The sequence below is a fragment of the Urocitellus parryii genome, chromosome 12 (assembly GCF_045843805.1).
Source record: "Urocitellus parryii isolate mUroPar1 chromosome 12, mUroPar1.hap1, whole genome shotgun sequence".
Taxonomy (NCBI): Eukaryota; Metazoa; Chordata; class Mammalia; order Rodentia; family Sciuridae; genus Urocitellus; species Urocitellus parryii.
The window spans coordinates 87,493,253-87,637,431 of NC_135542.1; the positions used below are offsets into that span (position 1 = coordinate 87,493,253).

The 144,179-nt window shown below is 41.8% G+C and overlaps 2 protein-coding genes and 1 pseudogene across 2 annotated transcripts in view; 1 reads left to right on the top strand and 2 right to left on the bottom strand.

Moving 5' to 3' along the window:
* Nucleotides 1–10,081: 10,081 nt before the first annotated feature.
* On the top strand, nt 10,082–91,456 carry Arhgap25 (Rho GTPase activating protein 25). Its single transcript, XM_026387243.2, has 11 exons — nt 10,082–10,148; nt 46,655–46,854; nt 53,012–53,099; nt 56,318–56,434; nt 70,544–70,751; nt 78,574–78,706; nt 81,397–81,470; nt 83,105–83,226; nt 84,045–84,241; nt 87,014–87,543; nt 90,720–91,456. Exons 1-11 carry the CDS (start codon nt 10,088–10,090, stop codon nt 90,925–90,927), a joined length of 1,938 nt encoding a protein of 645 aa, XP_026243028.2. The 5' UTR covers nt 10,082–10,087; the 3' UTR covers nt 90,928–91,456.
* Nucleotides 58,260–59,847, bottom strand: LOC113181637 (elongation factor 1-alpha 1-like; annotated as a pseudogene).
* A 50,855-nt stretch (nt 91,457–142,311) lies between the features above and the next one.
* The window catches only part of Bmp10 (bone morphogenetic protein 10), a 5,631-nt gene continuing 3,763 nt past the window's right edge, over nt 142,312–144,179 (bottom strand). The window contains exon 2 of the mRNA XM_026387249.2: nt 142,312–143,252. Within this exon, the coding sequence (XP_026243034.2) occupies nt 142,312–143,252 (941 nt within the window). The remainder of the gene's footprint in view (nt 143,253–144,179) is intronic.

The window sequence follows — 144,179 nt, forward strand, 5'->3', positions numbered from 1 at the left end:
TGGTCTGGATCCATCTGGAAACACAAGATCTTGTGCTCCAGCAGAGGCACACCAGCTTCTGTATACTCTCTCTTCTTATGACACAATGGTGAAAAATCTGGGCTTAAGAGAGCCAACAGCAGCCCCAGTATACTGTGGCTGCTGGTGAGGGAGGAAGAATGGTCATGCACAGAGAGGAACACTCTGGTGGACTTACCCACGTGGGGCTCCTTGAGCCGCTGGCCTAGGGCTACAGTCCTACTCAGAAAGCAGCTGCAAAACAAAAAGCCATTACCTGGAGGGACTTTGAAAATGATAGGAATGAGCTTCATGTATTGGAATCCTTGCCACTATTGGTAATAGATGAGACTGAGAAAGAGGGGACAGATAAAAACCTAGGATAATTATAGGAGGGATGGTAACCATCCAGAACAGGGTCAAGGAGGAAGAAGGGCTTCCGGCCCTGGGGCTCCCTCAAGGGATTAGTGGCAAGTCCAGTGGATTCAGAGGACTTGGGAGAAAGGGCACTGAATCTTAGCATCTTGACTGCTGATATCCATCTTTGGGGTGCTAGTATGAGGTGAGTGCTTGCACACTGCCAACAAGCAGGGCCTCCCTGAGGGATTCCTATGCTACATGGAGACTCTTGGACCCTTGAGAGTGGAGAGCATGGGATAGAAAATGTTGTCCCTCCACTCCTGTGCTCATCTGTCTTGCTTGGCCAGTTCATCCTGTAAATTGCTCTAACCTTCTCTCCTGGGGGTTAGGGCTCATAGCTGCACCCTCTGCTACAAGGCCTTGGAGACCAGGGAGACGGGGGAGACCAGTCAGTCTAGGAGAGAGACACAGTAGACCTATGAACATACCTTGGATGGTCTGACAAGCACAATGCTTGGTCCTGCAAGATCACATATAGTGCAAAGATAAGGCTCCCAGATCTCCACAGAGCTTACTGCTCCAAAGAGGAGAGTTAGGCCCACTTTGGCAGGAGGAGGAGAAACCCTTATTCATTGAGTATGAACATACTCAACACTGGAAATGAGTGGGGTGGGGGTAAATATCTAATTAAGATATGACAGGGAAAGACCTTAATCAATGAGCCACTGGGGCCAGAAAGCAGAACTGCACAGCTGGGCAGCACCATCAGCTGAGGCCTCAGGAACTATCTGGGCAGCCTAGAAGATGGCTTCCTGTCTTCCAGTGGGTGGACTATAGCCCTCTCTGAACTCAACTTCACACTGTGTTAAGGACCAGACACTGCTCCCCAACTTCCTAAACATCTATCCTCTAAGCTTACACCACATCAGAGCCTATAATGTTTATTTTGTTTGCTTGATTTTTGAGGAGGAGAGGAGGTCTCACTATGTTGCCCACGATTGTTGTTAAACTTAAGGACTCATGTGACCCTCCTGCCTCAGCCCCCTGAGTAGCTGGGTGTGGGAGGCCAAACTAGCACATGACCATGTCTGCCTCCCCTTCTGATTGGTGAGGCATCGTGGGTCACTCTGTGGTTTGGTTGCCTAGGGAACCCAGACTATAGCCCCAATCTTTAGGGTTCGAGGGACTCTGTCTTCAAGCAGGGGAGTACCTTCCCACATCCCCAGGGATCCAATTACCTCACCTGTCCTTGTAAACCTGCCCCCCCTTAACTTTCATTGGATGGAAATTTCTAGGAATTTAGAGTCCTTGCTCTCCTGTCTGGGGAGCTTGAGTGAGGGCAGAGGAGCGGTCCCCGAGCTTGATTTAAAGGTAAATTGTGTGTCTATGTTTTATTCTGATGCCTTGGAAATTTTCCTCGAGTGACTTTTAGTTAACTGTCCATGCGGGTCACAGATGGCAGCTGGGACTACAGGAACCATGCCCAGCTTGAACCAATGTTTGCTTCTCTTGAGCAAAACCTTTCTTTTACTAGCCTCTTTCTACATAAAGGAGAAGAAGGGTGTGCAGCTGACCCAGCTGGGGAAGCCCACAGTGCCTGACCTCTGCAGGATGCTCAGAATGTGGGATTTCAGGCTCCTGTTCTCCCTGTAGATTGTTACCGATTGCATTTCCCAATGTTCTTCCAGAACCGTGTGTGTGTGTGTGTGTGTGTGTGTGTGTGTGTGTGTGTGTGTGTGTTTTACTGGGGAATTGAACTCAGGGGGCACTTTACCACTGAGCTACTCCCTAGCCCCTGTTATTTTATTTTGATACAGGGTCTTGCTGAAGTTGCTGAGAGTCTAAGTTGCCCGGGTCGGCCTCAAACTTGTGATCTTCCTGCCTCCATCTCCTAAATTGCTGGGATTATAGGCATATGCCACCATTCTAAACCACTTTGTGTGACCAAAATGATTGAAGGTCAAGGAAATAGTCTTTTATATTATCTAAACTATCCTCCATCCCATGGATCTCAGTCATCAACACAAAACTCATATCCAACTGTTTATTGGACCAGGCTCATCTGAATGGTTACTGGGCATCTTTAACTTAATATGTGCTGATCTCTACCCTTTCACCAGCCTGCTCCTCCACTGTCTTTCCCATCTCAGCAGATGGGATCTCCATTTTTCTATTTTCTCAGACAATAACCTGTAATTTACCTTGATGTCTCCCTTTCTCTCACATCCTTCAACCAATCTTTTGGTTAAATTGATAAAACTGATTCAGGATACACTTGGAATCTAAGTACTTCTCACCACTTCCCTGGGCTACCACCAGAACATTTCCTAGTTCATATGGTATTGCTTTTGTAAAATTAAGAAGAACATCATTCCCACATCTTCATGGTTGGACAGAGCTTTCGTGCAGAGAATGTTCCTTTGGGTAGATGCGGCTCCACATTTAGGCTCTGGGCTAGTGCCTGATATGGTGGCTGGGTTCCAGCCCCATCGACCCATGAGTGTGGTGTTTTTAACAGTGTAACAATTGCACAACCATGAGGGGTGTGTTGGAGGATCCACACTGGTTCAGACCACCGTTCTCACTCACCTGGACCTTGACTTCAGCCTTTGATGTCTCTGCTTCTGTCTTAGCCTTCCAGCATTCTATTCTCAATGCAGAAGCCATAGTGATCTTTAAAAACATGAATTAAATCACTCCTCCACAAAAACCTCATTGCAAGTAAAAGCCAATGTCCTAAAAGCCCTGCACAGTGAGTCCCATGTTACCTCCTGACCCTGTCTCAAATAATCTTCCCTTTCTTCCTTGTTTATGAGCTAAGCTCGCTCCCACCTCTGATGGAGCCTTGGGCTCTTGTACTTGACCTCCTTTCTGTTAAAAGTTTCTTCCATGTATGTTTAGCTGACTCATTCTCACTTCTTCAGTTCTTTACTCAAATGTCACTTCTTCTATGGAGACTTTGCTGTCCAACTATCTAAAACGACGCTCTCCCTCCTTTTCTCCTCTAAACTAATGCTTCTTGCCTCTTCCCAGAGTACTTCTTGTTTTTCTCAAAGCATTTTCTCCCATCTAACATATTACACTTACTTCTTTCACTTATTGTCTATCTCTTCTCACTAGAATAAGCTCCATGGAAGCAGGCATTTGAGCCTGGCTTGCTGTTGGGTGCATTCTCAGCAACGGGCAGCACCTGTTATGCGGGTGCACAATTTCTTAGGTATGTGTTGCATGGATAAGTGGCAGGAAGCAGAGTGGGCCTATCTCATTGAATCGCATGAAATTGTTTTGCAGGTCAAAAGTTATCAAATATTGTTAGCTTCTTGTGACTAGATCTAATATAATGTCACCCATAATAATGGCCAAAAGGAGGTGTTATGGTGTTATGTGAAGGATATTTCTTCCCAATTTGCTCTGGGTGCTTCCACTTAAAGACATCAGTTCTCTTTATAATCCATGCATAATAAATTCCCCATTGAAATAGACATTTGTGTCCATAACCCCATGATCTACAGATTAACTTTCTTCCAGGTAAAATTAAATGCTCAGCAGAAACAATGACAGTCTTGGTTTTCAGACCTCCAGATATATATATATTTTCTTTTTTTTTGGCTATAGGATAGTTCAAACAGTAAAAGTTAATAGACCATCAAACTATAACCAGACATTGGGTCCAATGCTGGGGATCCTGCCAGAGGCGAGGCCAGATAAGAGACAGAACACCTCCCACTCAGCTCCCACTCAGTGCTCAGAGGTGGAGGAACAAGGCTCTGGTCTGAGCCCAGGAGCCCAAACCTGGTTTACTGAGCTCACACAGAGCGTCCAGAGGACAGGAATCTCTTCCTCCGCCAAGTGATGTTTTTCAATGGACCTAAGGAAAAGGGAATAAAACCTAGAATGTGTACCATCTATCATTCAAGATAGCAAGATGCAGCCATTAGCACTTAGTATTAGCTGCTGGTTGAGTGTCCCTACGACATGGGGGCCCATGTTCAGACACCTGCAGGAGTCAGATGGGAAATATAAACTAGGGCCGACTCACATTCACCAAGAAATATGTTCAATCCCAAAGTGCTTAATGTCAGGCTAATTTCTTCTCGCTGCTTTTGAAAGAGATGTGGGTAGAAAAAAGGGAGGGATAAGGGGAATTGCATGGATGGTGGAAGGAGAACCTCATCATTATACAAAATACATGTATAAAAATGTAAATTTGGTGTCAACATATCTTGTATACAGAGATATGATAAATTGTGGTATAAAGGTGTATTAAGAATTGTAATGCAAATAATAATAATAATAATAAAGCTCATGTAAAATAAATAAAAATTTTTAAAAAATAAAAAATGTAAAAAAATGAAAAAATTAATCTTTTATTCTTATGTCTGTTATAAGGAACAATAATACAAGCGTGGCTACAATGATAACTGGCATGGCCTCACCAGAGAGTAAGGTTTTGGCCCAACTCAGTGCACTTGACACGTTTGAAAGAGTCAGTCTGAGCTCTCTGCTCATCAGAACAACCATTGCAGTATCTCAATGGGCATGTTCAGGGAATCCTTGTTTTTACTTAATAATGGCATTATCAAAAGCATAAGAGTAATGATACTGGCAGCTCTATCACAGCATATCATTGCAATTGTTCTATTTTATTATTTTTGATTTCTTACCATGACTAATTTATTAATTAAACTGTATCATAGGCATGTATGTCTAGGAAAAAAATAACATTGTATATAGGGCTTGGGACTATCTGAAGTTTCAGGTGTCCACTTGGAGGTCTTGAACATATTTTTTGAGGATAAAGGAAGACTGTGGTATATTATATGGTAACAACAATTTTCATTTTCTTTATATTTCTTTAAAAATTCTACAAAGATCATGGAATTCTTTTCTAGTATAAATAACAATGAAAGGAATGTTCAAAATGTTCTGTCACCTCAGAGTAGAGTCCAGTCCTTCTGCAGTTGTCTCAGGCTCTGGCCATCTCCCACAGTAGCCATTCATCATTCCTGACACTTCCCTAAATGGGCTCCATGTTTTAACAGCTATCTGTCATTTTGTTGTCTACAGAGTTCTCTTCCTGATTCCCCACCTTGCTTCTTCCTTTTTTTTTTTTTTTTTTAGAGAGAGAGTGAGAGAGATAGAGAGAGAAAATTTTTTAATATTTATTTTTCAGTTTTGGGCGGACACAACATCTTTGTTTGTATGTGGTGCTGAGGATCGAACCCGGGCTGCAAGCATGCCAGGCGAGCGCGCTATCGCTTGAGCCACATCCCCAGCCCCCCTCACTTTGCTTCTTGATGATTCTCTCAAGGATCACATTTCCTGGGAAGCCACCCCTGACCATCCAAGCAGAGCTGCCCATTTCCTGCTCCTACCCTATGCATGCACCACTTTTGAACCTTGCACAGTACACCATTACATCTACACTTCTCTCTCATGAGTCATTTGAGGATGAGGCCAGATTCCCAACCATCCTTGTTTACTCAGCATCCAGCGGAGTCCTGGATAGATGTTTATGGAGGGAGCAAATGAATGAATGAATGAGTCTGTCTGACTGAGTTCTAGGCTTACTGGGCTGCAGGAGATCTGAACTCAGGCACCCCATGAGTCCCTGAGTGCAATGGTCTCCAAACCCAGCCCACCCCCTTCTCCCTGCCCTCAACATTGATTATCACTCTTCTTGTGTGTGTCCTGTCTCTGTGACTGGAATCTCTGCCCCTCCAGTGACCAGAGTCAGGATCATGGTATCTCTCTCTCTCTCTCTTTCTCTCTCTCTTTTCATAATAATTCCTCAGGGATTAGCAATTCTGTCATGTAAATGCTGCTTGTGTATTTTCCCTTTTTTCTGTGCCCACTGCTGCTGACCCCTCTCACACACACAGTCAGGTATCTCCCATACTGTCCTAACCCTTACCCTGCTAAAAGTCTTCATTAATCTCCAGTTCCCTGCAGGTAAAGTCAAACTCTTTACCAAAGCGCACTGGGCCTTGTGTGATGCCATCCCGACCAGCCCCAGCCTATGTTTCCAACTCCATCTCTCCTCCCTCTTATTCCATTCGTCCTTCTTAGGAGCAATCCAAAAAGTTCTTTCTTGCCTCTGTGCCTCCTGTATGCTGTTTGCTGTGTCTGGAATTCTTGTCTCCCTACCTCATTTAGCAAACCCCCCCCCCCCCCGCCCCAGGATTGAACCAGAGGCACTTATCCCCACCCTTTAAAACAATTTTTTTTTTTTTTAAATTTTGAGACAGGGTCTCTCTAAGTTGCTCAGGGTCTTGCTAAATTGCTTAGGCTGGCTTCCTTCCTCAGCCTCCCAAACTGCTGGGATTACAGGCATGTGCCACCATACCCAACAAACCTTACTTTGAAATCCACTTCTTCCCAGAAGCCTCTCCTCCTTCTCCTAGTCCCAATATGCTCCTTTCCATATTGCCTCCGTAGCTCCCTACACTTCTTCCAATACAACAGCACTTCTCATGCTATATTTAATAGTTAACTTAATTGTTCTTCTCCTTCAACAAACTGTTAGCTGCACATGGGAGTGTGAGGGAAAGAGGGATGAAGGAGGGAGGCAGAAACCAGTTCTGCTTATTTGTGAACTTTTCTCCAATATCCAGCAAATATTTAATGCTTAATAAATGGTTAGCATTAATATGCAAATAAATGGACGAATTTTGCTTTTGTTATTGTGGATGTTAATTTCAACTTTAGGACCAGATATCTCTTCCTTCCAGGAAAGTCAGAACAGGGGAGCAGTAAGAGGACAGATAGCAGCCTTCTACCCCCACCCAGGGAGCTGACACCCCAAGGCGGCTCTGTTGGGGAAAGGCTGCGTACCGGGCCTTTCCAAGGCCACTTTTCCTGCTTGCCTTTCCGAGTATGCGCGATGCACAACTAACTTCCCCCATGGGTCATGAGTTTTTCCAAGACTCACAGGACGCCACTCTAAAGAGTAAAGGAAGTTCCCTGTGTGTTTGTAAATGCCACCTTCAGAATATTTTCAGAGTTCTTAAGTTAAAGATCCCAGGACGGCAACTTTGGTTGATGTCAAGTTCCCCATGAGATGCTATTGGGCTAGGGCTCAGCTCGCTACCTCCTTTCCCCCACTCAGTTAGGTCAGGAGAAAGAACACTGGTGTTTGAGTCAGGCAGGCAGTAGAGCAAGATTGGAGGCTTCAAAGTCCTTGACTGGCAGAGTTAAGGTCAGAAGAATCTAGCACTGCTGGGGAGCTGAGGGCAGCTGGGTATACTGAGTTGGTGAGATGGATCGAAGCCTTGATCTGCAAGCATTCCTGCCCTTCCTTTCTCCCCCTCTGCCTGCCCCTTAGCACTTGTGCACACTTCCTGCCTTGGTGACTTTGAACTTGGCCATGTGACCCGTGTTGGCTAATGGAATGCAAGTAGACAGGATGGAAGCAGAGGCTTGAAATACACTTGAGTGGTTCTTCAGTCTCATGTTTCTTTCATTTCCAATGGAAGAATATGCCCCAGGTCACCACGGCTCCTTCAGCCTGGTCTCTAGATATGTTTTCAACAAGTTTAGCTTGAGATCGCTATTAGAGAGCAAAGCAGAGATTTAGAGTTCAGAGGGTGATCTGGGCTGGAAAATTACAAGCAGTGATTGTAGATACATGGTGTCTAAAGTCTTACGATAGACCAGCTCACTTAGGTGTGAGTAGGGATGGAAAAGAAGTCCACTGAATGAATCTTGGTTTCTACCAGTATTTAGAAATCAGGGAATCAGCAAGGACTCAGGAGAGCAGCCAGAGGGCAGGCAGATAATCAGGCCAGTCATAGCTTCCAGAAGCCACATGGAAAGAGAGCTCAGATCTGAAGAAAGTGGTCAACACTACTGACAGGTCAGCAAGATGAGGATGGAGAACTGACCTCAGAGATTAGTGACAGAAAAGTCACCAGTGTCTTTGATGAGAAGATATACTGCAGAGTATTGGGACAACTACATCAACAGGGAGAATTAGAAGAAAGTAAAAGGAAAGACATTTGCAAATGTTGACAACTCTTACCAAAGCTTTGCTCAGAAATGAAGGAGAGAAATGGGGCTACAGTCAAAGAAGTGGCATTAAGAGATTCTTGAAAAGATGGGATAAAATGAATAAGTTGAATACTGATGGGAAAGATCCAGGAAAGAGAGGAACATGAGGGTGCAGTAGGGCTGGGGAAGCCATCGGAGAGGGTTTATCCACTGCAGCAGGTTGAGCACACAGGCTCACATGTGGGTAGGTAGGTGGATTGGTGGGGGGAACTTGTAGGCGTTCATGTCCAGTTGCACCAGTTTTCTTAATGAGACAGGAAGCCAGATCATCAACAGAGTAAGCATGTGGGAGGTGAAGAAGAAAGTATGAGAGTCACCCAGGGGACTGAAGAATGAATATGGGCCAAGAATGCATAACTCATCTGCTGGGCAGCAGTGATCATTCTGAGTGCTTTGTACCTGCTCTCTAACAGCCCTAGGAAGCAGGTTTTATTATTTGCTTCATTTGCAAATGAGAAAATTGAACCACAGAGTGGTCAAGAACTGGTTCCAAAGTCACACAGCTAGGAACTTGATAAAGCTAAGACTTGAACATAGGCAGTCTGGTTCCAGGGCCCAAATGCCTAACCACTATTGGTTAGGCTGACCCAGTTAAATACATGAAAGCCTGTCACAGAACTAAATAGAATAAGGATAGAAACAATGTTTGTGGTATAACCACTGTGTGTCAAGGTCTGTATTAGACGTCTTTGCAAAATTTTTATACAGCTATAGCTACCTCATTTTTTTTTCTAATGACAGTGAGGTTCAGAAAGATTCAATTGCTTGTTAGAAGTTGTAGAGCTAGAAAGTAGAAAAACTGAGTTTTGAATCCATGTTGGTCTGATTCTGAAACACACCCCCTGGATTCAATGCCAAATAATTGAGGAATATTTGAGGGGGTCTACCTGCTGAAATTGACTTACTGACTCAATATACCAAACCCTTCCTACATCTGGCTGGTAGAAATCTTTACCCTGTGCAGGCAGAGAGCTGATTATATGATCCTTACACAAGAAGGATTTTAAAGAAGGTAACTTTGGCAGAATGCTGGCTGTCTACAGGCTACCTGGGGATGCTTGATCCTTTAGGTGAGGAGAACACAGTAGAAGAATATGGTGAAGGATCTTGGGATTTTGCTTTTCCTTTCAGTAAAACTGTAGCCTTATGTCACAGATGCTTTCGTTCCAGCTTGACAAGCATTTCCCCAAAGGATTTTCTCAAGAAAGTGTGCTCCTCCTGCATCCTCCACACTGAGCAGCACCCACTTCCTCAAATGCAAGGAAGCAGACAGTTAAAAAAAAAAAAAGCTGAGAGGAGCGGTTGTTTATTACAACTTTGCCTCAGTGAGGCCTGAGATTCTTTCGAACAGGATCTCTGCTCCCCACAGCTCAGAGCCAAGTGTCACCTGGGATATTTCCGCTAAAACTGAAAGAAGGAAAGCAGGTATCAGTCCCTGGAAGACTGTGGGTGGGGGACGAGGGGAGTTTGGGTGCCATCCCCAACTGACAGATGGATGGACCTTGCATCTGAGAGAAAGGAGGAGACACGTTGCAGATCAACTTCAAACCTAACCCCGGCTTGCGAAACGAACATTAAGGGGGGAAAAGACAAGGCAGAGGACGAGATCGAAAAGTCCAGAAGGGCACCAACTGGGACAGACTGGCTGCTTCACCAGTTACTCACCCAAACCGAAAGCAAAATGTCCCTCAAGCTGCCAAGGAACTGGGATTTCAACCTGAAAATGGAGGCTGCAAAAATAGGTATGGCCCACGTGTCTTTTCATTGCCGCTGTGGTTCTTGTACTTGAACCCCCCCCCCTATTTGCATGTTGGTTTGCCGGGAGCCAAGTCGACTTAAACATGGATCTTGCAGCAAATTTGAGATTGGGGCAGGAAATTTGCATTCAAATTAATACGCTGACACCAAGTTCCACCAAAATGTGGGGCGGGAGGGAGAGTCCTTTTTCTTCTGGAAATCGTGGAGAAATGGAGCTCCTTGGTGTATGAGATTGGGGTTCTTTGGTTGGTGGTAGGCTCCAGATCACACACAAACTGAATTTTTCTCTGTATATCACGGAAGAGCCATTTCCCTCTGGTTTGAAAACTCATCCACATTTTGAATGGCTTTTAGCAGGAGTCGGAAGGCTACAGTCTTCTGAAAGCCTCCATCAGTGAGTAAGCTCAACAGTATCCTGTTTTGTAAGCCCCCCCCGGGGGGGGGGCACTGTGGGGCTACCTGTAGCAAAAAGTAGACAGAGAGGACAAGACAGAGACATTTGAAGGTCTCTAAAGGAACAGAATGGAAGGGAACTCAGAAAAGTGTTTTTAATTAGTTATCTTAAGGGATAATTCTAAGATAATCCGACCTTTAGTTCACACCTTTCCCTCTAGCGATGATGATACATTAATCTTCATCTTTTATTTGTTATCATGATAGTCTTTATGTAAATGTATTATATGATTAAACTGATCACAGTAATTCAGGGTAGCATTTAGTGATGCCTTTATATCTATACACATATTCCAAATAGTGAGATAACGTCCTTAATATTGGACATAGAGAAATGTTAAGGTGTTTGTAACAGCTTGTAAGTCTTGCTTGGAGCAAGTTTAAGGTTAGTAGCATGCAGTTGGCATGCTACTAAAATAAGTGTTCTATTGAAAAGTCACTAGTGGGGAGTGACTGAAAAAGGGTTCGAAAGAAAACTGAGTACTCAGAGAAACCACTTGTCTTGGAAATTAGGGAGGACTGGTGCTCCCTAATCAAGTGGGCATCATCTTCTGCTGAAGTCATTTCAGAGAATAGGAATAGGTACTGTTTGTATCTCTTACATAAGCAAGAGCTCTTTTTCCTGTTGAAGTAAATATACTTGGCCAATGCTCACTCTATGTCATAAAAATTCATTTTCAAGGTAGAACTCCAATAGCTCTGTTCCTTTGGAAATGTCCTGCTTCTCCTTACATAAGGTCATTCTGCTCTCTCACTATCTGTGTTTGAGCAGGTATTGGGGTTTTACTCTCCCTCCGTTTAAAAATGGAAAACTTGAGAAAATTCCTAGGTAAGTGATCCCCCCCCCCAGGAATATAGAAAATTACCACATTAGATTCTCAAGCCTAGGATTAGTCTGTGTGGATTTCATGATTTCTACCAGCATTTCTTAAAGTGGGGTTCCATGGATACCCTTCTTCTCAGTCATCTCAAGTGTTGGCTAACAATTATAAACTCCTGGGCCCCCATCCTGATGCATGAAGTCAGAATCTCTGCAGAGAGGCTCAGGAGTTGGCATTTTAACAAGAACTCATCAGATGATGAACTGCTGCAGGTGCGGTGGTTCAAGTATACTAGCCTTGGAGAGTTATCATTCAGTTAGTCCAGGTACTAGGTACTCTGCTATCTGGTCACACAAGAAATATTTGTTGACTGAATAAAGTTGGACTACCAGATGATATTACTTAGTATTTTGTTTTAATGAAAAAAGTAATGATAATGAAATTTAGAGGAGCCTTTAACATTATCCATGGCGTCAACAAGTTTGTTGCCCCGAGGGACTGGACTACTGTGCAACTGCATTTCACCAATGTGGTGGTATTAACTAGAATCCAGATCATGAGCTGAATTCTCAGAAAGAAGAGAGTCTCTGACTCAATTACAGACCCTGGGCTCCTCTTCAGCATCCTGTGTCCAGGTGCAACAGTAGGAACTAGCTTAATAGTTAAAGAAGCCACCTCCATTAGGAGGACCTGTGGAATTGGGAGTCATGTCAGGGAAGCCAATGATCTTTCATTTTTCCAGTCTGGGTCATAAGGAGTAGATCAGGGTTTCTCAGCCTGGTCACTGTTGACATTTTTGGCTGGGTAATTCATTGTGGTAGGGGCTGTCCTATGCACTATAAGATATTTAGCAGTGTCCCTGGCCTCTGCCCACTAGGTGGTAGCACCTCTCTTTCATCAACCATTGTGTCAACTGGAAAATGTCTCTAGACATTGTTAAATATATCCTGAGGCATGGAGTGGGGGTGATAGTGTCCCTAGAGGATCACAAAAAGGGGTGATCATAAGGTCACTTGAAATTGGAACCCACAAATCACCTCATGATACACTCTCTAGCTTGATTTTTAGGAAGTTTTTTTATTAAAATACGACTTCAGGAGGATAGACAGTAGCTCAGAAAGACCACCAGGATGGACACATGCTGGGGAAGTAACAAGACACTGACCCACCGTGTTGCCCAAGAAAGGGCCCTGTCTTCTCTTGAGTTTCCAGTTCCCCTTAACCCTGAGTGCTGATCCAGGGCCGGAGTGAAAGCAAAAGTGTCTGAGAGTGGGGGAGACTCTGTGCTGCACTCCATCTCAGAGAGCTGAAGACCCTTGGATGGCAGGATGGCCCTAGAGACCACCATGATGAATGTTGGTGCAGTTATGAGAGCACATGACACTGGTCATCTTGCAGCTGACCTATGGATCCTGATGGGAAACAGGGGTTGAAAGGAAGAGGGAGATGCAGAACCAACCATCTTGACTTGAGGGCCTAGGAGCACATGTTTCTTCCTTTGATCCTTTACTATTTTCAATTTTAGTCCAGAAATTAGAACCAAATTAGAACCTTCCACTGTGTTCACTCGGTTACTCAGATACACATTTGTGTCTTTCCAGCGGAATTGTCATCCCTGGAAAGTAGGATCTGGCACATTTAGTGTCTTGCAATGTAGATGCCACATTGAAAGGATATCAACCATCCAAGGAAAGTCCCCTCTGCTTTGTGGTTTGGGAGTTTTTAGTTGAAAGATTACTGGGTGAATCTCAAGGCCACCCCTACTGAACTATTGCAAACACATCTTATTTTTTTTTTCTCAGATTCCCTAAGCCAAAATAGGAGAAAATGGAGCCAAGTAGGTAGATGATCCTAAGATACACAATGAAAGTGACTATGGAGGTGGTTGTGTTTAACTTTTTCCTCCTGAAATTTATTATTGAAAAAAAGAAAAGCTATTCAAAAACAGAAATTTATTCATTGTAGTCTCTAAGTAATGGAGTGAATAAAACCAATAATGGGTCCCCCCCGAAACACTTGATTTTCCATTTTCTATAAGCCTAATCATTATTTATTTGACATAGTTTCTATTTTTGCCCTTCAAAACATCAGAGTGAGGGGCTGGGGATGTGGCTCAAGCGGTAGCACACTCGCCTGGCATGCGTGCGGCCCGGGTTCGATCCTCAGCACCACATACAAACAAAGATGTTGTGTCTGCCGAAAACTAAATATATATATAAAATTCTCTCTCTCTCTAAAAAAAACATCAGAGTGAAGGTAATAAAAATATTTGGAACTAAAAAATATCATAATTCACTCAATTTATAAAACCGTAAGACTTTATGTAATAGAGATTATTATTCTTGATAAAAGAAGTCAGATTTGAAAGTATAGTTTTAGATAGATTCATATATAAATACATAGAGATAGATTTGAATATATAAAGAAGTCTTGGGAAATATTTAAAAATAGGCAAATAACATGAATAGGCATTTCACAGAATAGAAAATAACACTTGGCCAATAAAAATGAAAAGATACTTAATATCAATAACCAGGGAATGCACATTAAAAGCAAAATTACATACTTGTTCTCACCCACCAAATTGACTGCTCATACAAATGTTGTCCCCCGGGTGGAGCAGCAGGATCTCTCAAGGCTGAGGATACAACCATATTTAAAAACAGTTTGGCACGGCTCAGTAAAACCCACGATGCACAAATCCTACAAAGTAGCATTTTTCTCCTGAGGCTATTCCCTAGAGAAGCTCTGTGCATGGGAACCACAATAAATGTGAAGATATTTTATAGCAATATTGCATGTAATAATGGAGACAGGAAAACACTCCAATGCTCATCAATAATAGGAGGGGCTGGGGACATAGCTTAGTGGTAGAGCACTTACCTTGCATGTGTAAGCCCTGGGTTCAAATCCCCAGTACTGCAACACACACGTGCGCGCACACACACATACACATACACACATGCACACAAAATGGGAAAGTGACTGTAGCATCTTTTTAAGATGGAATACTGCACAAAAGCAAAGTGCAATTAATTGTAGCTATGCACTTGTATGAAATTGAATAGCAAAATCTTAATACTAGGCAAAAAAGGAAGTCATGGAAGAATAGAATGGAATTCTGTTTACCTCCTTATCTTCAGTAACACATGAGAGTTTATATTACCTTATGCCAAATAAACAAAGAAACTCACATGTAAGTAAACACTCAAAAAATCTATAACGATTTATACCCTTTGTTAATAGTAGTGAGCTATAGGTAAAAATTTTATGGGTGAGATATACTCATCCACATATTTTTTTACTTTACAAGTTCTTTCCAGGTTTTCTATAACAAACAAGTATGAGCTGCATTATTAAAAATACCCAAAGCTGAAGCATGTTGCCCATGGCTCATCCAGGCTCATACTGGCCTGCGTTGTTACAGAGGGCACATACCCTGTGGAAATCCAGCAGCCAGTTCCAAAGCTCTGGTCTAGCTGAAGAGGTTCCACTAAGAGAGGGCCATACATGTTTTTTTTTTTTTTTTTTTTTCTAGACTTTCTGGACTCCTAGTTTTATGAGACAAGGCCTTTTTCAATGAGTTACATGGTTCCACAGAGACCAGGTCAGTCTGCTTGAGCATATTTTGTGCCTTACCTGAACACTGAAATGCTGGTTACTCAGCTGAGAATCCTAAAATTATGCAGTCTGGGATGAGCTGATCTTGTACACTTGGGTAGTTCAGTTTTGGTGAAAGAATTCTTTATGATTCATTATCAAACTCAACATGAGCTAATCCAGACCAGCCTGGATTCTGGACCTGGTGGAATGTGTTTGATATGGCTGATGTCACTGCGTTTCCTGGTTCACTCCCAGGCCCTGATGGTTAAAGATCCCCTCACATGAAGGCTCCTTAATAAGAGCACGCCTTCCTTAAACAAAGAACATGGACACAAAAGTGCTTTTTTTCCAGTGCCCACACCTGCTTTTTGCAGAGGTTACACCATTCTTCTTCTTTTTAAAAATTTATTTATTTACTTTAGTTGTAGTTGGACACAATGCCTTTATTTTATTTACTTTTATGTGGTGCTGAGGATCAAACCCAGTGCCTCGCACATGCTAGGCAAGCGCTCTACCGCTGAGCCACAACCCCAGCTGATGAGCTGATCTTGCACACTTGGGAGCTCAGTTTTTTATTGTTTGTTTGAGTAAAAATGTCTATCCCTGTGTTATTGACTTACCTTTAGTTATAAATTAAATTCTTTTCACGAGAGACATGCTTCTTGCTATCCAGGCTGAGAACCTTCTGGTTACCTGGGAAAAAGTGGTGGGTTTCATCTCTGGGCCTCCTGTAGCAGAATGAGGAGCAGCCTGAGTGGTGGAGGATAGACAAAACTTGTTTTATATTCACTTTTGCACAAAGTCCTGCCTGCAGACACAAGCATGGTTGGCTTATGACTCTCTCTGTTAGATTGGGAGCCAAGAGTACTTGGATGGTTAGAATCAAGAGCTCAGGGGCTCTTGATACGTGTGTCTCTGACCCTGGTGTGGGTATGCATATCCATAAGCTACAGGAGCAGTGGTACTGTGTTCCTCTGTCTCATAAATCTAAGTGTATAAAGCACTTTCACGCATGCCATGGGGAAGCTCAATGGAGACTCCCCACAACTGGAGGGTAGTCCTTGAGTAAGGAGTGCTCACTTTGTGGGTGTCAGAAAAATCCTGGCACTGATGGAGAGAATGAGGTTGGTGATGATGGTCCTTTCAACCTCAAGGCAACTTGAAAGAAAATAATCTCACAGGAGACAGCATCATGGTTGAATATTTAGGGAAGCTGAGATAGAAGATGTGGGAGGGATGGTGTAAAGAGCAATAGAGACCAAATGGTGCCCTGCGAGAGTGGGGAGCCATGGGGACAGCCACAGAGAAGAATGGGAGATTTGGAGGGATGCCATCACACTGGATGACATGGGAAATTTTCAGAATCCCCATAAAGAACTAAGATATGAAAGTTACAAAGAGAGAAAAAGAATTTACTTGCCTCAGCCTTTACTCATTACCCTTTTTTCTTGGAAAAAACTTCCTTAAAAAACTAAAAACTGCTTTCCAGAAAAACAATGGTAGCCATAATTTAGGCCGCAGTGTCAAGATTGTCCTGCTCACCACACCTGCAGAGCTCACAAGTTAAGTGGAGGCACAGATGAGGAAATTATCCCGGATAGTAAGGAAAGTCCTGTGATGAGAACCCCTCTGGGAGCCACTGGGTGGCGCCAGTGAGCGGGAAAATCTGGTCCCACCACAGCTCTCCCCAGTGCCACCAGTCCTTTAAGATACAGACCAGCATATTCTTCAGTGAGTCCCAGACTGATTTTTCTGTGCATAGTCTTTATCACCCAGTTGCCACACACGCTTTGGTCACACTGAGCACATCCTGTCTATCGGAAGTCCCTAAGTTTGCTAACCACTGGAAAGAGTATAATAATACTCTTCCAAACCACTGACACAGTGATGTCTGCAGCTTAGGAGACAATGGACTGCCTCTGGGGTGAGATCCGTGAATGCTTTTGAACTTGCATCATACAAGTTGAGCCTACCAACTAACTGACGTTTATTTTTTTAATCAAAATCATTTGTTCTTCGTAAAATATGTAACACCACCATTCTATGCCTCATGGGAGAGAATAACCTCAAATTGCCTGAAAAAAAAAATGGTGGCATCATTGTCTAAGGGCTGAATCATCCTTTCGCTATTCTTGATAGGAGTGGCAGAAGCCAGGAGGGCTTGTGGTGTAGAACAGGGAGGAACGGTTTACCAGCTTGGGCCCGGATCACCAATTGAAAGCGAATGTGGGACAAATCGCGTAACTTCTACAATTAAGGTTAATAACACGTCTGGTGAGAGGAAGAAAAGATTTCATGCACATAAGGCATATGAGGTGCTCAGCAAGCATCTGCTTCTTTTCTTTATAGACAATCTCATTTCCAGCCTCGGATCATACCTGCAGCTGTGCGTGGACACATGTGCTTGGACACACTTAGTGGCCTCACAGGAGAGAGCTCCCTGGGTTGTGTTTTAATGTCACACCTTCAGTTTTTATCTTTACTGAAAGTCATGATTTCATGAAAGTTGCTCCTAATTGTGTTGGAAAAAAATGAAAACCAGGACTGGATCATGCCAGGAACTCCTATGCATAACTCTATGGGAGAAAGTTATTTGAGAATTCAGAGCCCAGAAAAAAAAAAACTTCACCTCCTCTGAGGGATCTGCTGGGCTTCCTCTTGTCTGACAAGGCAGTGCAACTCACTGGCTCTCCATCTTTATCATGACTGCTGGGAAGCTGAGCTAAATTTGAAGCTTAGGCACAGTGACTTCCACCCATTTGATTTATATACTTACTGTCTTTGTCTTTTTCTCATTGAAAATTATTTTCTCTGTGAATATGAAAACCCCATTGTCTCTTTTAAGAATAGGGTATTTGTATGCAATATATCAACAAACAACTCCTCAGACATCCTGCAGGGAGATTTCATATTTAGTAGAAACTGAGTGTTATGATTTTTCTAAGAAGGGTTTGAACAACATCAAAATGCTGAGGGTCATTGACTTTAGTTCAAAAAAGAAAACCCAATTCTATGATCACTCCTATTCTTTCTTTGGAGTTACATAAAATTGTGGTGTTTTCAGTACATCCAGGGCAGTCACTTCATTCATTCATTCATTCATTTATAAAACATTGATTTGCTCACCTCTATGTAATGGGCAATTTTTAAGGAGCATTCTCCTGCTGTGTCACTCAGGTTGAGCGTCCTCCCTCACGCACACCTTTCTAGAGAAAGTCTTTCTCAACTTTGCTACTATCACACACTCTGCATAAGCTGTGAGATCTCTATCACCAGGACTGTGACCAACTCAGGTGATAGCTGCTTCACTCTCACCCCCCCCCCCATGCCACTCATCTGTCCCCAGTGGGCACACAGCCTGGATGAGGCTGGGATACTGTACTGCTGGCATCTGGCCCATGGCCAGATGTGTGCTTCCTTGTTGGTTTGGAGTTTCAGAGTGAAAGAGGAAGCTCTACAGCATAGAGTTCCTGAGTCTGATGTAGAATGCTTTTCATATTTTAAAGTAGTTTCATAATGTTTCCTAAAAGGAATTTGCTGCCCAAGACTAACATAACTATAATGGAAGATGCCAGCAACAGTACAGCGGTTGGGAAGCTGGCTTTGGAGTCAGGTTGTCCAAGTTTGAATCCCAGGATCATAATCGCTAGCTATGTGACCTTGGCCTTCAGCTTCTTCCACTGTTAAATGGGCGCAATCATAGTGCTAACCCATACAGTTAGGGTGCAGATTGAAGGAGACAATTTATGTCAAACTCTTGGCGTAACAGCTCGTATATAGCAAGTACCCATAAACATCAGCTGTCATTATGGCCACCATCACGGGCATAACTACAATTAGGTCTGACATCAATCAACCCCTTAGGATCAAGTCATTGGTGAAAGCCAAAGCCAACTGGGATAGGATTTTTTGTTTGTTTTGGTTCTTTCTTTCTTCTTTCCTCTTGATCAAGTTGAGTTTTTCATTCTTTTCTTTAGACATATGATGTTTATAACATTGGCCTACTTTCCTGCCCAATTTCCATCCCTGACCCACAAACATAGCTGGTCTGTAGTTGACAGGTTGTATTTTGTTTCTTACTCTTTATTCCTTCAAATTCCACACATTCAGTTTTTCCTTAATTCATGTGAATCTGATCAATTGTGTTGGCTTTCTTCTCTTTTTGTTTTGTGGGCTTATTGTTGCCAGTTCTTTCCCAAATCAGCAAGATGTCTGAGTTGTGATTTTTCTAAAAGTAGAGTGATAGCCCCAGGTGAGTTTCCTGAAGCACCACTGTCCCTGTGCTGCTGTGACAGGTGTTATGTCCTCATTTCCTTTCATCAGGTGGGAAAACAGTTGTGCACTGCCTGGAAGACCCTGCTCCATGAGTTAGGAGCCACCTCCTCCAGAGCTGTTACGGTCTCCTAGTGTCACATATACTTGTGGCCACTGAAGAGAGGTTGAAAATTACTAGTTTGGGTCTCCTTAAGGCTCTGTGGTTAGCTATTTGTGATCACTTACATGTGGATTAGAGGAACAGCACAATGTTTTTTTTTTTTTTCTACTTGCTCTAAGAATCCTGCACCTGGCTTGCTCTTCATGTTCAGATTGTTATTTTTAAATATAATTGTGAGGGTAGAGGACATTCGAAAGGAGGCTCCCATCTTTCTTGTCCTCAATTCTTCTGTGGAGCCCCAAGGGTTCTTGTGAGTGCATCCTTCCCCTCTCAGGATTGCTCTAGGTTTTATTCCATGCACCTTGTCACTTAGAACCTAGAAGTCCCCTCTGCTGATGCAAGAGGCATCTTATCCTGCACACAACCCAGAGTTAGGCTGATGACAGATAAACAGTTGTCTCCTCTGGTCCCTTCTCAGCACGGGTCCTCTGTTCTTTCCCGAATCCCAGCTGTCTTATCCTCCCTTTCGGCACTGGTCTTCTCCTTCTGAGCATTGCAAGGTTTCCCTCCCCACCAGGGTGACCAGCTGTCTTCCTTTGCCTGTTAACATAGAGAGTTCAAGGACATGGGACTCTCAGTATAAAAACCAGTCATCTCAGAATCAGCTCTCTAGACCTGAGAATACAAGGTATTTTGAGAAAACAACTGCCATGATTTTGATAGGCCCTCTGTATGTTTCTTGAACTGAATTTCCCATGAGGTCACCCCATTTTGGGTAAAAATGAAGTCAGGGAAAAAAAAACATCTTTAAAACAGGAGCAGTTGTTCTTTCTAGTACCCGTAGAATGTTATATTCTGTGAAATCCACTTGAAACCGTCATGCTAGCTTCCTCCATCTGTTTTTAACAAATCTTTTATTCTTGCTCACACCGGGAGCTACACCCATCAGTATCTTTCAGGGTTCTTCTTTCCAGAATCACACAAAAATTCCTGCCCCTATAAATCTTCCATCTGGCTCCCTGGTTTGTCATTCTACTTCCTGGGGTTCTTTTTCTACTCTATTCTTCCTTCCCGGTCACTGTGGCCTCCACCCTCCCAAGTAGGATTGGTCCCTCCTCCTGTGAAACCAAACCTCGGTGCTCATTGTTTTCCATTCTGGCTGACACATATTTGTTGGATACTTATTGTGTGCCAGACCTTGACACTCTGATAGTCTCACTAGACAGACTGAGGGGAAAACAGGGCTGTCCCACTAAAGAGAACCAGACACCACAAGCATAATCATCATTGTGACGTTTAAAGAGCTGACACAGAATTTGATGTGTAACTACTGTAGGTTTTTTTATTGCCCCTCCTGAGCCACATCCCCTAAAGAATCTATGAGGGATAAGTTTTTACATGCTAATTGAAATCCATGTGTTTCTTCCAAAAAAGAAATAGTTTCCAGTCCCAGATTGCTATTCTGACTTAGCGCCAGGAGAGGGCGCCTGCAGATAACACACTGTAGTCGCATTTCTATCCATAAACTTTTATCTATTTGCCTGTTTCTCTCCAGAAAGTCCTGAATTGAACCAGTTCTCTGGTCAGCTCAAAATTATCCCCATACCTCATTCTTTTGTGACCTAAAACGTCTGTCATTATAATGAAAGCAACTGATAAGGTAGTCTTCACCTGTTTGTTTTCATGGGTAAAATGTAAAATTCAAGATGTTAAGTATTTCTTGGAAGAAAAACATTTTTTTTTATGTAACTAAGAAGCCAGACCTGAATGTGTGTTTGTGTTGCAGGAGGAGGGGGTGGAGTTGAGAGTATCTCAAGAACAGAGCCATGAAGACAGATAAACCTGGGTTTTATTCCCAGCTCAGCCTTGTGTCACCTCTGACTTTGGACAAGTCACTTTGATGTCTGCATCTCAGTTTTCTGCAAAAGTGGGGGAGTATATCTGCTTACCTAGTAGTTGTGATGCAAGGCTTTATCCAAGCAGCCCAGTCGTTCATAGTCATAAGTAAACCATGCCACCCTCTATAAACCTTGCTTTCAGGCTTCCCACTCGGTGACGACCACATCCTGGGCACCCAGCTCACCCACTCTAGCAGTTCTCTGATATCACGAGCCACCATTCCACTGGTCCTCCTACTTTGTCACTATTGATCACACCATCACATTCTCCTTACCATAGATTCCCAACCCTAGCATTAAATCTACTGTTGAACAAGCATCTTTAACGCCTCTGGCCCTGTTTCCTCATCATGACCACCTGGAAAAATCCTAACCTTGTTTAAACCTAACAGTCCACTTTCTCAGTGCCTCTTCCTGGGCAACTGGCTATCTCTAGAAAAAAAAAAATTAGATCACTATGCTGCCAGGACCTTGCTTTAAATTTCTGACCAGCCATTTAACACGAGCACTTAAAAGAGCCAGATGAAAATAGAATACCTATGGTCTTAGTCTGTTTGTGTTGCTATAACAAAATACCAGAGACTGGGTAATTTATAAAAACAGAAATTTATTTCTCACAGTTCTGGAGGCTGGAAAGTCTGAGATCCAGGTGTTGGCAGGTTTGTGGTCTGGTGAAAGCCTACTTCTTATAGATGGTATTGTTATGATAGATAGGACTCCAGGGCAAAAGGAGATGAACACTGTGACCTCTTTCATGGAAGAGCGGAAGAGAACCCACTCCCCCAAGCTCTTTTATAAGGGTCCTAATTCTTCTGCCTCACTTGCCTCCTGGACACCATACCACTTAACACTGTGGCGTTGGGGATTCAGTTTCAACATGGAGGTGGAAGAGATGCCATCTCTCCAAACAGACTCTCCTTTTCCCAGAGCTCTTAACACCCACTCCTTTATTCTCCTCAAGGACTACTCTTCCCTCTATGGTCACTCTCACTTTTCTACATCATAGAGAAAAATACGTGTGACTATATGAAAATGATTCCATTTCCCTACCATCAGGGGCTTCCCTCTACCCACACCTTTGCCTCTAATCACCCTTAGACATGGACAACACAGGCTCCACCTGGAGACTCCTATTTTAGAACGTCCTGCTCTAGCCTTGCTCTAGCAGTTTGCCTCCCTCCCTGCAGGGGAAAGGAGGCAAGCCAAGGGACATGCCCACCCAGACCTGGTGCCCAGCCTAAACCACCTGGGACTGTGCAACTCTCCCCACAGACGGCCAGGAGCTACAAGTGTGTTCCTGGGATGGTTGTCCCATGGATGGTGGATTGCAGGGAGTGGCAGAGCAGTTTGACTTTGGGGCTGAAGTGTCCATGTGAATGTGTGTGGGGTCCTTGCTATGAGAAACGGAGCTGGGGGTGGGAAGAGAAGGAGCCTGGGTTTTAAGGCAGGGACCTCCTTTTGTATTCTTGCCTGTAGGCTCCCAAATGTCAGTGCTGGACCTGGTCCCCTCTCCCTCTGCTGTCAGCCTCATTAAGCATTGCTATATGCCACCCCCCAGGGGGTGCTAATCAAAGCCACTAATCATCCATACCTCCAAGGGGGAGTCCTCTGTCCTCTTCTTACTTAATTATCCTGCAACATTTGATACAGTCAGCTGTTTTCTCCTTAGAGTAGTTTATTTCAAGGCTTCCTTGATGCAATCCCCACTATCTCCCACCTCTTTATCTGACCTTGCTGGTTACTTTCTGAGTTAGTTTTAATGGAATGTCCCTCTGAACCCAGACCTCTTAACACTGAGGTGTCCCAGGCAGCGCTGTCTACATCACTTGTGGGGTTAGTGCAAAATGAACATGTGCACTAAGGCATTAAGGATTCCAAGATGGTGGCAGCTGCGCCTTAAACCAAGTACAGGGACTTCCTAAGTGCAGGACCCTTTGAAACTGGGCAGGCTACATGTCTATAAAGCTCGTCCTAATCCATAGGCTCACTCCTCTCATCTTCTCTTTTTTTTTTTTTATCCAACCTCCTTCCTTAGATGATCTCAACCTTCCTATGGCTTTGAACTCCACCCATACTTCACCCATACTTTTGTCACCAGCCCTCACCTCTCTTCTGGGTTCTGGGCAGCTCCTCATTCCCACTTGGATGCTTCATGCGATGCCAACACAGGATTCTGCATTCTCTCTTCCAGCCCAGCTTACCTAATTGGTATTAGCTCCTGCTATTCATCCGCTTGCTTAAGCTAAAAACCTAGAGTCAACTTCTGCTCACCTTTTTCCTTCCCACCCCACATCTTATCCACTGGAAAAAAACACTTTGGGATTCATCACCAGTCCATGTTTCCAATTTGATCCATTCCATTGTCTCTGGTGTTATAAATCCGGTGACTTCTCACAGTCTTTTGCTCACTAACCTTCCTGCTTTCCCCTATTCTTGTTCTGTACTATATATTCTCCATACCATGGCCAGACTCAATGGCTTTTAAAAGTAGAAATCAAATGATGTCTTCAAACCATCAGAGATCTTAAAGTGAAATTTAAACTCAGGATCCCCCACCTGTGGGCCAGGCCCCTGACCTGTCTCCAGACCCATGTGCTATTCCTCTGCCGCTCTGACCCTACACTGGGCACACCAACCTTCCATTTCTGGAAATGGTGCTTGTGGCTATCTCAAGACTTGTCTGCTGTGCTCCCTGAAGCTCCCTTTTCCAAATCTTACCATGGCCTTTCCTCCACTTTAGTTCACTCTCCCTCCAGAGAGGTCTTTCCTGACCACAGGATCTAGTAGAACTGCAATCCTTCTTCATTCTCTTTATTCCATCGTCTTACTTTGTTTTCTCCATAATGGTGTTTGAGCCTAAAATGACCTCACTTGTTTTCAAGACTTTGCAGGCAACAGTAGTCTCCTTGAAGTCAGGACTTTTTCTCTCTTGTTCACTTTTAGATTAGGCAATGAACAAGAGCAGTGCCTGTCATACAGCAGGCAAAAAGATTTTAGTGGAATTGCTTAGGTCTGGTCTCTGCCCTGCCGACTCTCCTCCACCCCAGTGAAATTAAAATAAGACGAAAGCATGCTTTTTAAAAAACATTATCTACATATTTTCTGTCCTGATTATGGACTGAGCAGTGGTTTAGTAGAGAGATGATGATGATGATGACTTTCTCATGGAAGGGAAGTAGGACTTTCGGTTTCTGAAGCTAAGTTGGAAGAGCTCATGGGTGACTGACCTATTCCCCAGGGAGGCTGGGTCTCAGTCATGGGATTTATACTGCTGAATAGGGTCACAAAGGGGTGGTTTTTGCTTCTACAATCAGAAGTCTTCCTGATGACTAAGGTTAATGTCTAGTCAAAGATTTCCACTGTTTCTGACTCAGGGAACTGGGGGTGGGGGTGGGGGTGGGGGTGGCGGTTCTTGCTCACCCACCTCCCCTCCACCTCTTCTCTCTGATTGGACATTCCTTCTTTTTACCTTCCAGGCAGCAAACAACTTAGGCAACTTGAAAGCTTTTTCATATTGAGGGCTACTGGGAAAATGAGCACTTTAATTTTTTTTCTTCCTTAGAGAAAAATGCAATTCATATTTTACTAGTGAGCATCAGAAAAATAACTAGTCAGGAAATACAGACCTGGAGGTCCATATCAGTTTTGTAGTATGGTCAGTTAGCTGAGATGGGGGGGTGAGGGTAAGTGTGGTGACCCCACTGATTGGGAGGGGGCAGGAATTTATTGTCCTTTCAGTCCCCTCACTTGGTCCTTATATCATACAGGGAAGGCAAAAATTACCCTTCCCCCTGCCATCTATAAGGAGGCGACCTCAGGACTGCCAGGAATAAGCAAGATTTATAATGAGCAAGAAAATCAGTTATGCAAATCGTGGAATATAAGTTGTGGATCCATTTGTTTTATAGCAATTGTCTCTGGTGTTATAAATTCTGTGCAAACTTCTTCTTCAATACAGAAATGAAAAAAAGAAATACTATGAATTTCATTTCAAGGAGAGACCTGCTATTCCTTTTTCTAAGTTACCTGGAACCCACAGCCATTGATTGACTACTCTTCTGAGAGTAGGTGGCATGATTACTCCTTGACAAGCCAATGTAATGGGTTTCTTTGTGGCTGTTTTCCAAACTCCACCTTTCTGAGGGTTCCCAGCCCAGTTTGTGTGGATGGCCACAAGCTTGAACTTGATTGACAACCCTGTCCCTACCGAATGGCTGACTGGAACAGGGTAAACAACGGATTTGACCTGAGTTTACCTCTTTTTTTTTTTTTTTTTTTTTTTTTTTTTGGTCTGAGGTTCCCGGAGAATAGACATTTGGAACTGAATCCTGTAAATCAGAGGGTGTTAAGAAAAAGGCCCGTGAGCTCTTCTGGGGACTCAAAAATCCGAGAAATATGCCTCGATTTCTACTCTTATTGAGCCATGATTTTTCCTCAAATTTTTATTCTGTGAAAGAATATGCTATCCTTGAAAAATTGTGCCTACGTATACACTATTTATACATTGAGGTTTCTTTCCAATGTTTTGACATGTTGGGGCCAGATAATTCTGTTATTGGGATCATCCTGTGCATTATAGAATATTAGTGGTGTCTCTGACTTTACCCACCTAATGCCAACAGCAGCCTTCTCAGTTGTGACAACTAAAAAAATATCCAGGGCTGGGGATGTGGCTCAAGCAGTAGCGCACTCACCTGGCATGCGTGTGGCCTGGGTTCGATCCTCAGCACCACATACCAACAAAGATGTTGTATCTGCCAAAAATAAATAAATAAATATTAAAATTCTCTCTTTCTCTCTCTCTCCTTTCTCACTCTCTCTTTAAAAAAAAAAAAATATCCAGACATTGCCAAGTGTCCATGGCCAGGTGGGGAAGGGTGTATAAACCACCCTCAGTTGAGAACCATTATCTATCTATGTGTCTATCTAGATTAAACCAATTTGATTGAGTACATTACCTGTTTTTTAAGACAATGAGAAAATAAAGGCTTGGAGAGAGTGTGTAAAGTGCCCAATATGAACACAGCAAGGTGTGACAGCACCAAGACTAGATGACAGATCTTTTTGACACCAAAAAACTTTCTACTTCTCTCCCCAAGAGAACTCCTCTGCAGTCTTTGACTATACCAAATTTCCCAACATGTCATTGTTCCTTATACTAAACTTCAGGGGTACTTGAATTAAGAGGTCATGTTTATGGAAGGAAACACCACTGGCTACATTCCTTTGTGTCTGCATAATCTCTAAAAATTAGAAATGACCCTGATACCTTTCAACTGATGAATATCAACATGGTTGGGATTCCAGAATACATAATGGGGGTGAGGATCATAGCCACACTCTCTCTTCAACAGGAAGTTGAAGCAGTGGGCTTGTTGCTAGGTGTAGCATTGCCATGGCTGTCCCTACCACCTGTCAACGGGACAAGCTAAAGGAGGGGACACTGTTGGTCAATTCTGGTCACTTATTCCCAGATCAGTGGGGTAGATTTCCACACATTTCAGTTTGGTAAGGACACTCACTTCATCCAAGCCACTGGGAAATGGCCAATGTTACTTTTTTTTTTTTCATTTAGAACTTGTATTAGCTATGGAAACATTGGAAGGTCACAAGGAGGCTCGAGTGTCAATTCTGTGCAAAAAAAAAAAAGTAAGAAGTTGAAAAAAATGTTTATTTTTCAATGGACGTTCAGGAAAATTTATTCATTTTGGTCTATAGTTACGTGAGTTTTGACAAATCCAGAATCATATATCAGCTACCGCAATCAAGATATAGAACAATTCCAGTGCTGTAAAAAATTTCTATTATCTATTTCTAGCTAATCCTTCTTCCTCAACCGTCACCTGAGACAACCAATCTTCTGTTCTTTCCCTATAGTTTTGCTCTTTCCAGAACTGACAGATAAACGGAATTGTATAGTATGCACTCTTTGGAGTCTGGTTTTTCAAATTTAGTATAATGCATTTGAGATTCATCCATGTTATTGCTTGTACAAACAGCGTTGTCTTTTTCATTTCTGAATAATATTCTATTGTATGGATATATCCATTTATCAGTTGAAATATATTGGGGTTATTTCTAATTACTAGAGATTATTAATAAACTGCTACAAATATCTGCTTACCGTTTTTATGTGAAAACAGTGGTTCATTCTCTTGGGTAAATATTGAGGAATGGTACCACTGGATTAGATGTGAGTGTATGTTTAACTTTATAAGAAATTCCCAATTGTCTCCTAAAGTAACAGTACCATTTTATATTTGACAGTACTGGCCATGTATGAAAGTCCTCACCAGTCCTAGATATTGTTAATTTGCCTTTAAATTTTACTTTAGTCTTCTAATATGTTTGTAGTATTATATCATTTACATTTCCCTACTGACTAATGATGGTTAACATCTTATTATTTGGTAAAGTGTCCATTCAAATATTTTGCCCATTTAAAAGATTGGCTTGTTTTATTATCATTGTTGAGTTTTGATATTTCTTTTTTTAAATTTTTATGTTTTTTATTTGTCCTAATTAATTATACATGACAGCAGGATGCATTTTGATTCATGGTACACAAATGGAGCACAGCTTTTCATTTCTCTGGTTGTATACAATATAGAGTCACACCACTGTACTCACACATGTACCTCAGGTAATGATTTCTGTCTGATTCCACCATCTTTCCTGCCCCATACCCTCTCTCTTTCCCATCCTGATATTTCTTTATATATTTTGAATATAGTGTTTTGTCTGACATGTGATTTGCAAATATTTCTTTCCCAATCTGTTACTCACTTTTCATTCTCTTTCACAGGGCACTTATAATTTGGATGAAATCTAATATTGAATTTTCCTTTTATAGATTGCGTTTTTAGGGTCAAGAATTGTTTTTAATAATCTCGCCCTATTTGAAATTGATATTCTGTGAATATCAGCATTATGGACTCTGGGTCTTCCATTCAACTCCTCCCTACAGTGCCTTGCAGACATTTTATTTCGTTTTTTCCCATCTGCACTGCCTGTGAACACACCCACACACTGGCATTACAACATAGATTTCCTGTTTCACTCTGTACCTTGGGCCCTCCTTTTCAGGCCTCCCAAAGATCATAAGATTCACATTTTCCAAAATATCTTTTATCACTAAGAGAAAAGTTCTGGAAGAATAGAATGGTCTGTGTATTTTTTTTTTTTAATATGGCCGACTACTCGGGAATATCATTCTGCATCTTCTTTCACAATATTGTGCAATTTAATTTGAACCACATCCTGGAAATTCATCCTCCCAAACTGTATCCCTGGTGTAACAAAACTCACATTGTATATCAATGAAGTTTAATGTTCAAGTCAATTATTTGTAGTCATTTATTGGTATTTTGGAATATCTGTTAAAAGGAACAGATGTTTTCAGAGTCTTTTATTTCATCTCAGTGCAACTCCCTCCTACGTCTTTTCAGTCTGACTTTTAATCAGCCCATTCCACAGTTGATGCAATTTTAAAAAAATGCAGAGAAAGAAAAAGGAAACAGAATAGCTTGGTTAAAAAGTTAAAAGAGGAAAAAATATAATTTTTCTACACACGAAACAAATCCTTTTTCTTCCATTTGTTGAATTTTACATTAAAATGTCTACCATTTCTTTCCTAAATGTACCTCATGCCAGTTTATATTTTATGTTTAATGAATATCTACTTCATGCATGCATTAAATTGAGTGAATTATTCCCTTAAAACGTAACCCATAAATGCGTTGTTGGGAAGATGGCAGAATAGGAAGAAGCAGAATCTCTCTCCACTTACACAATAATTACCCTTGTACAATCCATCTGATGTAACTATCTTGGAAGTCTGCTGTCTCATTGGAAGACTTGGATAGTAAATGCTTCTCTCTTTTGATCAATTTCAGCTCTCAGCACACTGTTAGCTGCCTGTCTTCCACCCCAGCCCTATGACATGCAGCTATGCATGCATTTCTGCAAACTGAGCACAAGTTATGCATGCTGCTTGTGCTCAGCTTGCAGGAGCCAGCGCAGGTGGAATGAACCTGGTCTCCAAATAACAGGGATCTGTGCTCTGATCACTAATGGTTGCTTCTGATCAAACAGGTGCAAAGAACTGGCCACCACTTTTCCTGCATCTCACCCCATTGTTGTGAGCTCTTCCTTCTCTGACTAAAATGAGCTTCAGAAGATTTAAAAGACCCTGTGCTTTTTCCCCGCCTCATTTCCTTCAATTTCCTCTTCATCCCCTTTGGAAGTCAGACATTGAAGAGTAGGACACTCAAAAGCAACTACATATACTAACGAAATTAGAAAGTCATTGAGCATGCCCAAACACAGCAGAAAAGAACTGAGATCTTAAACTTATGCTTCAGGCTGATCGTTAACACAGAGATAATACCCTCTACGGGTCATAACAAAGAACCAAAACAAAATGCCATCAAAATCTTGAGAAAGGGGATAGATAACCTAGAGTCACTGGATTGGATTCAAATGATTCAATTTTCAACAAAAATAACAACCACCACAACAACAAATCACAAGGCATTCAAAGAAACAGAGAAATATGGCCTATTCAGAGGGGGAAAAATAAAAATAGAAACTGTTTTTGAGAAAGACTTGATGGCAAGTCTACTATGAAAGACTTTAAAACAAAGGGCTTAAAGATACTCCAAGAACGAAAAGAAGATGTGGAGAAAGTAAAGAAAATGATTTATGAACAAATCGGAAATATCAATGAAGAGATTACAAACCCTAAAAGGAAACTGAAAGAAATTCTGGAACTGAAAATTATTATGCTGAAATGAAAAGTTCACTAGAGAGAGTTTCAAAAACAGATTCAAACAGGAAGAAAAAAAGAATCAGCACACCGGAGGACAGGGTCATGGAAACTGTTGCATCAGAGGAACAAAAACAAGAGTAAAGAGAAGTGATCAAAAGATGGTGGAATGAGATGGACATCCTTACCCTAAGTACCTGTCTGAAGACACGAATAGTGTGAATAGACTTTCTATACAACCAGAGATATGAAAAAAATGTGCTCTATATGTTTAATATGAATTGTAATGCATTCTGCTGTTATATATAACAAATTAGAATTAAAAAAAAAGAAAAGACAAGTGATCAGAGTTAAGAAAACTCTGAGACCAGCAAGCTGACCAATGGACTCATTTTGGAGGTCACAGAAGGAGAAGAGAGAAGCAGAGAGGGACTATTTGAAGAAATAATAACTGAATAATCCCCCAAGTTGGTAAAAAAAAATCAATATAAACATCCAAGAAGCTTAATGAACCCTAAGTTGGATGAACTTCAAGGGACCTACACAGAGGCAAACAAATCAATCAAGCTGTCAATAAATAAATAAAGAGAATTTCGAAAGCAAACAGAGAGAAGTGACTCATCACACCCAAAGTATTTTCAATAAGATTTGAACAGATTTTGCATTAGAAATTTTGGAAGATAGAAGCTTCCAAAGAGCTAAAAGGTGTGTGTGGGGGAACCCTCTCAACCAAGAATCTTATATCCAGCAAAATTATTTGGATAGAGATAATTAAGTGATAGAAAAATTAAGATGTTCCCATTAAAATGCAAAACGGAGGGAATGTGTTACCATTACACCCGCCCTGCAAAAATGACAACAAGAGTCTCACAGGTTGAAATGAAAGGACACTGAAGAGTAATTCAAGTTACTGAACAGTAACACAAAGCTATCTGAAGTAGTAAGGACTTCAGGAAAGGTAAATACATATATAAAAGCCAGTATTATTGTAACAATGGCGTATATTTTCAACTTTTGTTTGCTGAATAATTTAAAAGACAAGTGAGTTAAAAAAGCAATTAGTTTAAAAGCAAATATTACTGTACTTTTGGTTTATAACTATACATTTTGTTTTCTACATAATTTACTAGACTTAAATTTTTTTAATTTCTTTAAAAATTAGCTATTTTCTTGGATACACATATATAAAGACATAATTTTGTGAAATTAACAACTGGTAAGTATGGGAACATAGCTGTTAAAGAAGCAGAGTGTTTGCATTCTATTATAGTTAAGTTGGCATAAGTTCCAAATTATAGTATTATAATTTTAGGATGTTCAATGTAATTCCAATCATAACCAAAAGAAAAGAGCTAAATAATATACACAAAAGGAGACAAGAAAAAGTTAAAAACCTTTTACTACAAAAATATCAACTAGGGCTGGGGTGGTGGCTCAGTGGTAGAGCACTTGCCTTGAATGTGCAAGGCACTGAGTTTGATCCTCAGCACCACATAAAAAATAAATAAACAAAATAAAGTTTTAAAAAATCAACTAAACACTGTAACAAAGATCATAATGCAGGAAATAGAGGACCAAAATGCTATAAGACATGTAGAAAAAAATATCAAAATTACAGAAGTAAAATGTAATTGAGATTAGGCTCTCCATTCGATAGATTGAGAATCTGCAGAATGGATAAGAAAGAATGGTCCAGCCATATGCTGTCGACAAGAGACTCACTTTTGATTCAAAGGCAGGAATAGATTGAAAGTTAAAATATTAAAAGGAAAAGTTTTCCGTGCAAATAGGTAGTCCATTAGTATATTCAGCTATACTAATATCAAACAAAATGGAGTTGAAATATAAAATGCTACAAGAAACAAAGAAGGACATTATATTTTAATACAAGATTCCATGTGGGAATCAAGCTAACAAAAGAGGTGAAAAACTTCTACATGAAAAACTACAGAACAAAAGAAATTGAGGTTCTAGAAGATGGAAGATCTCTTATGTTCTTGGATAGGCAGAATTAATATTATCAAAATGGCCATACTACCAAAAATGCTATGCAGATTTAATGCAATTTCTATTAAAATTCCAAAGACGGTCTTCATTGAAATAGAAAAAGTAATCATGGAATTCATTTAGCTATATAGGAGGCCCAGTATAGCCAAAGCAATCCTTAGAAAATTGAAGCAGGAAGCATCACAATACCAGACCTTAAATTATACTACAGAGCTATAGTAACAAAAACGGCATGATATTGGTACCAAAACAGACATGAAGACCAATGGAACAGAATAGAAGAAATAGAGACAAACCCAAATAAATACAGTTTTCTTATACTAGACAAAGGCGCCATAAACATACATTGGAGAAAAGAGCCTCTTCAACAAATGGTGCTGGGAAAACTGGAAATCCATATGTAGCAGAATGAAATTACATCCCCATCTCTCACCCTACACAAAACTCAACTCAAAGTGGAGCAAGAACCTAGACTTTAGACCAGAAACCCTACATCTACTAGAAGAAAATGTAGGCCCAACACTCCATTATGTAGGCTTAGGAACAACAGCTTCCTCAACAAGACTCCCGAAGCACAAGAATTAAAATCAAGAATCAATAAATGGGATGGTATCAAATTAAAATTGTTCTTCACAGAAAAGGAAACAATGAAGAACATGAAGAGAGAGCCTACAAAATGGGAGAAAATCTTTGCCATCTGCACCTCAGATAGAGCCTTAATCTTCAAGATATAATGACATAAAACCAAATAACCATAATGACAAAAAAACATAAGATAAATAACATAATGACAAAAAAACCAAATAACCCAATTAATAAATGTCAAAGGAACTGAGCAGGCACCTCACAGAAGAAGAAATATGATCAGTCAACCAGTATATGAAAGAATGTTCAACATCTCTAACAATTAGAGAAATGCATCTCACTCCTGCAGAATGGCAATTATCAAGAATGCAAGTAACAATAAATGCTGGTGAAAATGTGGGGAAAAATGTACACTCATACATTGCTGGTGGAACTGCAAATTGGTGCAACCTCTCTGGAAAGCAGTATGGAGAATCCTTAGAAAACTTAGAATGGAACCATTATTTGACCCAGTTATCCTCCTCCTTGGCATATACCCAAAGGACTTAAAATCAGCATGCTACTGTGATGCAGCCACATCAATGTTTTTAGCATCTCAATTCTCAATAGCTAAGCTATGAAACCAATTTAGGTGCCCTTCAACAGATGAATGGATAAAGAAAAACATGATAAATTTACATAATGGAATATTACTCAGCCATAAAAAGAATGATTTTATGACATTTGGTGGAAATGGGATGGATCTGGAGACTATTATGCTAAGCAAAATAAGCCAGTCCCCAAAACCCAAAGATTGAATGTTCTCTCTGATATAAGGATACTAACACATAACAAGGTGGCTGGGAATAGAAATTTAGTAGATTAGACAAAGAGGAATGAAAGGAAGGGAGGAGGGAAAGGAATAGGAAAGATAGTGGAATGATTCTGACATAACTTTCCTATGTACATATGTGAACACACTATGGTGAATCTCTGCATCAGGTACAACCACAAGACTGGGATCCTAATTAGAATAAGATGTACACCATATTTGCATAAATAAATCAAATTATACTGTATAATCACGTATAACTAAAAAAGAACAAAAATTTTAAAAAATTAAGCATACAAGGTTCTGTACAGTAAGATCAACAAAATTAACTAAATGAGGTATGAGAAAACAAAGACTCAAATGATGAAAATCAGAATTGAGAGTGGGGACATATTACCTACCCTACAGATACTAAAAGGATTGAGATTATTATGAATAACCATGCACTTACAAGTTTAATAACCTAGATTAAATGCAAACATTCCTAGAAACACAACCCTTTGAATGCTAACCCATGAAGTAATAGATCTGAATATACCTATAAATAATAGTAAGGTGACTGGATCAGTTATCAAAAGTTCCCTGACAAAGAAAACACTTCATGGCTTCATCAGTGAATTCTACCAAACATTTGAAGAATTACAATCCTTTGCTCTCTTCCAAAAAATTTTAGAGGAGAGAAAACTACCTAACTCATTCTACAAGGCCAGCTTTACCCTGATAGCCAAAGCCAATAAAAAAACTCTACAAGAAATCAACAGACCAATATCCCTTATAACACTTATAGGAAAATCCCCAGCAAAACACAGTGAACTGAATTAAACGTCACATCAAAACATGATACATCGTGACAAAATGGGATTTATTCCTGGAATTCCAGAACAATTCAACAGTAAAAAAACAAAATCAATCAATCTGATTCGCCACATTAGCAGAATGAAGGGAAAATAATTCATGATCCTTTCAATTGATTAGAAAAAGCACAAAATTCAACATCCCTTCATGATGAAAGTGTTCAACAAGTTAGAAATGGGAGGAAAATATCTAAGCATAATGAAATCTGTATACAGGGGCTGGGCATGTGTAGCACATGCCTGTACTCTAATGGTTCAGGAGGCTGAGACAGGAAGGTCACTAGTTCCAGGCCAGCCTCAGCAACGTAGCAAGGCCCTAAGCAGTTTAGTAAGACCCTATCTCAAAAAAAAAAAAAAAAAAAAAGAAAGAAAGAAAGAAAAGAAAAAGAAAAAAAAAAGGCTGGGGATGTGACTCCGTGGTTAAGTGCCCTTGGGTTCAATGTCTAGCACAAAGAAAAAAAATAATCACAGTGAACATCCTATCCAATGGAGAAAGACTGACAGCTTTTGCTTTTCTGCTCAGATCAGCAACAAGAGGTGAATGCCCACTTTTGCTGCTTAAAATCAACATACTACTAAAAGTCCTAGTCAGAGAAGTTGGCAAGAATAAAGAAATAAAAGACATCCAAATTGGAAAGGAAGAAGTACATAGAAAACCCAAATATTTCACCAAAGAACTGTTAGAACTCATAAATCCAGCAACCAGCAGGACACAGAGTCAACACTCAAGAATCACTTGCATTTTTATATACTAACCGTGGTAAGCAATCCAAAAATGAAATTAAAAAAAAAAAACAATTCCATTTATAAAAATATTTAGGAATTAACCAAGGAAGTCACCAAAACTACAAAACATTTATGAAGGAAACTAAACAAAAAAAAAAAAATAGATGAGAATAAGTAGATGTAAGATGTGTTAAATCAACTTTCCATTACGGTCACCAAAATACCTGACAAGAACAACTTAGGAGGACGGAAAGTTTATTTTGTCTCACAGTTTCAGAGGTTTAGTCTATAGTTGGCCAACTCCATTGCATCAAAAGACATTATCAACACAAAGGCAACCCACAGGGAACAAACACCTTCAAAATATACAGAACTACTAAAACTATACCTCCCCAATTCAAAAATGAACCAAGGACTTGAATAGGACATTTCTTCAAAAACGATATACAAATGGCCAATCGTTAAAGAAATGCAAGTCAAAACCACAATGAGATAGCATTAGGATGATCAATATTTAAAAAAAAAAGCAGAAAACAACAAGTGTTGACAGGATGTGGAGATATTGTAACCCCTGTGTCCCGTTAGAGGGACTGTAACACAGTGAAACCTCTGGGGGAGATAGTATAGAGATTCCTCAAAAAATCAAAAATAAAATTGCCATATCCTCCAGCAATTCCACTTTTTGTTATACTTTTGAAAGAATTGAAAGCCGCTGGGTGCGTGGGTCGGGGTGGCACATCGCTGCAATCCCACTGACTGATGAGGCACAGGCAGGAGGATTACAAATTTGAGGCCAGCCTGGGCAAATTAGTGAGACCCTCCCTTACAATCAAACTTAAAAGGAAAAACGGGCTGGGGATGTAGCTCAGAGGTAAAATTCTCCTGGGATCCATCTCCAGTACCACACACACCTAAAAGAATTGAAAGCAGACTTTCAAAAAGATGTACGTATACTACATTCATAGAAATATTAAATATTAAAATGTCAAAGTGATCTCTCAACAAAGGAGTGGATTAATAGAATATGGTATATATACAATAAAAGTTTATTCGATCTTAAAAAAAAGAAGAAAATTCAGTGGATGAACCTCGAGGACATTATGCTAAGTGAAATAAAGCAGTCACGAAAAAATAAATATCGTATGGTTCCACTTACATAAGTTACCTAGGGAAGATAAACTCATGACAGACAGAAAGTTGAGTGGTGGTTAACGGGGGGTGGAGGAAGGGGAAATGGGAAGTTACTATCTAATAGATACGGAATTTCAGTTTTGCAAGATAAAAGAGTCCTGGTGATAGCTGGTGGTGATGGGTTGTATGACAACATGAAGGTGCTTTTCACTTAAAAATGGTTACACTGGTAAATTTTATTATATTTTTACCACAATAAAAAAAATTAGAAAAAATAACCCAAATCAAACATTCCAAGTTTTTTTTTTTTTTTTTTTTTTTTTTCTCACCTTCAAAAGGGTCTCATTAGCTGGGCCAGGTTCAGTGTACTCAGAATGGAGAGTAAATCTAGGTGTCATGGCCTCAGTTTGCTGAATGGTGCTTCCTTTTGTTTGTTACTTTGTGGTTCCTGAGCTTGTACAACCACTTGTTCTTTCCAGCAATGACTGTCAGCTCAAACAAACAAACAAATACACAAAAAGGAGCTTTTCTAGTTCTCCTGTGAAGGATTGGCCACCCACAGAGACCTAACAGGGCAAAAATCCAGTGGATGAGCTGCAGGAGATCCTGGGTCCCACAGAAGCACCACGGTTGCCTGCAGATACACATGAAATAAGTCCAAACATTTTTGTGAGTACCTTGGATGATAAAAGGGAAACCCTCTACAGCATTTTTTTTCAGACAGCTGATAAAGTTTGACAGCTTTAAAGAGGAAATGGAACTGACAGATGTCGGCAGAATCAAAGGGAAAATTCTGTGTTCCTCAGAGCCCCACTTCAGGACCATGAAGCGTAGCCTGAAATGGGTAAAAATGCTGGTGAATGGCATAATTCTATGAAGAAGTAAAATATTAATTTTTCACAAGTTAGTAGCTCTAAGCAAGACCTTTAATTTTTTTTTTCTATTCTATTTTTTTTCCATTATTCTATGTCTTCTGTAAGACTGACTTTTTAACAGAAATGCAAAATGTCACAACAGTGGAAATTTTCACACACACCACAATACCAACTATATAACACTGAAGAAACATCAGAAATTTCCTGCTGTGTCATTTTCTGTTTCTTTAAAAAGTCTCATCAGTACTTCATCTTTTTTTTCTTACGCAGCTAAACCACCAAGCAAATACATCACCCGATTCCTAAGAATTTGGAATCCTTTCAATTTTCAGTAGTTGAATTTTCATAGAGTACCCTTTCAATTCTCTCCTACTGTTCCTCCGAAAACCTAAAAATTTGTCTCTAATTCTTGTTAATTAAATTTTAATAGAGACTCCAGTTAGATTTGTCAAAAGCAAGTTCATGATTTTTTGAGAATATGTAGGTGTAACTCTCCATGGGATAAACCATTTATTAGTTTTCTTACTATTGAAATGTTTCTTAGTACTGAAATACTCTCACATTCCTGGAATATTCTGCACACAGAATAGGTGAATGACAACAATAAGCAAAAATCTCCAATTTTGTGGAGCATTTGTTTTATTTAACTTTATAAAATGCCTTGAGATTTAGACCTTCTTTTTTTCTTACACAGAGACTACTATTTTGCTCTCACTGTTTCCATTTTGAGTTTTTCGTGCGTGCGGCACCTCTGCTTCACGCCCACCTACACCACACACACACACACACACACACACACACACACACACGTGCGCTATCATTTCAGCTTTCATTTCACTAATTTCAGATTTCCCTTTATTGGTTACTGAGATAGTCTTTTGGTCACTTCAGTGTCAACTTGGAAATGGGAGCCTCTCTACCACCATCAGGTACTTGAGTAAAGCTGACTCTACGGGTAACACTCTCCACACTGGAAGCCCTCTCTGTTCCTTTCATCCATTAACTGATAAAATGACAGAGCAAGGGAAATGGAGGGGTGGGTCTGACAGGGAGGGAATGTTAAGTGTGTGGTATAACATCTGGGTAGTATCACTGGCTGTGGGCTAAAGGATTAATTAACAGGTTTGGAAATGCAGGCCTGGGAGAGGTTGAAGTTGAAGTTCAGAGCAATCACTGATGTGTGAAAAAAAAAATAACCCTACTAGAATCTTGAAAAAAGATCTTTTTTATCCTGCAAACACTTGAAGCAGCAACACAGAGAATAACAGACTCCCGTGTATACTCATCGCTGAAATTAAACATTAGATTTCTTTATGTCTGCATCTCTCCCTTTCTTTGCTTTACTTTGTTGAGATATCTTAAAACAAATCCCAGATACAATGTCATTTCCCCCCCTTATGCCTAAGTAAGCATCTTTTAAAATATGAATATTTGATTCCTAACTACATTGCCCTGATCATGCTTACTAAAACTAATCAATAATTTTTTGGCATCATCTATCTGCTATCCATAAACATAGTGCCTCAATGTGTGATGGGATCTTTTTATCAGATTGTATCCCAGGCCCATCAAACACTCTCAGTAGAGTTAAAGCTAAAATCAGGATTCCCAAAGACCAGGGAAGGTTCAGGAACTGAGTGGAGCCCCATCTTAGGAAGGACAAAGTCTCTCAGGCTCCTGAGGTCCCAGGATTGATTGTCACTAGTCCCAGAACATTGTTTCCCTAGAAGGATCCTTGCTGTGAAATGCAAGGCTCTCATTTGTGTTTCTGAAACACAAATAACTTCAAGCATCCTAATACACTATTTATTTATGAATGTTAATGACCAATGACGTGGAACGCCTTACCTAAAATGAGTGACGAGCTTTGACAATGGAGAGATCAATGCTTCTCTCAATGGCCTTAATTTGACACATTACTCAACAGAGCTTTTGGGGCTAATTACCCCACAGTCCTACATGATATGAATTGTTCTTCCTTCTATTCACCCCTGGGAAGGCAGATAGTTTCCCTATAAGCAGTTAACCAGTCACATTACACAACTCAGGCTAAATTTACCAGCAGATTGCCAAATCTCCACTTTGCTTTGTGCTGAGGAAGAGGCAGCGCCAGGGCAGAGTTGAGTAGGAAGTGTTCACAATTCTGAGAGCTTCTTGTTATTACACTGGCTTCCTGTTATGCAGAGATGGGCGGAGAGAGCAGAGAGCTGCTGGGAAGGTGTTGCAACTGATGGAGATACACACACAGACCCAGAAGAGGTAACTGAACCCTAAATTCCTGGCTGCTGAGGCCTGCGTTCAGGGAACAACTTTTAGATGTGTCCATCCATTAAGTTACATAAATTGGTCTCAAGGGTAAGTGTCCCGGGAAGGCCCGTGCGGTTTAATTTCAGAATACACAGAGAGAGCCTCTGTGTTGTCGTCAGTTTTACAGCTTGTCTATCTTCTGGAAGGGATAACATTTTTATTACCCAAAGTTAACAATGAAATTTAGAATTAAAATAAACCTAGAGAATGACAGGATAAGTTTGTCTAAAAGTCCAAATGACAGGTCTTAAATTGGAAAGATTTTAAAAGTCCCTCCACCTCCCTGAACGGTGTTTTTAAATGGAGGACAGCTTGCTTTGTTGACAGAAAAAGAATTAAGAAAATGAGCCTTGCCGGGCTCAGTGGCGCACCCCTGTAGTCCCAGCGGCTGGGGAGGCAGAAGCAGGAGGATCACGAGTTCAAAGCCAGCCTCAGCAACTCAGTGAGACCCTAGCTCTGAATAAAATACAAAATAGGGCTGGGGATGTGGCTCAGTGGTCGAGTGCCCCTGAGTTCAAACCCCTGTAACCAAAATAAAGAGAGAAAGAAAGAAAAAAGAAAATGAGCCTTGAAGTTCTATAGTCAAATGTCCTCATTTTCTTCTGGTGGAAACTGAGTTCCTTCATCCCAAATTCTGATCAAAGGCAGATCACAGGCTGTGTGTGTGTGTGTGGGGGGGGGGGGTTGTGCACATGTATACCATGCAGAGTGTGGGCGAGGATGGATGGACCTAGCTTTATCATTTCAAGAGCCAGTGGTGACAGCACTGCTGCCCCAGAGCCTCCCCAGGGCTTCCCATCTCCACCTGAGCACTGGGTCTGAGTGCTGGACCCACATTACTTAACTGTGTCTCCCTCCTCCCCACACCTTGGTCACACTTGGCTTTGATCTGAATCTTTGCGTCTCGTCTCTTCAATCAGCTTGGGCACAGACCACTGGTAAGACAGAGCTTATGACCTAATGTGTCCATTTTCCTGTTGGGTTTCGGCACAGCTCTGGTGGTGGGCTTGAGATTTCAGTACCATTTCTCTGTGACTGTTTTTTCAAGGCTTACTGAGTCCTGCAGAGGATATGTTGGGCGGAAATAGTAGCACAGAGTTGTTTATGCATGATGTGGAGGTAAAATTCATGATGACAAACCCACTCAGCCTCAAGTGTTCTGTTACAGCAGCAGAAACAGACTAAGACAAGGTGCTTCACATGGTAGGTTAGGAATTGTGGCTGTTTTCTTGCGCAGAGGAAGGATAGGGCTGTCTCTTCTGACTCCATCTCTTATTCTCTAACTACCTTGATTTGTAATGTGGAAATTTTGCCTCATTTTTGCCTCTCTTTACCACTAGAATATATGCTCCTTTCTGGGCCGTGTGGCCTAAATAGGGATATTGGGCTTTAAAATCAGATTTCTAGCTGTGAAACTGAAGCAAATCATTTCACCTCTGCCAGCTTCAGTTCCTTGCCTTTAAAGCAGAGGTGACAATGTGGTACTTATTATGAAGAGTTAGTGTGAGCATTAAATGAAACTAATCATACAAAATACTTGCTTTTTGAGCTGGGGTTGTGGCTCAGTGGTAGAGTGCTTGCCTAGCATGCACAAGGCACTGGGTTCAAGCCTCAGCACCACATAAATGTAAAATAAGGATACTGTGTCCATCTAAAACTTAAGAATAAATATTAAAAAAAATACTTGCCCCGTGGCTAGTACATTTTAGGTACTCAATAAATCAATAAATAACTATTGTTTTTTATTGTTACTAGATTAGGGATTATATTTTCTATAAGCCACTCTGAATGGGCACAAGTGAATGTATCCAGAAGTCCTAAGATTAGGTAAATTTGCCAATATTTGTTAAAAATATCAAATACCTTGAGGGAAGCTCTCAATTCATTCTAAAATATGTATTTCACCCACTCAGCAAATAGTTACAAAAGTCCTTTAGTTATCCAGATGCTTCTTTAGGATATGGGGAGATCTACAAATCCCCAGGGAAATAACCTTATCTCTTGCATCCAGCTTTGTCTGTCTCCATAGCCTGAAGTGGTAAATGCTTCCCTCCGCTAGTTTACTCTATGTTCAGCTTCTTTTTTGGTTTCTGAATATCTATCATGTTGCTTTTCTGATCTGAGATTTTCAAGTCACTCATGTCTCCTGGTTTTCACTTGCACTTCTTCCAAACACTTTTTAAAATCCTGAGGCTTCACCTGTCAAAACCAGAACTCTGGGGGAAACTGGAATATCTCGGTCTACCTTTGAACTCCACCCAGCCTCACCTGTCTGTTCAAAACAAGACTTCCTTCCTTGCTTCCAATTATGGCTCTCCCAGCTCTGGGACCTCTTTAGAGCAGAATTATATCTAGCTGAACTTAGATCCCCAGAACCAGACACTTTTTCCAGTGCAGACCCAGTGCTCGGCCATTGTAGTTACTGTGAGTTGAATGGTTAATGGGGAAGACTAGCTAACCTGAGCCACTCAGAGATCTTTGCCTCCTGCTCCTTGCTACACCAAGGGCCAAGGTCTGTCCATCTGCCTTACTGCTGCCTGTCATAGTCTTTCCATTTCCATTAGCATCATCCTAACTTGGGTCCTCCCAGGTCATACTAGGGGTACTGCAATGACCAGCTAGTCTTCCTTTATCCATCTCTCTCCATATTTTTACCCCTCATGTCTTCCTTTCTTTTTCTCATTTAATATAAGATCAAGTGCATACTATAATAATGTTAAAATAATAATAATAGCTTCTCTTCGGGAGGTGGATGCTGGGGGTCATCAGAGGCTTTTAGGAGAAGGAAACATGAGATTTGTGTTTTACAAGGACCATGTCTGTGCTGACTGGAGGACGGTTTCTAGTGTGGTTAGTTGGCTGGGAAGATGTCCCCTTTTAGTAAAATACAGAGACCAGTGAAGGATGGCAGGTTGGTGTGTGCTTGTTGGTGCAGACAGGGAAGTCATAGAAGGTCAGAAGGAGGTCAGTGATAAGCCTGGTCAACAATGTGGTAAGCTTGAGAATCTCACTAGGTACATACAGGCATACAGACAGCTGGGTAGATGGGGTCTGCAGCTCAGGAGACATGTCTGCGATGAGACCAATTGTGCTCTATTTCCTTCTGGCACCCTCCCTCATCTTCAGATCAAAACTCAACACAAACAGTCCAATGACATAACTCACCTGTGGTCCTCTTTTGCTCTGCAATGTGAAATGGCTCCCTGATACCTCTGAGATCAAGGTTGAAGTCTTACTCTGCCACCTAGAGCCACTTCTCTGGGACCCCCAGCCTGATTTCTCCATTTATGGCTCACTTAATCCCATACTTTGTAATGATAGCACTCAGATTCCAGGAAGTGAGTGCTGACCAACAGAATCAGAATCAAAAGTTTTCTGTATCTCTGATGTCCATTACTGTGGCCATGTGTTGCACTTGCGATGAGGCTGATGTGACTGGTGAAATGAATTTTAGTCCAATTTACTTTAATTCATTGAAATGTAGATAGCCAGTCACAGTGGCTAATGTACTGGGAAGTGCACAACTAGCTAGTTACCTACTTGCTCCAGAGTGTTCTATGAATCTTAAACAAGTGCTTTCTCATCCTGGTCCACTGCAGCACCTCTGCAGCCCACACCTGACTCGGACCTCCTTCCCCAAGGGAACACGCATGATGTGTACAATGAATGACTCGAAAGCAAAGCTTATCATGGTTATTATTTTCATTATGAAAAACAGCTCCACTAATAGTAATAGATATCTTTGTTTATTTCATCCAGGAACAACTCACACCCATAAAGAAGAGAGACTGTTCAAAGAGATTAACAAAGAAACTTAGTCAGAACCAAGGCCCACCCGGCTCTCTTCTCTGATATCTGAACCATCCCTTGATAGGCCTGGCTTGTGAACAATGCTGAGGGTTAAGATACAGATCACTCTTCACGTAGGACCCAAGATTCCCCTGTTTAGTCACTGGCTCATTGAGCACCTCGCTGTGAGCCAGCACCCTCCCTGCCCCCAGTGTTTGGGTCTTGTTATAGTAGTATAGAGGTCAGTGTGGAGCCATTATATACTCTAACATGTAGTGGGTGGCCCCAGGCCCATAGTCAAATCAATTTTAGTGGGATGAGAACAAGCACTGAAAAAATACGGGCTGGATATGTGGTGAGCGACATCATTTGAAAATACAAAAGAAGGTCAGGCCTTGGCCAGACATAGGCTAACAGTGGTTTGCCTTACTGTCTTGAGGTTATCAAATCTCCTTTTGTCCAACTCTGAGAAAACAAGGTCCTCATACCTCTTGCTTTACCAGGCCATTCTGCAACACTCAGATGCTCCTAGGGGAAGGGGTTTGTTGTGGTTATTGTTGTTTTTGCCATGAAAAGGCATGAAAATTTCCCCAGAATTAAGCACAAAATGATATCCCTGCAACTGAGTTCTTCTGTGCAGAGTGAATTCTCTTCAATCTGTGGTGTCTTAGTGGCTCTTGCTAATGCCTGCCCCACCCCTTCTGTGCTGCTGGATACCTTTCACTTTTTCTGTCTCCCATAATGGTCCTAACAGAGTCTTTGGAGCTGGGCACTGTGGTGCAAGCCTGTAATCCCAGCGGCTGGGGAGGCTGAAGCAGGAGGATTGCGAGTTCAAAGCCAGTCTCAGCAACTTAGCGAGGCCCCAAGCAACTCAGTGAGACCCTGTCTCCAAATAAAATTTTTTAAAAAGGGCTGGGGATATGACTCAGTGGTTGAGTGCCCCTGGGTTCAATCCCCAGAACCAAAACCAAAAACAAAAACACAGAGTCTTTGGGTTTCTCTGGGTGGCCCAAGAAGCCTGAGTCCTTGTAGCCACCGTGTGACACCTGCTGATCTTCCCCTCTCCTGTGCAGTGTCCTTTTTGTGGCCTCATAAAGGTTCCTCATGACATTACTGCAATAAGCACCACCACCCCATGTCTAATATCACTACAGGTGGATGATCACAAAAGTCACACTGGGATAGGCTACACAGAGACTATTAAGGTGGGACAGAATGCTCAATTCTGATGGGCTGCCTCGCTCTTCCACTTTCTCTAAAAGTTTCATGTATGAACCATACTTTTCATTTCTGTCTGCCCTCTTTCTAGGGCAGATAAGCATCTTTGCAAGGTACATGCTTGACTTGGAGAGATACAGAGCTGAATATAGGCCTTCAAATTGCCTCCTCCCCACTGTACTCCTGCAGAAACCCTCCTGTAGTTCTTTTGGATCATTTGCACAGCCTTAGTAAGTGCTTAGCTCCAGTGAAAGATCTTGAAAATAGCAGATGGCTGAGGAACAAGATCTGAAACAAAGTTCTCTATTGGGTTGCCAGGAAACACTGACATGAAGCAAACCCTTTGCATGAATGTTGCCAAATTCTCATCAAAATACCATTTTTTTTACATTAATATTGAGTATTCATACACTCTTGTGATGATGTTCATTTAGTTGGGGGCTGAGTGAGGTGCATCTGGAGACCTCTCCAGGTCCCTATGGGAAGTAAGGAGTGACTTCAGCTGGAACCCAGGTGTGAGAGTATGTTACAGGAACATGGACCCCTTGTGAGGGTCAAGAGACTGCAGTTAGGACAGAGTTCTCTGCAGACAGCACTACAGAACTGAAGGGCGGAACATTAAATAAGATGATAATTCTGAATACAATTGGAGTTAGTGGAGTAAAGATTATCATTTTGTATAAAATTCTAGTATTTGAAAATATGCCATAAACATGAATAAAAGCTGAGAATCATTGGCCTGGAAGGAGATAGAAATAAAGGAATCAAAAGCAATTGGGGAGAAATTGGCAATTAAAGGCACTAAATGTAGGAATGCAAGAAGAGAGGACGTTTAATGATAGAGCAATATTTTGAAGGGAGAAGTTGAGGAAGCTCTCAGAAATGATCTCCATATTTGTAGTAGGATGTAAAGTCACTTTTAACAAAATAAGAGTGACATATGCTTACCTTTGTCCAGGGACAGTGCCAAATGGTTTGTTTGTTTAATCTCCACAAATATTCCAAATAATAGGGGACTATGAGGAAGATAAGGCTCAGAGAATTTGTATAATTTATTCATGGTTAAGAAATCCAGGAAAGCAAAAACTGCTCTTTGATCAGGTGAAATGGGGGTGAGAGTGGAGCTGATGGCTTAGTTCAGCTATGTCTTGAATGTTCCAGGGACCAACAAATTCTGATACAGGGATTGTAAAGATGGAAACTTCCTCCGGCAACCTTTGCCAGAAGAAATAAATGCAGATATTTGGTATGAGTAAGTGTGGAGAACCAGCACAAAGTCCAGAAGCCCTGGAGCTCTAAGTGGTTTTAGAGTCATGGCTGGGAAAGAAGGAAGGTGGACATCAGAAGGAGATATTGAATGGGGACCAGAGTGATTGATTGGTGCAGGCAAGGGAAAAAGAGAGAGTTGCCCTGGGTGAGAGTCACCCTGGAGGCACAGGCCAAGACCCAACTGAATGGCCATGTAAAACTTTTGTGGGAAGGCAAAAGTCAGTTATACCTTACAGTGCGTGGAGGGGTCTGGCGTCAGGTCCTCCTTTGAGTTTTATTGGCAGTGACCACCTGACTGGAATAGTAATAGGAAGGCAATACCCAAGGCCTTTCTTTGGTTCAGCATAAAGGGCTGTAAATCCTCTCAGTGGGCAGGGGGACAGAAGGGTCCAGCACCTCACACAGAAGGAATATCAAGGAAGTGCCAACTGCCTGATGGGGGTCACCAGGACAGCCCTGGGGATTTTAGTGGGGTCTGCTGGACAAGAACTCCACTGGACAGTGAGGTCAGAGCTAACACCCCAGCTCTTCCTTGGAACCCGTGGCGGTGGAAGAATGCCCAGGCAGCTTCCGGAGGCAAAAGCAGCTGCGTGGAACTCACCGTGAACCCCCAGAGCGAGGCATTATTTTTTTCTCCTCTCTCTTGTCAGATACTAACTCCCACGCAGGAAAAGGAAGCACCTTTTGTCAGATGCTGCGGCCACTTCCTTTTCAGAAGGCTCCAGCCAATCTTTCGCTTTGCAGAATGCGGGGGCTGGCAGCAGCTGCTGGCCGGCGTGCGAGTCGCTGAGTCCGGCTGTGGTCAGCCGGGGCCCCTCGTTCCTCTCCCGGCCTTCGGGGGGGACTTTCTCTGATCCAGATCTGGACCCTTGAGCTGGACCCAGCAGTGGCTGCACCCCACTACTCAGCCCCCTCGGGGCTTCCTCTTTTGCCTCCCCACTCGCCCTTTGCTCCCTGGTTCATGTCCCTCGGTCAGTCGGCCTCTCTCTTCCTCTCTATAGCTCGGTCCAGGAGCGTGATGACCGGTGAGCAGATGGCGGCCTTTCACCCGTCGTCCACCCCCAACCCCCTGGAAAGGCCCATCAAGATGGGATGGCTGAAGAAGCAGAGGTCAATCGTGAAAAACTGGCAGCAGAGGTACTTTGTGCTGAGGGCACAGCAGCTCTACTACTACAAGGACGAAGAGGACGTGAAGCCGCAGGTACCCTACGGGCATTTGTCCCCTTTAATATGGCTCTCCCTCTGCAGGCATAGAGGAGGCCGGGCTGGGGCCAGGTTAGACGGCACCTAAACTCACGTGGGCCTTCTCAATAGAGCTGCACACATATCCATCTGCCGGGAGCTTGCTTTTGCCTTTTTACTATATTCTAGATACATAAATGTAGCAAAGATGACAGGAGCACTGTCCCCAGTGCATTGCTTCCTAAGTGCATTGCTAAGTCAAGGATCCCATTGTGGTGGCAACACTGAGTCAAGGGCTCAGAGTTCATTTGGGCTCAGGAAAACTGATTTGGGGGCTCTTTGATTTGTTCCTTTGATCAGTATATATTGGTCATTTGTAATGTTTGAACATAAGGCGTTCAATGCCAGATGGTATGTTGCGTACTGAAAATTAACCAGTGAGTAAAACGGGTAAAAATGCTGCCATATGGAGCTTAGAAAGACATAAAATAAACATAATAAGGAAAAGTATATAGATTGTTAGAAAAAGATTAGTTCTAGGAGGAAAAAAATTGAATGAGTAAGGGATATGGAGAAGTTGGGGGAGGTGTTGCAATTTTAAATAGGGTGGTCAGAGTGGCCCTGTGAAGAGGGTGATATTTTAGGAGAGGGAGTTAGTGTGGCAGATCTTGGGAAACAGCATTCCAGGCAGAGGGGACAGCCCCCATGAAGCCTAAAGGGGAGCATCTGTGGCCTGTGTGGATAGTAGCAGGAGGTCATTGCGGCAGGGAGAGAGCTGGAAATGAGAACCGGAGAGGATGAGGCCAATGAATTGAGGGCTGAGGTCAGAGTTTGGGGTGGGAGATACTGATTGTGAAGGGCAATATAGGCGTCTCTGAGGACTTGAGCATTTATATTGAGTATCACAGGTGGCATTGCAGGTTTCTGAGCAGAGAGGTGACATCTTTTAGTTTATGGCTCTGGGTACCATGCTCTAAATATGGCTCTGGGTACCATGCTCTAAAATAAATGGAAGCTGGAACAGGACACAAGGCAATCTAGGTTAGAGGCTGTGCTATTTAGAATCACAGTGGGCTAGAAGCACGTGGTTAGACTTCGGAGGTGCTTTCAAGGTTGAGTGAGCAGGGTTTCCTGATGGCATGCACAAGGCTGTAAGAGTAGGCTTAGCGATCCCAATTTTTGGGCCTAGGACTCTCTTCCTCACCTAATGGATTCTTTGTGGCCATTGTGGTGTGTGGGAGAAAGAGAAGATTCCAGATGTAAGCTGGATGTCTTGGGACAACCAGGATGCCTGGGTACCCACCTAGAGCTTTTGTCTGTGTAAGTGAATAGGTGGTCTTGACTGAAAAGAGTGAGGATAAGAATGTGTGGATATGGACAGGTGAAGCCAAAATGAAATAGTCATTTTGGAAGAGGACAGCAGTTTTGGAAGGCAGGCTTGAGGACCAGCAGCAGATGAGCAGGACTTGGTTAACCATGCATCCCTTGATGGCTCTGAATGTTTTGAGTGTCTGTCACTCTAGAGGCTAAGGAAGGGCCCCAGAGTCCCTACCACACACTTTGTTATTGCTGGTGTCCTGTGTGTGGTAACCAGACTTCCTTTTCTTTATGAACAACTCAGACCTTAGCAGAGGTGAGCAATTTCAGGCCAAGACAGTGGTGGTTGGTGCATTGAGACAGTGTGGGAAGTTTTCCCATCTGCAGCGAGTGAGGGAAGTGTCAGTCCTCTTTGGCCATCCCAAAGCAATGGAAAGGACCGCTGGGTGACTTTTGCTTCTATGAAGTATGGAGAGTGAAAAGTACTTTATAGCAAAAGTTGTATTCTTGTCCTGGTTCCACAATTGATCATGTAATTATTTAGTTTTTCTGGGTGCTTCTTTCTTCTTTTATATAATGAGACAATAATATATGGCCTTCATTTGTTCCATGATCCAATGATATGAAGCATGTGTAAGAAATTGTTTTGTAAAAACAGACTAAAGCTGAAGGGTAAAATTAGTATTTGGAGGTCCTTGATTCTTACCCTTACTTCTAGGAGGAGGAAACCCAGGGCTTATCAGGATTTGGTTAGCCTGAGATAATTAGGTAAAACTTCAAAGATGATTTATTTTTAAGAAATCTATTAAATGTAATTCACCAATGCCCTATGGCAAATTAGAAAGACTACACAGCCTCTCAACAGGTAGCTGTATAAAGCATTTGTTAAAATCTAACAATCTTTTCAGATGTAGAAAATTTAAAAATAAAGTTTTTAGGATTTCTTCAGAAGAATGAGTATATTTTACTATATATCGTCATGTGTGTTTTGATTATAAAAGTTATACATGTGCATGGTATGAAATTTGAAAAATGCAGAAAACCCAAAGAAAAAAAATTACATCCCATCAACAAGAAATAAAAAGTTCAGCATTCCCTACACATAGACATTTGGAAAATCATCTATTGTAAATGTAAAATTAGTATAATACTATTTAATTTAAAAAATAATAATGTATCATGAATAGTGCCCCCCTTAATATTAACATTATTCTGTGATGTAAATCATAATAGTGGCAAAATAATGTATCAGATGGATATTCTGTATTTTATTTAACTAATTTCTTACTGTTGGGAATTTGGACTAACATCTAGGTATTATCACAAACAAGAATTAAGTGGCCATGCTTATAGGCTTCATACACTCATAATTATTTCATTACAATAAGGAAAAATCTACTTAAAATACTATTATTATACTGTCACTTAACATTGTTTTGGGATTCCTAGTAATGAAATGACATGAAAGTTTTACAGACATGAGCCAATTTATTAGGTAAGAGCAAAGGTACATTTCCACATTGCATTTCACACCATTTATGATTTTAGATTAAGACTTAAATGTAAAAAAATAAATTTATAAAAATACCAGATGAAGATGTAGTTATCTACATGATCTTTGAGAAGCTAATATCTTTTAGAGCACAACAAAGATACACGAGTGAAAAATTAATTTCATAAATAAAAATAATATCTTAAAAATCAGCATAATAAAATAAAATTTCAAGAAAAAATTGCATGTATCTCTGAGAAACAAATTTTCTTAATATTCAAAATATTTGTCCAAATCCTTGAGAAAGTTCAAATGACTTAAGAGAAAATGAGCAATGATTCAAAGGGGCAATTTATCGAAGAAATACAATGGCCAGTAAACATACATTAAAAAGTTAAAAATCTCGTGAAAGACAAACAATGTAAGATATTGAGACACTACTGTCCCCTTATCAAATTGGGAAGGGTTTTCTAGAAATTTTAGTGAATCAGGCCTAGGAATCAGGAATCCTCATGCACAGCTAGTGGAAATGAAAATTCAAACAACCTTTCTGGAGGGTATTTTGTCTTTAAAATGTACAAACCCTTTGACCCACATTTCTGAGTGTAGGAATTTAAACTCACAGGTAATTTTCTGTCCGTGGTGTGCTGGTGAATACTTAACAACAGGCTCTCTGGTGGGGAAGTTGACTTGTGTGTGGTAGTCACCAACTTCTGTGGTGCAGATATTCCTATCATGATTGATTCAAACCACCAATATGTGACTGACCTCAAGAAGAGCTGTGAGATAGCACCATGTCATACACATTTCCACCACACAGATAACTACAAATGAAAATAACCGCCACAACAGAAATAACAGACAAATATAGTAAGTTATTAGGAAGTAATAAAGTTTGAGTGGATCTTTATTAAAATATTTGATCGCAGGTTCGTATGGTTTAGGTCTTCCTCATGGCTGTATTTGGCAGCTGGCTCAAGTTCCTGAAATGACAGTCCTCATGAACCAGTAGCAGCTGACTCTAGCATATCACTGCCATATCTGTCACCCCTGCTTCCATGCTGCAGGACTTGTGGCCTCAAAACCCTTATACCCTTCCCCTATCTTTACATACAGTCTACCCTAGTCAACTTGCAAAGTGGGTGAAAGTGGTTATAGGCAGCTTGGGCCCTTCCCTTTTTGAGACAGCTTCTTCCTCATCATTGTCCCCATCGTCACCCCAACTGGTGTCTCTTCCTGCACCCTATCTTTTTTATCCATTTACGATATTGAAGGGTCTCTCCTGCTCGGTCTGAGGAAAGGTCCTGAGATTTATAATTTACTCTTCTAGCAGGTGGGACTTGTAAATAAGGCCTTATTTATAATTCTGGAATCACACTGACCCAGGTCTGAATCATCATTTTCTTATGAACTAGCTTGTGATCTTGGGTCCACTCATTAACCTCTCTAAGCTTTATTTCCTCATCTCTGCAGTGGGGGAAAATACTAGATTTTCTAATACTCAGTATTAGAAATCATAGATTTCTTGTGAAAATTACATGTGCTAATATATTCAGGGAAATCAGGTAGGAGTCTGGCACCTAGTAACTGCTCAGTAAATAGCATATATTTATTTATTATTTTATTTCTACTATTTTCTGTTGAAATGATTTGGAGTACCAGTTGACAGTCTAGAGAGGCAGTTCACTCTGAACTTGACTTTCCTTTCCTTCCTAGCAGTTGTTCCTTCCTGTCTAAAAGCAACAGGGACTTTTGTTCTGGTGCTATAACTCATCAGAAGTAGCCAAGCAGCAACACAATCTCAAGGTCATTTTTCTGAAGGCATTGATGTGATTGACTAAAGATGGTGAAGATCATGTGAATGGAGGTTATTTTTAAGTAATAAAATCAGAGAATTCCATTTTATAGACAGATATCTTTTTATTTTCTCTCTCCCCTCCCGCTTCTCATTCTCCTTCTCTACCACCACCAGCTCCCTCTTTCTCCTCCTCCTTTTCTTTTTCTTACTTCGTCTTAGACATCTTTATTTCCTGACCCTCAAAAACCACTCATTCTTTCAGGCTCCTGAGTTGCTCTTATTTCTGAGATTTTCTGAAGACTCTTCACACTTATAGCTTTCTGGGTCACCTGTCTTCTTCTTCCTTTTTGTTTTTTTTTAAATAAAGAAACATGAGTCTTCTTAGAGGTATTACTTTCAACATCCAGTGAGATGTAAGTTACAAATAATTAACTCCATTAAAATTAGCTATATCACTTTGTGTAGTCCTTTATATTTTCCTAGTGCCAGTCTCCTTGCCTGCAAAGTAGAAGTCATAAGTCTTGCCATGCTCTTGATCTGGAGCTGTGGTGGGGATCTAGTGAGATTTAAAAAAAATTTTTTTTTAGTTGTAGTTGGACGCAATACCTTTATTATTTATTTATTTTTATGTGGTGCTGAGGATCGAACCCAGTGCTTCACATGGTCTAGGCAGGTGTTGATCCACCGAGCTATAGCACCAGCCCATTTAGTGAGACTTTGTGTATGAAAGTGCACTGCAGGTGATAATGCACCAGGCTCACACACGGTGGCATTGACTTGTTTTTCTGAAAATGCATCTGTTTCTTTGAGGTCACTGAACCTCCTCCTCCTCCTCCTCCATGGATCCAGGGGTAGGGTGGAGGGTTAAGCTGTTTGTTCCCTACCATCTCAGTTGCGATGGTTGGGGGCACTGACTTTGAACTTGCTTCTGGGATGTACTACCATTATGACATTTACCAGCCCTGTGTAGGCAAATTACAGAATCTTTCTCATCCTCCAGTTTCCTTGTTTGCAAAATGTGCATAATGATGTCTTTCTTGGAGGACTGCCAGAGGAACTAAATGAATCAGACATTCAAGGTGATTAACAAAGGGCAGGCACCTGGGCTGTGCTTCTCATTGACCGCTGCTATTAATTCCCCTTCAAAAGGCACCTGCACTTCCATCCTATTGACCCCCTCTGGTGGCCCGGCAAGTAGTATGGTCCCACTGGTGTCCGCCATTGCCTTCACAAGGATCATGTGTCTTACATGACCATGAAGTTGGGTCTTAGAAAGGTGGAATGTGGCAAATATTGGTGATGACACCCTCTCAGCACACTCTCCCAGCTGGATCTCGACCTTCTCTTTCTAGGAACCTAGCTTTCTGTCAGATTGCTGCCACTTAATTTGACCAAGGCCTGAAGAGCAAAAGGGCCCCCATTAATATCTGGATGCCACCTTTCCCGTTCCTCTCTACCTGCCTGCCTCCTTGTCCCATCATTATTATACCATCTGTTCTTCAATTTAATTTTAGCTCATAGGTGATAAAATTTCTGCTTATCTTAAAGGTCTGACTTTGGATCTTTCAGGGTTGCATGTATCTACCAGGAAGTACCATCAAAGAGATTGCCTCAAACCCAGAAGAAGCCGGGAAGTTTGTCTTTGAAGTCATTCCAGGTAGGTGCCAAATGGTTAGACAGAGGTGTTTTATATTCCCATTTGACTTCTGGATCCTAGAAGTCAAGATTTTATTCAGTGAGTCCTTCACCAACTAACCAGTCATCCTGTTAATAACATAGAGGATCCTCATGTAGTTCGTAAGCCTATCCAAGTTGGTCAACTAGCATCAAGGGCCTGAGTAATGCCCTAAGTAGGTGCTCATTCAGCTCAATTCTGTAAGCACATTGTGAGTGTACTTGGAGCTAGGTACTGTCCCAAGCCCTAAGGCCCTCATGTGGACAGTGGATCGTCCTGTAACCACTAAAAGTAGCTCAGCCTAGAAGGTGAGTGGAACATTAAAATTAACAGTTGAAATATAAATGAACCATGTTACATGGCCCTTTAGGAGGGTTAAAAATGATGGGAAGTCAGCAGTCTCATGCAACTCAAGAGGACCTAATGAGAAATGACAACTTGCTGCACATAGCACTTAGCACATGCTAGGTGTTGCATGTCATTTGTTGTACACTTGAGCTGTATGATGGAGGATCCTCTTCCCAAGCCAGAGTTACCATCCTTGAATGCATTGGAAGCAAGGGCGGTTTGGCTCAGACTCCTGAATCTGCCCCACTGAGGCTGCTTTTCCCTGTCTTTTGCTCCTGTGCCAGCCCTAGTCCTTTGAGTGGTCAAGACCGCCCACTTGGCTGTGCTGTATTGCTGCTATAGCAGGGGAGCTTACAAGTTCCCAGAATGTCCTTTTCCTTAATCCCACTTGCACAGGGCAGCTGTGTGCATAGAACAGGACATTGATGGAGAAGGAGGCATAGCAGAAAGGGTAGAAGTGCCCAGTCTAGAACCAGCCTGCCCAGGTCCAGATCCTGATGCTGCCACTTAAAATTTGTGTAACAAGCCTCTGTCTCTTTATCCATAAATGGGGACAGTGATCATGACGATGAGGATTAAGTAGAGAAACCCATATGAAACACTTGGTACAGGGTCTGGTATATAGTAGTGTCGTGTAAGTGCAGAGACATTTTGAGGATAACTAGAGAGAATTATAATACAGAGAAAGATCCTAACACCGGCTATGATTCGAGAAAATGAAGAGAAAAAAAAGTCTGAGTCCCAGGGTGGTTCCCTCATGGGCACACCCTTGCTTTTTGGTTTGAAGGTCTAGCTTCCTTTCTTCCTCCTCAGAGGAAGAGCTTGCTTTTTGTCTCTCCTCCCTTTTTGGGAAAATCCCACCCTTTCCTCTTAAAACCTCTTTTGTTCTTAGAATCCCTCTCCCAGTGCAATTTGTGGGACACAGTCATCCATGGGAACACCTTTCCCAAAGCCTGAGCTTACAACTCAGAAAGCTCTACTGAGAGCTTCCCCTGAAATTCACTGTGGGCTTTGCACCAAAGTCCAGTTCCCTAGAAGACTGCTCTGTGGGGACAGGAGGAAGGTCTGTCCTCTCTTGGTCATTCATGCTCACAGCAGTTTCCTAGACTGCTGGGGGAATTCTTGCATAGATTCATATTCATTCTCTCCCCCCAACACACACTTCATAACAACAAATAATTCTAAAGCGGTAGTAAGGTAGGAAACCATTTTTCTATAGCCACCACTGTCCCCAAGGCTCCACCCAACCTAAAGTGAGATAGCTTTTTATGCTGTGAATTTTCAGATTTTTCTCTTTAATGCAGAGAATTTTCAGTTCCTCTTTTTATGCTCCTTTTGTACATGACAATTCTCTGGGGCCAATGCTGGCGTAAGAAATGGGATTTATAATCAGGGCCATCTCTCTGGGATCAGTTTTAGTCATACAAGGTTCTGAGAGAAGCCTTTAATTGTTGTTAGGCTTTTATTTTTAAAATGTGAGGCAGGCAAAAATTTAGACCTTGCCTTGAGTTTGGCAGTAACCATCTGGGCAGGTATCTTTGCATCTTTGGATCTTTGGGCTTCAATTTTACTATTTATAAAACAGAAATAATACAACTCCTCATTTTATTCCAAAGGAACATTTTAGTACCTAGGGTATCTTTTAGTTCTTCCCCAAGCACGTTTTATTTTTCATTTTACTTTTGGAAACACCCAGATCGTAAGATTTTTTCTGAATGGCCAAGGCTTTCACAAACTGAAAATTCAGGTCAGAAAAACTGATAATCTGATGAAAAGATGTCCCAAAGGGAGAAAAAATGAGAGGCTTGTGACATTTCGCTAACTCCAGGAGACCAGAGCCAAGGCGAATTTGAAAGTCTTTTGTTGCCTGTAGGAAAATACAGGTTTGGACAAAACATAGCAATAGAATACATAGCCTTTACAAGGCTATTTTGAAAGGTGATAGTATCCTGTAATTGAAAGGGATTACCATTACTTTCTTGTCCCTTCTAAGGCCTTTTTTTTTAACCAACTAAAGAAAATTCCAGTTTTGTAGATTCCTGCTTATAAGAAGGCTCATGAAAGATGTTAAAATTCTAGTCCCAGATCTGTACTAACTACATGGTCTACAACCTAAGTCTAATAGGTTTACTAGGTTAATACCCATCCTTTCCCTCTTTTACCCTTCTCTCCTGATTTTCCTTTTTCTGTCACTTTCCCCCATTCTTTCCTTTGGTCTCTCTCTGTACCATCTTTGCCTCCTTATCGTTTCACCCTTTTGAGAACACCAAACTCAAGAATATTACGTATGTCTGTGTCTTAGGTTTAAATTGAAAATGGTAAAAAAAAAAGTCCTAACAAACTTCACACGTTTACTACTAAATATTGAGAACTTACCATTTGCAAAGTTTTATACAATCAAGAGAACAGTGATCTGAACAGGAAGTAGTGATTTTGCTAAAAATTCACACTTATATTCATTGTCGCTCCCACCTAAGGTTACTGTCCCCTTCCAATCTCCCATAATTGAGCTCTGAGCTAGCTTAGGGAAGTACCCATGATTGACATAATGACCTGAAGACTCCAGACTTGTTGGGTTGATCCTGTCTCTAATGCTGAACTTGTATGGTGAACTTCCTCTTTATTTTAGTAGGATTAGCATCTGTCTTCTGTGGAAGCAGCTCTAGGCCTAAACCATCCCAATTGCAAACCGTGGTGTTTAATTATTTTTCTGTAGAATTAGAATTTCTGCAAAAAGCATGTTATTTGACTGGTAGAAGGAATCTGTGCAGGTTCAGCTTCCTTTCCTTCTTTTACTTATAGTTCCTCCCCCACCACTCTAAGAACTTCATGTGTTCTACTTTTCCCTCCAGCCCCATGGGACCAGAATCGCATGGGACAGGACTCCTATGTCCTCATGGCCAGCTCGCAGGCAGAGATGGAGGAGTGGGTTAAATTCCTCAGGAGAGTTGCTGGCACACCTTCTGGAGGTAAGGGACCAGGCTCTCCTGGGCAAGTATTTGTGGCATCTCAGGCATGAAGAGGAAGTAGCTCCCCATGTGATCCTTCCTTGAAACAGTGGTTCAAGGGAGACAACCAGAGAACAATGCTGAGACCGTGGTCATGGCCAAGTCCTCTGCTGAATGTGAAAGAAAAGAGGGTTGAGAGCATTTAGCTTTTCTCTTGGGTCAACTCCAGATCAACTGTAGGGATGGCAAGTCCTTTGCATTGATCATCAAATGGGTGTGATGCCCTAAAGCATCTCCAGAGAGGAGACTCTCTGGGCCAAAGCACTCCCAGCTGGGAAATGAGTGGGTTGGTCCAGCTGACCCAGGGTTCCTCACAGCACTAACCCACATGGAACCTATGGATCTGCCCAGTTATGGGACTTATGGGACCCAAGAGGGCTGACAGCAAGAGCTGTAACAAGCTAATCCGCACAGGAAAATAGAGCTGCTGTCCGAAATAGGAGCAGTCAGACTGGAGGTCTTGCGGGTACATGGTGAATTCTGCATTCAACACTTCTCTGTGTTACATGATTCGAGTGTTTGAGCTCTCTGGGAATTTTATTGATATTTCCACACCAGAGAAGTATCTTGTCTGCAAAATAACCAACAACAGCAGCAGCAGCAAAAACTGATGCAGAAAACTTCTAAAATCAATAAGCACATGAACCTAGTGTGTTTTCTCTTTTCTATAAAAGTGTGAGAGAATTGATATGGATGAACTCACAAGACACAATATTCTCCAACTTTTTAGGGACACTCGGAATTGTGTCAACTTCAGGACCTCTGTAGAAATATATAATTATTTCTTGACTAATTTCTTCTTATTTCAGAAATCATTCATGGAAGCTTTCAGGGTTTTAGTAAACATTGATTTGATTACCCAAAGGATTCTTCCACAAGTTTTAAGAACACCATAATAATTTTATGGAAATTTGAAAAAAAATACCCCTTAAACCATGAGAGGTACTTTAAGGTTTGTTTTAAATGTATACAAACTTTAAAAAATATCTTTATTTTATATTTATGTGGTGCTGAGGATCGAACCCAGTGCCTCACGCATGCCAGCTGAGCACTTTACCTCTGAGCCACAGCCCCAGCCCCAGTACACAAACATTTTTCAGAATGATAAACATAAGATATATGCAATTTGGTATCTTTTATTTTATAACTTAAAAATTTCTCCATGTTCCTATCTTTTTTTGTTCCCTAATTAAACTTTATTTAAAGGGATCTTAAAATTCTATGACAGATTTTTGGTCAAGTTTTTTCCATTAAAAAGTAAAAGTAGAGACTGGGTGTGGAGGCCTATACCTTGTAATCCCAGCAGTTCAGGAGGCTGAGGCAGGAGGATCGCGAGTTCAAAGCCAGCATCGGCCACTTAGCAAGGTGCTAAGCAACTCAGTGAGATCTGTCTCTAAATAAAATACAAAAATTTTTAAAAAGGGCTGGGGATGTGGCTAAGTGATTAAGTGCCCTGAGTTTAATACTTGGTACCCCCCCAAAAAAAAAGTACTGATTTAAAAACTAATAACTTAAAACAAACACACACACACACACTCTCTCTCTCTCTCTCTCTCTCTCTCTCTCTCTCTCTCTCTCTCTCTCTCTCTCTCTCTCTCTCTCTCTCCCCCCCAGAACATTCTCCTTTCCTTCTGAAGGCTTTATGATGCATTGTCGTCATTAGCCAGTCTTTTACTATGATACTTAAAGGGCTGATTGAGACAAACAATTCTGAGATGGTTCTCCCACTGTATATTAAATATATTTTCATATGTCTTAAACAAATATTTAATGTTAGGGATGGCATTCATTTAACTACCTGAGCTTTCTGGGAAGATGTAGTGGCCTTGCCAGCTCCAATAGCCTCTGTCCATGCTTTGATGTCATCCACAGCGACTGTCAGTCTCGTATCACAAAGCAGCAAAAGAACCCAGAGTAGGATAGTGAGAGAAGCTGGACACACATGGCCTGTCTGGAACCATATCAATGATAGAAGCATCACCAGATTTTAAGAATTTAAGGCCATCTTCTTTCTTCTTACCAGAATGGCAATTTATCTTTTCTTTCAGCTCTGCACAGTTGTTGGCAATGTTAGCTGTGACAGTGCCATCCAGGAGCAAGGCTGGTACTGAGTTGGCCTGGAGGATTCAGGATGATCACCCAAACAGTGAAGCCAACTGCTTCCCCTTTGGGTCACTTTTGCTGTCACCAGCAGTGTTGCCATCACAAACATCATTTTTTTTTGGGGGGGGGTGTTCAGAACTGGGTATTGAACCCAGGGATGCTTAACCGCTAAGCTACATCCCCAGCCCTTTTTTGTACATTATTAAGAGACAGGGTCTCACTGAGTTGCTTAGAGCCTCACTAAGTTGCTGAGGCTGGCTTTGTACTCATGATTCTCCTGCCTCAGCCTCCTGAGCTGCTGGAATTACAGGCTGGGGCCACTTTGCCCAGCTCCACAAACATTTTGGACAGACACATTCTTGACATTGAAGTCTGTTTTGTCCCCAGCTTCACTCAAAGCTTCATGGTGCATTTCAACAGACTTTACCTCAGTTGTGACATTACAAAAGTGACCTCCAAGTCAGGTTTGGGAACAGCAGTCTCCACTCAGCCCATGAGGACTGCACCTATCTCACCAATGTTGTAGACTTCCTAGAGGGGCAGACATAAAGGCTCATGATTTGGACATGTTGATGGCAGGATTCAATCCAAACTCGGGCACAGTGGTTCCACTGGCAGTGCCAACTTTGTGGGTGGCTTTCCATGCATATCAACACTTAGCTCCAGCATGTTGTCACCATTCCAACCAGAAATTGGCCCAAATGCTACCGTGTTGGGGTTGTAGCCAGATTTCTTAGTATGGGTGCTGACTTCCTTAATAATTTTTTTCATCTCTCTTCTGCCTGTGGATGGCTCAGTGGGATCCATCTTGTTAACACCAACAATTGTTTGTTCATACCCAGTGTGTAAGCCAGAAGGGCATGCTCAGGGTTCTTCTCATTCTCAGAGATGTCAACTTCAAATTCACCAACACCAACAGCAATAATCAGGATAGCACAGTCAGCCTGAGATGCATCTGTAATAGGGTTTCTGTTAAAGTCTCTATGTCCTGGGGCATCGAGATAGTCTTGTAACACTTGCACCATGGTCTCATATTTCCAGGGGACATGTCAAGGGTGATACAATGCTCATGCTCAGCTCTCAGTGTATCCAAGACCCAGGCATACCCAAAGGAGCCTCTCCCATCTGAGCAGCCTCCTTTACAAAATTTCCAATGGTTCTTTTGGTAGATCCCACCATATTTGTAGACCAGATGGCTGGTAGTGGTAGACTTTGCTGGAATCTACATGTTCGATGACAACAATGTTAATATGAATCTTTTCCTTTCCCATTTTGGCTCTGATTTAGTGGTGGTTTCCACAACGTGTTCCTGTGGCAAACCTGATGTGAAAAAGGATCTTAATTGATACATTACAGGGATTATTTGGAAAGAAATCATATATGATGACATTAAACAACACAGAGGGACTTACCAGGCAGATAGAGGAGCTACTCATAGAAACCAAAAGCAGAAACTGTGAGGGGGCCTGACAAAAGCCAGGGGTGAGGGATGGAGTGTGGAACTGAGCTTTATCCTGTCGGTTTCTCTGGCGACATGCAGTTTCTCCTGCTTTTCTCTGCAAATCTGCCTGTTTTCGTCTAGTGGGCATGGACGTGCATCTGCTTGTCCCAAGTACTGCCATGCCAACCCAGCATTCTTTCGCTTCTCCCACAAGCACAGTTTCATCCTAAACAGTCCCATTACAAACTGAGAAAAAAAAAACTGCCTGTTTCAGCTAAGGTCCCGAGTTCATTTGTGGTTCCAAGACCTGGGGTGGCAGGCAGCTCTGGCTCCGACCCACCAGCAAGGGCTTTGAGAAAAAATAAAATGTACCCTGAATGGGACAGCTAAACTCAAGAGTGCCTGCCCAGCCATCTGTATCCTGTAGCAGAAAGAGTTACATAGTTTTGTTAACCATTTCCCAGGCCCTAAACACCTTTTTTTTTTTTTTAAAAACCATGCTAAGGGATAAGACAAGGATTTTTATGTATTAAAGCTTGATTATATGCTGTTTCAGCTTGCATAATCTTAGCTGTGACCTTCCTTCTTGCCTTAGATTATATTATTTCGAGCCCTGTTGACATTTTCTGCTTTCCCCAGTGCAGGGCTTATCGGGCTGCCCCCATTGATCAGGACAGCCAATGTTGCCTAAATATGCACCTGCTCAGAGTCAAAATGCTGTCAATGTACTTTCACCAGGATCTATGCCTTTTGCGATGCTTGACTGAGCCTTGCCATGGTGACCTGCTGCACTTTGTCCGAGTACACGGGGGACTTCTCCCAACCCCCCCACCCCAAGGCCGCCACCCTGAGAAGCAAATCAAGCATAAGTCCTGTAGGTGGTGGAAAGTCCAGGGGAGCAGAAGTCAGAGTACATCACTTCTTACTAATTCAGAGATCAGTGTTGGTTCTGATGTGGCATCTTGGGTATTTTTAAAGTCACCCAGTGAACCAGAATCATAGATCCCAGCCTAAGAAGGCATTTTAAGACAGCAGAGTCCCATCTAAGGCCACTGGGCAAATCAGATACTTGTTCTTTCTATTCCTAAGTCAGGGAACTTCAGTTCTAAGGGAATAAATGGCCTGTCCAAGGGGTGGGGCAAGGGGTAGGGCCAAGGTTTCTTTGCACAGTACCACTTGGTAAAGCACACCTAGGTCCACAGGACATGTCCCCCAAGCTTTCTGAAGTCACTGAGATGTTTTGCTGTCATCTCTTTCTAGCCCTTCGTGAAATTGTGTGGCTTTTCTTTTTTTAGCACTAGGGAGCTGCCCACTACTCACTACCTTCACTACTTCCTCCCCCTGGAGAAAGAAACCTTTTTTTGTCCAAATTTCAGTCATAGCTTCCAAACATCTCCACACCCTCACCCCTGCTCCCTGCAGTCTGTTGTCATTCAGACGGGGGAAGCCTGTTGAACCTGTCACATCAAGGTTCTGTTCTGTTCAACACTGGCCGATAGCTTCTTTCTTACTCAAGGTAAGAGTTAAAAGCCTTATACTGACTCATGGGGTACCTGGTTACCTCTCTGTTCTTGTTTTCCAGAATGATCTTCCATACTATTTGTCTCCAGCTACACCTGCCTCTTCTCACACGTGAGGCATGCCCCTGCCTCAGGACCCTCTGCCTGGCGTCCTCTTGTCCTGGGTGGCTACATGGCTGGCTTCTTTACCTTCATCAGGTCCTTGCTCAAAGATCACCTCAGGAGGCCTTCTCGTGACCATTCTATTTAACCCTTAACCCTTTCTTCCCTTCCTCCAACCCTTCCTATCACTCTGCTCTTCATTTTTCTCTTTAGCATGTACTCCTTTCTGACAAGCTAAATATTGTACTCTTCCATTGTTCATAGTTAGTTTCTTTGGCAGGAATTGTTTTTCTCTCTATTGGTCAGTAGTGTATCCCAGAGTCTTAGCAGTGTCTGACATAGCAAGTGTTCAATAAATAGTTATTAAATGAAATGAAATGAAAGGCGACCTCTTCCCATAGTGTCACTTTCTACTCCCCTAGGCTGTCCTCTCTGTTGAATGATGATCAGCTCTTCTGACCCCTCCCTCTAGAATTTTCTCCCTCTAAGCAGTCCATGGATGAGTTTGGATGAATCTCTCTATGGTTCAAAGACTCCTTTAGAAAATCTGATAAAAGCTATGGAAACTCCTGGAATGATAACTAGACACAAACAATTTTTTTTCTCGACAGCAAAATATTTTACAGACAACTGTAGCCCATCTGTATACCCCAGGTAGTGAATCTTAATATTAAATTAGAAAAGTCACTCTGGTAATAATCCTGCAGAACTGACTCCTCTTCCTGCCCCCAGTTCCCTTTTGGCTCCTTTCTCTCTTGACTAGAGAAATGGCCATGAAGTGTCCACAGCTCTCCCAACTTTCTCCTAGCCTCTCCTGCCTGGGAGCTGGCTCTGGAGCTTCCTTGAACCTTGGAGAATGGCACCTCGCTGTTCAGCCTTCTCTGTAGGCAAGCTCGTCATAACCCTCTTGCTGGAAAGTTTAGACCAACTCTTCTCCCAGGAAATTCTGATTACAATTCCAAGTTTCCCTAATAAAAGTAGGAGAAAGGGAATAGAGTCAATCACATCTCAACTTCTGTCAATGTGTCCCAGTCTGGCTCTGCCTGTTTTCCCCAAACTACCCCCTTCTATGCTTTCTCTGGATTCCTACATTGAAACCTGGTTTCTGTTGCCAGTTTTTATTAATCCAAGTTGCTTTTACGGCTTCCTCTTGACACTAGCCATCTCAAGTTTAGTTCAGGTCACTGCTGGGCACGGAAGTAGTGCATTAAGTTGTTCATAGTTCTGTTCTGCTCCATTTGTGGGCATTGGGGCAGGTCCTGTGTTCTCAGCACCTTTGTGATTTTGCCAGTACAAGGCATATAATATAGTATGTAAATATCAGATTGTTCTCTGGCTTAAGTACCTTTTCTTTCTCTAATTCTTTTAGGTTCTCTGCATCCTTAAGAGCAGGATTTCACAACTTACCACAGTTTAGCCTGTGGCATATACTGCCTCTGTGATTCACCGTTCTTCCATGTGATCTCGTCCTTTCTCTCTAGCTGAAGTGAATATTAAAAGAAATGATTTATACTTGTTTCACCTAATTCCCTTGTCTCACCTTCATCCAGCTCCTAACTTAAATTAGATACTTGTTTATTTATTTATTCAACAACTATTTTTTGAGCGCATGCGTCATGTCAACCATGGTGCCTGCCCCAGGGGTTCAACGGTAACAAAGGAAGAGAGGAGAGAGAAAAAAGAAAACAAAAATCCCTTCTTACAAGGTGCTTTCAGTCTACTAGTAGGCACAAAAATCAATCAAAAAAGTGAAGGAAAAAATACAAAATTACACCTGGAAAAAAAATACATGGTGGTATATGGAAAAAAATATGAATATTTGTCAAGAAGGTAAAGAAAGGCATCCCTAAGCTAGTGATGAGACTAGCCAGGCAGAGAAGGGGGGACAAGGAATGGCATCTCAGAGGGAGTGGCATGTGCAGAAGTCCTATGACAGGAGAACAAACTCTGAAGGACAGGGAAGGTGGTAACAGCAGAGATGGTTTGGTCAAGGATGTTGCCCTTCATCCTAGGACCAACAGGTAGCCATTGGGAGGTTTCAAGTAAGAAGGTGAGATAGTCAGATTATATTTAAAAGATCATTCTAGGTGCTTTGTCAAGAATGGCTTGAGGGTTGGGGATTTAGCTCAGTTGGAAGAGTGCTTGCCTTGCACAGGGCCCTGGGTTCAATCCCCAGCACAGCAAAAAAAAAAAAAAAAAAAAAAAAAAAAAAAAGACTTGAACCAAAGGTCTCAGATCCGAATAAAGGTAGGAGACTAAATGTGAAAGTCAGGCTGTCATCTGGGCAAGAGAAGCATGGACAAGAGTGGTGGCCATGGAGATGGAGAGAGTGAAACAGGTTCACCCAACATTCTGGAAGAAATATTGTCAGGATGCGGGAGTGGATTTAACACGGAGGGAGAAGGTGGTGTCAAAGCTGAGTCCTCCATTCTTGAACTGTGACTGCTGGAGGGATGAACATTAGGTTGGCACTGTGAGACTGCCCCGGGGCCCTTCCTAGCAACCTCACTCCTGCCTGTTCCTCTGTGTCACTGAGAATCCACTCTGTTCGGTTGCTGTACTGTGGGTTTCATCTTCTCTGTGGGGGTGGGAGAGCATGTTGGTCTACCCAACAGCCCACTTCCAAGAGCTTTGTCTCTGAGCCACGTGCAACTCTGAAAGCATTTCCAGGGAAGGGTGGGCTGGCTTCATAAATGCTAAGTGAAATTCTGTGTTCCTGCCAGACACTTTGATATATGGAGCAATGCTGGTAAGCGTCTGGGCTTTTCTTCTTTTCTTCTTCTTCTTCTTTTTTTTTTTTTTTTAATCCATCTCTGAGCTATCCCCTGAATGGCTGTTGACAATTAGCTGCTAAGTAAAAGGAGGCACTTATTTTTATTGCAGCACCGACAGCTTTATGTTGACTCTTTAAAAGCCACAGGTCCTGTGTGTAAAGGTGAGTGAGGAGGGGAGTGGTGTGGGAATCAGGGCCAGGAGGGCCGGGGCAGGTGCAAACAGATCCCGTGGTTTCCGTATGGGACTCTGAGCCTGAGCAGTGTTTGCAAGCATGTGCTGATCTGGAAAGGAAAAGGGACGGTTCTTCCAACGCCGGGAGGAGAGGAGGCCTGGGGCTGTCTTGTCAGAGGCTCTGAGTCCTCTGTGCCGCCATGCCTCATATTCCCAGGATGCCGCGGTGGGAACTGGACTGTGGCTTTCCTGTCCTGGCGCTGCTCTTTTGCTGGGATTTCAAGAGGAAAACCCCTGGTCTCCGAAAGAAAGGTATTTCTTCCTATTTTGTGATTCGATTCTTCTGCCGGAAGACACACTTTTTTCTCAGTTCCTTTTTACTGTCTTGTCAGGGATGGGGGATACCCCTGGAACTGAGCCACTGTGACACGGAGACCAGTGCAGGGATGGCAGGTGGGGGTGGGGGAAAGATTGTCCTCAGGGTCTGGGGGTATGCAGGGGGTGGGGTATTTGAGTGATGACAAATAAAGAATGAGATTGGGAGGGAGGTGACAGCTGATCTTTCCATCTTTAGTTCCCCAAATCACCTCAGGGTCCTGGTATTTTCTAGCCCAACTTGGGACAGGGAGATGGAGCTGAGGATGGAGGATGTGCTGTGTACAGAGTCTGGGCAGTTGTCCAGTCTGTGGTAATGAGATGTCACCCGCCTGTGGTTGTTCAGGGTAGGGTGGGTGCCTTCTGTCCAAAGCCGTTAGATCTGGAGGGCTGGAGAGGAACAAGATGGACATAATGGAACGGAAGTGGGATGGCCAGAGGACTGTGGAATACACACCAAGAATCTCCACCCCTTAGTCCCTCCCCTTGAGACTTGATGGTATCTGAAATTTTATTCTGTAGACTTTAAGCAAAAGGAATTAAAGCAGTAAATATAGGCCCACAGAGTAACTCTGACCTAAAGATAAATTCTTCATCTGAGTCTCAGTTTCTTCATCTGTAAAATGGAACACTTTGTGGGGCTCGGCGAGGACCAAACTAGATAGCACACATGGAAACATCTGAGGCAGTTCCCAGCACAAAATTAACTTAAAGTGGCCAATTATGAGGATCGTGATATTACTTTTAGCAATTAAAATAATTCTATCACGTAGAGCAATTATAATTAATGAAATGTTATAATGGTTAGGATGGAAATGCCTATGTAATGGTGACTGGCTCAAAGTGGTGATGACTTCTGAGTAGGAGTTGATCAGACCCCCATCCTGCTGTCAGAGGGTAGTCAGCATGGAGCACCAGTCCCCTGAAAGAGTGGGTCCAGCCTACTAGGGCATGACACAGATGTGGCAGCCTGGGACTTGCCTCTTCTTGTCCTTGGCAAGGAGAATGGCCTTGGAATAACTCCTGCCCCGATGTCTTCTTCCTTCAATGGCCTCTTCCTGTTTTCTTCTTGGGCTTTTCTCTGTTTATCTGTTTTCCCACATTTAGGCTTTTTCACGTCCACTCAGAATCAAAGGGTAGAGATAAGGGTCTAGAGATCAGAAATCAGTACTATTCAGGCTTGGGTCTTTGGAGTTCCATTGAAGTTTTGGATTCCAGACTCCTCATAGGTGATCTGAGTTGAAGAAGGACAAAACCTGATCTAGACAAACTAAAAGTAACAAGAATGTTCTTTGTCTCATGGAAGAAGAGGCACTGTGGTCCCAATGTAGCCCACAGTGGTGAGTTCTGGCTGGAGGAAAGAGCTTCAACTCATTTCTAGGCTGGAGATGTAGAGTTTGGAGTCTTTAAATCTGTGTGATATTTATGAGATTATGAGGAAGTTCATGAAAATGGGGACGGGAAGCCCTAGAAGACTCTGGCATTTGGGGGACGGTGAGAAAGGACCAATGATCTGGGGAGGCTGAGAGGGAACAGCCAATGAGATAAATGAGGAACTGAGAGACAGTGGTGTACCCAAGGCTACATGAGCAAGCGTCTTGAGGAGAGGGAGTGATTTGCTTTGTCATATGCTGCTAATAGCAGCTGAGTTTAGGCCTGGACATTTGACTCCTGGGCTTAGAGCTATAAAGGCCATTGATCTCTGGACAAGAGCAGGTTTGGAGAAATGCTGAACAGAGAAGGGGTGGAGACCCGGAGGAATGGGAGGCAGCAGGTAGAAATAGCTCTTGGTGGTCTGGTCCATCACGTGCCAATTTCTGTGCCAGGAGATAAAAATAGATGGTGAGCCAGACAAGCCGTCTGCCTTTGAGGAGCCCACAGTCCAGTGGAAGGGAAAGATGTTTAAATAAATCATCATAAAACTACAGGAGAGGCCATAAAAACAGAGGTGTGCATCAGGAGCTCCATTAGCCCAGAGGAAGGAGTGGCCAGATCCCTTTGAAGAAACATTGAAACTCAGAAAGATTGGGTTTCCAGGTAGTAGATATAGGAGGAATGGCATTAGTGCAAGAGTTTTTAAGCACAAAGATCACCTTTCATTCTTTCTATCATAATCTCCAGCCACCAAGGAGCCTGGCACGAGGACAGATGCTCAGTTGGCATTTGCTGAATGATTTTGTGAATTCTGGTAGAAGGATTTTTCTGGAAACAGAACTGCAAAAGAAACCCTTGTAGGCTGGGCGCTGTGGCACACTCCTGTCATCTCAGCAATTTGGGAGATTGAGGCAGAATGATAGTGAGTTCAAAGCCAGCCTCAGCAACTTAGTGAGGCCCTAAGCAACTCAGCCAGACCCTGTTTCTAAATAAAGTACAAAAAAAAGGCTGGGGATGTGACTCAGTGGCTAAGGGCCCTGGGTTCGATCCAACCAAAAAAAAAAAAAAAAAAAAAGAAAGAAAGAAAGGAAGAAAGCAACCATTTCAGGAATGATGTAGATGTCAGCATCAAGAATAGAAAGTTGTTTGAAGCATATGTAGGATGGGATCCATATTGGGGGAAAGAAAGGTAGTATGGCTAATTCTAATGCTTGGAATTTTGTGAATCAGGCTATTTGGGTGCAGGTCGTTCATGTAAGAGCTGGGTAGGAGATTATTCTTTCATAAATTGACAAAGACCTAAGCTAACATAGGCTCTCTATATCAAAAGAATATAATTTCTATTTTAAAGATTAAGTCCCAGAGGAGATGGAAGGGATGGAGCAGACAGTTCAGGAAAGCGTCACTCAGGAAGACAGAACCCTTCCTTCCCCTGAGAGGACAGGGACAGAAGTGGAGGAAGGAAAGAGAGGCAGGACTGGGGGTGAGGGAGTACACTCGCCTTCTCCATTTGGAGACATAGGGACAGAGGAGACAAGGTTACCTACTGTCACAGAGGGGAGGGAAGGGGTGGTGAGCTCAAGGGGGTGACGACAATTTGGAACCAAGGTCTTAGAAAGATTGGGATTATAAATTTCCAGGAGATGGCAATGGCTTGTTCCTCATGGCTCCCAGGGGCCTGATGAAGACGGTAGGCATGTTGGAGGGAAAAGTAATGTTGGGAAGTGAATGTCCTGGTGAGAACAACTCAGAGTGCATGGAGGAGTGGAGGCCAGACACAGCAAGGCTGATGGTCTCCGCTAAGGAGAAAAGCCTGACTTCTCATCCTTATATTATGTTTGGGTTTTCCCCCAGGTGAGTCCTGAAGACTCCTGGATCCCAAGTTTTAACTACTCCAAAAGACATCTGCCTGGCCCCCTAAGGGCCAGCCACTCTCTGGACCTCACAAAAAACTCCTCAAAGGGAATTTCCCAAATACTATGTGGTCTGTTTTAAGTCAGATCATTTTAATTGTGTCCTTCTCATTTGGTGGAACTCTCTCTTCACCTCCTTTCACGTACAAACAGAAACCTAATTCTGTTGATGGACATTCTCTGGTTGTCTCTGGCCATTTTTTGTGTGGTCCTCTCATTTCCATAACTGGATGGTAAGCTCTTAGAAAGCAAGAGTCAGGTCCTACATGTCTGCAGAGATGCCTGCTAAGGTTTCAACTAAAGAAATGCCAAAATACTTGCTTAAGGACAAGTTAATTCATTAGGTAATTCAGCAGAATTTGCATCTGCCTTGTGCCAGACATTATGCTAAATATTGGGGACAAAACGAGACCCTCTCCCTCTCCTGGCCTCAGGGGGCTTCTGATCTCCTGCAGCACATAGGCTCCGTGTAGGAAGGAATGGGACATTCGAGAAGGGAGGCAGATGCACAGAGTAGGGATGTGGACTATCTATCTGGGGGACTTGCCAGCAGAGACCAGCCCTATTTGAGAGGGGCCAGGGGAAACACACAGAATCCATGAGACAGGGAAGAGAGAGGACAGGCTGGGCAGCCAGAAGAGACTGTCCAAGGACACAGAGACTGGAGAGCACTGTGTTTTGGGAACATCAGGGTGAGGTGCCTTTGGGGCATGACAGTAAGTCACACCAAAAATGTTGGTGGGTACCAGGCCAACCTGAGGAATGCCAGCCTTGGCTTTCACACTTGTACCACAAGACTGTTTAATCTAACTAAGCCTCACTGAAATGCAGTGAGACAGCAGCCCAGACGATCTGGTTGGGATTAGACCCAACATTCTCACCTTCCAGCACTTGGGACATGATGAGGGGTGGGGCTCAGAGGAGGTCTTAGGTTTGGAGGAGCAAACTGAAGACCGCTGCTGTGGCAATTGGAGAACTAAATGATTATTCAAGCCCAGTAAAATGTTGTTGCTCGGGTAGAGCAGTGATTCAGGAAGGTAGGGAGCAGAAGGGTTTTGAAAATGGTAAAAGGAAGAAACTGTGACAGTTTGGCTGCAGTGAAGGCCAGGAGGACATAGAAAATTTGAGAGAGCCTGGTGTAGCTCTTTATAGGTGGAATCCACCTTAATTAGACTCACGATAGAGCATTTCAGCCAGAGATAGAATCATGAGGAGAACCTAGGATCTTTGCAAACCAGTGTCCTGGGGATTGAAGTGCCAGGGTGAGCAGAGTCCTGGTTGTAAAAGAAGTAGGACCAGGCAAGACAGAACTGAAGCCACGGCCTGTCTTCTGAACCCTCAGGACACTAGGGGCCTGGAGCTTGATGGCAGAATAGGTAGGCAAGGATTGTGCTCATTCAGAAACTCATTTTGTTACCCATGGTGGGTGGGGGAATTCCAGATAGCCCAGTGCTATTGGGGCTGGGGTGGCGCTGGTCCATGCTTGCTCTGCTGGAGGCAGTGCAATTGGAGAAAAGATTTTTTGGAAAGCAATTTGCATCACATCAGGTCATAAAAATGTTCAAACCACTTGACCCTGTAATGCTTCATGTGGGAGTGTGCCCTCTGGCAATAGTTCAAAAGAATCAAATGTCTGTTCACCTAGCCAAGTGTTAATTAACTAAGTAATTAATTAGACATAATGCATGTGTGCTACATACACCCCAGGAGGGTGGAGAATGTGTGCACCGTGGCAATGTTTATAATAGTAGTTATTTTAAATGTCACAATGGTTTAGCACAGTATGAGACAACCCTGTGTGGCCATTATGCTTTCATGCTCTCTGACACAAGCAGAATTCAAAATGGGCTGCTTGTTGTCATGGTTTACTGCACGTTCCCAGGAGTTTATTGTCTGGGCTTGAATTCTGACAGTGCCGTGTCCTATATATGAGCTGGCAAGTTCACTAGTATGTCTAAGCTCAGTGTCTTTAACGTAAAATGGGTACAAGATTAAATAATAAAAGGTGTACAAAATACTTAGTACCATCCTTAGCCCACAAGTACTTGGTGAACTCCAGCTGTTGTTTTAAATATATAAATATGTGGGTGAATAGAAAAAAAAAAAAACCTGACAGAGACTGCCCCAAATTTATAGCTTCAGGAAATGTAATGAGTAATTTGTCTCCCGTGTTTTGGTTAGTATCTTTGCACTGAATTCTTTAAAGCCACAGGCCACACCGAAAAGTAAGCAAAGCACTTTGATCTGTCAGTTGATCTAGGAAAGGTCCGAATGATGGGCTTTGCTCTCTTTCCAGCGGTGTTTGGCCAGCGCTTGGATGAGACTGTGGCCTATGAACAGAAGTTCGGCCCCCACCTGGTGCCCATCCTGGTGGAGAAGTGTGCAGAGTTCATCCTGGAGCACGGTGTGAATGAAGAGGGCATCTTCCGCCTGCCCGGCCAGGACAACCTGGTGAAGCAGCTGAGAGATGCTTTTGATGCCGGGGAGCGGCCCTCCTTTGACAGGTGCGTGGTCCTCTCCTGCGGTGCTCCCTCTGCCCTCTCCTCTGCCTGGCCCCGTGAGAGGACCTCTCTATTCCAGTTGAGCCCTGGGTCCTGCACAGACACTTCCAAGAACTGTGGCTTACAACAGAAAGAGCCTTTTGTTCTGTTCACAGTTGAGAATTCAGGACCTGTAACACAGTCAAGAGAGTTTGCTGTTATTTATAGCAGAGATGACGTGAACCTGCACTAGAGCCTTCTGGGATAAGTGACATCCAGGATACAGGGAACGGGATGTGCACAGTAGGGCAGAAAGCTGGGAACTACTCTAAAGCCACCCTTTGGGAAGATAGGAGCTGAGCCTACAGGCACGCAATATAGCAGGGAATGTACTGTATCGAATGATTTGTCTTTTTTATTGTTGTTTCACTTTAAACCACCCAGTTTTTGTTTGTTTGTTTGTTTTTTACTATTTATGCTGTTTTTCTCATTTCTTTGTTTTCTTCATTCAGTCTGTGGGTGTTTTCTGTGTTGGGGGCTATGACAGGTAGTGGACAGTGTATAATGGAACAGGATTCTGGAAGCAGGACTTCAGAGAGGAGGCTGGCACAGAATCCTGGAAGAGGCAATGAATTTCTGAACTAGTGCAGTGAAAGGCAAGGGGTGGGGGCTGAGGGCTCTACATGACATCCCAGAACTGAGGGACTTTGGGAGATTCAGAGACTGTGGTCCTGCAGATTGTCAGCTGATTATCTTTCTGCCATTTTTCTTGGGAACCTCTCATTGTGTTTCAACAATAGTACATTTCCCAACCTGACTGTGCCTAAAGGCATTTTTAGACAGTGACTAAGCAGGGTATTTTTTTTTTTTTCAGAATCCCTGTGTTAAGGGAATGGGCCCGCCCTAGATTTCCTGAGGTCAGCCATGGAGTATAGACAGGGCTCCAGGCCAGCTTGTGTTCTCCTTTTGAGGTAGAAAGTTCACAAGTTGCAAAAGGGGAAGTTCTCAGAAGACAGTGCTAATTATAGGCTATCAAGAGCAAAACCAAAAAGGAAAATATACTCACAAATCCAAGATGTAGCTTTACAGTCAGGTACTCATAGTGTTCTTGTTTCTGTTGCCTCAAATGTCTCCCTTCTCCTGTCCCAATCCACCCATCCTCTCCTTTGTCCAGGAGTTGCCCTCACCCAGTCTGATCTATAATCCCCATTGCTGAAACCAAGGAGATTCTCAGGTTGCCTGTACCTCTTACCACTTCAAAGCTTTCCAACATACTCCCAGAGTTTCCTTTGAGGATCAGCAGTTTTTCTTAACATGAAATAAACATTTCTTCACTAAAGAGCTTCAGAGACAATCATGTTGTCACATAAGGTTTTGGTCAATGACAGACCACATATACAATGGTGTAAACCATACAGTCTAGGTTTACAACATAGGAACATCTAGGATTGTGGAAGTAGACGCTATGATGTTTACACAATGACTAAATTGCCTAATTACTCATTTCTTATAACACATTCTTGTTGTTAAGCAACACATGACTGTATATGGTAGGTGAAGATTTATTTTCCCTTACAGCTCTGCAGAATGAACACACTAGCCCTTGGAAGCCATGGGTATGAAAAATTTTCTTAATGGGCTACATATTAAATATTTAGGATTTGTAGGCTAGATGGTCATTGCCACAAGTAGTACATGATGTTCTTACAGTAAGAAAGCAAAGACAATACATAAATGTGGCTGTGTTCTTCTAAAATTCAATTTATGGGTACTGGAATTTGAGTTTTATATAATTTTCACGTCATGAGATTTTTTAAATTTTAATATTTTTCATTTGTTCTTTTTAGTTATACATGACAGTAGAATATATTTTGACATATCATACTCCTGGAGTATACTTCCTATTTTTGTGGTTGTACATGATGTGGAGTTACATTGGTTGTGTATTCATATATGAACATAGTAAAGTTATGTCCGATTCATTCTACTGTCTTTCGCCTTTCCATCCCTCCTCCCTTCGCCCATTCCCAGCTTTCCATTCCATTAAACTTCAATTCCCTGTACCCCCCACCCCATTGTAAGTCAGTATCCACATGTCAGAGAGTACATTCAGCCTGTGGTTTTGGGGGGTTGGTTTATTTCACTTAGCATAATAGCCTCCAGTTCTATCCATTTACTGGCAAATGCCATAATTTCATTTGCCTTTATGAGAGAGTAATATTCCCTTTTATATATGGACCACATTTTCCTTATCCATTCATCTGTTGAAGGGCACCTAACTTGGTTCCATACCTTAGCTATTGTGAATTGAGCTGCTATAAACATTTATGTGGCCATGTCACTATAGTATGCTGATTTTAAGTCCTCTGGGTATATTTCGAGGAGTGAGATAAATGGGTCAATTGGTGGTTCCATTCCAAGTTTTTTGAGGACTCTTCATACTGCTTTCCAGAGCAGTTGCTCCAATTTTCAATCTCACCAGCAATATATGAGCATACCTTTTTCTCCACATCTTCACCAACATTTGTTGTTATTTCTGTTCTTGATAATTGCCATCTGACTGGAGTGAGATGAAATCTCAGTATAGTTTTAACTTTCATTTCTCTAATTGCTAGTGATGTTGAACATTTTTTCATGTATTTGTTGACCATTTGTATTTCTTCTGTGAAACGTCTGCTCAGTTCCTTAGCCCGTTTATTGATTGAGTTATTTGATTTTTGGTGTTAAGTTTTTTTGAGTTTTTAATATATCCTGGAGGTTGATGCCCTATCTGAGGTACAGGTGGCAAAGATTTTCTCCCATTCTATAAGCTCTCTTCATGTTCTTGATTGTTTCTTGCTGTGAAGAAGTTTTTAGTTTGATAGCATCCCATTGATTGATTCTTGATTTTTTTACTTCTTGTGCTTTAGGAGTCTTATTGAGGAATTTGGTTCCTGAGCCAACATGATGGAGATTTGGGTCTACTTTTTCTTCTAGTAGGTGCAGGGTCTCTGGTCTAATGCCAAGAAACTTGTTCCGCTTTGAGTTGATTTTTGTGCAGGGTGAGAGATTGGGGTCTAATTTCATTTTTTTTTTTACATATGGATTTCCAGTTTTCCCAGCATCATTTATTGAAAAGGCTATCTTTTCTCCAGTTTATGTTTTTGGCATTTTTATCTAGTATGAGATAACTGTATTTATGTAGGTTTGTCTCTGTATTTTCTATTCTGTACCATTGATCTACGTGTCTGTTTTGGTGCCAATACCATGCTGTTTTTTGTTACTATAGCTCTGTAGTGTAATTTAAGGTCTGGTGTTGTGATACCTCCTGCTTCACTTTTCTCACTGAGAATTGCTTTAGCTATTCTGGGTCTCTTATTTTTCCAATGAATTTGATGACTGCTTTTTTCATTTCTATGAAGAACATCATTGGAACCTTAATAGGAGTTGCATGAAATCTGTATAAAGCTTTTGTAGTATGGCCATTTTGACAATATTAATTCTGCCTATCCAGGAACGCAAGAGATCTTTCCATCTTCTAAGGTCTTCCTAGTGTCCCAGATATTTTAGAATGCTATATTGCTTTTATCATTTACCTCTAAGTATTTTTATTTCACTCCTGATTTTCTCTGCTATTGATTGGCCATCCAATAGCATATTATTTAGTATTCAGGTGTTAGAGTAGCTTCTATTTTTTATTTTATTATTGATTTCTAATTTTATTCCATTTTCTGATAGAATGTAAGGTATTATCTCTATTTTTCATATTCGCTAAGAGTTGCTTTGTGGACTAAGATATGGTCTATTTTAGTGAAGGATCCATGTGCTACTAAGAAGAAAGTGTATTCAGTCATCAATGGATGAAATATTCTATATGTGTCTATTAAATCATAATTAATTAATTGTATTTTTTAGTTCTATAGCTTCTTTATCTAGGTTTTTGTTTGGATAATTTATCTAATGGTGAGAGAGGTATGTTAGAGTCACCCAGTATTTTTGTGTTGTAGTCTATTTGATTCTTGAAATCGAAGGGTTTGTTTCATGTACGTAGATGCTCAATTGTTTGGGGCATAAATATTTATGATTGTTATGTATTATTGATGTATAATTCCCTTAAGCAGTATAAAATGTCCTGTTTTGACCCTTTTGATTAACTTTGGCTTGAAAGTTTCTATACTTATCTGATATAAGTATAGAAACGCCTGCTTGTTTACAAGAATCATGTGAATGATATGTTTTTTTCCATCCTTTTACCTTCAGTCTGTGGATGTCTTTGCTTATGAGGTGAATGTCTTGAAGACAGCATATTATTGACTTGTTTCTTAATCCAATCTGCTAGTCTGTGTATTTTGATTGATGAGTTTAGGCCATTTACATTCAGTGTTATTATTGAAATATGATTTCTATTCCCTGTGATTTTGATTTATTTCTGGATTTTAGTTTGAATTAGTTTCTCCTTTGATTGATTATTGTTCTAGTGTAGTTTCCTCCCTTTGCTGGTTTTCACTTTTTTTTTTTCTTCATGAAATATCTTATTGAGTGTGTTTTGTAGTATAAGCTTTCTAGTTGTGAATTCTTTTAACTTTTGTTTATCACTTTTTGTTTTTATTTCATTGTCAAATCTGAAACTTAATTTTGCTGGGTATAGTATTCTTGGCTGGCATCCGTTTTCTTGCAGAGCTTGGAATATGTTATTCCATGACCTTCTAACTTTGAGGGTCTGTGTTGAGAAATCAGCTGCGATCCAGATTGGTTTCCCTCTAAAAATAACCTGTCATTTTTCTCTGGCAGCCTTTAACGTTTTATTCTTATATTGTAAGGCATTTACATAATTGTTGTGGATCTGTTGTAATTTCGTACATTTGGGGTCCTGTAAGATTTCTGTACTTGATTTTCCATTTCATTCTTTAGGTTTGGGAAATCTTCTGATATTATTTCATTGAAAATATTGTACATTCCTTTGACTTGTGTCTCTGAGCCTTCATCTATCCTGATTAATCTTAAATTTGCTCTTTTCAGTTTATCCCATATTTCTTGGAAGTTCATGGTTTCTTAATATCTTTTTCCATGGTCAACTTTCTTTTCAAGATTAGATATTTTTTCTTCATCACCTGAAACTCTGTCTTCCAAGTAATCTAGTCTGCTCTTGATGCTTTCAACTGAATTTTTAATTTTGCTTATTGATTCCTTCATTTTGAATATTTCTATTTGATGTTTTTTAGAATCTCTTTCTCTTTCTTGAAGTGATCTTTCACTTCCTGTATTTACTGCAAGATTTCACTCCTTATATCATCCCTTACCTTGCAGATCAGTTTAACCACGTACATTCTAAACTCCATCTCTAACATTTCTTCCACTGTGGTGTCAATGGATTGTGTTATTGGTGTATCTTGGTTTGTTTGGGATGATTTAGTTCTTTCTTTTTCATGTTGTTTGTGTGTCTACCCAACTAATAGTATGAGTATGAGGCAGTAGAGTTTCTACCCTGTAGACTTATAATGTCCCTGAAGGTTTCCAGTACATTACCATTTATGGGGAGAGAAATAATAACAACAACCATGCAAACAATATATAGCATTAAACCAAATATTCCTGCTGTGACGTCTATAATGTTAGTTGTCACAAAAAAACAGAAATAATATGATCAGTTATTGCCTACAATAAGAACAGTAAGTTTGCAAAAGGGTTTACAATTTTGAATGATGAACACGAAGAGAATAGAAGTGATATAGGATGTGATGATTGTGAGGGAGTAGGAAAGAAGATAGAAATAAAAAACTAAAGGAAGAGTAAAAGAGATAAAAATATAGATTGGCTGTTAGCAGAAGAAAAGGGAAATAGGTTAGAGAATAAATATATAGAGAGTTACTATATATATATATATATAATTTTTAAAAAATAAAAATAAAAGAATACAAAACAAAACTGAAATATACTAATAAAACATTCTAGTCCTCAAAAAATAATCCATGAACAATGACTAGTCTCAAAATCTAGAAATGGGAAATAAAACAAATATGAATATGTATAAATGTCCATGAACCATTAAGGTCACAATTAAACACAGAAAAGAAAAAAGGAAATAAAAAAAAAAACCCAGATGAAAAGTTGAAGAATTCTACCCTCTGGATTGCTTGGAGTGGTAATGTCACAGGTGGAATTCCTTGAGGCAGGGTTTAGGCTTAGGTGGATTCCAGGCTCTTTACTGAATGCCAGCTGGTCTGGAGATTTTAACTTGGTGTACCTCTGGGGCCCAGAAATTGCCAGTCTATGCTGGAAGACTGCACCCCAGGGACCTCCCCTGGGTTCTACTTGTGTGGTGGAGGAGCCACTATGTCACCTACAGATCCCATATTTCCTGGTCTTGGATTCAGTCTCCAAACTCAATCTGTCCCACCCCTGCCCTTTCCAATTCCCAGCCTATTGATGTCTCCCAGCCCATCCTACAAACAACCAGATTGGGGTGGCAGGGAGTCAGGTGGGTTTCCATGACCAGTTGTCCCCTGTGTAAACTTATCCCCATGTTTGATTTTCTCCTGGTCACTTAGGCACACTCTATGTCACACAGTTTGGGTTTGATCTCTAAACTCTTCATACCCAGACACATTTCAGGCCTCCTAAAAATTCAGGTTCCTTTAATTCCCTTGTCCTTCTACTTGGCTCATGGGGGAACCACTCTGGCTGGTGCTTCTGGCCGTGGCAGCTGTGGTACTAGGATTTCTTCCTTATTTTATTATACCCAGCCTCCTGAGTCTCTGATTTGCTTTCAGTATCCAGTTTTAAATTCCATTTTTTGGTGCTATTGTTCATCCACCTTGCTGAGAAGCTACCTGTCTGCTTTCTTGGTTTCACACCACAGAGCAGCCTCAGGAAAGCAACCTTCTCCATTCTGACATCTTGTGAGATAGTCTTTGAGCTTTTTTTACCTCAATCATTCAAACACATAGAACTCATTTTCAGCTTGCAGGGGCTGGGCCAGATTCACCTTCCAGGCTGTGGTTTGCCAACCTCGGCTTTAAATAGAGAAACTGAACCACAGAGCCAGTCTCTTTCACTCAATCACACAGTCATCTGAATGTTGTCCCAGCTCCTACAGTGGGAACTCCTCTCCTTACCCTCCAGCCACATGCCATCTGTCTCATGGTCTAACTCCTTGACACTTCTCAGAGGTGCTCCTTCATCTGACAAATCACCTATGGCTCCCCAACCCTGGCTTGGGTTCCCTTTCTATACTTCCATATGATATACTTCCTGAGCCCAGCCCATCCACTTCCTGGGTCCTGGGCTTCCCATTTCATGGCTCTAACCACACAACATGGTAAGGACCTGGAAACACTGATGTCCTTCCAGCTGTGTGGCCAGTGAGGTCAGGGATCCTGTGTATCTCTTGGATCTAAAATCCTTGTGCTTGACAAGAACAAAACAAAAGAAAAAAAGTTCTCTCGTTTGCTTATCAGTTGAATGGATTATTGAGGAAATCCATGAATGAATCTGAGAGTTATTTTAAGCACTCTGGGAGATTTAAGAAGTCAGTGGGTCAAAGATATAAAAGAGTCAACACATAAAAAATTAGAGACAAATTAGACTGCAAATTGTTAGATCTAAATGACTTGAGGAAAGAAGAAAGCAGTAATGACAAAATAGTTGAAAATGGTTTAGTGAAAGAGTGGACCTTGAATTTTACTTTGAAGCAGTTGCGTGGAAATAGAGGGGGGAAAGTGTACAGGGTTGGGTTCCAGAGGGAGGAATAAGTAAAAATGTGTGGGACTCTACAGTTTGCAACTTTCCCCAGGAACTCCTGGTTGTACTCAGGGTGGAGGTGAGAAGAGTTCTGGAGAGTCAAGGAGTGTTGCTTATTTTCTTCCAGAGACACAGATGTGCACACCGTGGCTTCTCTCTTAAAGCTCTACCTCCGAGACCTCCCAGAGCCAGTGGTTCCCTGGAGCCAGTATGAGGGCTTCCTGCTCTGTGGGCAGCTCATGAATGCAGATGAAGCAAAGGTTTGTGTCTCCTTAGTTCAGTGGTCCTGCTTTAGAACAAAGTGATTGGTTTCCTGAACACTCTTATGGCAGGAAGCAGTGAATCAGTGGGACCCACACCCTTTGGTGAGATGCTTTGTCAAACTGGGTCTTCCGCTGCAGCATAATGACAGATGATGCCTATCATGGTGATTGGTACCTAGCCTTCTCTAAGGAAGGTAATGCACCACAGTAAGTTATCTAAGAATCACTTTTAAAATAATGAGAGAGGAAGAATAGAGCTGAGAAGGCTTAAGAGCTCTGTAGCCTTGCTGAAACCTGCTGGGATACAAGGACAGGCTGACCAAGCCAGAGGGCTGGTGCAGGTTTGGGCTGGTTAAGCTCTGTGATGGCAGTGGATATCAGGAATGGTTGCTGGAGGAAAGCACGTTCCAGGGAGAGGAAGGACAGGGAGGTTTGCTTTGAATTTTTTTTTTCTGTGATAGCTGACTGTGGGGTCTGGAATCACCATCTGCAGCATCATGCTAGTGAGAGTACGTAAGTTCACCAGCAGGAGTTTTGATCCTATGCAGATTGTTTCCATAGAGGTCTCATAGTCCACTACCACAGGAATCATATCAGAAAACCAACTGACTAATCAACAAAATAACTAACAGCAATAAAACCTTCATTTTTTTTAACAAAGACTTTTAATACCAAATGTCCATGAATATATTTGTGCTACACAGTTAATTTGGGGGTCTAAGTCTCCCCTTTAACTAGGTTGACTTAGCATGACTTTTTCTAAAACTCTGTCTGGCAAAGTGGTGCACAGAAAAACCTCTGATGAAGACCTGGACTTAACTTTGCTTTTACCCTTGGGCAAATTATGCGTCTTCTATGAGATTTGGTTTACTTTCTTAGACCAATAGAACTTTCTATAAGGATGGAACCATTATATATTTGCACTATCCACATTTACTATAGTAACCCCTAGTTACTCATGGCTATTGGGTTCTTGAAATGTGTCTAGTGTACCTGAGGAACCAAATTCTTAATTAATTTAATTTATTTAAATAACCACATGTATTAATTAGCTATTTTGATAGACAACATGGGCTGAGAAAATTTTCATAATATTCACAATACCCAGGATTGCTTTGAGGGCTAAGGGATGTGACATAGTGAGTGACATTTTTAAAGAATATTGGTATGGGGGTTTATTTTCTAATCTGCCTCAGAATTTGTTGAAGGTCACCTCCATAGAATATGAATATATATATATATATATATATATATATATATATATATATATATATATATATTTTAATGGGATTTTCAAGTGAATGAAGAAATAGTGTTCTAACCCCTTAGGAAAACACAGCTGTGAGAATTGCCATCCTGACTGACAGTGGGAAGCCTCAGATCCAGTCATGAGTAGAAAGGCTATTTTACATTTCAAAACCGGGACAGGAAGAGAGCAATAAAGATGTAGCTCACCTGCTGTGGCCATTATAGCTGTTTTTCTGAATAAAATTAGATCACATGATCTGATGTAGTATATTTTGTATGTAAATTATGAATTTTGTGGGGTGAGGGAGATGAGGATATGAAAAGTCTTGATTTATAGACTTTTAATAAATCAATTTTATTGTTTTATGAAAAAATGTTATAAAAAAGTTTTAAAATTGGGCTAAAAAGACAGATGTTTCAGGTGACATCCCACCCCTCAGTTCTAGGGAGAAGAAGAAAGACTCTCAGATGCAGCACAAACAAGATTCCAACCCCTGAACTTCCTTCTGTTAGACCACCTTCTCCCAACATCTCCAATCTCAACATATTTGAAAGTCTCTATGTCCATGGTGATGCATATTAATACCAAGGGCCAAGATCTCACTAGCTAAAATATGGCAGAGGTAGTTGCTTGTAGGGAGGGCTCAGCTGACAAGGAGGGATCTCATCATGAAGTAGGCACTCTGGATCAGACACCATGAGGCTGCATTTGGACTCACAATGTTACAGGGTGAGTTTTCTCCAGGAGAGCAGCTCAGGTTTTATGATGAGGGTGCCCTTGGGCCACATGTGAACTTGTGTACTCTCACAAGCTGGAGATCATAGATGATGACTGTAGACCCCACTGATAGCTGAAAAGAACAAAGGTCCTTCCTCTCTCTGGAACGTGCTTTCCTCCAGCAATCACTCCTGATATCCAAATCACAGAGCTTGACCAGCCCAAACTTGCACCAGCTCTCTGGCTTGGTCAGCCTGTCCTTTTAATCCCAGCAGGTCTCAGCAAGGCTACAGAGCTTGCAAGCCTTCTTAAGCCTATTCACTTTGAAAGTGATTCTAAGATATCTGATTATGGTCCAATTCTTTATTTAATGGATCATCACATCTCAAACATGCATTAAGCAAACAATTATTGTGTGAGTGGGTAAAATTGTCCAGGTTTTATAGTAGCTCAAGGTCAAGGGTGGAGTAGGCTGGCAGAATTCCAGACAAATGTAAAAAAAATGCACCATAACAAAAACTTTGACACACCCTGTGCTATTTTTTGCAACTTTCTGAGAACTTACAGTTATTTCCAATTAATTTTTAAAAACTCACAAAAGTATAGGAACAGGAGCGACTGCCAAAGTGTTGTTTCTGCACAGATGCACCAATTATGTTTCTTGATCTCATTGTTGGCAACTGGGCAGGCTTCCTTACTAGTGTTAAAAATCTCTTCCCAGGCTCAGCAGGAATTGATAAAGCAGCTTTCCAGCCTTCCTCGGGACAACTATAGTCTCCTGAGCTACATCTGCAGGTGAGGGTCTCCTGATGTCAACTCTACCATGTTTGGCCACATCAGAAAATTCAGAATGAATTTCCTGGTTAGAAAAGGAGAAACTATTTCCAAGATTGCAGAGATTCAGGCCCAGAACTTAGAAAGGTCAACTCTATTCACATAACACTGAGGAAGCTTCCTGTTTCTACAAGATAATTTCAAGGATCCCTAGAAATCTGGTTGGCAGTCAGAATGAACAAGCTCCTCCTTCATGCTTGCCAGAGTCCTGGGACATGACAGAGAACCCAGAATCTTTTTAATGTTTCTAGAATGATCTCTGGTCTTCCTGACACAGGACCATAACTTAACACCCCAGAGACATTTATTATGAGCCACGCTTTTTGTTTCCTTCAACCTTTTCTGGGGACCTGCCATGTGACATCCTTGTGATGTGGGTGTGCTGGGGTGGGAACCTGAATCACCCTCCCAGACAGACCCAAATTTTATCTTCTATTTTGTAAAAATAAATTTGTTGTAATTTCCAGATCATAAAAGTGTTACTTGCTTGATTTGGAAACCAGAAAGATACAGCAAATTGTAAATAAAAAATGAAAATTACACAATCCCTCTTGTAGCAAGCACTAATCTCTATGAACATTTGGACATGTTTCCTTCTGGATGTTTCTCTCTGTGATGGATCTTTTCATACATCCATCTGAAAATAGGAAGACATTTTTATATCAGATTGAAATTTTTAAATCACATCTGACTTTTTTGCCTTATTTTTGTGCCGTGAACACTCTCCTATGTCATAAAATAGGATTATAAATGACTCCATAATATTTCATAATGTCTTATCATTTGGACATATCACTAATAATTTCTGTATATTTGGGACTTTATTTTTATTTTTTATATTTGGAAACTGCCTAGGTTTTGGCAAGTCTCTGATTATCACTATTGATATCATATTTTTAAAAATTTTTGTTAGCTCTTTGGTCTTGCATGACGGTAGAGTTATGTTGCTACAGTCTATCCATTTAAAAAAATTTTTTTTAGAAAAAGTACCCTGAAATTTCCTTATGGATTTGTTCAGGCTTTGGTGGTGGTTATTTCTTTTACAATGAATCTGAGAATTTCATGCCTCAAATGGGTAAAAATATAGTCAAAACTAATGGTCAGTTATTGGACCTGCTGAGGGTTAGAGCCTCTGCTGGGTCCTCTGAGGGGAGGATGAGAGGGAGGATGCACCATGGCTTCTGTCTCTGAGACCTCACTGATAAAGTTTTCCTCTCTGGAGCCGTGGGTGGGATGTCTCTGAGAACTGGGAGACAAGTATATAAAGGCAAGACAGGTGGGCAGTCACTGGCCCATTTTAGTCCCTCTGGTCATCCCTTAGCTCCCTGAATTTCATCCAGCCGCCCGCTTATGTGATTCTGTGTGTCCAGACCCACCCAGCCCCCAGCAGCTGGGCAATCCTCCATGGTTTCTCTTCCCTCCTTAGTCTTGAATCTTTCAGGCCAAAGCTAAACTCTTGTGGGCAGAGCAGACTGATTCCATTCCTGAGACAGAAGGAAAGAGTTGAGATCTAGCAAGAATCTTGCTGTACCTGTTAAGTACTTTCTCCTGGCAACTTCCTGTTTTCTACTGTGGGATTTCTTGGCTGCCTGCAGGTTTCTACATGAAATCCAGCTGAACTGTGCTGTCAACAAGATGAGCGTGGACAACCTGGCTACTGTGATTGGTGTGAATCTCATCCGGTCGAAGGTTGAAGACCCTGCTGTGATCATGAGAGGTACACAAGCCTGGTCCTGCAGAGAAGGCAGGCCCAGAGGCAGCAACAAACTAGCACCGTCCCTCCTGTTTGTGCACGGCTCTGCATTTTTGCCAAGGGCTTTCAATTGATTATCTTGTCTGAATCATATTAATAGCCCTGGGAGGCAAAGAGGGCTGGAATGACATCCATTTGCCAAACCACACATCTGAGAGAGAACAAGAACTTGCCTGTGGTCACGCAGCATAGTAGGCTGACATGTAAACAGCTAGTGTTTCCTAGTTTTTTTTATTACTTTTAAACACTCTTTACTAGGTGGAGTAAACAAGATTTCATGTTGTAAGTCAGATCACAAAAAGGCTTCTGAAAACCTGGATGGAGAAGACTTTTGAGGTTGTGTCTTGTCTCCATAAGCAAACGTCCTGGCATTGAGTACTGATGTGTGCCATGGGTGCTGGAAGGTAGTATACCCAGCACACATTTGATAGGTGTCCAGTGTGAAACCAGGTGTCACTGAGGACCACATCATGAATGAATGATGTCTTCATTTTTTCTTTTGTCATATTGCTATTTTCCTGATCAGAAATGAATCCAGAGAACGATAGGCTGAAAATATCCTTCATGACTCCCTCTTTCACCATCTTAGACCATCCCTTTCACCATAATTTCTTACTCCAAGCAATTAAGAAGGATCCTGAAAGAAGCAAAATGAGGTTCTTTGGGGCCCTGTGGTTAGGGCAGAGTTTGGAGATAAATCATGGTTGGAAACTGTTGAAGACTAACTACCTGCCTCCTATCCCATAGTCCAGCACTACAAATCTCTTTCTTCTTTCTTTCAGGGACCCCTCAGATCCAAAGAGTGATGACCATGATGATCAGAGACCATGAAGTCCTCTTCCCGAAGTCCAAGGATGCACCCCTGTCCCCCTCTGCCCAGAAAAATGATCCCAAGAAACCTCCAGTGCCCCGAAGCTCTGTGGGCTGGGATGCCACTGAAGACCCCCCAATTCCTAGGACGGACAGCTTCAGTAACCCGGTAAGACACGGAGAAAACTTTCTGTCACCGTAGAACTTTCCTTTCATCCAGGTCATTCCGTGTAGAGCTGCTTTGGGTGACAATCTGGCATTATGGATGATGCTATGGCAGGGGCCCCAGCTGCTGCAGATCCACTGAACACATCTTGAGTTCCTGGCCTCTTTTAAAATTTGGCTTCTGTGGGCTTCATGGAGATGGAGTTACTGACATGCATACAAGCGGCCTAAAGACTGGGCAGTGCCATCCCCTCTGCCGGTCTCTCTAAAAGAGAAACCTTTTCAAACACATACCAGGGAAGTTCAAGGGGAAAAAAATAGATACCACATTGTAAATGTTTTGGTGAGAGTTGTTGAAAGTTCTGTGTGAAAGTCCAGAGAGAACTGGCTTCCTGCTAACCCTGAAACGTGATTCCTTCCTCAGAGTTAAGTGATGTGTTCGTGTAATACTTCTCATTCCCTGATAAGCTGTCTCAGCAATGTCAGTCCCCTCATTTGTACCGAAGAGCTGGAGCTCACGTTCCCAATGTCCCCAAACTGCAGATTCCAACATGTAGATGACTCGAGGGCAATAATTTACAAAGGTCAAATATTTTTAGATATTTATAAGGACAAATATTTTTAAAAAGACCATGTGAACTTTATATAGCAGCTTCATCTTTATGTGTGGCCAAGAAATGAATTTAAGATTTCTGGTTGACCAGATAATTTAAACTACCTATAGTATTATTAGTCCTGAAGATGAGAAAACAAAAGTGATAATGATTGTAGCTGTGGCTTTTCTTAAATGAAATGTGTCTGGACATAGGCATCCTACTAACACTCAAGAATTAAATTGCACTTTAAAAATGTTAATATTTCCTGTGAAAAAGTTATCCTAGCAGTCTTTGAGAATAGCCATTGCTATACTTATTTGTCAGGTTTCCACTATTTGGTGTTTGCTGTGGCCAGCTATTATGCTGAGAAACTTAATTAGATCACCTCTGGAGTCCTCACCATGATTGTAAGACAAAATTTACCATGATCATTAAAAAAAAAACCATTTTTTAGTTGTAGATGGACACAATACCTTTATTTCGTTCATTTTGTTTTTATGTGGTGCCAAGGATTGAACCCAGTGCCTCACTTGTGCTAGGCAAGCTCTCCACTGCTGAGCCACAACACCCACCCTGCCATTTATATTTTTTGATTGAGGAGCTTAGGCCAGAGAGGTCGACCAGTTGGTCTAGCATGACAGTACTAGAATGTTATAGACCAGGACTCGGGTCTAGTTCCCACTTCAGGAACCAGGTGCTTCTGACACCAGGGAGTATGATAGAGGGAACTTGAACCCTGATTTTCACATTTTATGTTTTGTGCTCAATTCTGTCTGTCTCTGTCTCTCTGTCTCTGTCTCTGTCTCTCATTTAAATTTAAAATATACAATATATACACATGGTTCAAAAAGTGAGAAAAATGATGTGCATTGAAAAGTCGTGTTCCCCCTCCTATTCTCACACACCTTCTTTCCTACTTTTATTAGTTTTTTTTATTCATGCCTTCAATTTTTTTGTACAAATATAAATACTTGAATGTTAATTGTTATCTCTCTTTTTACTCAAAAAGTTGCATGATTTCTTTCTCTCTTTCTGTCTACCTGCACTCTTTCTACATGTACACATTACTCTGTCTCTTGCATTTTTTAACATTGTGGTATACCCTACAGACTTTTTCATGTTGACACATAAACAGCTACCTCACATGACCTCATATTTTTGGCAGATATATTGTATTCTATTCTGTACATGTGCCATACTCTACATAACCAGTCTGTGTAGATGCTCAGCTTATTTTCAGCCCTTTGCACCTCAGACAAGGCCACAAGGAATAACTTTAACCACACATCCTTTTGTCGTCAGCTAGATATATTTCTGAGATAAATTCCCAGAAGTGGTTTTGCTGGTTCAGAGGGTAAGTGGATCAAAAACTGTAATTTTGATAAAAATGATTAGAGTTTGTGTCATTTTATATTTCTACAAGCCATGCATGAAAGAACCTATTTCTCTACAGTTTCACTAACAGAGTGCTCCATCAGATTTAGGGGTTTGCCCATCTGATAGGTGAGAACTGTTATTTTCATAATTTTAATTTGAGTTTCTCCTACTATGGGAGAGGGTTGAACATTGTTTCTTATGTGAAAGGTCTGGTTGCATTTTTTCCTCTATGACCTGTCTAATCTTGTCTTGTGCCCATATTTATTCTGATTGTTGATCTTTTTCTTCCCAATTTGTGTAAGCTTTATGTGATAGGAAGAGTAGCCAATGGGAACCCCTTTGTATATTGGGGAGAGTTGCTTAGGAGATGTATTGCCAGTATTTTGGCCAATTTGTCATTTTGCTTTTGTTTAGCATGGGATAAGTTGTTTGTTTTAGTTTTGCTCTTTTTACTTTTGGAGGTTATGGAAATGCATGTCAATTGAATTTATTGAACTTTTCTTTATGGTCTCTGGATTTTGAACCATAGAAAGGATTCTCATTATTCACTCATAAAATAATTCATTTACCACATCAAGCAAATGATTTTAATCAGTGCTTCATCTTTAGAGCATGATACGTTCCTTATGTAATTTTGGAAAATTACCATGCAGATAATCAAGAAAAGTGACAAATTAAAAGATGATCTCCTAATTAAAAGTGTCACAGATGTGACTCATTTCTGCAAGACTCTAGTCCTTATCTTAGGGGCAGAACACATAGATGGAAAAATCCCATGTAACACCCATGGCCATTTTTTCTAGGCAAGTGACTCTGATGCCACAAGCCCTACTGGACCACAGCCAAGTGACCAGCATCAGGACAACAGCAAAACCCCCAAGGAAAAGCCAGGAGATTGGAAGCTGCAATCCCGAAAAAGGACTCAAACGCTCCCTAACCGGAAATGTTTCCTGACATCAGCTTTTCAAGGTGCCAACAGTAGCAAAGTGGAGATCTTTAAAAATGAGTTCTGGTCACCTTCATCAGACGCTAAGACAGGGGAAGGGCACAGGAGAACCTTGTCTCAAGACTTGCGCCACCTCTCAGACTCCCAGAGGACTTCCACCTATGATAACGTCCCTGCCCAGCCCGGGTCACCTGGGAATCAACCCAGTGCACTCTCTGCCCCTGCCTGTGACTCCAAGAGAGATCCTCTTGCCAGCACAGACTCTGACACTGGGCCTGCAAGAAAGAACTCTGGAGAAGAGGAAATTGATTCTTTGCAGAGGGTGGTCCAGGAACTACAAAAGGAAATAGAAACACAGAAGCAAATGTATGAGGAACAGATTAAAAAGTAAGTTATGGTAAGAGGAGCACCAGGCAGTACTTGGTTTCCATCTATGGAAGCAATAGATGTTGTTCTTATTGGCCAAAAATTCACATTATGAAAATTTTATGGAAAACAGTAATCTTATAGCAGTCAAGCCTAATAAGTCAAAGGATTAAGGAAGAAATGAGATTCCTCAATGAATGAAAACCCTAAACTATAGATTAAATTTATAAAAACCTGAATAGCTAAGCCTAAATAGCTTTACCAACATTTTCCAGATAGTAGTCCCTTAAGGTAAACAGGCCTTAATGAGTTAAGAAGAACTTTAAAAAAATATTTCATATCATATCATTTGTGGATTCTCCAAATATTTCATGAGCACCTCCTGTGGACCAGGCACTGATCCAGATGTTGGAGAACAGCACTGAACAACACAGATAAAAGTGCCTGTGCTTATAGACAGCTCTCTTCTAGTGAGGACAAGCAAACAATAAAAATATATAATAATGGGGCTGGGGATGAGGCTCAAGCGGTAGTGCACTTGCCTGGCATGCGCGGGGCGCTGGGTTGGATCCTCAGCACCACATACAAATAAAATAAATATTAAACTAAAACTAAAAAATAAATATTAAAAAATTCTCTCTAATTATATATATATATATATATAATAAAATATATGTCATGCCAGATGGTAGAAAATGCTGTCGGCCTTGGAGAGTTCAGGAGGTCAGTTAGAAGTGCTAGTGTTAAATGGGGTGGTCAGGGAAGGCCTTGCTAAGAAGGTGTGTAAGTAAAGGCCTAAAGGAGATGAGGACACAGGAGGCCCATAGATGGGGAAAGAGAAGCAAAGGTGCAGAGGCCTAGAAGCAGGTAGGTCTGGCATATTCTGCCCACCAAGAGCTAAAGAGCCTGGAGTAGGAGGAGAGTGACGAGTAGGAGATCGGGGAAGAGAAGTAGGGTGTTCAGGGCACAGTAGGGTGTTGTCAGCCATCAGGAAGCCTGATTAAGATGGAAGCTTCTGGACAGTTTCTACCTCACTTAATGCTTTGTCTGATCATTGGCTTTCTGTTGAGCACAGGTTGCAGGAGGCAAACGAAAGTGGGAGGCCAGTTAGGGCAGCTGGTGCTACAATCTCATACAAATTCCAAAAATGTTTGCCCACAATTTATTCCTTTGGGTAGATAATTTTTTTTATTTGTACTATGATTGGCCAGCAAATTCTTTTTCGCAAGAGGAAAACCTCCATCTAAGTTTGCCTGCATGAGCAGTAGTCATAAGATCTTGAAATGTGAATTAGCGGGGATTTGTATTTATGAATACTTCATCCATTTAGACTCAGGTACCTGAAAGGAAGACTGTTGTGAGCCCCCCTCCATTGTTCCCTGCAGAGAGCTCCATCAAAAGCAAAATGCAGCTCCTTTGTCTAAGAACCTGTCATCAATCATCTGTGGAATTACATGCTTTCTGTGACATCTCCGCAGTGAACAAAACATCCCTAGAGAAAGCTCACATCACACTCTAAGACAAGTGTCACTGACAGAGTAGAAAGAGAAGCAGCTGCCACAAAGGTGGCTGCTTCTGAATAGAACAGAGTCCTGTGAATCGACCTGTCAGGGGATCCCCTGTCCACAGCAGAGGGAGGAGGATTGACAGCCTGGCAGTTAGCCTACTCATAAGTTTTGTGTTTCAGAAACATCTTGTCATGGAACCCCCACAGAAATCCTCTACTCTCATTTCCCAGAAGAAAGGGGGGTTTAGGAAGGATGGAAGGTTCCTGAAGGTCACGTGACTAATCATGCTGGGGCTGGGATTTGAACCCAGGTCAGCCAGGCCCCTGAGCCCATCCAGCCTCCACCTCTCCATTGGATTCAGGAGTCAAGATCTAGCACAGTATCTTGCTTGGGCTTTTCTCCAATCCAGAAGGCTTTATAGAACATGGAGAAGAAAATTAGATTTGTAATGAGAGAGTCAAAAGGAATAGGAGCGGTTTTGCTCCAAGAAGAGATTGACGGGGATAGGCAAGGGCTGTTACATGCAGAGTAGGCCAAGGCCCTAGAAGATAAAATCTGAGACATGGGCTCTGATGGCAGCTTAAGTCTCCACATAAACTTGGGCAGGCTGTTCAGAGAGTAGGGAGGGAGCACCCCACAGAATGAAACTGAGTCAAATTTCCAATCACACAATCCAATCTGAATTTCACCCCTTAGGACTAAAATCCCTTCCTTTAACTTAAAAGTTCAAAGTGTACGCTCATTCCTAAGGGTTAATTCAGCCTAACCTGGCAGGGGGCATCTGGGAGTCTATTATGATTTTGGCCAATAATAATGAAAATTCTTTCCAGAGGTTTGGGAGGCTGAGGCAGGAGGCTTTGTGAGTTCAAAGCCAGCTTCAGCAACTTAGTGAGGCCCTATGCAACTCAGTGAGACCCTGTGTCTAAATAAAATACAAAATAGGGCTGGGGATGTGGCTCAGTGGTTGAGTGCCCCTGGGTTGAATATCCAGTCCAAAGAGAATAAGAGGAAGGAAGGAAGGAAGGAAGGAAGGAAGGAAGGAAGGAAGGAAGGGAGGGAGGGAGGGAGGGAGGGAGGGAAAGAGGGATGGAAGAAAATTCTGAGAATTCAGGAATGCCGCAGATTTTTCACCTGAAGCAAGATTCAGAAGTGGGGATGGGGGGCTGCCGGACCATACTTCCTAAGAGCAGTTCCCTTTGCTTTCCAAGTCTTGATCCCCCAGAAGACCTTAATAAAGGCAGTCTCCAAACCACATTTTGCATGGGAGCAGGATGAGGAGGTATCATGTGCACAAAAGTGTTGAGAGTCTGGAATTTGGATGAGGCTTCCATACTTTTTATTGAACAGAACAGGTACAAAGTGCCGTAGAGGTAGTCGCAGACATACATTAGAGATGGTCTCTTCTTTCAAAGATTTTATTATATGGTTGAAGATACAAAACACAAGATGACATAAAAAACAGTAATGCCAGAAAGGTCACAGGATGGTGTTAAATGACAAAGGTAGGGCTCAGACATGAATTCAGTTTTACTGGGGAATCTTTACCTGAGAAGAAGGACATCAATAAGAGGCCCCTGTTGGATCCAGTCTTGTGTTTTGGAATGGAAAATGAGCAGGAGGTTCTGAGTAAGGGTGAAGGGTCTCGAATTAATACCCGGTTCCTTCATTCTTTTCCTTCTTTCTTTGTAGCCTTGAGAAGGAAAATTATGACGTCTGGGCTAAGGTGGTGAGGCTCAATGAAGAACTGGAGAAGGAAAAGAAGAAATTTGCGGCTCTGGAAATCACTCTCCGCAATGTAGAGCGCTCCCGGGAGGATGTTGAGAGGAGGAACAAGGTTTTGGAAGAAGAAGTCAAGGAATTTGTGAAATCAGTGAAGGAGCCCAAGGCTGATGCTTGAGGGTCCCGGGAGTACCAGCGATGTCCCAGAGGGGATCAACTCTGCTCCTTTTCTTGGTGCTACCTGACAATGAAGGAGCAGGATTACTCCCTGAGAGGGAAGGGATGGTTTTGGGGGAAACATCAGTAAATCAAAGGAGTTTGAAAGAAGATGAGGGGGATCAGGGACACCTATGATCACCTGTTGCTGTACTCAAAGGGACTGTTTTATTCCACTGAAGTTGCAGGCAGAGCAAAGTGGAACCTTCTATGGTGGAAGGTGAGGTCCAGTGAAGAAGTTTGAGACAAACATCAAAGGACACAGGCAGACGTCTGGCCCTGGCCCCTGAAGCTAGGCTGAGGCCTGAGTTCTTTGTTTCCTACGTGGAATGATTCACTGACTCAGATGGCCTTACGGCATCTCTGGCAGACAACGCAATTCAGTGCTCAAGTGCTCACCCCAGAAGACTGTTTTGGCTGAGGTCACATGGCCCTTCTGTCATGCTACCACGAGATGGAATTCTCCAGGAATTCTCAAACTTCACCATAGACAAAAAAAAAAAAAAAAAAAAAATCAAAAAACAATGAATTGTATTTATAAAAGCAAAATTATGAGAAAATTATATCCAAATAAAGAAAAAGGAAAGAACAAGATGGTTGCCAATCCATATAAAATCTTTATGAGATCTAGTGAAAGACCCTTGCTCCTTGAAGCAGATGTACCCTTCTCAGGGGACACAGCTTGGTGAACAGGCTGTGAGCTGTGTCACAGCCTCTTCCTGCCTTTCAGTGGCCCCAGTTGTCTGTACTGTGGGTTAACACAGTAATAGTCATGATTACATATATCTTAATTTTTCTCCCTATTTTGTCCAAATGCAAGAGAGTTTACTGACAGTGGGGTTTTCCCAGCAGAGAGCTGACTATTCCTCATCTATGTCAGTGTAAGGGTCCAGCGAAGCGTCGGAGGAAGAGACCACACAAGAGACTGGCTTCATGCAATTGGCAAAAGGGATTTATTGATTCAGCATGCTGAGGTTCCAGGCTCACTCAGGAAGATAGAGCAGCCCAGAGCCCAGAGCAGAGGTCAAGCAGAGCTTAAGTACACTTTTAGAGGAGGGCGGGGGGCTTTGCATACATCAGAACAAATCATCATGAGGCACGGGAAAATTGAACAACAACTCTGAGACATGATTAGTACATTCATTGGCGGGAACAGGCTGGGCAGGGGTGATTGGTCACTTCTAAGCGGGGTACACATTCAAACTGATTGGTTTTAGGGCCTAAAGGACTATGTGACATACTACACAGAATCCCAGGTTATTAGACAACCAGTGGAAACAGTGGGGATATTTACTGGGCAGTTCCAATATTGTCCTAACAGCTACAGGGATTACAGGTTCTGGGGGTAGCAGAGGAATTTTAACAATACCTAGTCTTTTACTTTTTAACCTAGGCCTTGCAGTTTAGAAACTTTACAATGCCCGGTCTTTTACACTTTAACTCAGGCTTTGCAGTTTAGAATCAGCTTAGAAATTTTACCTTTACATCAGGACTCAGGTAGTCCAGTTGAGCCTTTTATGGTCTTTGACAGCATTTTAGTTAGGTGGCCTCCAAATATTTTTGATCATATGCCACATCAATAGAAAATGTTCAAGCCCACATCCCTCCAAATAGGCATATTTATTTTATTTATAAATTACAGTCAACCCTCTGTATCTGTGGGTTCTACATCCATGGATTCAACCAACTTCAGAAGAAAAATATTTGGGAGAAAAATTACACTTGTACTGAACATGTACAGACTTTTTCTTTTCCTTGTCATTATTCACTTATCTGCTCAGCATATCCAATGTTTGCAAAGGGTTTACATTGTCTTAGATATTATGAGTGACCTGGAGATGGTTTAAAATATCAGGAAGATATGTGCATAGGTTGTGTGCAAATATCATGAAACTTGATATAAGGGACTTGGGTATCTGTGGACTCTGTTATCTGCAGGAAGTCCTGGAATTGATTTCTCAGAGACATCGAGGGATGACTAAATACTACTGTATTGCTACATCATGTGTCTTACAAAACACAGGGCAGAAATTGAATAATGATGAAATTAAAAGCACAGCTTCATAGATTTCCCCAGTATGTTTTCAGCTCTGGAGACCATTGGCCTCGTTTTCCTTTCTGACCTGTCCCAATTTTACATCTTTTATTCCATTGCTTCTAAAATTTACTTGAACTCTAGAAGCCACATGGCTTAATGAGTGGTTTCCAATCCGGTCACCAGTGAGGATTCAGCCTTCCTGGCTCATGTGCCTCCTCCGGTGTTCTTTCCCTTTGTTTTCCTTACTCCAGTTAATCCCCCTGCCTTTGGACTTATGACCTACAGAGTGGGAAGTAAGGACAGGAGGGCCAGTGTTGCTTATTCCTGCTACTCAGGCCCTGCTCTGTCACTCCGATCTCCCTGAGGACCGCCCCGAAGGAGGGGTTGGGGACAGCACAGAGCATCTTCTTATAAGCCTCCTTGCCAAAGATTGGGAGGAAATGATTTGGAACATTAAAGAAGGTAATAAAAATTAATTTCCTGGGTCAATTTGCTTTTTAATTACAGAGTTATCAACATGGCAACACTTACCTGGACCTCTGATTTGAGTTGAGGAGTGCCTGTGGTTAGTTCTGCTAGCTTATGTCCCTATGTTCTCCCACAGATGCCATGCACCGGCTCTTTGGGTGCCCAAACAGAGTTGACTATGAAGGTAGCCTGTGTCACAATTCCACAGGGAATATCTGCTTGAAGGTACAAAGAGGAGGCCCTGAAGCCTGTTTTGAGATCCACATCCTAAGACCTTGCTTGGTCTGGCAGCCAGAGCTCGGGCGAAGCAGAAGGGTCACATTTGAATCCCAACCCGCTCCTGGCCTGGTGATGCCTCTTGTCTTGTCCCTATCACCCATTTTAGGAATCAGCAGAGCTGGATCCAGCTTCACAAGCACCAGGCGGTGAAGAGAAGAATCTTGGCTTGCTTCAGTTGACCTGCCCACCTTACTCTCCATTCAAGGAGAACACAAGAAACAGTTCCTCTTGGACTCCAGGCCCTCATGAGTCCAAGGGAGGGCCAGGCAAGATCTGAGGTCTGATGCCACTGTCCTCAAAAGAAAAAGCATGTGATGCATGACAGGTTAGCTTCAGACCTCACCTGGACCCATGGGCCAGTTTCTAGAGGACAATTCTGGAGACAGACCTATGCCAGATGTTCTGTTGGACCCAGGAGTTCCCACCTTTATTTTCAAAGCCATTCCATGAACAGGGCTATACTAAACCTGCCCCCTTTTCCAGCCACACCCCCTACCTTCACCTTACCCCTTCTCCTGCCAGCTCATATGCTGAGAACTGGGAAGGTCTGCACTGTGCACTGTACCCCCCCTGCCATCTTCCCTACTAGTCTTTTTCCTTCCCAGCCTTGAGCATGGCACATATGAGGGCACATTTCTCTTACATTTAAGGCACATTTGGTGATTTTCCAGTAAATTTATGTACCAGATAGGACAGTTTGTACTCAGGAGTGTTAGGGATGATTTTGGTTGGAGTCTGAGACCAAGTGCTGTATTTCTAGTTCAGAGCCTGCTGCATAGGATGGACGCAATAAAAATTCTTGGTTTTTGGTTTGGACCAACTTCCTCAAGCTCTGCTCAGAAAAGTAAGAAGCAGAAGAGACTCAGAGGCAACTGGAAGCTGCTGAGGGGGGAGGACAAAGGAGCATGGTGCCACAGCAATGCTGGCTGGGCTCCACCGGCTGGGAACGGGAAGATGCGCGTACACTCACATCGGGTAAACTTCCACATTCCACCACTTCCGGTGCAGATACCAGCAGTGATCAGGTCATGTGCTTGCCGGGCAGCACAAAGAGCTCTTGGAGGCTGCTCCTGCAATTAAAATGGGATGCCTTACAAAAAAATCACATGAAATCCTTCATCCTGTTGAGAAGGCTGGGAGGAAGGAGGCCTCAAGGATGGAGCTCCAGCTGCCACCAGCTCAGGCTGACATTTGTCCAGTAGCAGAGAGGGCTGGGGCTGGAGGGAGGCTCAGAAGACTTCCCAGGGCAACTTCAGACAAAGGAATGAGAAGAGAATGCTAATGAGGATGTGTATCTTCTAACTTATATTTTCTTGGATGCTGGAAAACTGACTTGAAATCATGGGATAACAGAACAGGAAGATACTGTTGAGTCTAATCCAATGTGTTCCCTTAATGGACAGGAAAACTGAGGTCCAGAGACATAAACTGAAATGACTGGTGCTCCCACTGCACAAGGAAAAGGATTCAAGGTGATTTTCGAGGGCTCCTCTAACCCACCATTCAGAGATTCTTGGGATTCTTGGCTTCTCTCCAAGGTTCTTTTTTTCCCAAACTGCAATCATGGTTTGGAAATCCACCAAACATCAATTGCTGGATGCTTTTAGATATAAAACTTTCCTCAGATATCAATTGAATCAAAATCTTTGGGGATGGGATTTCAAAATATAATTTTTAGAATTCCCAGTTGATTTCAATAGGCAACCAGAATTGTTCACATGGTCCTAAAACTGATGAGTTTGTTCTGAATCATGACTCCCCTCTCTTGTCTACAATCAATGCGACTCCATTCTCTGGTCTTCCCTACATACTGGTTTGTCTCTTGCTCATTCATTTAGGATAACACAGGTGACCGACAGCTTTTCATGGCTGTGATCAAAATACCTGACAAGAATGACTTAGAGGAGGAAAAGTTTATTTGGGGCTCTCAGTTTCAGAGGTTCAGTGCATGGTTGGCTGACTCCATCACTCTGGGCCTGCAGTGAGGCAGAACACCGTGGTGGAAGGGCCTGGGGGAAGAAAGCTGCTCGATTCATAGCAGCTGGGAAACAGAGGGAAATTATAATCCAGACCGTGCTCCCAGGGATCTACTTCCTCCAGCCATGGCTCACCTGCCTACAGTTACCAGCCAGAGTCCATTCAAATGATTCATCCATCAAATGGACTGATCCACTTCTGAAGCTATAGCTCTCATAATCTGATCATCTCTGAACGTTCTTGCCTTGCCTTGCACATGAACTTTTCAGGAAACATTAAAGATCCAAACTGGAGGTAAGCCCATGTTATCTGGTCAGACACACAGCACATGCGGGAAGGGGCGGAACTCAACCAACTGTGGAAGGCGATGGTTTGTCCTTCTGTGAACCAGAGCCAGAAAGCCTTGAGAACTTCAAACTAAGCAACGATTTCATCCTTGACAGGGACATGGCACAGGAGAAAATGGAAATAGACTTGGAGTTGCCCCCCAATTCCCCGACTACAAATGGCAATGCCCTGAGAAGAGCCAACAGTGTCCCTTTGGTCAATGGATTTGGCCTTCTCTTCCTTGAATTTATGGAGGTTCTGCAGGTATCTCCCTTGTCCCTGGTGTCTGGGGGAGTGGGGGATGGTGTACCCGTCCCACCCTGAGGCTGCAACAATGTGGAGCACCACCTCTTTCTAATTTCAGCCCACCTCTTACCAACTCCTTTGAAGAAACAGCACCCTCTCCAATCCCTCCCTGCTTCCAGATCTCCTGTCCTATTTTTTTTCTCATTCTCTACTGCTTTGTCACCTCCAACCTCTGTCTCTTGCACACTCAAGATGAAAATGATTGTCAAGCAAATAAACTTGGACCTTTCTTACATCTAGTTTTTATTTGAGCAGCAATTTTAGGTACTATGAAAGTTCAGTCTCCTAAGTTACACATTTTCAATGGGTAATAATATTCCCACCAAGGAGGAGGAAAACTGGTTCTTGGGAGGGTGTGTGTGTGAAAAAAATTATTATTTTCATGTACCAAACACAGATATATATCTGTGGTGTGAAAATTTGGTGGAAGAGGAATGATTAGGGGAAGAAATGTCTAAAAAGGCGCCTTATAGGCCAGATAATGAAAGAGAGAGAGAGAAAAAAAAAAAACTGCATTCAATGACGGTTAACTATTTCTTGCACATATCTGAAGATCTGGCATTCTTATTTCTCAAATAGGCTTTCAAATGAGATTTTGGAAGTTAGGAAATAGTTTAGAGGCAGAGCATTTGCCTAGCATGTATGAGTCCCTGGGTTCTATCCTCAGCACTGGAAATAAAAGAGAGAGAGAGATAGATCTTGGATCTCACATCCCAGCGTCATAAGGTTTTCTAGAAACCATACGTCTGAAAGCACATTCACTTCATGTTATTAACTTTGGTCCTCATCCCCTAGCTCTGGTACTAGAGATTGAACCCAAGGGCACACTACCTCTGAGCTACATCCACAGCCCTTTTTATTCTATTTTATTTGATAAAGAGTCTAAGTTATTGAAACTGGCATTGAACTTGCAATCTTCCTGCCTCAGACTCCTGAGTTGCTGGATTATAGCCAATACCACCATGCCCAGCTTCTCCTCACCTTGCATGACATCTTACCAATTGATAGTTATAATACACACAGCATTTACTGTTAGAAAGGGACTCTAAGACCAAATCAACCCTCCTTGTTGAATATAAGATATCCACATATATCTTCAAAATTACATAGTGACAGAGCCAGTACTATCTCCTGGCTCCTAAACTAGTGTTTTGTCCACAACTAATCAATATCTAAGCTGATTAAAGAAATGCAACTTTCTGTGAATTTGAGGCAGGGGATAACATATTGTCACAAAATGAAGCTTAGATTGACCAAAAAAATAATACATTACCAGCTGGGTGCAGTGGTGTATACCTGTAATTCCAGAGGCTCCAGAGGCTGAGGCAGCAGGATTTTGAGTTCAAATCCAGCCTCAGCAACTTAGCAAGGCCCTAAGCAACTTAGCAAGACGCTATCTCTAATAAAAACATTTTTAAAAGGGCTGGGGATGTGGCTTGATGGTTAAACACTCCTGGGTTCAATCCCCAACAATGAAAAAAAAATTTAAAGGCTATCTAGAAAAAAATGAAGGCAGTGACTCTGCATGTTGTATGGAGAACAGTAACTTTATAAACTCAAGATTTTGCTCTAGGCTGGAGTTGTGGCTCAGAGATAGAGTGCTTGCCTGGCATGTGTGAGGCACTGGGTTTAATCCTCAGCACCACATAAAAATAAATTTAAAAAATAAAAGTATTGTGTCCATTTACAACTAAAAAATATTTTTTTTAAAAAAAGATTTTGCTCTAATCCTATTTCAGGACTAAAGGAATTGTTAATGGGACCCACCCTGCTATTAGAAGAGAGCAGTTAGGAGAGTATTGGGTTTTCCCAACTTTTTTGTAGGATGCTGAGGATCTAACTCAGGGCCTTGCACATGCTACACAAGTGCTTAACTACGGATCTACATCTCCAGAATGTTGGTTTTGTTGGAAGGCTTCATGAAAAGAAGCAGGTTGCAAATTATAATGAAGGATATATGCTTGAAAGAACATGTACATCCAGTGTACTGTATTGAACATTTCAGGACGGGCACGGTGGTACATGCCAGTAATTCCAGTGGCTTGGGAGGCTGAGGCAGGAGGGTCACAAGTTCAAAGCCAGCCTCAGCAAAAGGGAGGCACTAAACAACTCAGTGAGACCCTGTCTCTCAATAAAACTCAAAATAGGGCTGGGGCATGGCTCAGTGGCCGAGTGCCCCTGAGTTCAATCCCCTGTACTCCCCTCAAAAAATGATCCACATTATAACAACATGCTTAAGGGATGAAGAATGGATTTATTTTCCTATCTATTTTGCAGATGATTGAAACTGACCTCAAAGATGTTATGAAAGAATCTCAATGTAACAGTAACTTAGGAATAAATCCTAGGATTTTGAGATTTGACATATGAGAATACTCTCAACTTGCTTTCAAAGTTGACTCTCTCTACAGGCAAAAAAGTAAGAACTTGAGGGCTTGATTTTAAGGAGTCTTGAAAATAGCTCTGATTAAAACATCACCCCTTTCAAACAGCCCATATCAGATCAAGAAATCCTTATGTGGATGTTATGTTACTAGGAAATAACCACGAAGCCACCATTGATCATGAATATTGTGTTTATTCATTATCCAATTCCCAGCAGAGCTAGGTAAAGAAGGAATGAGTGTCTGGCTGGATAAGGCATGTTGTGGTCGGAGGGATAAATTGATATTAAGGAGGTCAGCAGGGAATGCTACCATGTTGGGCTTTTGCCACCTGAGATGGGGCTAGGAGCTAAAATAGGGCCTTAAAAGGGGAAAGGGAGATGCTGAAGAGAAACTAGAGCCAGTTTGCCCTGAAGCACACCTGTTAACTAGTTGAAGTTGACACTTTGACTTATTTTCTACCTCTATTCTCTCCTTTATTGAAGTCCTCTCAGTCAAATGACCACAGGCTGAAACTTCTGAAACTGTGAGCAATAATAATAAACCTTTCCTCTTTTTAAATCCATTCTCTTGGGTATTTTGTTATAGTAACACAAAGTTTACTACACACCAAAGAGATACACACACACAAACACACACACATACACACACACACACACTTTTTTTTTTTTTTAAGAGAACCCTGTCAGGGGTTTGGGGAAACACTAATTGTGCCTTTTCTGATTCAGCATCAAGGTGAAGACATATCTGCAGACAGAGGCCTTTCCCACACCCCTGAGTCATACCCATTTTCTTGTCTTGAGGCTGCTGGGAGGCCACACATCACCAACTCCTTGCCAGAAGTCATTCATGGTCCCCATACATCCGCTCACCCTCAAAAGATCTCTTAGGAATAACTCTGGATTTGGGTCTCCTGGGTCCCTGGTTCCACGTGTCTAAAGAATGAGTCCCTCAGACCTCCATGCGGAACTGCCTCACTTATTTTCAAACCCACCTTTCCACTGAGAGAATTCTCTCTTCCATTAGGACTAGGCGGGCCCTCAAGTGGGGCATACAGGATGAGTGTGAAGAACATACTGCCAGCAAGAACTTTGAGGGAGGAAAACCTCTTCATATGAATGCATGGAGAAATGAGGGCCATGCATTCCCCATCCTACCTCATTGTGAGATGTGTGATAAGTTGAACACAGGCTCTGCCCTGCGGAGATGACAGCTTAAGATGCCTGTTCTGGCTGGGGGCTTGCAGCTTCTGGGCATCGCGCACTGAAGGTCTTCAGCCTATTTCATGTCATCTGACTGCTTTCAAAACACTCCTGGTAGATGAGAGTGGAAAAAGACGTGTTGCCACCTGACCACTTGGATACGAGGCCCATGTCATGATGCATTGGCGCAAACTTGCCCTCCGCTCCTTGTGTTTTATCCTTGCTAACTTTCTTTTTTTTTTTTTTTTTTTTTTTTTTTTTTTTTTTTTTTTTTCCATAATCACATGGATTTTATTTGAGAAATTTTTAAAATCTGCATAAAAACACACTCAAGTCAGGGGCACTGTAAAATCAGTGCTTGCTGTGTTGCACAATTCACCACAATATTTTTTTTCAATATAGGAAAATACCATAACTGATAAGATAAATATTATGATAGCAAGTTTTTTTCTCCCTCCTCTCTTTTTCTGTGGGTAATTACCAATGTCTGTAATTGACAACAGTTGATCAAATCAAAATAGGAAAACTAATAATGAGCCAGATTCTCCCACCACATTCCACCCGTCGAAGTCAGTGAAAGCTCTGTGCACACAGGGAGACACATGGCGAGCTAATCTGGCCCAGTATTTACCCAGCACTTTCAATCTGAGAATCTTAAAATGTTGAGCAAATATTCACTTGTATAGGCCATCCTAGGAGATAAAACCATCATTTACACATCTAACTAAATTGTGCTTTAAAGTTTGAGCTAAAGACTTCATACCACCTAAAATATTACTATTTAAAAAGTGTACTTCCTTCTTTCCATACATGCATGTGTCAGAATTCACAAGATCTGAGCCTTCTGTTCTAAATTAAATTTGGGTACTCTTCATGGCTTTATTCAATTTAGCCTTTCAAATTCCATTGCCTTGACCTCAGATAAGAAAGATAATCACTCTTTCTCATTATGACCCAAATTAAATAACTCTACTCACCTAAAAACATATTCATGTGCCTTGCATAATTTATTCTTGATTTTAAATTTATTGGGTTTTTTTTTCAGATGAACTGTATACAAATGTGTTAATTGAATCTTGTTCTCAATTAACCACAAGTGGATTATCCAATTGATAGGTCATTCAGATATCCTGGCCCTCTTTTCTCCCCCTAAACTGCTAATTTGTGGACGGCTGTCCTTGTCACTCTGCAGCTGGCCCTTGTGTCATTAATAGCAAAGCAGGCTGGGGAGGGAAGAAGAGTGAGTGCTATTTGGCCTCAGTCACTTGGTTAATTAGAGAAAGAGATAATGCTGCCAATTTGCCCACTAGTTCGACAAAAAAAAAAAAAAATGTATTCAAGTTCTGGAATACACAAGGGGAATATCAAGATATAATTGTGGACAGTCTCTACCCTAGAGAAATAGAAAAGAAGAAAAGGAAAACATTTTCCCCAGTTACCATGGGTGGTAAGCAAATCTAATTCTGCACATGGACACTGGAAAGTCCTTTCCAGTTCCTCTTTTCACATTATTCTTTTTTTTTTTTTTTTTTTTTTTTTTTTTACCTCTTTTTTTTTTTATTGTTGGTCATTCAAAACATTACATAGTTCCTCATACATCATATTTCACAGTTTGATTCAAATGAGTTATGAACTCCCAATTTTATCCCGTATACAGATTGCTGTATCACATCAGTTACCCTTCCATTGATTGACATATTGCCTTTCTAGTGTCTGATGTATTCTGCTGTCTGTATTATTCTCTACTATCCCCCCTCCCCTCCCCTCCCCTCCCCTTTTCTCTCTCTACCCCTTCTACTGTAAATCACTTCTTCCATTTGAATTATCTTGTCTTACCCCTCCTTTCCTCTTATATGTCATTTTGTATAACCCTGAGGATCGCCTTCCATTTCCATGCGATTCCCCTTCTCGTTTCCTTTCCCTCCCACCTCTCAACCCTGTTAATGAAAATCTTCGTCTCAAGCTCTTCGTCCCTACCCTGTCCTTGTTTCCTCCCCTTATATCAGAGGAGTCATTTGGTATTTGTTTTTTAAAGATTGACTAGCTTCACTTAGCATAATCTGCTCTAATGCCATCCATTTCCCTCCAAATTCTATGATTTTATCATTTTTAAATGCAGAGTAATACTCCATTGTGTATAAATGCCACATTTTTTTAATCCATTCATCTATTGAAGGGCATCTAGGCTGATTCCACAATCTTGCTATCGTGAATTGTGCTGCTATGAACATCGATGTAGCAGTGTCCCTGTAGCATGCTCTTATTAGGTCTTTAGGGAATAGACCGAGAAGGGGAATAGCTGGATCAAATGGTGGTTCCATTCCCAGCTTTCCAAGAAATCTCCATACTGCTTTCCAAATTGGCTGCACCAATTTGCAGTCCCACCAGCAATGAACAAGAGTGCCCTTTTCCCCACATCCTCTCCAGCACTTATTGTTGTTTGACTTCCTAATGGCTGCCAATCTTACTGGAGTGAGATGGTATCTTAGGGTAGTTTTGATTTGCATTTCTCTGACTGCTAGCGATGGTGAGCATTTTTTCATGTACTTATTGATTGATTGTATGTCCTCTTCTGAGAAGTGTCTGTTCAGGTCCTTTGCCCATTTATTGATTGGGTTACTTGTTGTCTTATTATCTAATTTTTTGAGTTCTTTGTATATTCTGGTTATTAGGGCTCTATCTGAAGTGTGTGGAGTAAAGATTTGTTCCCAGGATGTAGGCTCCCTGTTTATCTCTCTTATTGTTTCTTTTGCTGAGAAAAAACTTTTTAGCTTGAGTAAGTCCCATTTGTTGATTCTAGTTGTTAACTCTTGCGCTATGGGTGTCCTATTGAGGAATTTGGAGCCTGCTCCCACAGTATGTAGATCATAACCAACTTTTTCTTCTATCAGATGCCGTGTCTCTGATTTAATATCAAGCTCCTTGATCCATTTTGAGTTAACTTTTGTGCAAGGCGAGAGATAGGGATTCAGATTCATTTTGATGCAAATGGATTTCCAGTTTTCCCAGCACCATTTGTTGAAGATGCTATCCTTCCTCCATTGCATGCTTTTAGCCCCTTTATCAAATATAAGATAGTTGTAGTTTTGTGGATTGGTTACTGTGTCCTCTATTCTATACCATTGGTCCACCCGCCTGTTTTGGTACCAGTACCATGCTGTTTTCGTTACTATTGCTCTGTAGTATAGTTTGAAGTCTGGTATCGCTATACCGCCTGATTCACACTTCCTGCTTAGTATTGTTTTTGCTATTCTGGGTCTTTTATTATTCCATATGAATTTCATGATTCTTTTATCTATTTCTACAAGAAATGCAGCTGGGATTTTGATTGGCATTGCATTGAACTTATAGAGAACTTTTGGTAATATCGCCATTTTGATGATGTTGGATCTGCCTATCCATGAGCAGGGTATATTTTTCCATCTTCTAAGGTCTTCTTCTATGTCTTTCTTTAGGGTTTTGTAATTTTCATTGTATAAATCTTTCACCTCTTTTGTTAGGTTGATTCCCAAGTATTTTATTTTTTGGGGGGATATTGTGAATGGAGTAGTTGTCCTCATTTCCGTTTCAGAGGATTTGTCGCTGATATACAGGAATGCCTTTGATTTATGCGTGTTGATTTTATATCCTGCCACTTTGCTGAATTCATTTATTAGCTCTAATAGCTTCTCTGTAGACCCTTTTGGGTCTGCTAGGTATAGAATCATATCATCTGCAAATAGTGATAATTTAAGTTCTTCTTTTCCAATTTTTATCCCTTTAATTTCTTTCGTCTGTCTAATTGCTCTTGCCAGTGTTTCGAGGACTATGTTGAACAGAAGTGGTGAGAGAGGGCATCCCTGTCTTGTACCAGATCTTAGAGGGAATGCCTTCAATTTTTCTCCATTCAGAATGATGCTGGCCTGTGGCTTATCATATATTGCTTTTACAATGTTGAGGTATGATCCTGTTATCCCTAATTTTTCTAGAGTTTTGAACATAAAGGGATGCTGTACTTTGTCGAATGCTTTTTCTGCGTCTATCGAGACTATCATATGGTTCTTATTTTTTAGTCTATTGATGTGGTGGATAACATTTATTGATTTCCGTATATTGAACCAGCCTTGCATCCCATGGATGAATCCTACTTGATCATGGTGTATAATTTTTTTGATATGTATTTGAATCCGGTTCGCCAGAATTTTATTGAGAATTTTTGCGTCAAGGTTCATTAGAGATATTGGTCTGTAGTTTTCTTTCTTTGAAGTGTCTTTGTCTGGTTTCGGAATCAGGGTGATGTTGGCCTCGTAGAATGAATTTGGAAGTTCTCCCTCTTTTTCTATTTCCTGAAATAGCTTGAAAAGTATTGGTGTTAGTTCCTCTTTAAAGGTTTTGTAAAACTCTGCTGTATACCCATCCGGTCCTGGGCTTTTCTTAGTTGGTAGTCTTTTGATGGTTTCTTCTATTTCTTCTATTGTTATTGGTCTGTTTAGGTTGTCTATATCCTCCTGGTTCAATCTGGGCAGATCGTAAGACTTAAGGAATTTATCTATGCCTTCACTATCTTCTATTTTATTGGAGTATAAGGCTTCAAAATAGTCTCTGATTATCTTCTGTATTTCTGAAGTGTCTGTTGTGATATTGCCTTTTTCATCCCGTATGCTAGTAATCTGGGTTCTCTCTCTTCTTCTCTTCGTTAGCATGGCTAAGGGTCTGTCAATTTTATTTATTTTTTCAAAGAACCAGCTTTTAGTTTTGTCAATTTTTTCAATTGTTTCTTTTGTTTCAATTTCATTAATTTCAGCTCTGATTTTGATTATTTCTTGCCTTCTACTTCTTTTGCTGTTGTTTTGCTCCTCTTTTTCTAGGATTTTGAGATGAAGTATGAGATCATTTATTTGTTGGTTTTTTCTTTTTTTGAGGAATGAACTCCAAGCAATGAATTTTCCTCTTAGGACTGCTTTCAATGTGTCCCATAGATTCCGATATGTTGTGTCCGTGTTTTCATTTAACTCTAGGAATTTTTTAATTTCCTCCTTGATGTCTTCAATAACCCATATGTCACTCAGCAACCTGTTGTTCATTCTCCAAGTGATGCTTGATTTTTCCTTTCTTCTTTTATCATTGATTTTCAGTTTCATTCCATTATGATCAGATAAGATGCATGGTATTATCTCTACCCCTTTATATTGTCTAAGAGTTGCCCTGTGACATAATATATGGTCTATTTTTGAGAAGGTTCCATGTGCTGCTGAAAAAAAAGTGTAACTACTTGATGTTGGGTGGTAAAGTCTATATATGTCAATTAAGTCTAGGTTATTAATTGTGTTGTTGAGTTCTATAGTTTCCTTGTTTAACTTTTGTTTGGAAGATCTGTCCAGTGGTGAGAGAGGTGTGTTGAAGTCTCCCATGATGATTGTATGGTGGTCTATCAGACTCTTGAACTTGAGAAGAGTTTGCTGGATGAACACCGCTGCACCATTATTTGGGGCATATATATTTATGATTGTTATGTCTTGTTGGTTTATGGTTCCCTTGAGCAGTATGAAGTGTCCTTCTTTATCCCTTTTGATTAGCTTTGGCTTGAAATCTATTTTATTAGATATGAGTATGGACACGCCTGCTTGTTTCCGCTGTCCATATGAGTGGTATGATTTTTCCCAACCTTTCACCTTCAGTCTATGGATATCTTTTTCTATCAGATGCGTCTCCTGTAGACAGCATATTGTTGGGTCTTGTTTTGTGATCCATTCTACTAGCCTGTGTCTCTTAATTGGTGAGTTTAAGCCATTGACATTTAGGGTTATTATTGAGATATGGTTTGTACTTCTATCCATATTTGTTTGTTAATGTTACTAAACCTGATTTGTTATCCTCTTTGACTACTTTCCCCCCTTTACTGTCCTACCTCCCATTGTTGGTTTTCAATGTTATTTTCCATTTCCTCTTCCTGCAATGTTTTGCCAAGGATTTTTTGAAGAGATGGTTTTCTAGCTGCGAATTCTTTTAACTTTTGTTTATCATGGAAGGTTTTAATTTCATCTTCTAACCTGAAGCTTAATTTTGCCGGATACACGATTCTTGGTTGGAACCCATTTTCTTTCAGTGTTTGAAATATGTTATTCCAGGATCTTCTAGCTTTCAGAGTCTGTGTTGAGAGATCAGCTGTTATCCTGATTGGTTTACCCCTAAATGTAATCTGCTTCCTTTCCCTTGTAGCTTTTAAAATTCTTTCCTTATTCTGTATGTTGGACATCTTCACTATAATGTGTCTAGGTGTGGATCTCTTATGGTTTTGTACATTCGGCGTCCTGTAGGCTTCTAGGATTTGGGATTCTGTCTCATTCTTCAAGTCTGGGAAGTTTTCTCGTATTATTTCATTGAATAGGCTGTGTATTCCTCTGGTTTGGAGCTCTGTGCCTTCCTGTATCCCAATGACTCTTAAATTTGGTCTTTTGATATTGTCCCATATTTCTTGGATGTTCTGTTCATGGTTTCTTAGCAGACTTGCTGAGCTGTCTATGTTCTTTTCCAGTTGAAATACTTTGTCTTCATTGTCTGATGTTCTCTCTTCTAAGTGATCTACTCTGCTGGTAGTATTCTCAATTGAGTTTTTAAGTTGGTTTATTTTTTCCTGCAATTCTAGTATTTCTATTTGTTTGTTTTTTATTTCCTCTATCTCCCTGTGAAATTGATCTTTTACTTCCTGGATTTGTTTGTCAATGTGATCTTTCATTATCTGATTTTGCTGTCTCATGTCTTCCTTGAGACTCCAGATCATCTGAAGCATGTATATCCTGATCTCTCTATCTGACATTCCATCTGTTGCACCTATTACCTCTTCTAAAGTTGAGTTGACCTGCATTGCCTGTGGTCCTTTCTTTCCTTGTCTTTTCATACTGCTGGCGTTTCTTTCTGCTTGGTGAAACTGTTGTGTTTTGAAATTTTCCCTCTATTTATTTATATTGCTCTTGTATAGTTGAATAATCACCCTTGCAGGGCATGTAGTGGCTGTGATCCTCCTCCAATTGGTGTGATCCGTCTACCACGCTGGGAGGCCCTAGGTCTGCTCTGCTGGTCGGTCAAAGGTCCGCCTACCCAGCAGGTACGAGGGGCACCTCTATCACTCCGCAGGTTGCTGGGCCTAACCTCCCGATGGGTCAAAGGTTCCCCTAGCTTGCAGGGGGCTGCTCCCGGAGCGAGAGCTAGGCCTCCCGGGGGAGCCCGGATGGTGGAGGCCGACTGCCGGTTCAGGCGGGGTGGGCCAAGCCGCACTGGGTGCCGGCGGCTTGCAAACGCGGCTGGTATCAGCAGGACTTAACTCCTGCACCCGCTGCGGGGGCACCTTTATCGCCGAGTAGCTGCGGTCGCGTGGTTGGGACCCGGGCGGGTGGGGCCGCTTCTCCCAGGGCGAGAGCTGGGCCTCCCGGGGGAGCCCGTATGGCGGAGGACTGCCGGTTCAGGCGGGGCGGGCCAAGCCGCTCCTGGATCCCGCGGGTTGCAAAGGTGGCTGGCGTCTGCAGGACTTAACTTCTGCACCCGCCGCCGGTTCGGGCGGGGCGGGCCAAGCCGCTCAGGGTTCCCGCGAGTTGCAAAGGTGGCTGGCGTCTGCAGGACTTAACTTCTGCACCCACCACGAGGGCACCTTTATTGCCGAGTAGCTGTGGCTGCCTGGTTAGGAACCGGGCGGGTGGGGCCGCTTTTCCCTGGGCGACAGCTAGGCCTCCCGGGGGAGCCCGTATGGTGGAGGACTGCCGGTTCGGGCGGGGCTGGCCAAGCCGCTCAGGGATCCCGCGGGTTGCAAAGGCGGTTGGCGTCTGCAGGACTTAACTTCTGCACCCACCAGGAGGGCACCTTTATCTCCAAGTAGCTGAGGCCACCTGGTTAGAAACTGGGCGGGTGGGGCCGCTTCTCCCGGGGCGAAAGCTAGGCCTCCCGGGGGAGCCCGTATGGCGGAGGACTGCCGGTTCGGGCGGGGCGGGCCAAGCCGCCCAGGGATCCCGCGGGTTGCAAAGGTGGCTGGCGTCTGCAGGACTTAACTTCTGCACCCGCCACGTGGGCACCTTTATTGCCGAGTAGCTGTGGCTGCCTGGTTAGGAACCGGGCGGGTGGGGCCGCTTTTCCCAGGGCGAGAGCTAGGCCTCCTGGGGGAGCCTGTATGTCGGAGGACTGCCGGTTCCGGCGGGGCGGGCCAAGCCACTCAGGGATCCCGCGGGTTGCAAAGGTGGCTGGCGTCTGCAGGACTTAACTTCTGCACCCACCACGAGGGCACCTTTATCTCCAAGTAGCTGAGGTCACCTGGTTAGAAACCGGGCGGGTGGGGCCGCTTCTCCCGGGGCGAGAGCTAGGCCTCCCGGGGGAGCCCGTATGGCGGAGGACTGCCGGTTCGGGCGGGGCGGGCCAAGCCGCCCAGGGATCCCGCGGGTTGCAAAGGCGGTTGGCGTCCGCAGGACTTAACTTCTGCACCCGCCGCCGGTTCGGGCGGGGCGGGCTAAGCCGCTCAGGGTTCCCGCGGGTTGCAAAGGCGGCTGGCGTCTACAGGACTTAACTTCTGCACTCGCCACGTGGGCACCTTTATTGCCGAGTAGCTGTGGCTGCCTGGTTAGGAACCTGGCGGGTGGGGCCGCTTCTCCCAGGGCGAGAGCTAGGCCTCCCGGGGGAGCCCGTATGGCGGAGGACTGCCGGTTCGGGCGGGGCGGGCCAAGCCACTCAGGGTTCCCGGGGGTTGCAAAGGTGGCTGGCGTCTACAGGACTTAACTTCTGCACCCGCCACGTGGGCACCTTTATCGCTGAGTAGCTGTGGCTGCCAGGTTAGGAAGCGGGCCCTTGCTAACTTTCTGGCAATTATTCAAAGCCCTATTTTTCTTAGAAGTCGCTCCTTCCCAGGCTGTTGAAGAGGGCAGTGGTTTGCCTGCTGGTCCCCTTTCAGAGAAAGAGCTGGGTGGGCCCACTCAGCTTGTCTGAGGTCAAACACCAGATGTGCTCTGTGGGAACTTGAACTTGATAAGGAGGGAACAGCAGGTCTGGATTAGGTGCTGTGTCTATTTGAAGGCTGCATAGAGCCATCCTTTGGTGTTCTCAGGGGTTCAGTTCCAGGACCCCCTGTGGATTGCAAAATCCACGGATCCTCAACTTCTTTATATAAAATGGCCTAATACTCGCATATTATCCTACTGCCATCCTCCAATATACTTTAAATAATCTCTAGATTACTTGTAATACCTAATTCAATTTAATACTATGAAAATAGTACTGTGTTATAATAGCAAGAAACAAGTCTGTAGATGCTCAGTGCAGATGCAACTTCTTGAATACTTTTTAATCTGTGATTTTCTGAATTCACAAAAGTAGAACACTCAGAGAACCAACTATATTACCTTCAAAAAAAAAAAAAAAACAACCATCAGTGAAAGCTGACATTACACTGTGAATACTGAATTGACTTGCTTATTGAAATGCTGGAGCTATTGCCTTCAAGTTCTCATATAGGATCTCATATTTTGGTCCAATTATGTCAATATCAACAGTTTGGCTTGCTCTTCATGCTACTTATTTCTCATTGATAGTCATTCTTGTGTGTCTCCATTGCTTTTCTGAAAGTATTAGAATAATAAATCTTCCAAAGAATTTGAGGGTAAATGGAGAAATAAAATTTACACAAATTCTAGGGCATTCAGCCCCTGTTATGCCAATCATGAGTAACTGATCTCTATACAAAGATAATCTGGGTAGTGATGCCAATGATAGCTTTACTTTGTACAAGACAGTTGCACCCCAAGTACAGCAAAATGTTACAACAGTGATTCTTCCTCCTTAGAGGAGCTACATTTGACCAGGGCCACTTCTTTAAAAATACAATTATTGACTGTTTTCTGTGCCCGAAGTATGGTGTTCCCTGCTTTGCCTGCAATATCCTAGTTCTCACAGAATACTATTAGATAGGTGATTTTTTTCCTATTCTACAGATGAGGAAACTGAGGTTTAGAGAGACTAAGTAATTTTCTCAGACTCACGGGATCTCATTTCTAAAAGACTTCTTTTAAATTTCAATACTTTCAAAATCGACATGTATCTTATAGCTAATTGATACATTTCAAACATAACATCTCACAAGTAGTTGGCTACTTAAACTGAGAAAATATAATAAGGTGACAGGGCAAATATAGAAGCCAGGTCTGCTTAATGATACAAAGGCTTAAGTGTCAGAGGAAACAGTCAACCTGTAACTCAGTAATGACCATAATAATAATTACCTGAGCAATAGGTGTAGACTGGTAATTGCTATTTCTACAATTACCCTCAAATTCTTGGGGAGATGAATTCTTATACTTTCAGAAAAGCATGAAGTACACCTGCATATTTGACATTAATTACTCTGTTAGAACATTGGAACAATTTGGTCCATTCAATTAGATTGATCAATTTATTCTTTGTAGGGAATCATTGGGGTTTTTAGTTTGTTTGTTTAGTTTAGTTTTGGTTTGGTTTTGGCACCATTTAGAAGGTTTCAGACTTTTCCTTTCTCCAGTGAGATTTTTTTCAAAGCATATTTTAGAAACCCAAAAGAAGAGAGGAAAGAGGTCAAGCGCTCAGACCTCAGTATATCTGCATGCAGATCACACAGAACCACAGCACCTGCTATTCTTCCAAAGTCAGAGCAGCCCGTTATTTACCTCTGGCTCTGCCTGGGGATAGACCCGCCCTACAGGTTTTCAGTACTTACGGCACATCTCTAACATCTCTAACTCTACATTACATTTCTGCCTCTGGAAGATTTCTTGGTAATTCCTTAAAGAAGTGCTCACCCAAGTTTGTTCTTGGAAGGCTTCTCTTTGCAAGAGAGACTCTGAAGAGTAGATTCCAAACTTGGTGCTATGTCACACATAGGTAATCCAGCAACTAGGGAGGCTGAGGTAGGAGGTTTGCAAGTTCAACGCCAGCCTTAGCAACTCAGGAAGGCTCTCAGCAACTTATCCAGATCTTGCCTCAAAATAAAATAAAGTAAAAAATAAGAAAAGGACTGGGGATGTGGTTCAGTGGTTAACTGCCCCTGTGTTCAATCCCTGGTCCAAAAATAAATAAATAAAAATAAAATAAAAAGGTCTAGGGATTAGCTCAGTGGTAGAACACTTGCCTAACATGTGAGCCCCTGGGTTTGAGATCCAGCATTACGAGGAAGAGGAGGAGAAGGGGTAATCCATTCTTAAATGGAATTATTATCAAATAAGTTTGTGGAACCCTATACTTCTCTGAGTCTTATAAGGCAAGGCAGCCTTGTCATACTTGAAGTCTTATTCTTAATCCTATCACACAATAATCACCTATTATTAAAATTACTTTGGAAAATCTTGAAAAAAATCACTTATCAGATTTATAATTCATAGCTTTATATGTATATCCTGATCATTAAGATGTATGATTCTAAAGCAAAGTAAATGATGAAACCAAGAATATATACCACTGGATTGGCCCTAGTGATAGCTGTTTCCATTTCCTGGCATTCTTATTTAAATTGTTATTTTTACTTTTCATTTAGGGCATAGTTAAACACTCATGTAATTTATGTGCATGTGTAAAAATTTAAATTATGGTAATAGTAATAACATTAAGAATTAATAACACTTATTGGCTGCTGACTACTGCCTGCCATACTGTTCTATTTATGTTAAGTGGAGTTTAAGCCTAACAAAAACCCAGGGTCAGGTACTAGTATGACCTTTCTATATAGCAAAGTAGCTTGCTTCTGCTTTTGCTCCTGCCTTTAGCAATACAGCGACTCTGCAAACTGACCTGTGCCCAGAGGAAAACATTTTTCTTGCAACTTCTGTAGGTAGGGGTGGAGCTAGGGCAAGTTTAGGACAAAGTTAACACTTTGAAAAATCTCTAGTTACTGGATATATTGCTTCTCTGGCAAATTCGCCAGCTTTTGTGATCTAATAGCCCACCTTGGCCAACTTGGAACAGAGATTTTACCAGAAACCAAAAAGAATAAAGGAAAGAGACAACAGCATACTTGAAGTTCCCACCTAGAAAGGAGAAGAGAATTCCAGCAAGGGGACAGAGCAAGGCAAAGCCACTTCCTGGACTATGGAAAAGTATAGCTGGTGATGAGATAAGGCCCCACAGAGAGGATCAGAAGGAGGCAGAAGGTGGAGGGAACTGGCCATTTGGACTCCAGATTGAGTGCCTCCAGGCAGCAGCTACATCTGAACAGCTGAGGGCCCAGGGCCAGCTCCAGTCCAGCCTGCTGCACTCTTTTCTCCACGCCTTCGCCCAACCTGTTCAACCAGGGGAGGGGGCCCTTCCCTCTAAGCCAAGGCAGCTCAGTAAGCCCAGCACCTGCAGGGCTGTGTCAGCCTGGAGTGGGCACAATTTTCAGCTCCCACCAAGGAGCCTCATAGACTTGTTAATGTCTCTCCATGAGTTAGTCTCAGGGGATCAGAAATGTCATGTAGCACCTTAAGAATGGGAAAGTGCAGCAGGCCACAGCTGTCCATAGAGAGTAGGTAAAAACTCAGGGAAGGAGGGGGCTTTGGGGATTCCCAGGTTTCAGGAGATTTTCTAAGAAGGTAATTTTAAGATAGCTCTTCATTAGTAAATGAAACTATTATAATGATTGTTATTGTTATTACTTATAGTAGATATGAACATCTTTTTGTAGATAAAGAAGTCAAGATCAAAAAGATATAGTAATGGAGAGAAGCATTAGGCTGTGAACTTAGAAGGACAGACTTCAGATGCAAAAGTGACTTCCTTTCTCTGGCTCAGGTAGTCGTGTTGCTGAGAGCTTGGTCCTTGTCCCCAGTGCCAGTCCAATAATGAGGACATGGTTTTGAGAAAAAGGGAAAAGAAGGTTTATTGCTTTGCTAGCAAAGGAGGAAACACAGGGGACTCCTGTCCCAAAGGCTGTGATTCTGCCCATCAGCAGGAACAGAGGGCTTTTAAAGAGGCCATTCAAGGGTTACATTCCACGTGTTCTCTGTTTGAAGTTGTAATGTACTTGTTAATTTGGGAGATAGTCATTTCTGAGATCTTCTGGTGACCATCCCCAAAGTCTGGATTACTTCCTTCAAATGGTGTGTGCATACTCAGGGACAGATAACTCTGTCTATGATGGGGAAGAAAGGTAATTGTATTTCCCCTTAGATTAGAGAAGGGGAGAGATTAGGGAGGAGCAGGGAAAGAAGAAGAGAACAAAACACGTTCATTTTAAAAATAAGTTACAGTGGCAGAGCAGCAAGGGTTATATTCAAAGCATAAAGTGGTCCACTGTTATGGTGGATAGTGCTGGTTAAGCTTAAGCAGGAGAGATCATTGCAAGTGTTTTGTTAAGGTGTACTATACATCTAAGAGATTGGTCACACTGCTCTCCTCATAAACCTCTGCTTGCCAACAACACAAGTGCAGGTACCTTTATTCAGTGTAGCAGCTTCTTAAAGAATGATCAGTCTGGAGGACCTATTGTAGGTCCTGTGCTCCTGCACCGGCCCATTTACATACATTCTTAGTCACTGTGTTACCATGGAAGCTACTGGGTTAGTTTAACATTCATGTTCCTTGGTCCCAGTTTTTTTTTTTCCCCCCTTTGGATCCCCAGGAAAAATGCTAAGACCGCGCTGTTGCAGGAACCAGTACTCAGATGCTTTAAGGGCATCTCTTCTGTGTACATTTCCATGCCACTACTTGACAGCAGTGTAGCTGTCAGTCTTGGTCACCCTGTGGGACATCATTTTCCTTACCTGTGTACCTGGCATATTGAAAATAAATAGCCTACTCACCCCACCACATGGTCTTTAGGACAGAACAGACTAGAGCAAATGAAAGGACTATACAAGTTTAGCTATTAGGATGAGGATGAGAGATGCATTGCATTTTAAGGTCCCCAGAATGAGAAATTCTCCTCAAATTGGGTTGTATCCTCTGTTTCCCTGTTGGCAAGGTGCTCTCACAGTGAGACCTGCCACCATGCAGTGATATCCCAATGGTGCAGAAATTCTTCCCAGTGACACTGAATACGTAGGGGCTCTTAGATGAGGGTCCACGCCCCCAAAAGAACATCTGAGTGGCTGATACAGCCTGAGAAAATGGGCACAGAGGTCAATATGGGAAGCGTGTCAACCTTTTGTCACTGGTAACAAATACCAAAGAAAACCAGCTTAAAGGAGAGAAGATTTTCTTTGGCTCATGGTTTCAGAGGCTCCATTGCTTTGGGCCTGAAGTACTACAGATCATCACGGCAGAAAGGCCTTTGCAGTCATGAATCAAAGGAAGAGGAAGGGGGAGGGGATCAAAAGCACCCTTTCAGGTCACGCCCAGAGATCGACTTCCTCCCATCATGCCCTGCCTGAGAGTTTCCACCTCCACCCAGGAGTCCATTCACATCACTCGTCCAGCAAATGGATTCATGCAGTGATGAGGTCAGAGCCCTCATGATGGAATCACTTCCCAAAGCCCCACCCCTGAACACTGCTGCGCTGAGGACCAAGCCTTTAACACATGAGCCTTGGAAGGATGTTCCAGATCCAAACTATAATAGGAAGTTTCAGATCACATTGACCCAATGTGCCCATGACCAGCTTCCGGAGCAGCAGTGTGCTTACACAACCCATGGTGTCGGAGGGACTGGCAGCCTCCGTATTCCCTCCAGGACCCATGTTCTCACCAGAGCACTTGGTGTGGGGGAAACACCTGGAGGAGATGCAGAAGCCAGGCTTGTCTTCAGCCGGAAGCTTCACAAAATGACCCAAAACGCAAATCATTTTTCCTCCATAATGTTCTTCCACAAACTTTGGAATGTCATTGTTTCAAAATCACCCAAGGTGGTGAACAGTTAACATTTGCCATTTATATAAAAGCTGCAGGGTGAAAATTACCTAAATAGGAATCCAATTTCTACTCCACCCCATGGCCCAGATCAAAGTGTTGACAGGGTATGTTTCTTCTGGGGCTGATTTCCTTGGGTTGCGGGTGGCCAACTTTTCCGTGCCACATGATGTTCCCATTGTGTGCATTCGTAACCTCTTCCTAGGAGGACACCAGTCCTGTTGGATTAGGGTTCCACTTAATGATCTTACTTAACCTAGTGTTATGGTTTAGATCTGAGGTTTCCCCTAAAACTCATGTGTGACACAATGTAAGAAAGTTTAGAAGTGAAATGATTGGGTTATGAGAGCCTTACCCTGATCAGTGCATTGATCCACTTGAATGGATTAACTGGGTGGTAACTCTAGGCCGGCAGGGTGTGGCTGAAGGAGATAGGTCTTTGGGGGTGTGCCTTTGAGGTACACATTTTGTCCCTGACAAGTGAAGGAGTCTCTCTCTTTCTCTTTCTCTCTCTCCTCACTTTCTGGTGCTTTCCTCTACTGCATACTTCCGCAGTGATATTCTGCCTCACCTCAGGCCCCAGACATGGAGTCAGCCGTCTATGTACTAAAACCTCTGAAACTGTGAACCCCAAATAAACTTTTCCTCCTTAAAATTATTCTTTTTTAAAATAAAGTTATATATATATATATATATATATATATCTTTATTTTATTTATGTGGTGCTGAGGATCGAAACCCAGGGCCTCGCAGATGCTAGGTGAGCACTCTACTGTTGAGCCACAGTCCCAGCCCCTTAAAATTGTTCTTATCAGGTATTTTGGTCACAGTAGCAAAAAAGCTGACTAAAACATCTGATCGTCTTTTTAAAGTCTACATCTCCAAACACGACACATTTAGAGATAGTAGAAGGTAGAATGTCATCGTATGAATTTCAGAGGGACACAATTTAGCCTAAAGCATTTGGTAACCACTTTAGTATTGGCACTTAGTTTTCCGATGAAGTGGGCTCCCCACGTTTTGGAATCTCCCCTGAAAATAAGTTCAAGTCTTCATAAATTTATAAGTAGGAACCATAAGTTTCTGCTTCTTCTGTTTTACTTTCTCTCCCTTAGGAGATAAATGAGATCCAAATCTCGTTGATCTGTGAATGTCATGAGAAGGCCACTGGATAAGGACCAGAAAAACTGGCTCTTGATTGTGACATTCAGCATTTTATTATGAGATTATTTATTAAGCTGTTGTTAATAATAATATTTTTATTAGTTTGATGTGATGGAGGCAGAATTAACCTTGACCCAGGAACCTTGAATACCTGACCCTATACTTACATAGTTATTACCATGATAGGTCTCTGATAATATGCCAGACAAGCACATTATTTATTACTATAAAGATTTTTGGGGCTTGGGTCATAGCTCAGCGGTAGAGTGCTTGCCTAGCATGTCCGAGACCCTGGGTTTGATCCTCAGCACCACATAAAATGAAAGATATTGTGTCCATCTACAACTAAAAAAATAAAATTAAAATTAAAATAAAGATATTTGCCCCAAACTACAGTTTGACCCCCAAGGACCTGGGCAGGACCTCAAGTCAGCACCGGGGCCCACTGTAACTGCGCTCAAAGTGGATCTGCAGTCTATACCCTAGGAAGGCTGCTGGGCTCCTCCATCTCGGCATCCTGACCCGGAGGAAAGGCACACCTATGAAAAGCATCAAAGGGAAGGAGGGCAAGAGAGTATTCTTAATCGTTGTACAGAGCTTTCTGTAGGCCTCAGGCCTGGCTGTTAAGTCTAGTGTGTGTAAGGGAAGGAATAAATAAATGCCAAGCAACATTGGTGGCCCACTCCTGCCACTAGTGGGAGCTCTAGGTTCACGCCTTTCCCTTAACCCACAGGCAACTACAATATCAGGTGAGGCCATTTTGGAGGGCCTGGGACTAGAGGATGAGATGCTGTCTGTGGTCAAAATTCTCCCCTACAGTATTATCTACAAAGCTAGCTTGGCAAGAGAGTCCTGGGGTCATCGCTCACTTCTTTAGCCCCTTAGACATTTCAAGTGCTAGAGATGAAGATGAGAGCCCAGAAACAGAGGCCTAGGAAGCCAAACAGGTGGTATCCCGACAAAGGGTGTCCGTCGGAAAGCTCCAGGCCTCCAGCCTGGCCCAACTGCTAGGGTTGGTAGCAAAAACTTTGTTGAAACAATTAAAGTGAGCTTTCTGGAGAACTCTCTTTAAACCTGTTCTTGAAAATCAGACTGATGCTAGAAATCTTTTCCTCAGATTCATTTCATCAAAATGAATATCCTTGTTTTTAATCCCTCAGCTGGGACTTTACCAGGTCTTCCCTGTCCAAGTCATTGTTTTAGGAAGGATCCTGCTGAGCATAATTGTAGAGCTGCTTCTTCCGAAGGAAACACCTGCTGAGAACCAAATGCAGATGGAGTCCTCCCTCAGGCCTGAGAACAAGGCCCAGCCAGACCCCACCTGGTCTGACTTTCCTGTGCTTACCATTGTTCGTGATGATGTATCTGTTGGCAAGATTATTTATGTATTTATTACTTGTTCTTTTTAGATATTCGTGAAAGTAGAGTGTATTTTGACATATTATACATACACGGAGTATAACTTATTCTAATTGGGATCCCATTCTTGTGGTTGTACTTGATGTGGAATTTCACTGGTGGTGTACTCATATATTTGCATAGGAAAGTTGTGTCAGATTCATTCTACTCTCTTTCCTATCCTATCCCCCTCCTTTCCTTTCATTTCCCTTTGTCTAATCCACTGAACTTCTATTCTTGTGTATTAGCATCTGCATATCAGAGAGAACATTCAAGCTTTGGTTTGGGGGGATTGGTTTATCTCACTTAGCATGAGAGTCTCCAGGTCCATCCATTTACCAGCAAAAGTCATAAAGTCATTCTTTTTTATTGCTGAGTAATATTTCAATGAATGTGTGTAGGTATGTGTACAATGTGAGATATATATATATATATATATATATATATATATATATATATATATGTATAGAGAGAGAGAGAGAGAGAGAGAGAGAGAGAGAGAGAGAGAGAGAGATATCACATTTTCTTTATTCATTCATCTCTTTAAGGGCACCTAAATTGGTTCCATAGCTTAGCTATTGTGAATTGAGCTGCTATTAACATTGATGTGACTGTATTACTGTAGGATGTTGATTTTAAGTCTTTTGGGTATATACTAAGGAGTGGGATAACTGGGTCAAATGGTGGTTCCATTCCAAGTTTTCTAAGGACTTTCCATACTGCTTTCCATAGTGGTTGCATCAATTTGTAGTCACACCAGCAATGTATGAGTGTGCGTTCCCTCCCCCCATCCTCACCAACATTTATTGTTACTTGTATTCTTGATAATCACCATTCTGAGTGGAAGATTACTTGATTAATATTGGTCTCATCTAATCTGTAACACAGAGCACAAGCTGTGTCTGTCTGCATCACTATACTAGACTGGCTTAGCAGATTCCTGGTACACAGAACTGAACTATTCTGGTGGTTCCCCAATCATGTGCTAAGGCACCCTCGACTAGCCACTGCAGCAAACTCACAAGGGCACCCTGATATTTTACATTTTTGAGGGATTCACAGTGATCCTTGATATCTGTGGGAATCCAGAGCAGACCACCAGCTTGGTAGTCAGCCACTTCGACAGCAGGTTGGCTGCATTTCTTTCAATTACAACAAATCTTTTGAAGCTAGGATTTTGTTTAGCCGTATGATAAAATTTAGCAAGCGCCACACACAAATCAACATGGAACAGGAAAAGAGGGTGGCAGCATCCACTCTGATTCTAAGGTTTGCTAAATCATGTATTATCCCCAAACTGTACGTATCCCATTAGGAACTGTGGTTATTGGCAAACAAAATTTTAGAAGCATTATTCTTTCAATTAATGAGTATTTTTGTAAATATTTACTAAGTTAGTAAGATATTTTGCCTAATAAATGGCATAATTAGGTGTTTCTTCTGAACCATGGTGCTGGGAAATACTTTCTAAGAAACTAAAGACCCCCATGAGCTGAAAAGGTTTGGAAACTTCTGGCTTTTTGATTGACTGGTAGACTCAGGACCAATCAATGCTTTTAGATATGTGCCTGGTCACTTGACACACGAAGTAATTCAAAGAAACAGAAAAGCCCCTCTGGAGAAGAAGAATTATTGAATTTTATTTCTTACAGAGAAGAGAGCTTTATCATTGAGTTCTCTTTTTTAAACACTTCTAATTGATTGAACACTTACTAGCCAGGACCTAAGACTTGATTTATTTATTTTCGACACAACCTTCCTTAATCCACCCAGTAATGTTTTCAGGGAGATTATAATGTTCATATTTACACAGGAAGAAAACAGCCCAAAGAAGATAAGTCATGGATACAAAAGGTCAGTATGGCTTTATACCTGTTCTCTTTGTGATTATGATGATAAATTTTGATACATTTGATAATTAGCTATACTTTTGACTAGCCATGCTTTTATTGCTATTGTAAAATGTTAAACTTTAACCATCTGCCAGATATTATATAAGCAGCTACATGGATTATTCCATTCAATAATGATAGAATTGTAAGAAATGAGTATCGTTATGGTTTGGATGTGAGGTGTCCCCCAAAAGCTCACAGGTGAGACAATGCAAAAAGGATCAGAGGAGAAGTGGTTGGGTTGTAGGAATCTTAACACAATCAGTGAATCAATACCCTAATAGGGATTAACTGAATGGTAGCTGAAGTGGCAGGGTGTGGCTGGAGGAAGTGAAAACTGGGGCATGGCTTTGGGGTATACTTTTTGTGTCTGGCAAGTGGAGACCTCTCTCTGCTTCCTGATCATCGTGTGAGCTGCTTCCTTCCACTAACTCTTCTGCCATGATATTCTGTCTCACCTCAATTACCAGGAATGGAGCCAGTTTGCTATGGACAAAAACCTCTAAAACCATGAAAAAAAATTTAAATTTTTTTTTCTACACTTGTTCTTTTCAGGTCTTTCAGTCACAGCTACAAAAAAAGCTGACTAAAACAGAAATTGGTATGAAGAAGTGGAGTTGTTCCTGTGACTAACCTGACCATGTGGTTCATAAACATTTGGAGCTTTTTGGAATTGGTGGAAAATTTTTGAGAGGTTTAGCAGTGCAAGCTGGAAATGCTTTAGATTGTTGTAAGTAGAGCTTAATGGCCAATTCTGGTGGGAGCTCAGAAGACCAGAATGCCAATAGGACCATGGATCGTGAAGGCAGGACTCAAGAGGGTTCAGAGGAGTACTCCATTGGAAGTGGACTAGAGGCCATTCCTATTATGTTCTGACTGAGAGGTTGTCTGAATTTTGCCTGTGTCCTGAGTCTTTCTGTGAGGTTGATTTTTAAAGCAATGGACTTCTTTATCTGGTGGAAAAAAATTTCTAGGCATTATAGCATTCAGGCATGGCATGGATATTGTTGTCAGCTTTTAGCCAAATTTATTGTGATGATCAGGAGTAGAAAGCAAAGCAGAACTATTTGGAAAACCTGGACTTAAAAAGATGGAGGAAAACTGGGGCTAAGGAAGTTGCAGATGTTAAGGACATTACCGCCACTGCTACTAAAGAAATGCTAAAGACTTGGGGCTGGGGTTGTGGCTCAGTGGTAGAATGCTCACCTAGCTCATGTGAGTCTCTGGGTTAGATCCTCAGCACCACATAAAAATAAATAAATAAATAAATGCAAAGGTATTCTGTCTACAACTGAAAAAAAAAAAAAGAAAAAAGAAAAAGAAAAAAGAAAGAAAAAGAAAAAAAGAAATGCTAAAATGCTAAAGACTTTGCCCAAAGACATAATAAGAAAGATGGCTTGAGGGCATCTCAGGAGCTGGCAAGACCACACCCATTTCAAGTTCAAGGGAGTAAAAGTGAAAATTCTCTTGAGAAAAGACAAGTGGGCCACCCATCTTGCACAAGGAGGCCTGGAAAGTTTTTTCAACCAGCACTCAGGCACTCAGGATGCTACAGCCAAAATCCCTAGAAGCTTGGCTAGTGCTCAAGATGTGGCAGAATTTGCTGTCAACCACATGGTGCTGCTTTCTGCAGGAATGCAAGATGCTGGAGATAGAGGGTCAAGGAAGCTTACACCAAGATTTCCAAGGAAGGCCTTGGAGGCCAGGCAAGGTGCAGCAAGGTTGGAGTCCCTGTAGGCACCCCCTGGGAAGGCAAAGTGTGGAAATTTGAAGAGGAAGCCAAAGCTGCAAGATTAAGAAATTCCAGTAACGTGGGACATCGTCCTAGGAAAGCTGCAGGCATCAAGCAGAGACAAGCCAACAGGAAGGCCACCTGGGCTGTAACCAACTAGGCCACAGGAGTGGAGCTACACAAGCCCTTTGAAGAGAATAGCACAATGCCATGTGCCCCTGTTGCTGGACATGGAGGTACAGGACTTTTTTCCCAGCTGGATTTTGGTCTTGCTTCGGTCCCATCCCTCCTTTCTAATTTTGATCCTAATTTTGTGAGCGGAAATATTTCTTCTGTACCATTATATATTGGATTGCCGCTACTTGCACAGCCAAAACCCAAGAAACTAGCGAGAGGTGATGGGAGATTAATAAAACACACACTCAGATATCAAAAGAAAGCTGGATTAGGTGGAAACACTGCACTCTGATGGAGATCAGTGAGTTCAGGATTGATCCAACAAGTTTATTATATAAGGTCTTATAATCAAGAAGTTAAAGATTATAGAGAAATTGTTCTTTGTGCCCAAGAAAGTTACAGCCCTAGAATCATTTAAGTAGCTTTTCCATAGTTGCAATGTTAGAAGCTTCCTGCAGCACTCAGGAAGCCCATTGTCTAAAGTTACTGTTAAGCCAAGGGCAGGCTCAAAGCTGATGAACTGTTGTGGTTGTCTTGTCATGCTCAGAATTCCTCCATCCCAGGGAGCTATGTGCCTGAGATCAAGGTCGAAACTGATAAGACTCTCTCACAGAGCCTCTTTGGCTAGGGTGTCACCATAGTAACGGGGCATCCTGTTGCCCAGAGACATTCCCTAGCCAGTGCGTCACAGCCATGAAGCAATCAGGAACCCCCCAATCTCAGTCACCAATCTCTACATTGTATACTTTTAAATTGCTTTTTAATTTTACAGGAGCTCACAGTGCAAGATTGCCTTCAACCTCAGAAAAGACTTTGGAGTTGAATGTTAAACAATCTCAAAACTGTTGACTGTGGGGATCCTTGGAAATGGACAAAATATGTTTTACATTGTGAGATGGTTGTAAACTTTGGGGGGCCAGGGGCAGAATGTTGTGGTTTGGAGGTGAGGTGTTCCCAAAAAGCTCACATGTGAGACAATGCAAGAAGGTTCAGAGGAGAAATGATTGGGTTGTGAGAGTCCTAACAAATCAGTGAATTAATCCCCTGATAGGGATTAACTGATAGTAGTAAGTGAAGTGGGAAGTGGGAAGGTGAGGCTGGAAGAGATAGAAATTGGGGTGTGGCTTTCGGGTACATATTTTGTATCTGGCCAGTGGAGATCTCTCTCTCTTTGCTTTCTGATCGTCATGTGAGCTGCTTTTCTCTTCCACACTCTTCCGCCATGATATTCTGCCTCACCTCAAATCCCAAGGAATGGAGGCAGCCTTCTATGGACCTCTGAAACCCTTAGCTTCTAGATAAATCTTTCCTCCTCTACATTTTTTCTGGTCAGGTCTTTCAGTCACGGCAGCGGAAAAAGCTGACTTGTTTTAATTTAATTGAAGATATCTTTAGGAGGATGGCTCCTCTGTCAGTATGTAAAGGAGGGTGTGTGAGGTCACATGACTATCCCCAAATCTCCCAGCTACTGCTGCTGGTGGAACTCGGTAGTGCTTCCAGACTGGCTAGGCTTTATGCCAATAATGCTTGCAAAATATAAGGGACTGCTGGGGGAAACTCAGTTACTAAACAGAGAAATGACTTAAAGGCACCCATAGTTATGGCTGTGAAAAAGCAGAAGTGAGGCTCATTCAATTCCAGCGTGTTTTCATAGTTCTATGTGCTGCAGTCCTGAGCGACCCAGAGGTTTCAAGAAATGTGAAGGCCCAGAAGCCCAAACTTCTGTCCCCAAGGGTCAATGGCTTATTTACCCTTATTTTAGGAGAGTTGTGTGACCGGTGGTTGAAGGTAGGCCTCTCTGAGCCAGGGAGCTTACTCTGCATTTGGAGAATGAGTTGTGTTGAGCGACAGGGAGAGAGCCAGGTGCCCTCGGTGCCCTTCCCCTGCTTGACCTGACTTCTACTGTCACCATGCAATGTGCTGAAGGCTGGGCGGCCATTAAAGCAATGCTAAAAGAAAATCCTGGCTCCTTTATTTCTAGATGACAAACAATAACACAAATTATTGAGGAAACAATATTTTCTGAACATGTCACTCCACCTGAATAGTAAGTTAAGTCAGGAACATGAATTAATAGGGGTCTGAGTGCTGGGCTGGAGCTGGCATCAGACATAGCCCAACACTGGCACAGAGCAGGCATCGGACAGCCACAGGCGAATGCCCCAGGGTACTACTGATTCCTCTCAAAACCTTTTTTCCTTTCAAAAGAAAAGGTTTTTAAAGACAATATGCTTTGTCTCAAAAGCTCATGAAGAACCAATACTCTCCAGAGAAGCATAGAGTCCTTGCCACTAGGAGACATCATCTCAATGAAAAAAACCTTCTGCACGGTTTCTACCTAAGTATTTTGGGGTTTTCACGTTTTTATATTCACAGTGAAAAAAAAATCAACAATAAAAATGTAGATCATTAGTTTTCTGAAAGATATTCAGGAAAGCAGCCCCAGATTGAATTTTAGTTTTTGACTATTATGTACCAAATATGATATTATTTGAGAGATGTTTTTAGAATACCAGTCAATGACAGGCTCTGTGACAGAGACAAGGAAGCAAAGTCCTTTTCTTCTCACAGTCTCTCTGGAAGGGGAGGGACAGATACAAGAAAGCAAATAGATTAAAGACCTGCAGGTTGTGACTCTGTGACTCATTCTGTTAAAGAAGTAAATAAAGTGCTGCTAGAAAATCAGAAGAGATCTGAAAACGAGAGAGAGAGAGAGAGAGAGAGAGAGAGAGAGAGAGAGAGAGAGAGAGACCAACCAAGACCTGAGAAAATCATTTCAGCAGCAGAGGGAATGGCAGAGACAATGTTCCTAGTAGGCACAGAGATTAAATGATTTAAAACACAGCCACAGTATCTAGACATTTCTAGATCAACAAGAGCAGCACCACAATAGAAATAGGTTGCTGTTGGGACATGCAAAACAGAATCACCCAATGCCCAATGTGGGGAGCAAGCTAGTGAAGATGTCTGGTGAGCTGTATAATGGTGTGCAGAAAGTGGTTAAGAAGTAGCTTCAGAGGGAGGAAAAGGGTCAGAGCAGCCAGGGTGGGATATGCAAAGTGGATCCATCATTCAATTTAGTAATTCTCAATCAATGTGGCTACACAGAACCAGATGCCAGAAGAGGGGAGAAAAGATGGGATTGCAGTGAAGGCAGCTGGATTGTATTCCGATTGTTCCAAGTTCACGTCTCTGAAAAGAGCCATTGACAGTTGTATGTCTTTAGTTCCAACCTGGACTTTAAAATTTTGCTACTGGATAGATTGGTGCAACTCTGGATTTTAAGAACTTTTTAAAAATAAATGCTCTGAGGATTGGCCAGGTGCAGGTCATTCATCATCCATTTCTTTCTTTGATTACATTGTTGTCTCTCTTCATTCCACTTCAGGGTGGCAGCTGGAAGAGTCAGGAATTCAGGAGAATAAATATTACTTTAACAAGTTTCATGTGGTCGGGTGAGATGGCACATGACTGTAATCGCAGCAGCTGAGACAGGAGGATGGCAAGTTCAAAGCCAGCCTCAGCAATGTAGAAAGGCCCTAAGCAAATTAGTGAGACCCTATCTCAAAATAAAAAATAAAAAATAGGATGGGGATGTAGCTCAGTGGTTGAGAGCCCTGGGTTCAATCCCTAGTATCAAAAAAAAAAAAAAGAAAGAAAGAAAGAAAAAGAAAGAAATAAAGAAAGAAAGAAAGAAAGAAAGAAAGAAAGAAAGAAAGAAAGAAAAAGAGTTTCATCTGTTGAACAGCCCTGGGGTCTTTATTATTCCATAATAAACTGTAGCGCTGAGCTCATGTGGACCACTCTCTACTTAACTTCTCTCTGTATAGTATGGGAGTATGGAAGACAGTGGGGAGAGATCAGAACTTCTTTTTAAGAAAGGAATTTCTGTGTCTAACTGCTATCTTTGGAAACATCCCCAGCACTTTCTTTATCCTTAGTCTTTTACATTCCACCCTTACTGGACTCTCAAAATCACTTCCTCTACTCCCACCCCAAATGTTCCATTGGTTTGTGTGTTTAATCTTGGCCCCTTACCTTGCCATGACAATGAACTAAATTGGAGTTCTCTTAGCAAAGAAGCATACGTAAACAGGAATCTGTTTTACCCACTTCTTCATGACGTTGTCAGGAAGATTAAGTGAGGTGACACCCCTGGAACTCTGCCTGGCACTAAGAGCTTAGTAAGTGTTAGCTACTATTTTTTATTTTTATCTTAATCATTTTTGAACCTGTCTCATTACCTCTCACTGCAGCAGCCTGGAGTCTTAGCGAAATCATTTCGTGTTCACTCCTTGGTGTGCATACCTGTGTTCTACGCAACCAGGACAAAGGGATCTAATTTTTATTGAAGCTGCAGTGGTAGATGCATCCACAGAAAGGACAAGGGTATCCGAGCATGAGAAGAGTTTAGAGTTTGGAATACTCTTTAACCAAATGGAACTTGGAGGCCACTGGTGATAGGTGAAAGGATTGTGGGAAAATCTTGTGGTCTGCAGACTGGAAGACTACAGACCATCAGCATCAATCCCCTGCCTCCATGGTTTCCCCACATAAGTTAAGGATAGGAGTGAAGAGGGTAAGAAGTGACATAAGTCCAGGTCCAGAGCTTTGCCTTGTAGGTGAGCTGAAAGGACCAGGAGACAATGACCTGAGAACAGAAGCCAGATGGATGACTGATGGATGGTGGATCCATGAGAGAAAGACACGGAGCTGAAAAATTAGGACAAAACAAAGGGCAGTCAAGAACTGAGGCCTTTTTAAATCCAAGTCAATGGGAGTGATGAAGAGCGAGCCAGAAGACTAGACACCTGGCTGAGCATCCAGAGGGATGGACCATGCAGCATCTCTAATAAAATAAGGACTGAATAAGTCTATTCCTGTCTGCCTGTGCCACTCATTGCAGATCTACTTTGTTTAACTTCTGTGTTTCTATAAAAATATTCCCAAGCTTCTATTTTGTTTTATCAATATTTGCAAATCCCCACAGCTTTATTGCAGGTTTACAATGTGTTCTCTCTCCCAAAGCATCACCAGATGAGCCACCACTCCCGGTACAGGGACCCCTGCTCCCTCTTGGGTTATGCTCAAGGGTGAACCTTCAGTGGGACTGGGGAAAGTCCAATGTCTTGACACATGACTCCATGGAAGCTGTCAGCCACTGTCACTTTGTCATGCTGACCCAAAGGCCATAGTCACAGTGGCCACTTATTGAGAGAAAGGGTAGATTCGGGGTCTCTATCTCAGGGTCTTGGGTAGGAAGAAGTTGACCGTGAACAGGGCAGTCTTTAATGGTGACGGCAGACTGAAGTCATGTGTTTTCCCAGTGTGGGTCTTCACATTCACCTGTGGGGCACGTCCACTGCAGGAATGGGCATCTCACACTCAGCACTTCCAAGCAGAACTCTCAGTTGCCCCTTAGACATCCCCCTCTCTTTCATCATTCTGAGTTAATGTGTCACCATTCACCACTCTTGGTTAATAGAGTTGCCATTCAACCAGTCACCGGAGCTAGAAAACATGGAATCATCTAGAGTTTACCACACTCTGTCCTCTATTCCCATCATGTCCCTGCCCTCTCTAAACCCAGGCAACTCTATTCCTCTTGAATACATCTTCTTCTGGCCCTGAGTGCTTATACTGCTTCAAACAAGACCTTTCTTTCAATTTCCTTGGTGCATTTCTTATCTTCAATAACTCTCAACAAGGGAATTGGATGATTCTGGGAACCAGTGACCATGACAGGAAGAAATGGACAAATAACCTGAGTCACAGTGAGTGCCCATCGGCTCTGAAGAGCCAGTGATACAGATGCTTCTGCTCCTGGAAGCCAAGCAGCAGGATCCATTGTCTAGGATCTGATGTGAAGCAAGCTGCTGATATCCCTCAGCAAGCTGAGCTTATTGATTGGAGCTCAGGTACCTCTAATCGCTACTATGATTAGCTCGGGAAATTCAATTTTGCTTCAATTAAACCCTATTTATGAAGTACCTATCCTGTTGCAAAACCTAGGCAGGCAGTGAATGAGCCAACAGGGACCACACCTCATGAATAAACTTATAGTCTACCTGTAAAAGACAGGCATGGATCGAGTGTGTGGAATGTCACAAAGAAGGATAGCATACAGTGTGGCATACACCTGGAAGACTTAACCTGGTCTGGGGGTTCAGAGAAGTAACAGAAAGCTTATGCTGGTTGAGAATGTCTGCAGTTGGTGGAACTGTGAGAAGGAGGAACTATTCTTCAGAAAGAGGAACAAAAGATACATTTTTCTTACTCATTCAATTTCAAAATACATTGAACTTTGTAAATGAATAGAAAAATGAAGCACATGGATATGATTGATATCATTCTTTGAAACTACTGATTTTAGCAACACCATAGTTTCTCAGATATTTCCACTGACATATTTCTAATAGTGGAAGAGTCCATTACAAGCTTGTTTTTGAGGAAATACATGTTTTATTTTTTTAAGCATTCTTTTTTTTTTCCATTCACTTATTAATTCCTACTCTGCCAGGTACTGTTCTGGAAGCCTGGGACTCAGTGGTTGTGGGATTTGAAAGTTGTCCTAGTACTGACCATAGGGGAAAATTGAGGGAGATGCCCCAAGTTGTAACCCGTGGCTTTTGTGGGCCTGTGTCCATAATCAAGCCAAGGGAACACATGGACCCCCATTTCAAGAACCGATATGGGAGGTTCATTTAACCTCTCTGAGTTCAGCCTCCATGTGGGAAATAAGAGGGTTAAACTGGATCCATTCAGAAGCCATTTTCATCTCTACAAATATATAGATTTGTACAGGATTGGAAAAGACCCTAAAAATCATCTTGCCCCATTATCCAAAAAGCACTTAAATTGGTCATTAGTAGAATCTTGAGGCAAGAGTGGCAAATATCAGGACCACTTAGGAAGAAAAATGAGAAACGCAGGCCAAGAAGCCCCCTGGAAAGTGTTTATTCAGAGACACAAACATATGGACGCTTTGTCATGAGGTCACCTTCCTTATCTCGCAAAGCTGACGGAATATACACATCTGTCAGAATTCTTCTCTCAGAGTGCCCTAGTCAGCCGGAAACCAAGTCACCAAAAGGTCCCCAATGAACTGGGGAGGTAGGTGCCTTTGCTTCTTATCTCTCCACCTCCTTCATTTTTCTGGAGATGTGAAAGTGAACATCCTCTGGAGCCCAGGGGAGGTTTCTACAGGGAGTCAAAGGCAAATATGAATCCAGGTCTTTCTTTCTGGAGGAGGATAGGAAAGCAGACCCGACCTTTGAGTGAACTGTCAAATTCAGGAGAGGCAGAACTCTCCAAGATCCACCTGCAAAACCTCTCAAGTGCTCACTGTAGAAAGACTTGTCAAGGATGGCCTTTTTTTTTTTATTTTTAATCTGAATTTTCTTTTCAGTGGTCATGGGAAAGCTGAAAATATTGGGAATTTCATTTTGGCCTGCTTCTGTGGGACTTGCCAAAGGGAACTGATTCAGATGAATTCCCCCCGAGTTCTGGTATGGGGGTCCCATGGGCTTTGAAAAATGTCTTTGTCTTCACTGAGAATGGACATCAGGAAGGCTCCCTGGGAAATCTTTGCTGAAACCTTCCAGTTTGAACTAAGCCCCTTCCCCTGTCATACCCAGCAAAGCATGTGCACACATCAACGTATGATAAAATCAGCTTCTTGCTCAGCCTCATGGAAGATGAATAGAAAAACATTATGGAGAAAGGTGGACATAACATTGAAAGGTGAACTCCATTTTAGTGGAGGTGAGTAGGGTTTCCTGCCTTTACTCAGCAATGCTGTGAGTTGATATTTATGATTCCTTACCCTTAACCTTTATTGTTCCATACTACTTCTTGAATGCATTATCACATTGAAGAGGTAGGGAATTTTATTCTTTGAGCAAATCAGGAAACTCGGACACAGAGAGGTTAAAATAACTTTCTAAGGTAACACAGCCAAGAAGTAGCAAGCTGGGATCCAAACCCAGCCAGGCAGGCTCCAGCACTCAGCCTTTCACCCCCAGAAGGAGGAAGCAGGGATGCCCAAGGGATGGTTGTGTGGCTACCTATAGGTTCCTAGAGCTTGATGGTATGGGGTGGGGGAAATCTTAGCTCTTCTTTTCACCCTGCTGTTCAGCTCCAGGATGATATCTCTGTTTTCTCCTTTCTTCCTCCATCTCCATCTACTCTTCTGATTTTCTCTCTTTCCATATAGTCACAAACATTCATCCAAATCAAATATACTTAAGAATGTCTACATAGACAGATGCACACGCACAGGAAAAACAAACTCAAAATATGTTCTATATTTTTTAAATGGGTATTTTTTTCTCACATTTTAATAGAATCAGCATCAGAATTGAAAAGACACATAGTCCAATAGTTCTCACCTGTAAGCAATATCTCCCTCCAAGGGGTTTATCTAGGGTTCTGGGCTTTTATAAAGATTGGGGTGGGGTGGGATACTACTTGTATTTAGTGAAGGTGGTCAGGGATATTAAATATCATATAACATGAGGGACAATCTCTCACAACAACTTTTTCTTCAAATGCCAACCCAGGTCCCATTGATACACACTGACTCAAGTACAAAACTTCCATTGTATGGTTGAAAAGTGAATCATAGGACATGAGTTCAAAGCCAGCCTCAGCAACAGTGAGTCATTAAGCAACTCAGTGAGACCCTGTCTCTAAATAAAATCCAAAATAGGGCTGGGGATGTGGCTCAGTGGTTGAGTGCCCCCAAGTTCGATTCCCACCCCCCCCCCAAAAAAAAAGAAAGAAAGTAAAGTAAACCATAGGAAAATGGAGAATCCTTCTTATGGTTATTGAGCTATTTGTAGTGCAGCCTTGAAGGTGCCTTCAGATCTGTGCATTTCTAGGAAAGGCCTTTTACTTTTACTTTTATTTATTTATTTATTTATTTTTTTGCTACATCAGAGGGTCCATAGGTGTCAAAATTATTTTCATAATAATGCTAAGGCATTATTTGCTTTTATCACCCAAATTCTTTCCCAGAGTTATGAAGGAGTTTTCCAGAGGCCAAGTGGTAATACTGTGTAATGAAATGTGCCAACATTTAGAAGGTCCACAAACAGACCATTTTCCAAATGACAACTTTATGACATTTTAGAATTGTGCTTGGGTTAAAAAAAATGCAAGAAGACCCATGGATTTTAATGTAACTAAGCACAAAGAGTTCATTAATATGTTTTAAGATAGCTTTGATGGGAATAGCCATAATTATTGGAATGAGCTTTTAAAATATGACTTTCTTTTCATTTACAAATTTGTATGAGGCTAAATTTTATTAATATACTCCAATCCAAACAATAGACTGCAATGCACTGAATGCCAAAATAGATGAAGAGTTCAGCTGCCTTCTAATAAGTTAGACATTGATGAGATTTACGAAGTTGTAAAGCAATGCTGATCTCCTCTTGATCTCAGTTTTGTTTTAACAAATATATCACTAACAAAAAATGTTATTTATATTTTTATGCAATGGGTTTTTCATCTTAAAATACGTACATATTTTGAAATTTTCAGTCCCTGACAGAGTAAATATAGAGTAAATATAGATAGATATAACCTATATAAACTCACATTCTGTAGAGGCAGTCACTTTTTTAAAAAAAAGTATTTATTTTTTTAGTTGTAGTTGGACACAATACCTTTATTTCACTTATTTATTTTTATGTGGTGCTGAAGATTGAACCCAGGGTCCCTCATGTGAGAGTCGAGCATTCTACGGCTAAGCCACAATCCCAACCTGGAGCAATCACTTTTAAGGTGATAAATTTCTGCCTTATGTCATATGCCTTTGACTAAATATGATTCTTCTCAGTGACCCCAGGGAATCTATTTTGGAAATTATCTGTCAGATGATTCTGATGGACAAATGAGCTTAAAAACCAACGAAGCAGAATGCTCTGGGTTGAAGAAAGTCCCATTCCGTTATTGAACGGCAAGAACAATGCTAGAATCAAAAGCAATACTTAACAGGCTTATTGAGGACTTCAAAAATACTGTTGGCTCTACATCTTTGAAGAGCAGAAACAAAATAAAAGTAAAAGCAACGAAGCTTCTGACCCAACTCCTGGCTGGCAGCTAGGAGCCAAATGGAGGGATGAACCCCCAAAGGAACTACTGCAGTTCTGCATATATTATCAGAACTGTAGGTTTAGTGGGATCAGGCATGGGAGGAGGAATGTGATTCCCCCAGCATTCACACTATCCTCAAAGCCAAAGAGGGTAAAAGAGGTAGCTTAGGATCCAAATTTAACTCACAGATATGAATTATCTGTGTGTCCCAGAATGTAAACACTTTGTGGAATCAGATGGAAAATTTTTGAACTTTTAAATTCCATATTTCTAGTTTATTCTGAAAAGATCTAGATGACCTGGAAGATGTGGCCTAAAATCTATTATGGCAGCATTGATCTGGAATTTCTCTGTTGCTACTGTTGACAGCAGGGACCTGTGCTCTCCAGTGGTCCAAAGCCTTGGGCCACCTCACCATTTGTTACTTTTCTCATCTCTGAAGTTGCCACGTCTGTTCGAGGAAGCTCTCAGAAACCTCTGGAATCCTTTGATGGTGTGAGAAGAAGGAACTAGGGCCTTCTATCAGTGGACGAGAAGTTGGTCATGCAGGGTTAGAGTGGCACAGAAGAGTCTGCCATATGACACTGGGACCACAGGTTGATCTAATTCACCTGAGATGCAAGGGTTAGAGGCAAAAGTTTCATCTTCCCCTCACCAATTTTAAGCCCCAGTGATAGCTTTAGAGTGGATCAAATAGCTTTAGATGGTTGGTTAATTACATCTCATTGGGAATACCAGGAGGTTGGAATAATGAGCATTTTCCATTCAATGTCTTTTTTTATATCATGTATATGGACATAAAAAGAGTAGTAACAGGCTCCATAGTATTCTCCATATGGAAATCTCCTGCTCTCTGGCTGAATTTTCATATTTGTCAAGCCAGTTAAGGAAAGCCACTTCCTCAAGTGTCAGCTGCGGATCCAAAAACATCTACTAAAGATAAGCAGTTGTCATGGCAAAACACAACAAACCTGAAGGTGATAGATCATGGGACTGGGTTACTGTACTTGCTGGGTGAATCCACTCTGCCTTCAACCTTTGCTTACTCCACACGCAGCTTTTCAACACCACATCCTGGGTTGTCTCAAAAGCACTTTGCTTCTCACTTTGCAACTTCTCAAGCAGATGGCATTCGACCACATCATGTGGATGCCTACCTACTAAAAAAATATCATTGGACACTATTTATTTGTTAAAATATGACTTTTGTTCAAAGTACATCCGTGAAAGATTGGAAAATGTAGAGTCTAGAGGGATCTGAAGTTGTTTGTTTGTTTTCTGCCTCATTAAAGCAGACAAAAAAAAGTATTAAGACAGGACAAAAAAAAAAAAATCCTAGGACAAAACTTCATCAAAAACATCCTGGTCACACGAGGTTGAGTGTTAGTATCAGAAATTGAGAAAGGTAAGTTTATGACTAATTCTTCCACTGATTGATAAGGTGACTTGGGTTAAGCTTCTTAATCTTCTCTGATTCCTTTTGCCAAAGTGCAAGAATGCCAAATATAACTTTAATATATACTAGCAAACAAAAATAACTGAAAAGGGTCTACAACTCTAGCTGAAGTACAATTGTTTAGCAATCTTGGATCATTGAGTTTAAAAATTCCTATCATGGTTTGACTTCAGAAGAATTGTTATTCCATTAGGAAATATTTTTCATGTATGGAAGTATTATTAAAAATTTGATTTTGTGGCTATTATTTGATTTTTTAAATGTGTCTTAATTTATTTAGCTAAACTCTGGTTGTTGGAATTAAGGGGAAGGAAGGAGTGGCTGTCCATCATTTCAAATGTAGTAGGTGTTGCTTCCAACCAGAGAATTTAATGCATTTATGGTGTTTAGGGGAAGGGGGGATGGGAAACACTTCAATCAGAGCCCCACCCAGAAAATCTGAGGTCAAAGGAGAGAAGGGACATCTAGAATAGTACAGAAGGGGAGAAGAGATGTCATTGTTGAGCAAGGTCTGGGTTAGCAGTGGAAAGAAACCTGATATAAACAGTCCACAGAAGAGACAGAAACCACTTAGAAGTTTTTTGGATCCAATTTGTGGAAGTTTTTAAAGATGTCTGAAAATTCCTCAATATACCACCCATCAAAAGGTAGAGTCTGATTCTCCTCCCCTTGATTCTGAGTTGGTCTTAGTGATTCACCCCTACCAAATAGAATATGGAGGAGGTGACACTGCCTGGCATTCAAGGCTAGGTAATAAGTTTCTGCTTCTTTTTCCTCTAAAACACACACTCTGGGAGTTTTCTGTCACCATACAGGAGAAGTCTAGTTATCTTGAGGTGGTCTCTTGGAGCAAGCATAGTGAGAACAGAGAGACCCAAGAATCACCTCCCCCAGGTGTGTTCAACATGATAAGGATCCAGCCTTCATTGGGCTGTATGACACCCCAGAGAAGAAGCCATTCCCTCCCCAGGGCCAAGTCAACCCCAGATTCATGAGCAAAACAAAAAGAGTTTTATAGTTCAAAGCACTGTTTAAGTCTGGCTTCATATACAGCAAAGGACAGCAATGAGATATCATTTAATTAAACTTCTTCTAGAAGCACATGGAACATGAGCTCACGAGAACCTGGGCTGGACTCCCAATCTCTGGATATTGCAGGAGTCAGCAACCAGCTGTCAGGTAACAGGAACTACAGGTTTTCAAAGAACTCCCATGAGCAACTGAAGCCTGAAACTTCTTCCAGACCTACGACAATCTTAGGAAGAAATAAAAATAGAGGATGGGTCATCAGAACTCAGAGTGCAAATGATTATTTTAAACAAAAAAGCAGCATGACATATAGTTTACGGTCCTAGTTCAACTCTTGCCTGGCTGTGTGAGTTCTGATGTGTGCCTCCTTCCACTGTGATTTAGTTCATCACATATAAAGCAGGGAGAATCGTGTGTTAGGAATTATTATTGTAGCATTAGTAGGTATCACAGGCAAGTGAACCTCCATCTCAGATCTCTAAGCTGTTCAACAATGAACCCAGCCAGGCTAGATTTGTAACCATCTATAAAGCCCTTTTAGGACTAAGGGGGCAAATCGCTTCATTTTTCTCTTTCTTGTAACTTTCTGAGTAATGCCTGCAATAGGCTGCCAGATTTAACAAATGTAAGTATCCGATTAATTTTTGAATGTCAGATAGACAATGAACACTTTTTTAGTGCAAGTATATCTCATGTAATATTTGAGATGTACTTATACTAAACAAATTATTCATTGTTTAATTTTGATTCAGATTTAACTAGGCATCCTGTATTGTATCTGGCACTTGAACTGCATCAAGAGAATGGGCCTGGCCCTTGGGAAATAGAGTGCTACCATGTGATTCCACCGTTACGCTCCATTCAATCATATTTTGCAATTTTATTTTTGCAGAAACTTTTTTTAAAAAAATGAAAAACAACAAAGAAGAAAACATTAGTTACAGCAAAAGAAGTCACAGGAGCTGATCTCGTGTAAATATGATGTTAATTAAAACAGATGGGTCTGCAGCATAAACAAAATAACTGCAGGGGGCTGGTTTTTGTTCTGTTTCTTAATATAGTAACTCAGTTCCCATCCTGTTAGCACTCTTTCCTTATCAAACATTGAACTGGGGTATAAGGAAGTTTAAATTACCAGTGTTTGGAGAGCTGTTTTCTAAACACTTGGAACAGATGGCTTCTTGCCTGAAAAGCATGCTTCCTTTCGGGGAATAGAGTGTTGAACTTGGTTATTTCAGGAAAATGTTGTGTTCCAGCTCATTTATCGACAGCAGGTATGGCCACTCTGAAGAACACTTTCCCCTGAGCTCTGTCCCTTCTGTTGAGTTCGCCTAGTGGTCAAAGATCTCATTGGAATGACAGCTGCCTGCTGCTGCCTTCTTAGTCACTGCATTGAGCAAAAGCCTATTGCCTCCTAAGACGAATTCTAACTGCTTCAGAAAAAGAACAGTAACCAGAAGATTCCTTTAAATGAATGTCACTTAGGAATGTGCAATTAATAGTTTACCAACTACTAGCAGAGAAGAAGTGAGTTTAACAAAAGTCCTTTTGACAAATTTGGCAGGGGGGGGGTGCCTGGGTTCTGCCCCAGAATTATATTTTGCTCTTAGCTGTCATATCTTTTTAGTGTCTTTTAATCTTGTACAGTTCCTTTGCCTTTTATTGACTATTTAAAAAGTAACCGTCTGTTTTGTAGAAAGTTCTCCAATGTTCATCTGATGTTTCCTCACAATTATGGGTTATGGTACACATTTGAGTCAGGAATACTAATGACAGGCTAGAGCTAGATTTTCTAAAACAATTTCCATGCTGTGCAAGGAAGTTGGCCCAGGATTCTGTGTGTGAAAATTTTCTACTGACTTTCAATTTGATACGGCTCCACAATCTTAATTTGAACTGGGTGACCTGATTTTTTTTTATGACTCTCAGAATCACATTTTAAAGTAAAAATGGACAGAGGCACCCGTGAATTTGGGGGCTTTCTTGGGGTGAGACGAGCTACTTCAGATCTGCGTGAATGGTCTGAGGAAGGTTAAGAGAGGGCAGGAACTGTTTCTTGTAAGCTGACAGTTCAAGAGAGTGAGTCCAAGATAATCACATAATCCATTTATAACCGCCCAAGTTAACAAGCTCTCACCTTCTCCAAATAGGCCCCTTATTTACAAATAGTCACTTCTGTGCAAAAGTGGGCTCTCGTCCATGTGACTAGAGTCACATGTAGTGAGTCTCATGGCCTTATTTTCCCACAATACCACAAAGATCAATTGACATTAGGAGCATGCTTAGAATTCATAATCTATTATTCATGTATAATATGCACTTTGAACATAATTTTTTTCTCTTACTAGTTTTTATCTTAAACTACCTCCCCGCCCCCCCAATAACTTGCAGCCCTGTGTTTGCCCAGTGCAATCCCAGCCCGCATCAGTGGAAAAGAAACCCCAGAACAAAGCGGCAGTGCCAGAGCTTCCATGCTCAGGTCAGACCACATGTGGAGAGTGGTTCCAAGCCCCACCCCAAGGGACATCCATAAATGGAATTATTTATTATAGGAGAGAATTAATAGATTGCTAAAAGATTCAAAATCGAGTTGTAAGAATGGCTTTTCAGGCTTCCTCAGTCCAACCCTGGCTTAAGCCCATCTTGGGTGCTCAGCTCCCTACCCCCGTGACTGGAACTCTGTCACGAGGGAAGGGAGCTGACAGGTCACCCAGTTCAACCTTGTGAGGACTTAGCCAAGGACAAGGTCTTTTCTCCCTGCTAACACCCTGGATAGAGATAGGCTGCCAGACAGGATATTGGAGGATTCCCCTCAAATGAGCTGCAGGATGATTATCTGATGGGAGGAATTTTATTCTACCATGGACTATCTCTGTGCCCCTCAATCCCACATTCTGCCATAAGAATGAACTGCCTTCCAGATCAGGACAACCAGAGTCTGACAACCAGGCCTGTTGCCTGTAAGGTGACGGGTTCAGCCCAGGTCCAGCCCTTCCATCTGTTTCCATCCAGTTGAGAAAACCACCTTTGACTGGCCACATGCTCAGATACACATTATTTTCTGTTACTATAACAAAATACCTGAGACTAGGTGATTCATTAAAAATAGATCCTTTAGCTCACAGTTCAGAAGGCCAGGAAGTCCAAGAGCATGGAACTGCCATCTGGTCAGCACTTGGTAAGGGTCTTCTTACTGCATCATAATATGGCAGAGGGAGGCATCACATAGTGAGATGGAGTGCCAGGGAGAGCTCACTTTTATAAAACAGCACTTCTGCGTAGCCCATTAGCCACTGATCTGTGAATGGTCTCACCACCCAAGGGTCCCACCGATTAATATCATTAACATATGGATTTGTAGATTCAGTTTCCAATACCTGAACTTGGGGAACAAATTCAAATCATAGCACACATCATTGTAGGGAATAGCAAACAGTAGACTCAGAAGGGCAGAAGAGCTACCCTTAAACCTATCATGAAGATGGCGGATTAGACATGCACGTGAGGCCCCAAGAGTTATGGATTGGGAGGTTATAAGGGGTACCAGGATGGACGTCAGTAACCTATAAGGAAGAATTACTAACAACTTTCTGCTTACCTTTGCTGCTGTCTCCAGTGACTAGCACACACAATGACCCAAACTATTCCTTAAACTAAGAGTAGTTGAGGCAGAGACCTCTAAAAATATAATATGTACCCTTAAGAAGGTAGCAGGTTCCCTTTGCATCAGTGACATTCACAGAGATGAAAAGTGCTTTGGCATGCTTCAAGGGAGTAGGGCATACTAGGTAACTGAGATTCTGTGGAGTTTCATCATCAGAGTGAAATTTAGCCTGAATATTTTTTCCCAAAGTAATTTCTCTTTAATTTGCCTCATTTGAAATTTGAAGGAGAAATATTTCCCAGTTAGCCACAAAGGAGCCAATTTCACTTTCTGTGTATGTCTCTGCATTTAGGGGATTTACCCAAAGTCTGATCAGATGAGAGAACCATATAATAACAGAATCTTTCTTTCTAGTGAGACCATGGAGAAGTGCCAAATAACTGATTGTTTCATCAGGCCATTCTCTAAGAATCCAGCAAGAAGTTTCATTGCAAGAAAAAGTTTTCATCTCAAGGAAAAATAGCTGCCAATAATTCTTGTCAAAATAATTTTTTTCGATTTTATTTAACAAGATGACTTCAAATGTACACATTTGGTTTTTGAACACAGTGTAAGATATTTCCATCATCATTTCAATCTAACAATCACTAAATAAGTCTGAAAATGAATAATAGACTAGTTTTACCCAAGAATGTGATGGTGCTTCGGCTGATCTGGTGCATCTGAGGTATTCACGGATTTCCCACATGCATGGAAGCCCATCAGGTGGGCACCAGAGAGTGGGTCTTCCCACCACAATCAGGCCAGTTGTTCACAAAAACAACAAAGTAAGTGCTTGTGTGTGTGAGAAACATGCTGATCACAACAGTCATTCTTTCATGAAGTTATTAACTTATGAGTACATTTCCACATGCAGAAACACCATTTTTACTGCTATAGTACAGTATAATCTACTTTCCTTCCATTTAATGGGTGAAGTCAAACGTCCTTTTTTAGGGGCAAGAAAATGCACAGAGACACAGTTCCTTCCTTTACCACATGAGCTTACAGAACCGCAAAGGGCTAAGTATCATCTACGGACTCTGACAAAGATCTACAATCCTTAAAAAGAATGATGTCCTTCTGTGTCACAGATAAACGACAAATAGTTTTGCCAGAACATGCCTGGGCTTTGTATTCTGTTGATAAATCAATAATAAATAATATATAAAAATTCTTTATATGAATATATCTTTTACTTGAAGACTATAAATTAGAAAGAACATGAAAACATTTAGTAACAGTTTCAAAAACAAGTTTGTGTCTTTAATTTTCCAGACCAACAATGATACACTGGAAAAGAATCTGGCCCTTTGAGGCCAACTCTTGAGGAATCACTGAATTAATATTTTTGGAATTTAGAGAGCAGTTGGTCCAATGACAAAGTTAGCCAATCAGGTCTCTGAACTGGTGGATCTGTGAAGGCAAAGGGTACATTTAGATGGAGCACACCTGTTTAGGTGGAATCCAATTTAGTTCCACCTCCATTCACTGAGTAGCAATCATGTTCCCTCACAGCTGGACAGTATCTGCCTCTCATGATAAAAATGATAATGTTAGCTTATGAAATGGCATGGCAATTTATTGGTTAGTTATTTTCTGGAACATCGACACTTCGGTTAAAACTATACTATTTACAAATCAGTGAATACATAAAGAGGCTCACAGCATACCTACAAGACACAAATATACAAAGTTATGGCAAGCTTAGGTCAAGAAGCCTTAAAATAACAGGACATCTAGATGCAAAAAAAAACGAGAGATGGAATTACAGGCCATATATGCTAAGTGAGCCATATTCTGGGACAGGGTACTATTTGAAATGCACAGAAGAATATTCAGGAGGGAATCACAAACATAAAAATAAAATATTTGGTATTCTACACTATATTACAAAAATAAATATACCAGTCAATAAATAGTAGGAAGCCTAGAAACTTTTACATAACTATTTTGATTGTGGGCTGCCCAAGTGCCTCTGCTATAATTTTTCTCAGGAGTTTAGGCTTTTCAACTTCAGTGCTCATAATTCTGCCATAAAATTTGTTTTGTTTTGTTATTCTAAGGAAGGGAAAGAAAAGACTGGTGTGGGCTGTAGCAAAAGCTCTATGAGCAAAGAAAACATTAGAAAGCTCTAAGGATCGGACAATTGTATGGCTTTGTAGTAATACAGTGGAGTTGCAGGTGTGCTGTTAGAAGCAGGGAGAATCCCCTTTTTATGTATTTTGACTTTTCACTTTTTTATAGAAGAAATCAAATAATAATAATCATACAACTAGCAACATTTGAATATCCAATATGTGACATTCTGTCTTCCTGTTTTATAAGTAAGAACATCATAGAAACACAGGTTTATATCTAGACTGCAGTAAATGGAGAAACATTTGGGATATGCAGCCTGATTGCAGACAGCCTAGGTTTTCACCTCTCTTTTATAGCAGAGTGATTACAAGTGCTCAAGACAAGGATTTTCTAGAAGCTTGGTAGAGCCAGCAGTGGGCACCGAGGATGAAGGGATTGTCACCTGGTCAGCTTTCTAATATTGGCATGGATTGCTGGGGCTGCCACACACACAGCTCCCTAGAGCTGATTGTTATAGATTCAGGAAGTTTGCAAGCCAAATGGGATCACATTGGTAGCTTAAAGTAGGCCATGGTGAGAGTGTTCACACTATTGAGATTTGCGAATCAGGACTTTTTCCCACCCTCGCATGCTGGTTATAAAGGATTTACCAGCACACCACTCTCTTATGTGTTTTAGACATGAAAATAAATAAAACTTACCAAGAAACTATCCTATGTAGTTTAAGAGGTTTTACTGTGTATCTCTTACAGTGTCCTTAGGAGAAGTACCTTGGAGTATTGAGACTACGTGGCGTACCATGGAGTATGAAAAATGCACCATCTTCCACCAAAGATGCTGAGCGAGGCTACCCAAAGCCACCTGCCCATACACAGCATACACGCATGTGCCCAAATGTCTCATGGAAGTCAGCCCAGAAATGAGTGCTTCTGAGTACTCAAATTGTCAATTACCATTGATAGTCAAAATATCACTCTTCCAGGGGCAAAGAATTCCTGAGCATTTGCCCTCTGGGAACCAATGAACAATAAATGTACTCAGTTGAGCTGCAATTTGGGAAAAGGATCTTCAAAACAGCTTTCCTGACCTCTTTTTCTAGGGCAACATGAGTTTATGACCTCAAGAGGTTTGCAAAAAGGAAGCTAATAGTTTTCCAGGGCTAAAAATAAAAAGCGCAAGATTTCCTAATGAAGCGTTCTGCAGGGTGTGGCAACATCCTGGAACCACACTCTCTATTTTAGAGTAAATGGTCTGTGTCCTCTGCCTGGAGACATCAGGATGGCGTGGGATCTGCTGGACTCTGGTTCCTCCTGCACAGAGCATGGTTCTGCTCGGGGGCACTAAAACGGCAGCCAGAATCTCAATGTCCTTCCAACCTAGGTGAAATTCCATCTAGGCGGAATTAGCTGCCTGCCAGATCATTCCTGTTGGGAACACTTCCCAGCCCCTAAGTCCTGGCCAGTTCCAAAATGGGAAGAAGGCAGAACGGGAAAGCTGCAAGGTGTTTACCATGAGCAAATCTGATCTCAAAATTCAAGCTTAGTTTGTAAGTCATTTGCTCATGTGCCTATTCCCACATTTCAATGTATTCATCTGGATTCTGGTGTTCTTTTTCTTGTATTTGAGTATTCTTCATGCATAAAACATGTAATAAAGGATATTATTAAAATAAAATAGAATTAAATATCGTGGGGGAAATCTAGACATTAGATCACTAACTCCTTTCTCCCTGAGAGCGAATCTGTTGGCGGTCTCCCTCCGGCTCACAGCAGGCCAATGGAGACAGAGGACACAGGATAATTGGGGAAAGAGAGAAAGATGGAAAAGAGAGAAAGCAGAGGTGCAAAGGCAAGGGAGAAAGTTTATGAAGCACAGACAAGTATTTTAAGAAGTGAAGAATCTGACAAAAAGTTCCCTTCTATTTCCCTCCTCTGGCTCTTTGATCATTTTTATTTCATCTAAAAGATTTGATTCTCCAATTAGAACTGCTTTGGATTTTACAAACTCATCTGAGGACAGCATCTATATCCTTCCCACCTCTCCCTCTCCCAACTGCTCTACACCCTGCAGCCTGAAAGACCTATCATCTGAGTTCATCCCTAAGTCCCCTCTGTCTTCAATTCTTAACCAGGCGCTACCCTTTAGAGCACTTTAGTCCCTATGGGGCTCCTTCTTTGCTATTGTGCTGTTGTACTTCTGGGGCTACTGCCTCCCGGAGCTGTTTGGTTTCTGTTATCTTAAAAACCTTCCTCTCGAGCATGCAGCCTCCTTCACCAGGCCTGCTGCTCTGAGCCATGGCAGAACTCAACTGACAACAGCTACACTTTCCAGAGTATTTCAGACACTCTGCAGATAACAGGATATCTTCAGATATCTTCCTACAATGGTTAATACTTCCTACGACTATTAAATTCCTGATGTGAATTTAATAGTGACATTGACCGTATTCAGAGAAGAGGTGACTGAGAACGTAACATTGGCTTTTCATACATATATATTTCAGTGAGTCATACATGTATATAGGTATTATCTTCCTCTAGAGCCAAAATATTTTCCTAATTTCATGTATGTCTACATATACTTATAGACATATTTTCTGATGCTGTATTTTGCTGGGGGTTGCTCTTTCCATATTGATTTGGAGAATAAGTAGTGTGACTTGCCATTCCTATTAAAGATGGGACTGCCTGGAAATGGCAAGTTCAGACAAAAACAGTTTGCAAGGGACTAGATTGTTTAGCAAAATATGCATTTCCTACAATAAACCAATCTGTCCATTTCCCTAAGGCAGCAAGCCTCTGTTATCTGTACACCCTCATTAAATAGTCTCATTAAATAAAACACAAAATATACACATTTACAGTTATTAAATAAGCCACAGGACTCCTATCTACAGCCACATTCAGAGACCGCCATGCCTTCATATTTAAACTTGTAGGTGACGACACCTTTGTCTAAGTAGAGGATCGAGATGGGCTCGAGCTTGGTTGGCACACAGCAGGCTTTGGAAGCTTTCTGGGAATTCTTGAGGTGGACCAACGCTTGGATAATGGCATGCTTTGTGGGCGTGAGATGCTCTGCCAGGGGGTAATTACAAACACCACGGCATTCATAGGCTTCGTATCCTGGGGGAGCGATGATCCAGGAGTCCCAGCCGATCTCCTTGAAGTCGATGTACAGCGGGGTCCTCTTGCAGTAGTTTCCTTTGGCATTCCTTCTGATTCGGGCCGTGGAGTCATAGATGATGTTCGACCTCATCTGTAGCAAAGCCTCTTCCCCAGGTCCATTGGAAAAACCATCCAGGTCCAGGTTATCCAGCTCCGGGATTTGCTCATGGGCGATCATTTCATTCAATTCCTCCTTCTGCTCCTTGTCATTGCTTTGGTCATCAGAATACACAACAAGCAAAGGGTCATGCTTATTCTGGGCACTGGTGTCTATTTCCAGTTGTCCCCTTCCGGCATCTTCTATCTGGTCATGTCTGCTCTCAATGTGGACCTCCAGCTGGTGGGTGGACGAGCCTGACTTTTGCCAACGTCTGATGGCATCCGTGACGTCGAACGTCTCCCACTCACTGTTGGTTCCATAGATCTCCCCTGACACTAGGACTAGCATGTTTCTTTCAGCCTCGTTGTCCCCTTCACTGTCTAGTACTTCAAAAATGGTAATTTTCCGGTCCACTCCATCATATATCATGCGATCTCTTTGCACCAGCGTGTACAGCCTGAGTTCAGCCATGATCACCTCTTCATGGTGAGGGATGGACACGTTGAAGAGGAGAGGGTATTTTCGGAGTCCATTAAAACTGGCTGGTTGAGAAAACAGATCTGAAAAAAAAAAGGTGGGGGAGAGATTTGCAAAAAATCAGACTTGCTGTATGTTTTATAGAAAAACAGATTTTTTTTTTTTTTTTACGTCAGAAGAAGGCCTGCTCAGGCAGGAAGTTTGATGTAGAGTAAATAAACGGAAAAGATCAATGAAAACAAAAACCATGTTAATATTCTGTGACCCAGAAAATACCAAAAGGTCAACGACAGAATGCTAAGCTGAGTTGAGAATTCAGAACTCACACAGAAAATGACCGCCAAACGGATGGGAGAACTCTCAGCTTTCCTTGAGTAACTTACCCTCCTTTGAGTTATAGATCTGGAAGGGACCTTGGAGATGGCGTGGAAGAGCACTCTATTTTTCTAACCAGTAAAGAGTCATTAAATGGGGGTATGTGGTGATTGTTCTTTTCTTGCAGTTTCTCATGGATAATGACTTCATGGCTTTTCCTGTTTGTGTTTATCATGGGTGGAGATCCCTACAGAGTTGGAGATCTGGCCTTCCAGTTGGGCACTGGTCTTCCTGAAAGATCTTCATGCAGACTTAGAGTTGGTAAATTATGGCTCATGGGCCAAATTGAGCCTGCTACCTGTTTTTTTTTTTTTTTTAAATAAAGCTTTATTGGAGCACAGCCTCACCCATTTATTTCTCCATTGTCTATGGTTGAGGGTAGTGTTAGGTAGTCTCAACAGAGAACATATGACCTGCAAAGTCTAAAATATTGACTATCTCTGGACCTTTGCAGAAAAAAGGTTGTTGGCCTTGGCTCTAGTCAACAAAGTCTATCAGGGTCAATAACAACAGCCATTAATCAGGGACCACGGCAGTTGATTTTGTGATCCTTTATAAGGAGGAGTAGGAGAAAATGAATACTGAGGGCAGATGGATTGCCTTAGTCTTGTACCTCCACCACCTTTCAAGGAGTT

Coding starts and splice junctions, on each gene's coding strand:
- Arhgap25 (XM_026387243.2), top strand. CDS start 10,088: ATGTCCCTCAAGCTGCCAAGGAACTGGGATTTCAACCTGAAAATGGAG. Junction 10,149..46,654: donor AATGGAGGCTGCAAAAATAG/GTATGGCCCACG, acceptor TCCTCTCTATAG/CTCGGTCCAGGAGCGTGATG. Junction 53,100..56,317: donor TGTCTTTGAAGTCATTCCAG/GTAGGTGCCAAA, acceptor TTTTCCCTCCAG/CCCCATGGGACCAGAATCGC.